General features: G+C 38.4%; 6 protein-coding genes, 3 long non-coding RNA genes, 1 other non-coding gene and 1 pseudogene across 13 annotated transcripts in view; 8 read left to right on the top strand and 3 right to left on the bottom strand.

Moving 5' to 3' along the window:
* The first annotated feature begins 6,720 nt into the window (after nt 1–6,720).
* On the top strand, nt 6,721–7,613 carry LOC131304354 (uncharacterized). The gene is made up of 2 exons (XR_009192384.1): nt 6,721–7,026; nt 7,189–7,613. It is a non-coding gene; the product is annotated as an uncharacterized LOC131304354 (long non-coding RNA).
* Nucleotides 7,614–12,215: 4,602 nt separating this feature from the next.
* Nucleotides 12,216–20,950, bottom strand: LOC131302748 (uncharacterized). The gene is made up of 4 exons (XM_058329557.1): nt 17,178–20,950; nt 16,731–16,990; nt 15,490–16,086; nt 12,216–14,762 (listed from the first exon to the last, which is right to left on the bottom strand). Exons 1-4 carry the CDS (start codon nt 20,940–20,942, stop codon nt 12,341–12,343), a joined length of 7,044 nt encoding a protein of 2,347 aa, XP_058185540.1. The 5' UTR covers nt 20,943–20,950; the 3' UTR covers nt 12,216–12,340.
* A 552-nt stretch (nt 20,951–21,502) lies between these two features.
* On the top strand, nt 21,503–24,824 carry LOC131304117 (small ribosomal subunit protein uS4y). The gene is made up of 3 exons (XM_058331231.1): nt 21,503–21,659; nt 22,649–23,030; nt 24,375–24,824. Exons 1-3 carry the CDS (start codon nt 21,632–21,634, stop codon nt 24,556–24,558), a joined length of 594 nt encoding a protein of 197 aa, XP_058187214.1. The 5' UTR covers nt 21,503–21,631; the 3' UTR covers nt 24,559–24,824.
* A 6,328-nt stretch (nt 24,825–31,152) lies between these two features.
* LOC131303809 (uncharacterized) lies at nt 31,153–32,884 on the top strand. Its single transcript, XR_009192213.1, has 2 exons — nt 31,153–31,658; nt 32,573–32,884. It is a non-coding gene; the product is annotated as an uncharacterized LOC131303809 (long non-coding RNA).
* Nucleotides 32,885–34,243: 1,359 nt separating this feature from the next.
* LOC131303355 (tubulin alpha-1 chain-like) lies at nt 34,244–37,840 on the bottom strand. Of its 2 annotated transcripts, XM_058330182.1 has the most exons (6): nt 37,601–37,764; nt 37,253–37,487; nt 36,119–36,489; nt 35,119–35,505; nt 34,626–34,699; nt 34,244–34,543 (listed from the first exon to the last, which is right to left on the bottom strand). In XM_058330182.1, exons 1-6 carry the CDS (start codon nt 37,691–37,693, stop codon nt 34,348–34,350), a joined length of 1,356 nt encoding a protein of 451 aa, XP_058186165.1. In that variant the 5' UTR covers nt 37,694–37,764; the 3' UTR covers nt 34,244–34,347. The 2 variants fall into 2 exon arrangements, with proteins under 2 accessions (XP_058186165.1, XP_058186164.1); XM_058330181.1 differs by having other exon boundaries at nt 34,244–34,699; nt 37,601–37,840.
* A 17,785-nt stretch (nt 37,841–55,625) lies between these two features.
* Nucleotides 55,626–65,971, top strand: LOC131304874 (ABC transporter B family member 19). The gene is made up of 10 exons (XM_058332322.1): nt 55,626–56,309; nt 56,690–56,744; nt 57,536–57,711; nt 58,313–58,513; nt 58,961–59,220; nt 59,304–59,620; nt 59,710–59,933; nt 60,067–60,886; nt 61,099–61,340; nt 64,510–65,971. Exons 1-10 carry the CDS (start codon nt 56,058–56,060, stop codon nt 65,716–65,718), a joined length of 3,756 nt encoding a protein of 1,251 aa, XP_058188305.1. The 5' UTR covers nt 55,626–56,057; the 3' UTR covers nt 65,719–65,971.
* A 3,493-nt stretch (nt 65,972–69,464) lies between these two features.
* Nucleotides 69,465–83,862, top strand: LOC131304876 (ABC transporter B family member 19-like; annotated as a pseudogene).
* Nucleotides 83,863–92,695: 8,833 nt separating this feature from the next.
* LOC131304877 (uncharacterized) lies at nt 92,696–94,403 on the top strand. 2 transcript variants are annotated; one of them, XR_009192500.1, is made up of 3 exons: nt 92,696–92,992; nt 93,299–93,645; nt 94,133–94,403. It is a non-coding gene; the product is annotated as an uncharacterized LOC131304877 (long non-coding RNA). The 2 variants fall into 2 exon arrangements; XR_009192499.1 differs by lacking the exon at nt 93,299–93,645.
* A 2,572-nt stretch (nt 94,404–96,975) lies between these two features.
* LOC131304875 (ABC transporter B family member 19-like) lies at nt 96,976–108,131 on the top strand. Of its 2 annotated transcripts, XM_058332323.1 has the most exons (10): nt 96,976–97,237; nt 97,941–97,995; nt 98,465–98,640; nt 101,093–101,293; nt 101,737–101,996; nt 102,081–102,397; nt 102,497–102,720; nt 104,942–105,755; nt 106,059–106,300; nt 106,663–108,131. In XM_058332323.1, exons 1-10 carry the CDS (start codon nt 96,986–96,988, stop codon nt 107,869–107,871), a joined length of 3,750 nt encoding a protein of 1,249 aa, XP_058188306.1. In that variant the 5' UTR covers nt 96,976–96,985; the 3' UTR covers nt 107,872–108,131. The 2 variants fall into 2 exon arrangements, with proteins under 2 accessions (XP_058188306.1, XP_058188307.1); XM_058332324.1 differs by lacking the exons at nt 96,976–97,237; nt 97,941–97,995; nt 98,465–98,640 and having other exon boundaries at nt 101,126–101,293; nt 101,754–101,996.
* LOC131305723 (U1 spliceosomal RNA) lies at nt 99,256–99,415 on the bottom strand. Its single transcript, XR_009193287.1, has one exon. It is a non-coding gene; the product is annotated as a U1 spliceosomal RNA (small nuclear RNA).
* A 2,685-nt stretch (nt 108,132–110,816) lies between the features above and the next one.
* The window catches only part of LOC131304332 (ABC transporter B family member 19-like), a 9,896-nt gene continuing 6,525 nt past the window's right edge, over nt 110,817–114,187 (top strand). Inside the window, exons 1-2 of the mRNA XM_058331552.1 lie at nt 110,817–111,068; nt 113,388–113,442. Of these exons, the coding sequence (XP_058187535.1) occupies nt 110,817–111,068; nt 113,388–113,442 (307 nt within the window). The remainder of the gene's footprint in view (nt 111,069–113,387; nt 113,443–114,187) is intronic.

The raw sequence follows: 114,187 nt of genomic DNA, 5'->3' as shown, positions 1-114,187 counted from the left end.
AGTGCATTAATAAATAAGTAAAGAGTAAAAATAATTATCCTTTCTTTTTCTACTTTGAATTCTTTTATGGATTATTAAGGAAATTAGTTATAGTGGAAAAATTGAGATAAATGACAAGTGTAGAAGTGCAGGCATCCCGTATGCCATCGATCAGAGCTGCTGTCATCTTTTGGATACCAGAAAGACCTGCAGCTCCCGTCGCATCATTCCTTTGGACGAACGTCACGTCATGTTCTTGGAGTTTGCCCAAGATCTTGTGAAATAAGGGTCGACTCATTCGAAAAAGTTGCTGAAACAACTTTTCGTCATAGAGCGGATACTCACAAAAGTAATCAGCATTGAGTCGTTGGTCGGGCGCAACTTTGTCACGGGGGATCCATGCTCGATCGCTTGTAGAACCAACATGACCTTCTTGTTGGCGTCTTCTTTGAAATTTTCGGTATTGCCTAGCCATGATCAATTGCGCCATTGCAATCTCATCATCATCGAAGGAAGATCCGTCAAATTCTCCCAGTAATATTCTGTGGGTTAAACTGCTTATGATGATTTTTTTGGAAAGAGGAGACTCTATATAGATTTGAGTGTGAGAATGAATAATGGGGAGGATAGTATATATAGATGGTAAGTAAATGGTGTAGTTGAGAATAGATAAGAGTAAATGGCTGAAGTAAATAGTGTATGTGAGAGTAGATGAGAGTAAATGATGTAGGTGAGAGTAAATGATGTAGTTGAGAGTAGATATGAGTAAATGACTATGGTAAATGGTGTAGTTGAGAGTGGGGAGTAAATGGATCAATTAAATGATGTAGTTGAGAATTGATGGGAGTAAATGGATGAAGTAAATTGTGTAACTGAAGTGGATGAGAAGTAAAAACAAAAATATGGGATGAAGGTATTTTTTTTCGGAAATTTTTTTTTTAAAGTTCTCGATTACCGGATACCAAAATTATTTTTCAACAGAAGTAGTACTTGAATTAGGATTAAGAAAGTTGAGGAAAATTAAGGAGGATGGAAAGTTAGTTAATTATCGATCTTTTTTTTACATCTCACCATTGGATAGGGATGGGTTCTATTTTACATCTAACCAACTTTTAACCACTTTTTATATCTAAAATAACTATACATCCTCTTCTAAAATACATCCCCATTGGGGATGCTCTTAGATAGCAGTCATAGCACAGCCCATTCACACATTACAATTTATTTATATTCCAATTTTATTTTCATTATAAGATTTTTTTTGTCCTTGAATGGAAGAATATGAGAAGAGTAAAATAGAAATCCCCATAGGAAAACATGAAGCTGTGACAAAAATTAGAGATAAAATAATTTTACTAAAATTTAAACTCTGAGACTAGTGTTAGATCATCCTATTTGTCCTTTTTCTTTTTTTCTTTTTTAAAGCTATTTGTCCATTTTCAAAGTAATGCATCTTGTCTGGTTTCAAAGCCAAATTTGACCACTTTGGATTGATACAGAAAGTAGTAAAATAATTTTACTAAAACTTAAACTCTGAGACTAGTGTTAGATCATCCTATTTGTCCTTTTTCTTTTTTTCTTTTTTAAAGCTATTTGTCCATTTTCAAAGTAATGCATCTTGTCTGTTTTCAAAGCCAAATTTGACCACTATGTATAGTTATAAAAAAAAAAAAACTGATTGGGATGTTCTGAAATGAATGAATCAACTCTTTCTAGAATAAACATTGTGGATTTAGAGACTGAGGGCTCATTTGATTGTCAAATTATTTTTAGAAATAATGAAAAATGTGAGAAGAATGAGGAGGTGTTTGTATGTTTTGTCTAAAACTTTTTCGGTATTTTTTTTATATTTCATAATTGTTCTTGAGCTTTTCGTCATAATTTTTTAGATTAATCAATCATCTCGACGAGAGGAATTGGAAAAGTATAAAATTATGGGCCAATATTGAAAAAAGTTTATATAAAACGACACTTTAGACCAAAGACAGTTATTTGATATTTTGTCTTTAGTATTTTTTTTTGTTTTTAGTCATAATTTTGTACTCTTTTGACTCTTCTCGTCGAGACAAATTATTAATCCAAAAAATATAATGTAAATCTATCAAAAATTCAGAAAAGACAAACAAAACACACTTAATGAAGAAGAACAATAAGCTTACAAGAATTAACCTTTATATGAAGATTATTTTTTGTCATTAGATGAGAAGATCGGGAAAGGGAGACTAGCTAATCCCACACTCCCATGGTATTAGTTAAGCCACAAATGCAGGACTAAATACATTAAAAATAGAGAATATTTCTTTTATATCCCTTCGATTTTGACCAAAAATTCGTTTTGGTCATTCACCTTTCAATTTCGGCATAAAAATATATACTTTGACTTTTTCAATTTTTTTCAATGTCATCATTTAGGGATATATACATATATACACGGAAAATAAGGTGTTTGGATCAAATACCCTACACACATCGGATGCCGTTGATTTCCACGTTGGCCCCCTCGTTTTTTTTTTTTTAATAGAATTTTTGGACGGCTTGGATCGGCTGTCCGGTGGCCAGACGGCCCGGCGCAAGACTCAAAGAAAACAAATTCCTTCCAAAGGATTACATTGAAAAAAATTGGAAAGTTAAAGTATTTTTATGCCAAAATTGAAAGGTGATGGACCAAAATAAATTTTTGGTCAAAGTCCAATGGATATAAAAGAAATTTTTCCTTAAAAATGAGAAATATGCGAACCCCTATACACTCTCATCCCTTAATCCACCCCTCTCTAATCCTACAACAAACATGCCCTCAAAATGCATCCGTCCATTATGCAAGAAGGAACTTATCATTCACTTTTGTCGAATGGTTGAGAGACAAAAAGTCACCCACATTGTATGGTGACAATTGTTTATTTGTAGAGAGTACCACATGACATTACTACATGATACTCCGGAAGTACCCGATAATAAGCTTGCCGAAATGAACACAGTATCCTTTAAGCCAAAAACAAATTAAGATGACAAAATCACATTCAACCCTTTCCCTAGTTGAGGTAGATGACTTCCAAAAACCAAAGAAACATGCCAAAACTTCATAACAAACTGTGTCTTTTATGTCTCAACTCCTATCTGTACACCACCCAGAGTTTTAAAGAGCAATATTGAGGTCCATAACAGTAACATTTTTTTGTGCGACACTTGCGGAAAAAAAATAAAAAGTTGTGCGTAACGACATTGGAAGTATTGAACGATACATAAAAATTGAGCAGTGGCAGTCATGATTTTTTTTTTATTTTAGTCCGGATTGATCAACCGTAGTGGTCATGAATCGGCCATTGTGGTTGATTATTGGCTTTGGTGGTTGTGAACTTATCTACGATCGGATATCTATCGATACGTGGCAGAGAAATAAACGCATGCGATTTTTAGTCTCATCGCAAACTATGACACTACAAACAGTGCAAAAAAGTAAAACCCGGCCAATGCGCGATATCGTCACCTCTATGTAAAATCTTGGCACTACACTCTCAAACCACTATAAATACCCCAATCCAACAACAGAGCACAAATAGAGGGCCGGAGAGAGAAAAAACAAAGAAAACAGAGCAGTAATTCCACAGTAGACACATAAACATGAAGGAAGGACTCGCTATCACATTGTTGGTGGTACTGGCCGCGGTTCAGTTCACGGCGAAGCCGAGCGCTGCCGCCATCACTTGCAGCCAGATCGATGCGGCGCTCGCGCCCTGCATGTCGTACCTGACCCAGGCTGGCACTCCGTCGCAGGCGTGCTGCAACGGGGTGAGAAGCATCAAGGCCATGACGCCGACCAAGCCGGACAGGCAAATGGCGTGCACCTGCGCCAAGCGAGCTGCCGGTCGGGTCCGGACCATCAGGGACGACGCAGCGACTGCGCTCCCGCAGAAATGCGGGGTTTCGTTTGGTGTCTCTGTCTCCCGCAACACTGACTGCAGCAAAATGTAAAACCAAATGCACGTAAGTTGATCATCATGCACTATTTTAAAAATATGGAGTATTTCTATCCTGTTCGGTTTGAATTTTGATGGAGATTTTTTAGAGTAATAAAAAGAGAGATAGAAAAAATTATTGAGGACCGTGTGCAAGGATTTTAAGACCCAATACGAACAAGCATATATCACACTCTGTGACATGATATATATTCGACAATTATTTAATCTGAATCGTGAAATATTTAGGTTAAATACCAAATATGTGGTCTTCATTGAATAATCTGATTCGATACTGAAATAGGGATAATTTGGCTGACTTATTTTTTTTCTTCTTCTTTTGTCTTTTTTTGCAGGGTTCCTTAAGATGGATATCAGAAGAGAGAGGAAAATAAAATCAGGGAGCTTTGGTTATATGCTACCGTCATCTCCTTAGAGAGTGTAACGTAAAAAGTTCATGGAGGAAAATAAATAGTACATTTGCTTTGCGCCTTTGTGTCCTTTTATAGATTCCAATGTGTTCTTGTGTTTGTTTTTATATGTTGAATAAAAGAGATGATTGCTCTCTCATACCTAGTCTAAATTTTGGGTATGGTGCTCTATAATACTCTTTCCGTCCCATTTTAAATGTCTCCTATGAAAATCCATGCATTTTCAAATAAAAAAATCCACACATTATTTTTTTATTTTCTTACACCAAATTAAAGTACTCAATGAGCACTTTAATTGGTGAAAGAAAATTAATTAATATGTAGAAATATATTCTTTTTTTGGTTTGAAATTGCACTGATCCCAATGGGGACATTAAAAGTGGGACAAGTAAAGTATGTACTAAGCAAGTTATAACATCCCACATGCTCTCTTTTTTTTTTGGGAAAAAATTTAGAAAAACCTCTCAAAAATTCACCTAGGCTACTATTTGTTTCTCTCCCTCTATTAGTTTTTCTCACTTCTATCTTATGGAAGAAGAAACTTGAAATTGCCCTGTTGCGCCACGACTTCGGCAAAGAAAGGGGATACCACTGCCAGTAAATGCCACTGCAAATGTGCTTGTGGAGAAACAAAGAGTGCAAAAGATGGACTTGAACAGAAAACAGAAGTCCGCATCCTTCTATATCTCCATCCCAAAAATTCCATGGTAAGAGTGGTGACAACATTTTACCACCTCATGAATGAAGTAAATAACAAAGCAATTGCAAAAAGGTCCAGACCTGATTCAACCATAAGCCTTGACTGGAGTAGTGAATTGAAAAAGAGAGACAAATCTTTCTCCTACTAATGTTACATGACCTAGTCACTTCCTAAATGGATCAAGCAGCTAGTATACGAATTAAGCCTCACCTAAGTAAAAAGTAAGGGTCAAAACCATCCTAGCTAGATCCATCTCCCATGCATTTTTCTATCAAATTTCCAGAAGAGGAATCAACAATTTTGCCATGCAACTTAACTACTAACAAACACAGGTTCAAAATCAAAGGGTTTCTAAGAAATGGCTTGATAAATTCTCCAAGTCAAACGACATTTGGAAGTAGAGACTTGTCATTTTCAACAGATTAATTCCCCGGCTAAAATGCAGTTGGACAAGGCATAGAATCCAAGCAAATTTGCATATAGTGGTAAAAATGCATCCTTGTGATTACCCACGCTGCTGATCCAATCAGCACCTCCCTATTTATCAACATAAGTCTTCGCAAATGTAATCAACTGATCGTAAAATCTCCTCCTCCACATAAATAACAAATTCCTTGCTCCAAATTTGTTGGAAAAATCAACTGCCACTGATTTTGAAATCGAAAGTTTCTCCAAATGAGAACAAATCTGACAGATCAACAACTTTTCTTCATGGTGATTATCAATCTCCTTGTCAAAAACGCGTCTCATAAGATCTCCTGTGGATATGACACATCTTGCTGCATTTAAAACCCACTGGGAAAGATAATTGAAGTACTTGAGCCAATTACCAAAGATTGAAGATAGATACTCAAAACTCAACTCAATCACTTTCTTCATTTGAGAGTTTTCTCCAGATTTCTTGGAGGCAAAGCACTTCTGCACATCGATAGCAAGCTTCCTGCTGAGCTCAACATCCTCATCCTCTAGAAGCCTTGATGCATGTGAACCATATAGCAAGTATTTTATGTGCATACGTATTAACAGCTTCTTCTGGCTCAAAGTAGGGAGAAGGATTTTCAAAACCAATTTGACTATTAATGACCAAAGAACCAATAACCTCAGCTTTTTCAAGCAAACCTAAAGCCACAAGAGATTCTGCAACTGCATTCCGCATGTTCGCAGGCTCTGATGAGGCACTACGTTGTTCGATTTGGTTAACATGGAAAGCAATGGAATCATACATGTGCGCCAGTCTCCTAGATAAGTCGGATTTGCTTGATTTAGTTGTTCTCTTCAATTCTCCTTTTGAAATAACAGAGATCGTAAGTAAATCAGCAATACGCTTCACACATATTCCCATGCAACAGATTAGTGTTTCACGAGTCTTCATGTGTCTAGCTTGTAAGCTCAAATAAAGAAACCAATGTTAGAAAAATAATTTGTAATCTTGTTCTAGAATAATGTAGAATAAGTATCCAAGTTTAAAATAATTAGAAGTGTGTAGAAATTATTTGTTTTTATGCACTTGAGTAGGACTAGATAATTCTAGAAGAAGCATGGGAGATGTTTTGTAATTAAGCACATGGGTTTCAACTAGACTATTCTAGAAATGGGAAAGTCGGCAAATTTGCTCTATAAATAGAGCTAAGTTGTACTCACTTTTGTTATGTAATGAAAAACACTTCTATAAAGCCTCATCACATTTGTGCCTATTACGTTAACAATCTCTCCTTTCTTTTAAATTCCATTTCTCTTGTCCAATATTTTTCCAAATCTAACTAAGCACCCTAACAACCAAATTTTCCCAAAATTGTAAGACTGAATCACAATTCATATCACCCACATATCTAGTTTCCGAACATTGATTGCTACCATTTTTCTGAAATTGCAGCAAGTTCGAAATAAAAATAATTCTAAGAATGTAATACGTACATTTGTGGTTCTTTTCAGCTTCTAAACACTTCAACAATGTTTCGTGAAGGTTAGTGTTGATGTACTTAGGTTTTTCTCAAACCTAATTAATTGACTATCGAGATATCAATTCTTACTGAGCATAAGTTTCTTTTTTAAGCATTTTTATGGGAATGCCATGTAGATATTGTGTCCTAATAGCCGGTGGCTATTTGTCTCTGATATATTGCAGGTTGAAAATGGTATACTGGACGGAGATTCAGGATTTGGTTGACCGCAAGATTGACGCCAAACTAAAATTGCTCAGGGCCCAGCTAGCGTACACTCAGAGTGAGTTACTTATCTCTGAGCTAGCTCGAGGTATCTCAGGGATCCTTCATCAAAATATGCAAGACATTGATTTGCACTAACTGGTGGCGCAAGAAGACCAGCTTGTTGAATATGTCACCAAGAGAGCAGGACTACTACGGGTGATGGCGGAGCGGGTTACGGCCCATGCATTCAGGGATGGAGCCAGGAATTTCATCACGCAGGGACGACCATGCATGCGAGAAAAAAATATAAATACACATGCATAATCATGTAAATACATTAAAACTCAAAATAACGTAAATACATATATAAATCAGTTTAACTGATGGGATCAATCTTGATGTATGTGTCTTGTTTTTTTTTATTGTTCATCTTCTTCTTTTTTCATTTATCACAACTGGACGAATTCGGTACATGGGCTTTCATGTTACTTGATTTTACCCGTCAAAAAACAAAGAATTAGTAGAAGTCTAGATCGAACAACAATTGGGGAAAAACATACCTACAACTTAAATTTCACCAAAATTACTTAGGATTTCCAAAATTTATTCTCCTTATTTTCTCAAAATTGCCTTTGAAGTCTTAACAATTGGAGATGTTTGTGCCAAGAGAGAGAGAGAGAGAGAGAGAGAGAGAGAGAGAGATGGGATTTGGTGTGCCATTAAGATTTTAGGGCAAAAAGAAATAAAAATGTAAAACACTAAGTCCATCTAACGAAATGTGGAAGTTTATTACTTGAATATTCACAATGTTAACCCTATAATTCTATTTTTTGTTATATTTTACCCCTTAGCCCTTAGTCTTTAGTAATAATATTGGTATCCTCGTATTTCAAAGGTTACTATTATATTTTTTTTTCAAATTTCTACACAGGGGCTAGCATATATACTTTCATAAGAATTTTTTTTTTACATATAATAGAAGTGTTTCTTTTTCTTCTTGTAGGGGTGATCGCCGCCTCTCCCTGACTCCATCCCTGCATGCATTTGTCGAAGCATCCCCCAGGGTACGTAGGAGGGTTAGACACTATAACTATAAAAACGTGATAACCATTACCCGTCCTGGTGACGTTTCGGCTCCGGATGCTGCCCGGACGCATGCCTGCCGTTCAGGAGTACTCCCCAATGTCCAGATAAGGATCCAATATCGCGGTGGTAGAACTGTTACACTCCCACTACAACAGCAGCTTGAGAGGGCCGCAGCTGATGCTGGCATATTCCGGCCTCCTGTGGGCATAGTCCATCCGATTCTAGCTTTGTAGACTTTAAATGTGTTGGGAACAAGTACAGGAAATTCTTGACGCTTTTGTCTCACTGTCTTCTTCCTAGGCTCATTTTCAAAGACAATTTTTCCTTAAAAAAGACTATTTCCTTAAGGCTGGTGTCTCACAATTGAGACTGTGGATAATTTTTGGACAAATGTAACCTTTACTGTGGTTTTTAGTTGGTTTTGGACCTTTTGGTATATCTTTTGGTGCATTGTGTGTGAGCCCAACATTTGATGTGAGTGGATTTGCGTATTTGTTTGTGCATGTGCTTGTGGCTCTAGCACCACTCGAGAATTAAAGGAGTGAAAACACCATAACAATGCATACTAGTTCGTATCGACTGGGAGGGTGCAATATTCAAAAACTTTTGAGCGTAAGGGGCCAATCAAAATTAACCAAAGGGATTTGGCCAGGTAGCCACGAGAAAGCAACTAGAGGCTTACTTCAAAGAAACTTGCAGGCAAAAGTGAGGCTTTAGAAAGGGGTAGAAAGTGTGCAAGGCTGCTAGAAACAAAACTATCATCAAAAGCTCGTGCACCCAATTTACTGGCTTTTGCCTGCAAATTTCCATGACGTGCACCCGGTTAACTGATTTTTGAATCAGATCGATTTCTCAAATTGCCTATGCCTTCACCCAATTTCTGGAGCGTGCTAGACCTTTCCTTGGGTATTCACACACTCATAAGTCCACTAAAGAGCTTTTGTAATATAAAGGGTATGAAGTTATGGTATCTAAACAATGGAGGGACTTTATGTGTGTGATACTTCCAAATGACCCTATTCTCATATATAGCCATCCACCTCCTCAATTAATGGCTAGGATGATTTTCATCTAATGGCTCTTATTCTCTTTTAAGAATCCTCCAACTAAATATCCCTCATTTCTCTTTTCTCCACAATATTCTAGAGCTCTCCATACAACTCTAGCATGTAATTTTCTAGAATAATACCATTTAGTCTGGGTCAAAGACAAGCCAGTCCAAGCAATCTCAATGAGCAGCAATGATCGTCAAGAGGTTACAACTGACGATCCTCTAAACTCTTTTTAGAAAAAACTGCACCAGGCGGAGCTTGTCTTGGGCAATACAATTTAGTCGAGGTGCATGTAAAATAGTTCGGACACCTATGTTATCTAAGAAGCTCATGTATAGCATTATCAATGGCCCCTTAGTTAGATCACATTTGTAATTAAATCGACATTTTATTGGTTTACTACAAAAAGACGTGCAATTTTTAGAAAAAAATTAAATCATTTTGTTGCATGATTTTCAAATTTCTTTAGACCATATTAAATATCTCAAGTGATTCTTTATTCTTTGCATGAAAGTACTTTATTTTTTAATTTGAAAATTGCATATCCTTTTGTAGTGGACCATCTTTGTGGAATGGAAGGAGTAGTAGTTATGCAAGATGTTCCTTTTTGTTGAGTCCTAAGAGCGTTATGCGATAGCAATCTAAGTTAATGAAAATGTTGATTTTATACAACTGAGAAACATCTATTGGCTGCCCATCGTACTAATTAAATTTCCTATTTCCTACTTTTTCTCTCTTCTCTTCTTTTAAAGAAGAATCACTTTGGTTGATTTCATCGCTAGGCAATTTTGGTTTGATGTGGTCAATTGTATGTTTTGTCTAAAACTTTTTTCGGTGTTGTTTTACTTTTCGTAACTTTTTCTTGAGTTTTTTGTCATAATTTTTGGGATTAATCAATCGTTTCGTCAAGAGGAATCGAAAAAGTATAAAACTATAGGTAGATGTTGAAAAAAGGTTATATAAGACGACACTTTAGACCAAAAAGATAGCTTTTGGTAAGTATTTTTTTGTCTTAAGTAATTTTTTTTTTTGCTTTTGATCATAATTTTATATAATTTGTAGACTCATTTTGTTGAGATTGATGATTAATCCGAAAAATTTAACGAAAATTTAACAAAAAATCAAAAAAGACAAACAAAAACACACATGAAAGAAGAAAATATAAGTTTACAAGAATGAAACCTTTATACGATGATTATTAGCATTTGTCATTAGATGAGAAGAGAGTTAAGCGGGAAAGGGAGACTAGCTAATCCCACACTCCCATGGTATTTGTTAAGCCAGCCACAAATGCAGGACTAAATACATTAAAAATGAGAAATAAGCGAAACCCTATACTCTCTCATCCCTTCATCCACCCCTCTAATCCTACAGCAAACATGCCCTCAAAATGCATCCGTCCATTTTGCAGTAGGGAGTAGAGACATTATCATTCATTTTTGTTGAATGGTCAGAGGACAAAAAGTGTACATTGTGTGGTGGCGATCATTTTTTTACGGAAAGTACCACATGACAATGCTACATGATACTTCGGTAGTACTCAATAATAAGCTTGCCAGAATGAATCCGTATCCTTTCAAAGAAGTTTGCAGGTTCCATCATCTTTGCAGTTTGCACGGGTGTGCAGTAAAGTGTAAAACAAAATGCACGTAAGTTGATCATCACGCACTATTTTAAATCGAAAAGTCTACATCTACTACTCCTTTTCATCCTTTTTCCACCGTACTCATTTTCACCATCCAAAAGTATTATGGACGATTCAGATTTTAAAAAACTCTTTCCTAGAAGAGTTTTGTAAAATTTGGACCATTGATTGCCGAGAGGGACAGTGAGATTGGAGGAGCAGTGAAAGTGAGCGGTGAGCGTAGCACCGCTGATTTTAAAAATATGGAGTATTTTAATAACGCTTCATGTCTACAGTCTACTCATATACTCTTAAGATTTCAAGCTCTAATTTCTCTTATTTCAGTTTTATTATTTAAATAGCTGCAATACCAAAACTCGTATTTATATATCACACTTTGTGACATGATTTAATCCGAATCGTTAAATATTTTAGTTGAATACCAAATATGTGGTCTTTCATTGAATAATCTGATTCGATACTGAAATATGGTTAAATTAGCGGGCCTAAATGTTTATCAAACTATGGATTAATTTCGATATATATTTGGCTGACTTGTTTTTTTCTTTTTCTTTTATGCAGGGTTCCTTAAGATGGATATCAGAAGAGAGGAAAATAAAATCAGGGAACTTTGGTTATATCCTATAGTCATCTCCTTAGAGTATAATGTAATAAGTTTATGGAGGAAAATAAATAGTACTTGCTTTGCGCCCGTGCGTCCTTTCATAGATACCAATATGTTCTTGTGTACGTTTTTACATGTCGAATAAAAGAGATGATTTCTCTCTCATAACTCGTCTAAATAGTGGGTATGGTGCTCTATAATATGGAGTACTAAACCCAACACACTCTCCTATTTTCTTTTTCTTTTGAAAAAAATTAGAAAATCTCACAAAAATTCAACTTGGCTACTATTTTTTTCTCTCCCTCTATTAGTTTTTCTCACTTCTCTCTTATGGAACAAGAAACTTGAAATTGTCCTGTTGGGCAACGACTTCGGCAAAGAAAGGGGATACCACTACCAGTAAATGCCACTGCAGATGTGCTTGTGGAGAAACAAAGAGAGAAAAAGATGGACTTGAACAGAAAATAACCGAAAGTAATGTGGTCAGAAGTTTGCATCCTTCTATTTCTATGACCCAAAAATTCCAAAAATTCCATGGTAAGAGTGGGGTGACAACATTTTACCACCTCATGATCATGGACGAAGTAATAATAAAGCAATTGCAATAAGGTCCAGACCTGATTCAACCATAAGCCTTGACTGGAGCATTGAATTGAAAAAGAGAGACAAAATTTTCTCCTACAAATGTTACATGATTCAGTCACCTTCTATATGGATCAAGCAGCTAGTATACAAATCAAGTCTCACCTGAGTAAAAAGTAAGGGTCAAAGCCATCCCAGCAAGATCCATCTCCTATGCATTTTTCTATCAAATTTCCAGAAGAGTTATCAACCCTTTTGCCATGCAGCTTAACTACTAACAAATACAGGTTCAAAATCAAAGGGTTTCTAAGAAATGGATTGATAAATTCTCCAAGTCCAACGACATCTGGAAGTAGAGACTCATCATTTTCAACAGATTCCCAGGTGAAAATGCATTTGGACAAGGCATAGAATCCAAGCAAATTTGCATATAGTGGTAAAAATGCATCCTTGTGATTACCCACGCTGCTGATCCAATCAGCACCTCCCTGTTTATCAACGTAAGTCTTTGCAAATGTAATCAACTGATCGTAAAATCTCCTCCTCCACATAAGTAACAAATTCCTCACTCCGAATTTGTCGGAAAAATCAACTGCCATTGATTTTGAAATCGGAAGCTTCTCCAAATGAGAACAACAAATCTGACAGATCAACAACTTTTCTTCATGGTGATTATCAATCTCCTTGTCAAAAACACGTCTCACCAGATCTCCTGTGGATATGACACATCTTGCTGCATTTAAAACCCACTGAGAAAGATAATTGAAGTACTCAAGCCAATTACCGAAGATAGAAGATAGATGCTCAAAACTCAACTCAATCACTTTCTCCACTTGAGCATTTTCTCCAGTTTTCTTGGAGGCAAAGCACTTCTGCACATCGATAGCAAGCTTCCTCCTGATCTCAACATCCTCATCCTCTAGAAGCTTGATGCATGTGAACCATATACTAAGTATCTTATGTGCATACGTATTAACAGCTTCTTCTGGCTCAAAACAGGGAGAAGGATTTTCAGAACCAATTTGATTATTAATGACCAAAGAACCAATAGCCTCAGCTTTTTCAAGCAAACCAGAAGCAACAAGAGATTCTGCAGCTGCATTCCGCATGTTCGCAGGCTCCGATGAGGCACTACGTTTTTCAATTTGGTTGACATAGAAAGCAATGGAATCATACATGTGTGCCAGTCTCCCAGATAAGTCAGATTTGCTTGATTTGCCTGTTCTCTTCAATTCTCCTTTTGAAATAATGGAGACCATAATTAAATCAGCGATACGCTTCACACATATTCCCATGCAACAGATTAGTGTTTCACGAGTCTTTGCGTGTCTTGTAAGCTCGTATAAAGAAACCAAAGTTTCCCAAAACTGTAAGACTGAATCACAATCCATATCACCCACATATCCAGTTTCCGAACACTGATTGCTACCCTTTTTCTGAAATTGCAGCAAGTTCCAAAAAAAAATAATTCTAAGAATGTAATACATACATTTGTGGTTCTTTTCAGCCGCTAAACGCTTCAACATTGTTTCCTGAAGGTTAGTGTTGATCCAGCGTGCAATGCTTATCTTAATCTCTGATAGATCACTAGCCTCCGTACCAGATTCCATTGCTTTTAGAAATAGAAGAAGCCACTTCAATGTGGCAATTCGAACTTCATATGATTCATCTGACAGAGAAAGCACCAACCTCTGCTGAAATCTGAAAGAGGCATTCTCCATTTCAGGAATCACTTTCAAATGCGAAACAGGTGGAGAGAATTTGTGCCGCATCAGGAAATCTTCATCAGTTACTTCTTTAGATGTTTGGCAAACACAATTGAAGTAGGAAATTGCTGCTTGTTTGCGAAGTTCCACAACACTTGGATCGTAATATGATAGTCCATTGGTAGCTTCTACATTCAAGCATTCTGAAGACAACTCCCAGAGCAGATTCCAAATGGGACCAATATTTTTGCTTATATGGCATGTTCGCACAATACTGAGCGCGTTATCTAGCACTTTTAAGAAGCCACAGTTGATGGTGGGGCAAGGGCACAATTTGGGTTTCCCAATCCAAGAATGCGGAACCAGGACCTGGATCAAGTCCCCAATAATCTGATCTCTCTTAGCAAAATCAGCAAGATTCCTACAATTAGTTTCCAGCAGAGAGTTCAACTGCAGTAGGGTTCCATGAATTGAATTAAACGAAACCTTAGGTTTTCGTTCATTCATGTTGACTGGAACTGAAGCCATTTGGTTCTCTCTACAAGGTAATTCGGAGGCAATATTGAGGAGGACGATTGGAAGTTTCTCATTAGATACCAGTCCTGTTAAAGCTCTTGATGCAAGAACACGAACTCGAAGATTGCTTTGGATGGAGCATCTTCTGATAAATGGCATGAATAGAAAAGGGTCCAGGGTGTCTCCAGCTTCACTTGCAATTGTTGAAGGCTTGAGCCGAGATAAAAGAATCAGCATGGGGCACAAGCTTGGGTGCACTACTTTTGCCAGGTTGGATTCTGGATGTTGGGGAGGCGTATCATTAAGCAACTCAGTCGCAACTCTCAGTTCATTCAGTAAGAAGGGATGCAGTGATGGATATCTTCAGACAGAAAAGATCCAACAAAATCTTAATTAAAAGGACAGGAAAAAAAAAGGAAGCACCACATCTCAATAGAATAAGCTCGAACACAGATGCATGAAAAGTCGGAATCCAGAATCAAATAATGTCTTAGACAAATTTCTGAATAAAATATTAAAATTCACACCCACTGCAAGGGAACTACTATCATCACCAGTCCATTGAGTACACAATGCAACTTTCTTTCCTTTTCTTCCAGAAAATTTTAACCAAAAAGTGTTTGTGTCTGCCTGTCTGTTCTTGCACACAAATGAAAAAGGTCCTCATGTGTTGCAAGATGTAGTGAATACTAAAATAGGTGTCACTCATTTAAAGCCAATAGTAATCTCAGGAAGAAATACGAGTTCTTGATAAAGACAACTCCCACGTGATTTTTTCCGTTTTGCGAAAACTCCCTACAAGAACTACTTTTCACACAAGATTGTCATCTGAGTTCTAATTAATTGAAATCATTAAATAGAATGATAGATTGTTACAACAGAGATTAAAAAGAAAAAATTTACTCATTCCATATCCTTCAAACATCATACTAGCATATCCAAACAAAAACAAAGAATGAAAGATCATAGAATCAGGCAATTCTTTAAAACATCAATATTTAGTTTCTGGAAGCTCATGGACATGATTTATGATGTGAAAGAAATTTTGTCGATATGACATTGCAGGGGAAAATGATAAGGAAGCACACCTGTGAAAAAACTCAAGTCCACTTAATGCACGCCGTGCAGATTCTCGTTTCTGCACGTTAAGAAATCCAATCATGCGACGAACCAAAGCAGTGTATGCAAGGCAGGCACTGTTCCGGACCTCCCAATAGGAAGAGGAGAAAGAACGTATGGAGATTATCAACGCCTCAGCAGAAAAGCCTGATGTATCAGTTGCTAGATTGGTATCATTGAAAGCAGCTCTGAGAACATTAAATGCATGCACAGTGGGTACAACACCCTCATCGCGAATCTTTGAGGTCCTTTCATTGACATCCATCTCGGGAGACACTGAACAAACTGTTGGTTGGTTTGACTTTACAGGCAAACTATTACATGAGTCATTATTTGGGTTATTCACATCACATGGATCCAGCAACGACCCCTTCGCTAGATCTATTAGCCATCGCAGTGCCCTTGGAAGGAGCCTCTTTGGTGTACCTTCTGGCTCTGAGAGAAAAAGAGCGGTGAATGCTGCTGGAATACCTGCACTTCTCCTCAATAAATCATCTACTGTTTGGCCCTTAGCCACAGTTCTTTCCATAAGTTGTTCCATCCAAGATTCTGTCAGCTTACAAAGTCTGACAAAAACAAGACAAAAATTATGACTTTACTTAGATCAACAATGTGCATATAACTTCGCACATAGGTTTATCGTGATTTGTGACTGACTGCAACAAGTAAAATTTAATAAAAACCCAGATTCATTAAGTAGGAAATCATTTCTACATTGAAAACCAAGGTAAAAGCAATTGTCTTTGTCTAGAAACAAATTTAAGATAGTTTCAACAACTTTTTGCTTCAAAACATGAAAAGCTGAGAAACAATCTAGCCATGCAACAAACTATTGTTGTGTAACTTGAGTTGAACTCCAAACGGGCATCACCTTAGAAGAAACACACTACTTCTGAAGGATATGATTCACCTTATGACTCAACACCACATACTCTAAGCTGATAAGGCAAAAAAAAAAAGTGTTGAGTTATGAACGGGGTATATCAGCTCATAACTCGACACTGATTCACCAATAGGTTCAATTTCTAATACATGTATGCCATGGAAAGAAGAGGATGCAAATCCATTGCTGAACATCGTGGAAATCCAAAGTTCAACAAAAGAGCAATATCCAAGAGAAAGTCATATTTTGTTTTCCTTTTGGTATGCCTCGTATTATTATGAATCTTGAAACAAGACTATATGAACCAAAAAAGTATATGAATAATACCTTGGATCATTAGAACAGAGTAAACGGTTGCAAAGTGCTGTAAATCCAGCTCTCGTCTTATCAATTGCACCGTTGTGTTTCATTTTTAGGAGGACTTCCAAGAAGTGGTTCCCAATTGTCTCAAGTTGTTTCAGGTCAAGCACCAAGTCTGGTGCCATACTTGGAGCACTGGCAGCATCAGGAAAAAGATCCCCAGAATCGGACGAGTCTGACATAGGCAATGGAACTTTTCTTATGATTGTTCCTAGAAGAAGACTCACCTGGAAACGTGAAAGGTAACCTTAGAAATAATTTTAAAGAACTGCAATAGACAACAACGAAATAATAACTTCTTTCACCAACATTAGCCTGTTAGCCTCTTTGTCTTTCATTTTCATTTCATGATAACGTAAAAGAAAATGATGAAATGCAAGCAACTACCCAGCACACAAAAACACATTTAAGTACCTCTTTCATTGCTAGCCAGCACCCAACCATGACAACCTGTTCTGACTGCCTTGCATCCCTCACAAGTTTCGAGTTTTTAACTCCGTGTTCAGATGCAGACTCCGAAGCATCAATGACAGAAGCCAACTCAGGTAAAAGGGCATCATCATCGACCATATCATCCATGTCTTCAGGCAAATACCAAGCATCAGCGGAAACCACCCAAAGGGCCTGTGATGTTATTCGCATAACCAATTCCAAGAGCTTCTCTAGCGCAAGTCTCATTTCGGAAAGACTGGACAAGACTACATTTGAATTCCAGTCCAATTCCTCAACCGTATAACGAAGGGTAAGCAATACACCGTGAACAAAGCTTTTCTTGCACGCTTCAGAAAGATCTCTCTCTCCCTCCTCCACAGCAATGCGCAACCAATCAATGAGAGACCTTACATATACTATTGCAGGAGAGGTAGACATACAACTTTGAGTATCCCCATTTGGAAGTTCGGTCTCCGAATGAAAGGAGACGATATTACTAGAAGGTCTGACCATCCACTTAAGTTCCAACACATACTTCCTAAATATGAGCCTCATAGTCAGAGCTCCAGCATCGCTTTCTCTAACACGAGGACTGGAAACTAGATGCTTGGCCCATGTAATTACTCTTTGGACCATGTCTTGGCTACAAAGACCTGGTAGTGGAGTAGGAAAATGTAGGAGAATGCGAAAGGAGTTTTCTCTCAGCCGATCCCAACTATCAACAATTGAACCAACTAACAGCAAAGTTGAATCAGGTGAAGTAAACCCTTTACTGTAAGGGCAGAGACTAGGATCAGAAGAAATGGACTCACATGTTCCTAGTGAAGGAGGTACAATAGCCCAGACATTAATCATTATTAAAATGAGCTCCATGGCCATTATTTTTCTTTCGTATGGAGCAGAAGGGTAACAGGAGAAGAACAAAAAGGAACTCATCCACCTAATGAAGTAAAAGAGATCCTCAGCTTTGTGAACTTCAGTTTCATCAGTTCCTTTACACGGAGAAACCACATTTCCGTCACAACAGGCAAGAGGTTGCCACCTACCCTGCTTCATTTCTTTCTCTAAGGCTGTCCGCACGCGAGAAAAGAACTTTCTGAACAAGCTGGCCCACTTCATTTGAAACGCTGTTGAGCAACATCTCATATTCAATGGCACTGCTTCTTTCATCAGACTAAGTTCTAAACGCGATGGCAAGCTTGACGTCTTTGGGTTTAAAAATAGCGACTCTGCTGCATCTATACGCAGTGACTCGTCAACATGGGTGAGTGCCATTGCCAGCCACTCAGCCAGGACTTTAACCTTTGTACCCTTTATAGAGAAAACAGCATAACAACCAATCTTGTCCACCCTATGGCCTTCCCCTTCCTGAGATACTAAAGAATCCTCAAACCAATCAATATCCCCTTCAATCAAAGCAAGAAAGCGAGATACCTTGAGTAATGAAACCAAAATGGCAACTTTTTGTTCAACTCTCAGAGACATATTTATACCACTTAGCTCAGGATGAACAAGCTCAGTCTCTTCTCCACCTTGCGCTGCAGAAATGATCGCAAGCATGGGAAAGATGGCATCTACATCCAATTCAAGTATCACCGGCAAAGCATATGTGTTCAAATTTGACCGGAGCTTTGAGACTCCAGAAGCAAGACCAAACAAAAATGGAGGCAAGCAATGACCTCTGTACTTTGCATAACCAGATTCAATTCCATCACTGCTCCAACATTCATCACGCAAGCACTCCAAGAAACACTTCAAGAATGTAGTGGCAGCACAGCAGACATCGTCATCGATGTAAGCTTGTGCAGTTTCAAGCAACAAGTCAGGGCTCTGATCTAAAATAGTCTTTGCTCCCAACCTCTTTGTTAGAGAAGCTAAAGGAACGTATCTTCCCTTGCAACGTGGTCCCATGCGGAGAAGATCTGACGCGATTCTCCGCAAGGATGACTTGATTCTATCACTACCCTCTGACCAATGCAGGGTAGACTGAATGTCTAAGAAGAGATCAAAAATCAGATGAACTTGTTTGACAGTTTGACTAAGAGGATCTTCGAGGTTATTCCAGATTATTCTCAGTATCCGGGCCCCCATGTCCTCTGATATTGGATAACAGTCTTCTGTTAGATTACCCAGATTACCTTGGATTGAGGTTTTCATCTGCTGCAAACAGATCTGCAATACCGTTAAGGTATGAAAATTGAAATGGCTATCGGTTGGGTTCTCACAGTATTTGCACAGCTCAGGCAAAACCCCGTCATACAGAATCGTCTGAATTAAGTTACTTCTATCTCCATTACTACAAAACCCAGTGACATCACGCCTCGATACAACAAACTGAAAATTAAGTACTGTTCTAGAAACAGCCGTAAGGATTCCTCTAATCAAGCAGAGCCTACTCAAAACAGCTAAATTGCGAATTTCATAATACAGATCCCCCTCGAAGGGCACCTTGTGAATCACATTGTTAACTTCGTTATCATGACTATCAACGAGACTACAATTCGTTTGGAAAAATATACCTTCCATGATTGCCAAACCAAGCTCCTCAGGACCAAGACAAACCTGGAGAGCAGCACAAAAGCTAACCCCCGCGGCAACAAAACAATCCCTTGAAAACACAGGCGATTTCAGGATACTTAAAATCGTCGTCAATACCAATTCCAATACATTCAAGTTCTCTGAAACCATATCACTACAACTACCATCCAAAACATTCGATTTCTCGGAAACTAAATCACTACAACTACCATTAAAACTAGTAGTAAACTTTGAGGGAAAGCGCTGGAGCGAATAATACAAACAAGACAAAGCCTCTTGACATTGTTCCATGACAATCGGGGAAGGCCGAGACCACTCGGTGGTCTCCGTAACAACCGAGTTCAAACCAGAAACAGCATCCAAACCAACCAGAACCACACACTCCTCAATCACATCAACCAAAAACCCTAGCTTCGGCGAGCTCATCATCGACAACGCCACGCGCGAAACGCAAAACCTCTTTCCCATCCCCTTCTCGCCGCCGTACTCATCGCAGAGAGTACGGAAGCAGTCGCGAATCAACGACAGGAAGTTGCGGTTCTTCGCGAGGGCGGAGACCAGGGTACGGTGCAGGGGGAAGGAGTTCTCGAGGAAGAGGATTTCGAGGTAGAATCGGGCGGCAACCGAAACTACGTCGCTTCCGTCTACGTCGTCGTCTTGGTTAGGGTTTTGGAGTAGGTGGGAGAAGGAATTGGCGAGTTTTTTGGCGTGGTGGAGCTGGGCGTAGGTGGAGGTGAGGGAGACGAGGTGGTTCAGGTCGGAGAAGAAGGGGGAAGTGGTCGAGGAGTGGTGGTGGTGGCTGTGGAGGGCGGTGGTGTAGGAGTGGGGGAATACGACGGCGTTGTAGGTGTAGCGGTGGCGGTGCTGTAGGGCTCGCCATTTTGCGGACATGGCTTTGGGTGGAGAGAGAGTAGTTGTGGTTACTCTGAACAGCTCGAAGATGGCGAGTAGGCTGTCCCTGGTTGATTGTTTTCTGATTTCTCCCCAGAGAGAGAGAAAGCAGAGAGAGAGAGAGAGAGACTCTGAGGCGGCTCGTCTCTGCAAATTACGGGAATCTAGGCCTAGGGTATTCGTTGAGACTTGAGAAATACTCCGTAGACAACTTCCAAAGAGAGTTCTTCGTTCAGCGGATGTCCAAGTTAGTTTTAAGTACACATCGATTATTCTCTCTTCTTCGGATTGGTCAAAAATAAATGAGAGATTTCTCATCCCTCACTATTCGCAGAAACCACGGTTAGTTGGAACCATAAACAATTATGCAAATACTCGTACACAAATAATCGTGTTGCGTCCGGTCCACACATACCGTGTGGACCTAGTTTGCTACGATCAAACACAAAATACAAATGTATACATGTGCTCACCAAGACATGTGAGGACATAAGGGGCTAAAAAGGGAAATAAGCGTTCGGATTGGTACGAGGGAGTTGGAGGTGGGAATGTAGGGGACGAAATTGACGTTTCAAAAAATGGAACATGATGATGTTCTCATGAGCTTTACAAAATAAATAATGTACATGTTTTAACTCGAGATGAAAATCGTTCTTTTGAGGGAAAATGTCGGTTAAGGACGTATTTTGATAATTAATATCCGCCAAGGACATTTTCAGTATTAACAAATATTTTTAACTTATCATTGACGGGTATTAATTATCAAAACACGTCATATGCCGTCATTTTCCCTTCTTTTGAAGTCACAGACTCACAGCAGAACCCAGTAGAGCCCCCCAGCTCCACTAGCTTTGGGCCAATTGGGCTTCGAAGAATTGTGGCACAATGGCCAGTTGGGCTGATTTAAGTTTTAGGGCTCGCACTATATAGAGAAGGAATCGTCTATATTTATTCCTCTCTAGCTCTTCTCCCGCTCTTCTGGCACTTGGCGGCTAGCCGGCGGAGCCATGGTTCACGTCAATTTCTATCGCAACTGTATGCTCTCTCTCTCTCTCTCTCTCTCTCTGGTGCACACTGATGAACGCACTACATTTGCTTTTTCATCTAATTGTAGTTCTCCTATTCTTGTGTGCTTGAGGTTTTAGCTGTATAAATGCTTTCTTTTAAGATTTCCGGTCGTCATTTCAGTAACTGATTTTATCTAAACGACGAGAAAATTAAAATGCAAGAAGGATCTGTGCTGGATGTCCCCCCAAAAAATTGGGTTTGACAGAAATATTCCGGATACAAAATATGTGGACCAGATTCATTGTGGGTGCGGCTTGGACCGAGCTAAAGTTGAATGTACACGGCACACTTAGTTTCTTGATACATAGCAAACAAAATCTAGAGCTTTGATTCAGAATTCTAAAGTTGATTTTGCACCGTATACTTTAGTTTCTTGTTACGTAGCAATTTTTTAGGTATAGAAATTTGAATTACACAATAAACGCTGACAAACCTGCTATGCGCATCGAGCTGCTGACTAATATGGATACCATTGAAGTTGGTTCAAACTTCAAGGTACGGGTTGAATAGTTGCAAAAGGAAATTCTTGGTGAATTCTAGTTGAAGGCAGAGGAAACAAAAATCGCAGAGCTTTGATTCTGAATTCCAAAGTTGGATTTGCACCGTTTACTTAGTTTCTTGCTACATAGCAATTTTTTAGGCCAATGTAGTTATATGAGACAATTAATTAGAGGCTTTCAGGTCACAGCATAGTACTTACACTTCTTAGCGACACTTGGGGCACGAAATTGAGAACACTTAGTTTTTTAAAAGTAATGTAGATGGTTACCTTCGGGTTCTTGATGAGCTATTTTGCCCAAGTTTATCCCTTTTTTGGTGTAGCTTCCGGTTCATGTGCCCTCATGTTGGATATTTCACTCTGTTGTATTTGATGGCCTCTTTATTTCTGTTGCACCATGATCTATGTTATCTTGACCCTGGATTTATGTGTTGAATGCAAATGTTCATGGTTGTAGATGGAAAAACTTTTAAGAAGCCTCGCCGTCCTTATGAGAAGGAGCGTTTGGACGCCGAGCTGAAGCTTGTAGGAGAGTATGGGCTTCGATGTAAGAGGGAGTTGTGGAGGGTGCAGTATGCTCTGAGCCGCATCCGTAATGCCGCAAGAATGCTTCTCACTCTTGATGAGAAAAATCCTCGCCGTATCTTTGAGGGTGAGGCCCTTCTACGTAGGATGAATAGGTATGGACTCCTGGATGAGAGCCAGAACAAGCTTGATTATGTCTTGGCTTTGACTGTGGAGAACTTCCTTGAACGCCGTCTTCAAACCCTTGTTTTCAAGACTGGTATGGCTAAGTCCATTCACCATGCTCGTGTGCTCATTAGGCAGAGGCATATCAGGTATGTTATGTCGTATATTTTCATTGTTGAAGTTGGAGCCTAGGTGCCTTATTGGCGTATGTAGATAATGTCCGTTCAATTTACAATTCTTACCTATGACACTGCTAATGCTGTTATTCATTACCTTTTTGAAAAGCCATCGTGGAAAGTTCCGGTATATAGTGATTAGCTGATTGTGAATTGTGCTGGTGATTCTTTGGATATATCATGAAATTGGTTACCTTTTAGATTAAAGGGGACTCATTAGGGACTCATTAACATTAGCTATCTTTCCTTTATGCTGAAAATCTTTGAATCTAGGACTCTATGATGCTTTTGGCATACATTGTCTTTCTTTCCTTGGTGCTGGTAATGCATATTCTGTGATAATGTTGGTTACCCATGTGTATTTATTACAAAGTTCATACTTCTCTTGACTTCATGTAAGTACTTTTTTAGATGACTTATGGGAAATTTGATTTCTTTCCAATTTCAAAAGATACTTATGGTAAAAGGTGGGAGCTTTGTTTTTAGAAAAGTATAGCACTGTTAGAGGGATAGAGAACAAGAATACATGTGGTGAGGTGCCTTATTTTTATTTAGTTAATGTCACTATTCGTTGATTATTGTAGAATTCCTTATCGAACCTCTTGTTTTATGCAAATATGTTACTCATCAGTAATTCAGTACTAAGTTGTAGTCATTTCATTTTACGCGGCGTATGTGAAATAACCACTGAGATTAGTTGCTCATACTTGGTAATATCCCAGTATCCAATTGATTTGAAGATTCTTTTATGTAGACTTTATTCCTTAATCAACGTAGAACAGTCTATGTATTCGGTTGGATCTGCATACACGTTATGAACGTGCTTGCATTGGTTTTGTATTAGTAGCTTATTGTCCGCGCTGAACACACATCCTGATTGATTTGTGTATTCAACTCTCTCTCTCTCTCTCTCTCTCTCTCTCTCTCTCTCTCTCTCTCTCTCTCACACACACACACACACACACACACACACACAATCACTTACGTGTGTTTTGACTCTGCTAAAATAAAGGCTGCATTAGCAGTTTGAATTGAAGTTTATTGAATTTCCAATGCATCAAAAAAAGAAAATAATAATAATTGAAGTTTATTAATGTACATGCTCCCAGTGCCTCTTCAAGGTTCAGCATTTATGAATACCTATTGGGTCTGTTGGAAATGTGTTTTGCCTGGCAGAGCCTCTCTGACATGAGTTTCCGACATTTTCATAAGCTTGTGTGTTGTAGGACTTTCATATTGAGCTACTCTTTGTTATGATCTGTTCTAGTTTTATAATTTGGATATTTTATGTTATGAAAATTCTTCTCCTTGTGCCAGGGTGGGGAGGCAGGTGGTCAATATACCATCATTCATGGTGAGGTTGGACTCTCAAAAACACATTGATTTCTCTCTCACAAGTCCACTTGGAGGAGGGCGCCCTGGAAGAGTCAAGCGAAAGAACCAAAAGGCGGCTGCTAAGAAAGCTGCTGGTGGAGATGGAGATGAGGAGGATGAGGAGTGAAACAGCGTGCGCAAATCAAGATATCAAACGTGTCTTGTTATGTCTTTTGCATTCTTTGTTTCTGTTGAAATTCTCTTACCCGACTGCCATTCTGAATTCTTCAATCAATTAGGAGTTTTCATTGATTGGTTCACAATTCACATGAATTCGAATAGTTGGTAGATTAAATTGATTTGCCTTTGCTTCTGTTCCTGATTTGAGTAGATTGCTGTTGATGTTTTAAGAAACAAGTGTTCTGTTGATCATACATGTATCGCTGTCTCTCATCTCTAGGCTTTGTAAGCTTTGATGAAACTTGCTTTCTTTTCTGCGTTCTTAGTCCAAGCCAGAAAAAGGAAAATCTGGAAGCTTTGAAGGAAATGCGTGCTTCAACGACGAAGTTTTTGGGAGCTCAATTCTTATCTATCGGTGCTTTAGTGCATTCTTAGCGGTTGAATTACGTGAGAATTTTTTCATCTGTTAAAGATTTTCACATAATCTGATGACCGAAAAATTGGGTACAGAAAATTTGAAGGGAGAGAAGTTTTGCACTTTTCTCTGTTTAAGGTTTCCAAAACCCAGCCGCCCCTCCTCCCCCCTCTCCCTCTCCTCTCCTCTCTTGCTTTTCTTGTGGATATGAGTTGAGACTTTCCCCCGTGATGAGATCTTCCCAGTCACTTACTTAGATACTGATAAATAAATAAATAAATATGTGTGGTGGATATTTTCATTTGGTGGTGTTGCAAATCCTGGAAAAGTCTTCAATACATACTTTTTTACAGAAAAGCTATGTGCACAGCAGCTGTGCACAGATTTCATTTTCTCCCGGCTCGGGTCGCACAAAGATGATCGGAGCCGCTCATGTTCTAAATATGTCGTTTAAGGTTTCTGTAAAAAATGAGCTTCGTTCGATATCGTTAGAGGCGTTAACAAAACACCCAAAATCACTTCAGAATTTAGGCCTCATTTTTTACAGAGATCTTAAACGACATATTTAGAACAACATGAACGACTCCGATCATTTTTGTGCGACCCGAGTCGGGAGAAAATGGGATCTGTGCACAGCTGCTGTGTACAAGCTGCTGTGCACGTAGCACAGCTCACTTTTTTAAGGTGTGTACCATATGCACATATTGTGTAGTTTATATTGTGCCATCTTATAATTAAAAAATTACTTGTAGAACCGGTCATTCATAACATTTTATTTCGTATCGTAATTTTTATACTAAAAAATTCGTAACTTTTCATCAATATGATTCGTAACTTTTTAACAATAGATTCATATCATTTTGGGAATCATAACATTTTGGTGTGTTTCAATGAGGGTGTATATGATGCACACTTAAATAAGGGATGTGTATTGTAGCACTTCCCTGCAAACCTGCGGGCTGCGGTGTGACGTTTACCGCTTAACATCTCATCGTTCGTATCGGCAATTAATGGTCCGGATATTGAAAAAACTTTTGCATGGAAGAGCCTGAAAGAGTCTTTTAAAATCCGGACAGTCCAAAATACTTTCGAATGGTGAGATTGAGAGAAATGGAAGAAGCGATGAATGTTAAACGGTGGACGTAGACTTTGGTGCCGCAAATAATTGTACCTCTCTTACTTACGCAAGCATTCGAAATGGATCATGTCACGAATAATAAACTCCAAGTCTCCAACAGGTGAAATATTGTCGGTATGGTCATAGGCTAGTAGGCTCCTGTAACTTGGGACCCAAATGAAATTTCTCCAAACCACGTGTTACTGATTCTCACCCTGCCTTTGAACTTTGAACTTTCTCTTCTAAACTCCATCCTAGAACGACGCGGGGGGGCTGCTGTCCCCTCGGGGACAGCAGCGTGCTACTGCCCTAATTTTGGGGCCCACTCCGGTCTCGCTCCGATGATCTGAATCGTTCACTTTGTAGAGCTCGTCGAGTAGAACAACTATGCAAAAAATCAGCTTAATTGGATATCACTAAGTACCTGATCGGAGCCCATATAACTCTTAGTCCATGGGTTACAGTGGATTTGATCCAGTGTTTCGGATCCATTCTTTTTAAGATAAAAAGGTTCCGATCAAGTACTTAATGATATCCAATTAAGCTGATTTTTTGCATAGTTTTTCTACTCGACGAGCTCTACGAAGTGAACGTTTCCGATCATCGGATCGAGACCGGAGTGGGCCCCGAATTCGGGGACAGCAGCGCGCTGCTGCCCCTAAGGGGACAGCAGCCCCCCTCCCTCCATCCTAGAAACGATCGTTAGAAGACATCGGATAAAGGAATCCCCACTTCCCAAACAAAACGAGGCAAGATCCTATCTGTCGAAAACTCATGTGCCGTGGAATTTTTTAGACGTCGAATTTTAAAACATGAAAAAAGATCATATAATTTAACGGCAGAAAAATCTTTCGACACAAAAGCAAAAAAATTTTAGGATTAGAAGAAATCGGATTCAAACAAAACATCACTTGTGCCCTTGCCCTTCCCTCCCTCTTAAATAATCGAATTGCACATACTACATGGCCCAATATCTCACGAGCACAGAGTGGGTAGCAAGCAACTGTTTCTAGTCCTTTCAGATTCACATAATTCAACGGCCAGAAAATCTCTCGGTACATGAGTTTTCGAGTCCGACTATTCACACAGACTTTTTGTGCACATATTGTGCACAGATTACTGTGTGGGGCCCACTAAGGGTCCCACACAAATGATCCGAGCATCTAAAATTTGAATGAAAGTTTAGATATATGAATCGAGCACTTATAGGTATCGGATTGAGTTGATTTTTGGCGGAAACCCTTGAAAAAATATTTCAAATTTAATAAACGGCTCGAATTACTTGTGTAAGACCCTTAGTGGACCCCACACAGTAATCTGTGCTCAAAAAATATGTGCGAGTAGACTTTCTGTGAGTTTTCGAAACGGATGAAATCTGACCCAAACAAAATACCACTTGTTCCCTTATCTCCCTCCTTAAGTTGTACTCTCTCCGTCCCTTTTTAAGTGTCCTGCTTCGTAACTCCAACTTATTAAAAAGACATCATCATTACACCTTTCACATCAACTTTTTCCTCCACTTTTCCACTTACCCATCATCATTACACTTTTACTCACTAACTTTTCAAAATAAAATCTACTTTTAGGGACAAAATAGACAATACACCAATTTTTACCCCCCTAACTTTACAAAATGGACACTTATTAAGGGACAGCCCAAAATAAAATACTGGACACATAAAAAGGGACGGAAGGACTAGTTAAATAATCGAATTGCACATAATACATGGCCCAATATCTCACGAGCACAGAGTCGGTAGCAGGCAACGGTTTCCAGTATGTTCAGATTCGATGCGACTTTGGCACCAATCTCATGAATCCACTTTGCTTAAAAAAAAAATTAAGCAATTGCTTAAAAAAATTCTTTTCTTTCTTTTCATTTTGTATCCAAAACAATTGCTTTAAAAAAAAAACTCCGACAAAAGGAGAAATTTTTAAGTGCTGGGTGGCTACCATGTCACCCGGCCAACATGGTTCCCGAGCAACACATTCGGGCGGTTCAAAAGTGTATTGAACGGCTCAAATTAAAACACACTATCTCTTCTCACCTCAACATCCTCTTTCTTTATTCTCTCTCCAAATTCAAGTCATTCAAAATCAAAATAGACGGCCCAAATGCGCTAAGCGAATACCACATGATACCTACTCGACAATGAAAATCTTCTCGCATAAAGATCTTCGTATCTTTGTGGGTCAAGTCACTTCACTTGGCATTGGTCGATTAGATGACTACTGGTTTATAATCATACTGATGCCACATACCGTAGAAGCTCATATAAAGTATACATAAAGTACCCTAAATTTTCTTCACCAAACAGGGTTAGAGTTGCTATCAGTATTAATTAATCTGAACCATACTATTCATGTTTAGGCTTTTAATTTTGGGGTGACAATGACATGGTGCTGCATGCCGAGCATCTCTAGTGGGTGTGGTCATATTAAGTTAGAAAAAAAAAAATCCATCTGATCTGGATAACTACACTACAATTGATCTCTCCAGTGGTTTACTTATATGTATAGTTAACTCTAGGGCAAATTTCACCGACCTCCCTTGAGATTTATGATACGAACAGAAATCTCCTTGAGGTTTCTGAAATACAGTATCACTGACAACCCTTACTTTAGCTGACAATATACATATTCCCCCTTCCGTCATGTTGGCGTTAAGAACTTAACAGCATCAACTAAAGTTAAAAGAGTTTTGGTGCTGAAATCTCAGTTACCCATGAACAACCAATGTCTCTCTCTCCTCATAAACCATCACACCCATCAAAAGGAACTGCCACCATCAAGCCTCACATCACAAGCAAAACTCTGGTACTCGCTTTGTCGATCGCCACGTCTGTAACTCACCACTGCGGCGGTGAGCAGTAGATCGACCACGTCCGTAACTTCCCGCCGCCACGCCATCGCAGTGCTACTACCCATCGTTGTAAATCATGCCATCATCTTTCTAATCGATCAAGTCGGAAGCCGAATCAAAACTTCACACATGAAAGAAACCCCACCACTGCGAGTATATTCGTCTCCTACTGCAGTTCCCTAACCAATGCGTCCCGTGATCTAAAGTCCCAAAGTGAATTTCAGAAACCCTCATTTCCCTAAATCAATGTATTAAGAGCTAATCTGGTTGACAAAGGTAAATTTGCTCATATCTGTGTAAGGTTAGATGTATTTTGTGCAATTTTTTGTGTTCGTTTTTACCTCTGATTCTTGAATTTTATTTTTTCCTATACCATGGCGGTGAACTTGGTAGTGTTGGTTATGAGAAAAAGAAGAAAGTAGGGTGTGGGTTTGGTAGGCAAGAGAGTGGTGGTTGGTTTTGTTGATGGATAAGAAATGGGTTTCATCAATTCTTCTTGCATTATTCTTCGATCAATAATCGGGTAGTTTTCTTTATTATTATTATTAGTATTATTTAGCTTTGATCAATATTTTTTTGGGTGTAAATGATGATTAAGGTGTATTGAATTTCTCCCGAGTTGGTTTCTATGTTTATGCAAGAGTACTCCACCTCTGGTTGATGTAATTTCTAGGTTTTTTTTCCGAAAAAGTAGGTGAGTTTAGCATTTCTTTGATTGAGCTTTAGCATTTGGTTGGGTCTATGGAGTTTTTGGCTTGGTCTCTTCTGTTCTGCACGACACAAAACCAGAACAAAAGTCTCTGTTTAGGTTCAGAATCAATTCAATCAAAATCGTATTCATCTCAAACATGAGAGAAATATTTTGATCAGAACATGAGAGAAATATATATATATATACACACACACACATGTACGTGTAAATTAGCATGTTATGGGAAAAGATGGGCATTTTAGTCATTTGATCATCAAATTTGACGGTGTTAGAGATCAACTTAACGGAAGGGGGAATATGTATATTGTCAGCTAAAGTAAGGGAGGTAAGTGATATTTCAGAAACTTCAAGGGAGGTTTTTGTTCGTGTCAGAAACCTCTGGGGAACAGAAATCTGAGGGGAGGTCAGTGAAATTTAATAGACACTGGGATGTTGAGTTATCCAAGATAATGTCAGTACTGAATAAAAGAGGGTTCAAAAAACAATGCTCTCTCCGTCACTATTTAATTATCCACTACGATTTTGCGTGCATTTTTAACGACTGATATTTCTTGACATATATTATGTTTTATGTTTTTGAAATCATTGTTTTATAGAAAAAAATAAGATCTATCAAATAATATTCATATTATATATTTTTAACAATATACGTTGAGAGATATAAACCGTTAAAAATGCACGCAAAATCGTTGTGGACAATTAAATAGGGATGAATGGAGTAATTTCTCATTCAAAGACGTGCATGTTACCGATTGTGAACACTATCCAGACTTGGACAATAAAACAAAGAAAGTATGTTGTCCAAACTTATTCCGCCCCACTTTAAATTTTACTTACGGAAATTCATGCAATTTCAAATCTAAAAAAATATATGTAAAAATGTTTTTTGAATTTTTGTAAAAAATATTTAAAGCAAGACGAAGAGAGTAATTGTTACTCCAACCCTTGTTGTCCTGACATGACTTGAGCCAGGAAACCATGAGACCTTATCGGCACAACAAATACTATTGTTTCTCTCTGTTGTGAGGTTACGAACTTTTTGAGAGTCAAATTGAAAAATCGACCAAGCCGAAAGTATCGAATCGGATCTATTCAATTGGCCTTCACCCTTCGATTGGTGTAGGTTTTACTCGCCAAACTACCATTATATACGTTCAGGTGATGAAAATATCTTCAAACCGGATGAAATAAAACCATTTTCACAAGATACACCAATTACTCCTATGATAATCGAGTTCGAGTCATTATTGATTGCTCCCGAAGCACCGTCGCACGCTAGCGTTTCTCGAGTAGCACTTTGATTATTTTTGGCCATGAGGTGGGTGACGTGGCTAAAACCAACTAGTTTCATCCCACCGTAATGAATTATCCACGTGTCCTATTACGTGGTCAACATTCCCAAACTCCACCTTTCTCTCACCCACAAGACACGTGTCGCAACCACGATAACCTTCCAATCACAACAAGGGCTCTCACTTCCAAGCCAGGTATATTTCACACCTGGCCACTCACGGCCTAACACCCTCCCCCTATGTGTATATATATATATAAGCACACAAACCATTCTTGATCATCCCAATATCGATTCCTCTTCCAAACCCGTAACTTTTTATAGTTTTTATATAATAACTCAAGGTGGTATTCGGGTCAGCTGACTCGTGTCGGGACGGTCAAGCAACCTGTGATGGACGACGACTCAAAAGATAAGCGGAGATTTAAGGTGTTTTATTACGAGGAGAAAAGCGGGGAGACGGATCAGGAGAGCGTGGGATCTTCGGAGGAGGCGGAGTCGCCGAGATCGGTGGCGAGGATGGGGAGGTGGGCGGCGAAGAAGATTGCGCACGTGCATAGCCAGATTTTGAGGATCAGGGAGGAGGATTCGCATATAGGTGAGGATTTAGGCGAGGGGTGTCCGCCTATAGTGGATGTCGTGATCTTCTCCAAGCCCATCTTGCCTGCCTCGCCTCTCAGCGGCAGAGGTGTACACTGAGTCCATCGAGGTTTGTTGTTCTCTTCGGGTTTCTTTTTTCACGGGAGATTCGTTGTACCGAAAAACCTTTGTATCAAGGAATCTCAGACCGTTTGATTGTCCAACGACACGAGATTCCTCGATAGAAAGGTACAAAGGATTCTCGGTACGGACGACTCAGCATTTGTTTGTTTTTTTCCTCTCTCTCTCTCTGGCATTGAGTTTGTATTTGTGCTTGTAGCTAGCCATGAGAGGAGTATGGATTCTCTGTAATGATTAGGATTTACTTGGATGTAGGGATGTCAATCTCGTCCAAACCAATCTGCACTTAATCGGGGTGGTTGTTATATGATTTCTTGACCGCGGGTTCAGTTTTGATTTAAGAGTTAAGGAAATCAGTGAATTTTGGTTCGGGTTTGGTTATATACAGAATCTACACCGAAACCCAAATCGAACTGGACTGTACCTTTATATACATATCTCTAAATACACTAATATATATATACACGCAAGAAAATTGGATTTTGAAAAAACCGAAACCACACCGATCCCCGTCGGGTATAGTTTTCGTATAGGTCATACAAATAGGAAACTCTAAAATTTGGGTTCGATTCAAGTTTAGCAAAAACATGGGCCAAATGAATCTGTTGCCATCCCTACTTATGTGACATCATTTGTAATTTTTTTTTATCGGATAGTGAAATCTCTTGACACGAAATCATACCATCTAAGATGATCAATTTCACAGTCTCTTTTCCAGTTTTTTTCTCTTTGTGGATCAGTGATTTAACAATTCACTATTCATTCTTCTTGTCCTTGCAACCTCGTAGTAGTAGTTTACATTTTGGAGCTTGCTTTTTGATCATCAATTTGTTGATAATAATTACACGTATGCAATGACTTGTCAAATTAGGTCACTAACTCGTTCACTTTGACCTTGGGCAGGAGGAGACTGAAGCAGATTTTTTCAAGGGAGAAAGAGGAAAGCAGCCAGAGATTTGGTAGAGGAAGTTTGACCAGTTGGAGAATTAGGTTATTATTAGGTCTTTTTAGTTTCCTTCTTTCTTAGCATTAGACTGATGATGACAAGGACATGGAGAGAGGGTCATGTGTAGTTGCTGTGCTGTACAGTCAGGATGGAAACAGCTTAGACGATTGAGGACGGACCGAGGGGCGGATGAGCCCAGGACGCCCTATCCATGTTTCAAATTTTCACTAGAATTATGGACTAGTAGTTTTTAGCTACGAAAAACTAAATACGGATTACTGTACATGTACGCCTGTCACAATACCAACCGCACCTGCTTACGTAGCACTGCATGATTGCTAAAAGGAGAATAATCACTGTGAAACTATTTTGCAACCTCCTATCATGTAGTAATCGCACGTAGGCATGTGGTCGGTGTTGTGGTAGAGAGTTTTGTCCCTAGCATTATTGAAGATTACTTTGAACAATCCCACACCCATCTAATCAAGAGTTTTTGGGAAAATAATAAAATTATTTTTAGAAGTATCTTGATCTACAATATACTATAAAACTCTTATTATACCTTACGACTTTTCTTAATGTTCGCCTACCTAACAAACTATAAAATCCTGCGTTCCTCCCTTTGGCCCATGAAATGACCAATTATGCTGTGACTCTGTTCTTATGCAAATCATGACACCATGCATAGGGTAAAATATCGATTCTATGGCCTGACTTTGTTTTGGGAGTAGTGGATGGGACAGCAAACATCTAACTCATAGATTTTAGCCACTGGGTTGCTGCCTGGTGGGTTCGAGCTAGTGCAAGCTAGCCCAACACACATATTCACGTTGGCAACCAAACTTCTTTGGCCACCATTGCCCGTCTTCTCTCAACTGCTCCATTTACTTTTTTGACTTTACAGAAAAACATGTGTAGTCAATTATTGATTTTTCTTGCGGGGCTGAGATAGCTTCTGCAAAGGTATCACGTTTCAAGAAAATTGTTAACCTACCATACAAAAATGACTCGTGGGAAGTAAACAAGACTTTACTTGATACAGACCTCTGAGTTTGAAAAACACGGACATGGGTGGAGATTCACCAATATCCAACATTTCGTTAAGCATTAAGGAGTAAGGACAGCTGATGGCTATGATATCCGAAGAGGATAAACAAATCTATTTTTCATTTGTTGAAAAGAAGAGAAACAAAATCAAAGAGACAAATTACTTCAACACAATTACAAATTCTCTTCTCACTTAGTAATTCATAAAAGGTCTTTCGTAAGCCCACCTTAAAATTGATTAGAAGTTGCAAGACTGATTATCAAACTTCACAACGTCTTGGCTCTCACTATGAGCTTCCTCCAACTCAAACACTGTGTGAGGTATTTCTGTGAGTCCTTGAAATGGGAGGATCCCGGAAAACATTTTTATCCAAAGATTAATCGGTCATGCATTATCGAATGATATTTATATATTTGGATCCATGATAAATTGCCACTCAAAATCAAGATATTGGGATCGGACTTACCAGTCAATTACGTAAAACCTTTCAAGCACAACCAATATCTATTCGAATGGCCTTTAAGGTGATCATTTACTTTCCCAAATGACAAGATGAACTACACAAAATTGACACAGAAAATCATTTAACTTGCAGTTTCATTCCATAACATAGGATTTAAACAGCCTCCATTAGACCAAAATAAACGTTGTAGAAAACCAGAGTCGAAATCAAAACAAAAACATCTACCCAGAAAACCTAAGGCCTAAACAAACATAACCCAATGAGTCCATTGGCTTCTCCCCATTCCAAAACAACCAGCCAGCCCTAATACTCATCTCCTTCATCTTCATCATCCCCTTCCCCAGACTCCAACCCAACTTCCTCATAATCCTTCTCCAAGGCCGCCAGATCCTCCCTTGCCTCCGAAAACTCCCCTTCCTCCATCCCCTCCCCGACGTACCAATGCACAAACGCCCTCTTTGCGTACATCAAATCGAACTTGTGATCGATCCTTGAAAACACCTCCGCCACGCTCGTCGAGTTGGATATCATGCACACCGCCCGCTGCACCTTCGCCAAGTCCCCACCCGGTACCTGTTGGAAATATTCGTCAGAATTTGTAAATCCAAATAATACGAGACTACTGCAACGACAACAATATATAGAGAAAAACTTGTACTTTATGCTCTTTAAAGCTGATAAAACTAAGTTACTCGAGTTCGAGCTCGTGTTATTCAGTTAGTTAAAAGTTCATTCAAGACCGGTTAGTCATGTAAACAAATCAAGCTTGGACAATTCCTTTGAAGCTTGTTATGTTATGCTTTCAACCGAGCTTGAACAAGTTCCTACTCGATTTGTTTGACTTTCAATGTACAAAATAATTCAAGAGATCTGCTCGTCTAGTAAACAACTAAACTTGAACCTATATTGAAACTCGATTAGTTTTCAATGAACAACTAACTGCTTGGCTTGTTTGACTGCTCAAGTAATGATAAAACCGATAAAACACTTACCACTGTCGGCGGCTGGTAGTTGATCCCGCACTTGAACCCGGTCGGGCACCAGTCCACGAACTGAATCGTCCTCTTGGTCTTAATCGTGGCCACGGCGGCGTTGACGTCTTTTGGGACGACGTCGCCTCGGTACATCAGGCAGCAGGCCATGTACTTGCCGTGGCGGGGGTCGCACTTAACCATCATGGAGGAGGGCTCGAATGCGCTGTTGGTGATCTCGGCCACGGAGAGCTGCTCGTGGTAGGCCTTCTCAGCGGAGATGACGGGGGCATAGGAGGAGAGCATGAAGTGGATTCGAGGGTAGGGGACCAGGTTGGTTTGGAACTCGTTTACGTCCACGTTTAGGGCGCCGTCGAAGCGGAGGGAGGCGGTGAGGGAGGAAATGACCTGTGGAGAAACAGAGAGGGTCAGTCTACAATGTGTTTGATGAAATGTCAATGAGAGAGTAATTGGTTTTTTGGGGTATCTCAAACCCTTCATAAAACCTTTCATAATCGATGAAAATGAGTGATACTAGGAACATAATCTTAAAACACAACTCTGGACACAATGAAATATGAAGCAATTCAATGTACATGGGACCATAAATTGCCGATGGCAAATCACAGATTCACAGTTGAGTTCTAAAGTTGTATTCGAAGAATCATGTATGAAGTAGTATGGAAATGAGGAACAAGAAGTCAGTTTTGGTAGTTTTTAAATAGATTTGATAAACTACCAAATGTTCGTGTAAGTTGGCATGTTTTCGAAAGACATGCTGGAAAGATTTGAGTAGAGATTTGAAGGTCAAATCGAGTTGTTAGCACATGTTTATGATAGATTTTATATAGAACAACCATTCAAGTAGTGGGTCTCATTAGCTTATTTGCTTAAAATCTTGATATATCTGAATGCAATTGTGTCCAAACTCTTGATTTTGAACATATAGCTAACAAAAGAAGCCATACCAAACGAGCCCTTATTGAATCACAAAACCATTTGATTGGAGAAGGTGTTATACCTGCGAGACAAGCCTATTGAGGTTGGTGTAGGTGGGTCTCTCAATATCCAGAGACCTACGGCAGATGTCATAGATAGCCTCATTGTCAAGGAGTACAGCGACATCGGTGTGCTCCAGCAGAGAATGGGTGGACAAGACACTGTTGTATGGCTCAACAACTGAGGTTGAGATCTGAGGGGAAGGGTATACAGTGAAACCGAGCTTTGATTTCTTTCCATAGTCGACAGAGAGCCTTTCGAGAAGAAGTGAACCGAGTCCAGAACCGGTTCCACCTCCAACAGCGTGGAAAACCAGGAACCCTTGAAGCCCCGTGCAGTTGTCGGCCAGCTTTCGGATGCGGTCCAGGCACAGATCCACAATCTCTTTCCCAACTGTTAAAAGAAATCAATAAAATGTCAAGCTTATGAGAACTTGACCATATTATACTGCCTGTGATTTGAATTACAAACCATAAAACAAACAGGTGGGCTCAATTTTCCTGACTGTATTCTCTCTCTATCTATTTGAATCAACTTTTTTTTTTTTTTATAACTAACAGAGCTGTCTTTGTCTCACGCTGTTTTTGAGGGTTTCAAAAACAGAGCTCTCTGTTTGTTCTCTGTTTCGTTCTTAGTACTAAACTTCAGAGACATTTACGACGTATCAATACCTTCATTCGTTCTAAAACAGGTAAATTTCCACTTTGAGTTTGGTACTCTACAAAAACTGATTACATGGTGTTTCACAAAAATTGAGTACATTGAGTTTTACATTGAAATTACCACTCTCATATTGTGATTGTCAATTGTTTTAACTACTATGAAAGACGCAGTCGGATTTCAAAGTAGCACGTCCTAATTTCAACAATAATTTCACCTTATTGAACGCATCTAGCATATTTTACAACAATAAGTGGGTGTACTACAAATGCATAGAATAACAAATCCCGCAACAAATTAGATACAACACCACGGACAGATATCGTTAAATCCCATTACTATAATACTGCCGGTTGGCGGCACACCCTTCCCGTGTGTGCACATGCAAGTGAAAATATTTGGGGATGGTAAAGCTTATAACTTTATCTCATTCACATTAACTAGTCTGATCAGTCAAAAGCGGGGCCTAACAGATTTGAAGAGAAATATTCCTTACTTGTGTAATGTCCCCTGGCAAAGTTGTTGGCCGCGTCTTCCTTGCCGCTAATGAGTTGCTCCGGGTGGAATAGCTGGCGGTAGGTTCCGGTCCTCACCTCGTCGATCACCGTGGGTTCCAGATCTAAGAAAATGGCACGGGGGACGTGTTTTCCAGCCCCGGTTTCGCTGAAGAATGTGTTGAAGGCATCGTCACCGCCCCCAACTGTTTTGTCACTCGGCATTTGTCCATCAGGCTGCAAAAACAAACAGCCAGGCCATAAGTCAGATAACCCAAAACTGATAAAACCGCTGTAGAATAACTTCAAAAAAAGAAGAAGAAAATTGGGTTTTTGTGGAAATGGGTTACCTGAATGCCATGTTCAAGGCAGTAAAGCTCCCAGCAGGCGTTTCCAACTTGGATCCCGGCCTGGCCGATGTGGATTGAAATGCACTCTCTCATTTTGCAGGGTTTCGGTTCTGGTTACTGGTAATGCAGAGAGAGAGAGAGAGAGATGAATGAAAGGAGTTTTGAGGTAGGGTTTTTTTTATATGCTGGCTTTATCCTAACGGTTACCTCGTTGGAAACTGTTTCGAAAAAATTCAAATTTTGAAATTGGTCGGGTTTTGAAATTTCGAATTTTTTTGAATTTGCTGGACAGCACTTGCTGACTTGCCCCGATAAAAAAGGCCTTTAAATTGAACGGACAAGAGCAAGCATTTCTACAGAGCGAGAAATTTTTCAGTACAGGACGGATATATATCTTACGTGGTGTCCGCTTAGTACTTTCAAGCCGTTCGATGTATTTTTAGACGACTCATATTAAAATCTTCTCTCTCCTCTCACCCCTCCTTTTTCTCTCTCCAAATCTGAGCAATCTAAAAATGCATCAGACGATTCGAATATGGCAAGCGGGCACCACATTACCCCTATCCGTACTAAAAAATTTCTCCTTTTTATGGGCCTTTTTCTCGTTTACTACTTTTGGTCAGATTTTGAAATTTTGAATTTTTCCTGCTGTAGCACGTGCTCCGTAGCCTTCTGGCAGTAGAAATGGATGTTTGTCCGGTTCAAATCTTAATTTAACCAATGAACGGTTCCGATGAATAAGAGTTTGGATTAAATTTGAGTCATTAAAGTCAAAATAAACGGTTAGATTGACCACCCTACAGCCCCTATAATGCATTTCGGATGAATAAGAGTTTGGATTAAATTCGAGTCATTAGAGTCAAAATGAACGGTTAGATTGACCACCCTACGGCCCCTATAATGCAAGTTGTATTTTGGAATTTTCGAATTCAAAATTTCCCTATGTACCCTTATCCTCCAAACTCAAATATTTTGGCTTCATTCTTGGGCCATGTAAAAGGGAATTGAAATTCTTGTAGTACATCCTTTGAGTCGTCCGTTCGCAATCAATGATCCAAATTTTATTTCAACTTTTGCAAATCTGAATCGTTCATTGCCGAGATGAGATTTGGACCATTGGTTGCCGAAACGAACGACTGAGATGCCACACTACAAGATCCCTGTTTCCCTGTACAAGATGCAACCTCTTCGAGGCCCAATTCTTGTCTTTTTGCATTTTGCTTAGGAAATTGACTTCTATACTCCCATTTTTATCACATACACTCTCTTTTTGTTTTTATTTGGGGTGAATTTACTCTATTGTCTCTTAATGTGTAAGAAAGTAAACTTATGAAAGGGTAAAAAGGTAAATTTATATGAATAAAGACAAAAAATAGAGCGTATATGGTAAAAAATGGAGTATAGAAGTCAATTTCCTTTACTTATTGACTTTTTGAATTATGGTTGTGTTTTGAATCTGATGGAGTGTTTAGGAGTTGCATTCATGAACATGTGAATAAAAAATCAATATGATTGAAAATCGGTAGATATGTGAAAAAAATTGTTTACAGTGGAAAACTAATATGGTTTTTGAGCTTAAGTCAACTTTAAATGATTCGTCTATTTGATATCGATCTTCAATCAAGATGATTTTTCGCGCACATAATTTAGAATGCAAGAGCTACAAAATAAACGGTTCCGACATTATTTTGAGTTTTAGATGGAGCTAAAAAGAGGTGAGTTTGGTGGGGTTGGGAGGATAAAGGTTAGGAAGGGGAGCTTTAACCCATTTGTCCATTCAATTTTTGGGCTTTCTCCTCATTTCCCCATTCTTCATACTTGTGGATCGGACTTCCCAAGTTCCCAACCCTTGGAACCCTCCTCAAGAAGTCCAGTAAATAAAAATGGGACAAGACAGATTTTGGTCCATAATTTGTTGTGGGCTTGGGGTCTAGCTTTTTGTGTTTTACTCATAATTTGAAACTGGAAACAGGGATCACATTAGACATGCAGTACTTTTTTCTTGGGCTTATATGACAATTTGACATTTCCAAATACTCCAACCAAAGAGGCATTACTCTTCTATTTACGAGAAGAAGATCATTGCCATTGTAATTGTAAAAAAGACCCGATGATCAAATTAGAGAGATACGTGACAATAGCCACATACAGGGCAAAACACATGAAGCAAACGCTAATAACTCCATAACAATTCCCAAAAAACAACTAAAGCATACTCAACAACAACAGATGTGGGCATTGCTCTTCTTTGGCCTCAACTTTCACACAAAAGAGGCATTGCTCATATTTATGAGGGGTTGCTGTAACACCCATAAAAATATACTCTATATGTTAGTGAAATCAAATCATTTTGACTGGACCGAATCCTTTTATTGAGACTAAGATAAATACAAGAAAGAATAATAGAAGTATGTGTGCATGTGCCTAGCAACATGTAAGCTAGAAATGAAGTAAAGAGAAGACTTTGAACAAAGCAAAAGTATTTAAGTGTGGACACGTGTCTTGTTTCAAGATTCCCACATATGCCGAGTCTTTGTGGTCTTTTAAAGGGGAGGAGTGGGCATTGGTGGTGCTGCTTTTGTAGTCAGAGGAGAAGTCGAGAGAGTGGAGCAATCGTCCAACCGATCGCGGTGATGCATAACGTAGCAATTTCGGTAGGTCATTCGCTATGAAGTGTATATATATTGCAGTGGCAATTTAGGGGTGAGTATGAGATACATCTTTCTTGTACAATATTAATGTTGGGTTCTTGTTGGTTGTGTTATGTGCGTTGACTGTATGTCGTAGAACTGTTTGGTATGTGACGGGGTGATTAGGGTAATAAACTATGCCAAAAGACAAGTTAGCCTATAGACTTTGGTGAGGCTAGTTAGATGGTACGTCATCCGTCATATACTGAGGAGAACCGAATATGTGGTTCCATTTATGTGGAATGTGTTATATTCGTCGTCAACCCTTGGATCAAATGAATCTCAGTCTTTCTTTCAACTTATGTTTATGTAGAAGCCCATACCCTTGTGTTTTATTAGGTAGACCAGTGTTTTATTAGGTAGACAATTGTTGTAGGACAGGGCTTTTATCTCATTTTCCCCATTCTCTTCTTACTTTTGGATCGGACTCCCAAAGTCCCAACCCTCCTCAAGAAGTCCAGTAAATAAAAATGGGCTAAGACAGATTTGGTCCATAATTTGTTGTGGGCTTGGGTTCTACTTCGTAGCTTTGTGTTTTACTCATTAGTTTGAAACAGAACAGTGTAATTAGGTCTTACCTGAACCCATCATATGTTGTGGGCTTGGGGTCTAGCTTTTTGTGTTTTACTCATAATTTGAAACTGGAAACAGGGATCACATTAGACGTGCCAGTACTTTTTTTCTTGGGCTTCTATGACAATTTTACATTTCCAAATACGCCGACCAAATTGGCATCACTCTTCTATTTTTGAGAAGAAGATCGTTGCCATCGACATTATAAAAAAGACCCGATGATCAAATTACAGAGATACATGAGAATAATCACATACAGGGCAAAACACTCGAAACAAACACTGATAACTCCATAACAGTCCCGAAAAAACAACTAAAGCATACTCAACCAATTAACTACAGATGTGGGCTTCACTCTTCTTTGGCCTCAAATTTCACACAAAAGAGGCATTGCTCAAATTTACGAGGGGGTTGCATAACTTGTTAATGTTTGGAACCCAATACGAAGCAGGTGCACTTAAGTGCTAGTAGTTCAACCTCTTCCTCCAAAGTGTTAATAAAACTATTCTAAACTTTCGCCCAAAAAAAAAAAAAAAAACCTGGGGGCGCCTTGTCAACAAACTGAAACATGCAGGCTTGTACTTGTTTTAGGAGCTGCTTTTATATAAATAAAAAAAAAACACTTTGTAAAGTATACAAGTACATATTAATTTTATGTATTTATTATTTTATATATATATAGGAGAAAAAAGTGTCAGTTACTTGATTGTCAAGCTCATAACCACTCATTGAAGTCCCACTAATGTAGTAATGTTGTCCCTAATACCAAAAGCTAGCCCGAATTTGCGCATCAATAATCATCATCTTCAGTTTGTGCTTAGAATAATCATGCACCAAAGTAAAATGCAAAAGCTTTTAAAAGCAACAACTGTGAGGTAGTATTAATTATTAAGTATTAGTAAAAATGTACTAGGATTAATTAGAGGCCCGTAAGGTGTTGTTTGGCAGGAGACTTTTCATGTTTGCTGATGGGCCTGTAACTACTAGTGCAGTAGTGCTATTTTCCCCTGGAAAATGGTAATGCTCATTCTTATAATTATCTGAGAAAAGATACCAAAGAAATTAAAAGATTGGTGATATCCTAGACCAGTTACAATGACCTCTTTTGGTTAGGTTAGTTCAAATCCTCTGTTCTGAGATCCCTCCGTACCTCGTTTCCGTGATTTTTTGATCATTGGATGAAGCGAGAATTTCATTGTCTTTTGTAATTCTCACGTGAACCAACGGCAAAAAATAAACTGGTACACGAATACAATTAAATGTATTTGAAAAGAATGTATTTCTTGTCGACACAATTCGATTATTGGATTTCTCAAGCATAGGGAAACAAAGAAATGAAATAACTAACATGTAGTAGTTTCTATTTATAACCAAAAAAATCAATGGATTATTTGGAATAACACCCACTTGACTCATAATTTCATCTTCTTTCATTGTATTTTCTTTCCCTCTACGATTCGTTCACAAATACATGAAACGAAGATATGTCTTTGAATTCATTCGCGACGTAAAGTAAACATTTTCTGTTCAAGAATGAGTCACTATTGATAAATCATATGTCGCACAACAAAGTCTAAAAATTGGGTACTTTTTGTCCCTTGAAAGATAAAAAGTAGGAGTAATTAGAATTGTAATTAATTGTACGTAACTATAATTAAGAGTTCTTAACCCATCTATATAGCTGAGTGAATCTCTACCTCTAAACGCCAATATGGACAAAAATAGAGATTATGATCTTGGCTATTATATTCTAAACACAACCGAACTTTATGTTTTTTTAATAACCGGATGTCGGGACCAGCTTGCGAGCACATCGACTAATTCCGGAACCTAAAGTTACCAAATTTTGTGTTACATAAATGATTTAGTATCACCGCGATAGTCAATGGGTATCATTGAAGCTGTTACATACCGAGATGAGAATTATAGGTCGATTAAAACTCTGGGGATTCTCCATAATCAAACTGATGATACCTATCAAGCACATGAATGATCATTTGATTAGGTGAGAAAAGCTCAGCAGAATCAATCACCCTTTATTCAATTTCCTGTGCACGCTATACAAAATTGATTGATTAAAAAGGGAGTAGACCAAGCCTCCAGGCTATCCAAAAGTACCACTCTCCACATTGTGGTCCATGCATGACTAATTTTCTGTTGCATCAACGGCTACTCTCCTTTCTCTTCCAAAAATTAAAAAGGGTAAAAACCAACGACACCCACTGAGGTTTGTCTTAATGACAAATACCCGCTCACGTATGATAAAAGATTGTAAACTCCCTGTGGCTTCAATGTTTATTTCACCAACACCTAAATAACAAATTTTCAAGCAAACGTGGTAGAATTAGCCAAAATTTATTGATAAATTTCCCCTTTTTAATAGGGGAATAAATAATAAAAAGCTTCAATTCTCAATTTTTTGACCTAAAAGTAATAAACTTGTCATTTCAGATAATAAAATTGTTCTTTCGAGTAGTTAAAAAAAAAATACTAGTTATTAATGGATTAATTAACCCTTTTTTTTTTATTTATCAAAACAACTTCTCCAATGGGCTAAAAAAAGAAGTCATTTTGATTCAAAATAAGTGAGAGTTGATAGGTTTTTTTGTTACTTTTTAATGTAAGTTACTTTCGACTCATTTCATCATGTGTTTGGACAAACAATCGTCAATTGGGGGTGTCGATTGAACGCACATAAAAACATTGGGTTCACTATTAAATCTCATGCCTGAGAATAAATTCGCTATTAAGACAAATTTCTGGGGTTGTCAGTGCAATTTACCCAATAAAAAAATGGCTGGTATGGTTTCAGCTTTAGCATAGGTTTTTCAATTATATAATTTGCAGTTTAACACCTCCACATGCTTTTTGCTTTCTCTATTCTTCCTTCTTCTTATTTTTTTTTTGGAATTTGATCTGCTCTTTCTATATTTTACTTGACTAGTGCTTTTTATATTGCACACGAGAGTCATTATTAGCTGCATTAATATATAAATTTGATCGGTTGAATCCAATACGGGCCATGATGTTTAACGCGTTTTGTTTCCTTTTCAAAATATCATCTTGTTTTCAAAAACAGATAATTTTTTAGAACATCTTCGTTTTTTTAATTGTGAACATGCAAGAAATGTTAGTTGTCGTTAACTAGGTTTGACCATTTGTCTCGTGCATGGAGGAATATCATGCCAACTAACTTGGCTACCACCTTGCTTGCGAGCATCTTCGGTTTTGAAGTTGGAAATGTTAATGTTTTGTTAAGGTTGGTGCGGTAATTTAACAATCTTTAAATTTAACACCCACAAAATCGTCCTTCTCCGGCCAGAATGTCAAACTTGAATGTAGTATACTATTACATAGCAAATGGATCAGTCATGGTTTTATAAAAAAGAAGAACTCAGAAAACTATTTTTGAACATAACGGTTACTTTTGTTTTGGGCAGTTGCTGTCGATCGAAATTTAAGGCAATTGCTCCTTGCCAAAAACCATGTTGGATTTGGCTTAATTTCTTTTTTTATAATCACGTGTCCAGGACAACTTGCGTGCTTTTCGACCAATCTTGAGAGAACAATCACATTGATTTGGCTTAATGTTTGACAAAATGACAAAAACATTGGATAGGGCCTGGATGCCAAATAGAACCGTAGGGAAATCCAATGAGATCTTTCTTTCTTTTAGAATGACAGCCTATGTTTATGTTTTCAGAAAATGGAAAAACAAAACTTTGACAACAACATTTGACCTTATAGGATTCCCAGAATCCAAATAATTTCTAGAGAAAGCATTGCACATGCCCAATGTTGAACAAAATGTTAAAGTTGAGGGGCTTAAAAACTAGATAATTGGTTCTCCAAAAGGGATCTATTGTCCCCAAAAGTGACTACAGCATAACCAAAGCCACTGCATTTGATTTATATAACACCTGGCTTAAAATAATTTGGACGTTTTTCTTATAGTTACTTGCCACTAACTTCCATTAGCCCAACCATTTTTTGCTTTTTTGGAAGCCCAGCTTGTGAGGCTAAGGAACAAAGAAGTGCTATTCAGTGTCCAGTTATTGGCAGACCATTACACGGGACCCCTTTGCGACCCTTCATCCAACTTAATTTCAGCACAAAAGTATTTCCTGAATTTTATCTCATACAAATAATTAGTGTACTATAGATGAAGCTAATGGCTCTATACATCTCCAACATTGTTGTTGGTGAGCTTTCGCTGTATATGTCGTAGAGCCTGCTAGTACATGTGCCACTTATGTTGATGCCATATTCTCATGATACCAACGTTTGAAACTGATAAGCATACGAATGTGATTACTGATGATATATTCAACCAGGAATTAATGATGTCAGACTAAGTGAAGAATCTACTTATGTTGATGCCATATTCTCATAATACCAACGTTTGAAACTGACAAGCATAGGAATGTGATTACTGATGACATATTCAACCAGGAATGATGTCAGACTAAGTGAGGAATATGATTCCTTCTGTAGCCTGTGATGATTTTAGATTTCTAGCTCAATCCATAAAAAATTAAAAAAATGTGTCAACTCCAAGATATTTTCAACATATATGTTTTGAATAAGATTACTCAAGTATTCCAAACATTAGAACAAAAATTACTTCAAGTATTGAATTTATTAGGAATTTGATTCTCAATAGTCATATAACCATCCATTCTCAAGATTACGGCACCCATCCACACACAACCTATGGGATAAGGAGAGCATGGGAATCCATGACCCGAAAATTTGGGTATAGTGTTCCTGTGTATACATCCGCATAATTAATAAACAATCTCACCAAAGCATTAAATTTATGCGGTACACACGCAATTTGAGCCATCAAACGCCCTATTTTTTAAAATTGTTAAAAGTTTTATATTGAAAATAAAGCATTACTAGTAATTTGAGATTTTTTAAGGTACAAGGTCCAGAATCATTAGGACGTGCGCACAAAATGCTTTTGCTTAAATTTGGATGAAAAGTCGTAGTTTTAAAGATAATGGGTTTGGTAGACGGCGGTCCAGATCAAGGAGATGCTTAGTACGTGACAGGCTTGCTAATTAATATATATAATGGCATTTTGGACCATTCTTAGAGCATTAGCTTAATAATTATATACAGGGGGTAGTAATTAATACTACGACTAGTTTGCTTTTACTTATCATATCGAGTACTTAGTACTAATCAACATTATTCCTAGGTTTTTATGAGTCATGACAAAGGGGTACACTCCAAGACCACCTTAGATTTCAAAGATAGTGGGGAGCTAAATATAGCTAGGTCTGCCCGAAACATGCATGCCCCCACTTATTAAGATGTGAAGTACATGATCTAATTCGCGCGTGTGAATGAGAACGAACGTAAAAACGTCTTTGAAATACATCCTAAACGACTAAAATATGCGAGAACGATGATTGAAAACGTGAAGACAGTGTCAGGAATTGAGAGCTAGAGCGCATGATATTTTAAAGAATTGTGTGACTAAAGTCATGATTAGGGGAAGTGGGAGCAGCCCTTTAAATATGATGAGATGATTCTAGTGGTTCGAAGCGATTGGTGCGAAAGAACTGATTTGAAACGAAGCAAAAAGTTGATTCCAATGAAAGTCATAAAGCTAATGGGACTGAAAATCTGACCTAGCACAAGTTTTTGGGGTCAGATAATTTCCGCACAAATTTAAAGATCTCATTTAGTAGTTCTTTAAATTGATGCACAAAAAATTGAAAAAATTATGCACGACAGTATTTTTCTAAATCTTACAGGGACAAGTTTTTGTAGTGGCCTCAACTTATGGGTAGATGTAGAAGTGCAAACGAACTGAGTTGCATCTCATTAAGACTCAAGTCGTTTAGTAATCGAGTCGAGCTCAAGTTTTAGGGTTGTTTAGTACGTAATCAAGTCGAGCTCAAGTTTTAGGCTCGTTTACCAAACAAGCCAAGTTCGACGCTGAAAAGCTCGGCTCATTATTGACTTGGCTCGTTTAAAGAGGCTCGTTAGGTAAATTATCTAGGCTTAATGAGCCAAGTTCGAGCTCGAGTTTTATGCTCATTTAGTAAACGAGCCGAGCTTGAACGCTACGAAGTTCGGCTCAGCTCAGCTTGTTTGCACCCCTAGCAAGCTGGAGTTCGTATTTGATATTTTATCTGTATCAATTCAAGGAGAGACAATTTAAAATATGAAAACCTTTTCAATTGTAGTAGTAATTTTTTTCTCCCAACAGCAATACTGTAAATTTGTAAATGTTAAAATTAGTCGCATCTTTCCGGCCCAAAACGAAGCCAAGGTGGCCCAACCCATAATGCAGCCTCTAAAATTTAGTTAGGGCCACCTGGGCGCAGAATATTTTGTAATGTGGACTGGACTGATAAGTTGGGCTTGGGTTCTTGCTTTTTTTTTGCCAGACGATAGGATACTAGGCCGAGTTTCCTTACGGCACTGAATGTGCTTATTTCTTCTTGTATTTTGTAAAACTTGGCCTCAGTATGTTAATTAGTAGAGTTAGATTACTACGGCAGACCAATGTTGTTCTATCGACTTGAACCTCAGACCTCGCACAACGTCACGGTTGGTTGAGCTAGAGCTTTGGATCCCGCTCGGGTTCTAGTCCAAACCCAAGTCCTGGTATAGGAAACCGGCCTAAGAGTAGCTCAGAGCTCAAAGCATTATGGAAAATTGGTTGGAAAAAGCGTAAGATGATTTCCCCTAGAATACAGAAACCAAAATTTTTTTGGAGAAAACATATGAAACTTCCATGGCACACACCATGAATTTGTGGACAAATACATTAGATGTGCTTACCTCACCTCACTCATTGTGGGATATGGGATCCACATTCCGACATGAGAGAGAGAGAGAGAGATTGATTTTGTGCCACCTCACTTTTTCCTCCTAAAATAGCAATCTTGAAGTGGTACAAGTTCTACCTGACTTGAGGGTTTCACCATTTTCACGATCAACCCACTCTCGTCTGTCTGAAATATATTTTTCCCAAAATTTTGTTTGGCTCTTTCCCGCGCGTGCGCGCACCCACAGAAAAATAATTTTATTTGGCAAGGGAGATAAATTTTTTTTTTTGGCGGGTTTTATCACGGAGAACGACATTCGCGGTAAGCCTTCAAAATTTTTGACATAACTGGTGGTAAAATTTGGTAATAAAAGTAAAGAAAATTGAGGAAAATAGCAAAAGGAAAGGGTAAAAACAAACAATGCAAACTGCAGAGATAAAAAGGAATAGTAAAAGCTACGTACAACCAGACAAAGGACACAGAGTAAAAGCTACGGCCACTGTAAGTTGCCATTCCTCTTGGATCCAACCGAAGGAGCTACGGGTTTACTTTTTCATGTTCCTAGATTCGTCCAGTAAAAATATCTTTCGATTATTGCAGATTAATAGTGATACATCTAGAGCGGTACCCGGTATATAATCAATATTGATACGTATCATATCAGTGAAAAAATTGGTCTTCTAATCGGTACGGTATTCAAAACTTTGCTTGATAACTTTAGAAGTTAATGTGCGCGTAATTCGTAAACTGTTATAACAAAAATTTGGTTATGTGTGATTTGAAACTGTTATAATGCGTACTTTTATATAGTACACTTGTGTATGTGTGTAATCATAGCTTTGTAGAGAGAGAGAGAGAAAGAGTTGGGGGGGGGGTTGGGTTGTGTTTGTGTGTAAGATTCATTGTGACAAAAAATGTGTTAAATTATGATTAAGTTTTGTTTGTACAGTTTTCACTATTTATTGGCCTCGTTCTTCTAAACTTTTACTACTGTATTTTTTTTAATGTATTTTGTTTGTTTTTTCTGAATTTTTTTTAGATTCGAGTGATAATTTTTGGATTAATCGCCCATTTCGACAGTAAGAGTCTAAAAAAGTACAAAATTATGACAGAAAGCAAAAAAAATTCACTAAAGACGAAAAAATCAAACAGCAGTCTAGCTTATTTGTTGAAAATGCCGTCTTATTTGAATTTTTTCAATATCGGTCTATATTTTTAAACTTTTCTGATTTGTCTCGTCGAGACAATTGATCAACTCAAAAATTTACGACGAAAAGCTAAACAAAAAATTACAAAAAATACCGAAATAAGTTTCAGGCTTATAAGTTTACAAGAACGCAACCTGAGTACTTAGGCCCCGTTCCGGAAACCTTCTTAAAAAATAAGTACTTATTTTGCCACTTTTCATTCAAAAATAAGAAGGGTCATTCCACAAAACCCAAATAAAAAGTTCCTTTCACATTTTCAAACTCAAAAATCATGTAAATGAAAAAAAAAAATCAATATTTTTTGCACCGTATTAAAGATCTCAATGAGATCTATCAAACAAGATCCATAGAGATAGAAAAATTATTTGTGTAAACACATGATTTTTGAGCTTGAAGTGCCTTATACAAAAAATAAGACTGTTGCTATGATAATGGGCGGCGGCGGAGGGAAATCGTACCGGTGGCCGCACCGGGCCGTCTCCGGCCACCGGACGGCCGATCCGAGCCGTCCAAAAATTCTATAAAAAAAAATCGAGGGGGCCATTGCAAGAACCAACGGCATCTGAGGTGTGTAGGGTGCTTGATCCGAGCACCAATTTTTCGTGTATATGTGATGATCATATATACACGAAAAAGCGGTACTCAGATCAAGCACCCTACACACCTCGGATGCCGTTGATTCTTGCAATGGCCCCCTCGATTTTTTTTTTTAGAATTTTTGGACGGCTCGGATCGGCCGTCTGGTGGCCGGAGATGGCCCGGCGCGGCCGCTGATACGATTTCCCTCTCCGGCGCCCATTGGTTCCTATATAAATTCTGAAAAATAAGCACCTCCTTCTTATTTTTTGGAAAACAAGCCTTCTTATTCAACAAAAAATAAGTTCTTATTTGGGTTGTGGAACACAGTCTTACTCCTATTAAAGTAACTATCCATAAAACACAAAATACGCCGAGCAGCCGTGTAGAATTTTACTTCCAAAAAACCGTGTAGAATTTAAGCCCGTTTAAGAAATCAACATTTCAACAAAAAAAACATGTCTCGAACTCGAAGTAAATTACTGAAATGAAGGCCTCCGAAGTAAAAAGAGAGATGAGTAGGAACTGGGTCTTATTCTAAAGTGAGTAGAGGAACGATAAAGGGGGAAGGAGGAGGAGCCCTGGGTGGTTTTCTTTTTTCTAGGAGCACAATCATATTGCATTTCTAATGGGTGGCGGATTTTCTGTGGTACAACTGCTGAGATTCTACAGTTCAATTGCAGAGAGTTTCTGTAATTCAATCATAATCGTTTATCTTTGCATCTGTGGGCACGCGCCCTCGGAAATTTTCATTTGGGCAAAATTTGGGTGCGGCCTTCTTCGGAAAAGCACGGTGAAACGCTTCGATTCAGAGTCGCTACTCGGGTTTTAGCGGGATGCACCCAAGGAACCGAACTCGAAAATGTTTGACACGTTTGTTTGATTTTTGAAAAAGGCGTAGACCGGTCCGTCATCACCTTCGATATCTGAGGTTCGGGAGCTAATTACGAGAGGAAAAGGGTTTTATGGCACCCCTCTTGCCCAATCCAGATATCGGTCTCTACTCAGGCATTTTTTTAAAGAGTGTTGCTATAGGTACCGAAAATGGTAGAGGGAAAACGTACCGACGGCCGCCGGCCAACGGACGGCCGATCCGAGCCGTTCAAAAATTCTAAAAAAAAAAACCGAGGGGCCATATGCACACCAAAAGGGGTGCTCCGATCAAGCACTCTACATACCTCGAATGCCGTTGATTCCCGCGGAAGGCCCCTCGGTTTTTTTTTTTAGAATTTTTGAACGGCTCGGATCGGCCGTCCGGTGGCCGGAGACAGCCGGTACGTTTTCCCTCTCCCATTTTCGGTACTCATAGGTTTTCTGTTTTTTAAAACGTTTGCATTTTTTTCTCATTTAGTCATTTTTTAGCCAGTTAAAGAAGGGAAACAGTTAATGGGGGGTTAAAACTGTAACAAGTTGCAATTTATGTAACAAAATGCTTATGGATGATTTGCTTGCAATAATAAACATAGATTGAGAACAAGCACTGAGAGCAGCCTGAATAAATTGGAGTACGCTGCTTAAGAGGGGAATGAGCAGGCTCCACGCCAGCATGCACTGGCCGAGCCACTGCATGCTGATCATACCTATGCACGCCACACCTAAACTGGCGTACTCCACTTATCTAGTCTCATAGTCTTTGTTTGCAATCCTCTGGGCTTTGGAAAGGGACCAGCGCACACCCAGGACAAACCACACAGTTTAATAGAACAGAATATAAACAGTTACAGATAGATAGGATGGCTTCAAGCCATGAAGAAAAACAGGATACCCCAAAAACAGTGTGGGGACATACAAAGAGGCCAAAACTAAGCTAGATGCAAGAGCCAGCCATTGGATCATGAAAACTCTGACGTACGCCAGTCCTTGACGACCGTACGCCAGTTTGTTTTCTTACCCCGTACTTGGCTTTGCACCATCTGGACTCTGGAACATGACCAGAACGATCTCATAGGCCTTCTAAACAGATAAAGAGTAAGCATTAATCATTACAGCTAAGTAGCTCTAAATATACAGAAAGCAGTAGACTGGTTATTAGCATGCTGAGGTGATTGACAGAAATGTAAGTAAGCACAAGTGATGATCAATGATCCCCACGACATAGTGCACATACTATCATGACTGGCGTACGGCATAATGTTACTAGCGTGAGCCATTAATCATCCCATACGATTGTTGTATTTTACCAGTTTAAGGCCAGGACTAGTATTGACTACTAGCCTGGACCGTACTGGTTCCCCTCAGGAGTCGAAAACAGAAAGAACCGCAAAGGTGGTATACCTTGGGTTGGGATGGATGGATGACTTGAGCTTTGATTTGGTTGGGGGGGGAGGGTGGAGATTGGATGATGACAATGTGAGAGATATATCAGTGGAGTCTGTGCCTGAAAGGCCCTTTCTTTCTTCTTTCAATGGAGGAGAAGAGAGAGAAAGGAAAGAAAATGATGGCTTTTTCTCTTTAATGTGGTTAATCCCTTGCAAATGAATGCAAGGGGGGGTATTTTATAGAGGTGCGAGGGCTGAGATCAGTTGGGTTAAGGGCTGGTTTGGCTGGTTGGGTTAAAAGAGGGAGCCTTCCATGCATTAAATGCATGAGACTTGGCTTGATAGAGAGTGTAGGAGAGAGGGGGAACGTCTCTGCCGAGAGTAATCATCAGAGAGACTGTAGCCTACGTCAGGGTGGCACAAAAGTCTCGTCCATGTGGCTGAATAAAGTTGATTTGACTGGACTTGACTGGCGTGCGCCACGCTTTGACCTGCGTGCGCCAGTGATAACTGAGTCAACAGTCGATAACCGACACGTGGCAATTCACTGGCGTACGTCAGCACAGTACTGGCGTAAGCCAGTTTGGGTTTTGCTGAGGCCGTTTGGTTCTGGTTTGAAGGGTTTGAATGAGGTTCGGAACGCTCAAAACTCAAATACACCATCGTCCTTAGACTACTCTTGATCACAATCATCATTGGGACAATAAAAGACCGAAAAATAGCGTTATCTGGACAGTCCAGAATGGGGTGTCTACAGCATCCAATGGTTCAAACTTTTAAGGGAGATTTATATAAATGGTCCTTCTAGTTTCAACCGAGTCTCATTTTCGTCCTCCAAGTATCAATTCTAATTCTTTTGACTTTCAAGTTTGGTTTTCGTATCAAATTGGTTAAATTGATAACTTCTGTCAACCAAATTGGACAGAAAAAATCAGATTGATGACAGTTTGGACATTGCAGTTCGTACCAAGTTGGTCCAATTGATAGCGACTGGCATCAATCTGATTTTTTTCCGTCCAATTTGACTGATAGACGTTATCAATTGGATCAACTTGGTACAAAATCAAACTTGAGGGTAAAAAAAGTTACAATTGATACTTGGAGGACGAAAATGAGATTCGGGTGAAACTAGGAGAACTACTTCTATAAATTTTCCAACTTTGAAATATTTTCCTGGGAAAAGTTTAATGTTTGCTTGAAAAAGTTTGTTTAAAATCTTAACCGTTAAAAATATCATCTGACGGTTACGAACATTTCAATCGCACCTCTGCAATCCAAACGTGGACTGCAGACAAGCCTGGTGCTTTCTAATGGAAAACATACTACTCCCTCCGTCCCACTTTGTTGTATTTGTTTTCTTTTTTGAACGTCTCAAAAAATTATTTATATCTTTTAATTTATAATATTTTATATAATCAATATGGATATTGTTTGATAGATTTCAATTAATTCTTTTAAACAAAGTTTTTGAAATCATAAAAAAAATTATAGATTGTAAGACATAGACAATTTTTTGAAAAGTGTCTATAAAGACACAAGCACAACAAAATGGGACGGAACGGAGTACTGCAAAAGAATTTAATGGTTGAGAAAATAATTGAAAAACATGATTCAAAAGTTGCACGGAAAACAATAAAAATAGAGGAAAACCCAGGAGTCTATTCAAGACCAGTTTTGGAAGAATAACATCAGCATCAAGTGAAAAACAGCAAGCCCGCCTCCGTTGTGGACACCGTCGCTACTGCGGAATTCCACTACAGTAAAATTGGGGTAAACTTAAAAAAGAAGAGAAAAATGGGTCTTTTTGGCAGTGATGAGATGCAAAACTTCAACAAAAGGAGAGAGAGAGAAAGAGTATCAAATGATTCAAATCACTCCTCTTGAAACACATGTAAAACGGTACCCGATCCATTTGATTTTCGATGTAATTAATGTTTACGACAAACTCTAAAATACGAAAAAAAATTGGATCATCAAAGTGGATCCGAAAAGCCACAAAAAGGATAATTGGATGATTCATTCTATTTTTATGTACCGAGGCTCTTTTGTTTTAGTGGATTACAATTAGGGGTGTTCAAGAAAACCGACCAAACCACTAAACATTTTGATCTGGATTGAACCGTTTTATTAGGTCTGGTTCTGCGGTTCAATGCCAAACATCCAAACCCCTAATTTCTAAATTCTCAATTATTTTACAATGATTCATGTGTTTTGACAAAGTGTTTGAATGCAAATTGGAAAGAACTGGAACCAAATCGGACCGGTCTTGTAGTTTGTTTTGATTAGGTTCTACATATATATTGATTAGGTTATGGTTTTCAATCTTTTAGAACCATTCAAAATGGTTCCATTAGTGATTTTATAAAGAACCGAATCAATCTAGATCGTGTGCACCTTAATCCCAATCCTTATATAGCATGATGATTACTAGAGGGAGGGGAATTTTGTTTTATCTTTTTTACCCAGCCTGCGGGTTGTCAACGTAGACATTTCCCGTTCGAAATGGATCAAGAGGGTAATATTAAAAATTGTTGACAAATTACAGAGATGAAATCAAATAAAAAAAAAAAAAGAATCGAAAGCTTCGAGATATTTTACAGGAACTACTTCAAATGTTAACAGCCATGCTACTTGCGGACCCGGAGACCCTGCCAAGCAGGGGTGCCTGGCAGGGGTGCCGAGCACATCTCGGCCGTCTAAAAGTATTTTGGACGGTCCAGATGTAAAAATACCGAATGGATTTAAAAAAAAAAGAAAGAAAAAGGAAAAAGATGTTTTGATCCGGACTGTTAATTCCGAGATGAACGGCCGGATTGGCCGCTCGACACTCACTTGGCAGGGGTGCCGCTCGGCAGGGTCCCCGGGTACGTACATTTTTACACAAATTTTGCACATATACTTTTATGGAACTCACATTGAGTTCTATCAATATGATCCGAATCGCTCAGTATTTTTAAAATTATTTTTTAAGAGTTTCTGTAAAAAATCAACTCGATAGGAGATTGGTAAGGGGTTTTTTAGAAATAGTAGGGCGAAACAAACTGATTCGCCCTGCGATTTCTGAAAAAGCCCTTATCGATATCCTATCTAGTTGATTTTTTTACAGAAACTCTTAAACAATTATTTTTAAAAAAATGTGCGGTTCGTATCATAATGATAGAATTCGATGTGGGTCCCATTAAAATGTATGTGCATGATCTGTTTGGAATTGTTAGGTTTATTGAAATGCTAAACATAAAAATGTAATAGACACGTATGTACATGCACATACTCAAACATAGATATATCTAAAATATCCGATGAGTTTCTGCATCTACCATGTGAGACCCACGTTCATCGGATGTGTCAAAATACATTTGAAATTGGATATGTGCATATCTATATGTGTCCGTAGCACTGTTAAAAATTCCCGAGCACTACTAGAAATAGAATTTTCATACCCAACTATGAGCGGATCCGTTCGTTACATACGAGCTCACATATATCGAATGATTCTGCATATAAGAATAATTCTATAACTACACTCAAATCCACATATACTTACATAAGTGTTCGTGCCCCACACACAACACTAGCGTGTATGGGTCTCAACACTTGTGTTGAGTGTATATATAATTAAGTGTGTACAATGAGTCTTGTTGTAGAATGATTGATGTGTATAATTGTGTTTCAAAATGTGCTCTTAAGACTATTTTATATAAAAAAACCAATGGTTAAAAACAAAAAAAAATCTAGGAATACAATTTTCGAACATAATTGTATTTGGAGTTGTCTGATTAATGTAAACCCACGTTGAACAATTCTAAATACAGCTGTGTCCGAAATTGTGTTCATGGCACGTGCTTGGTTGAAAATAGATTCCATTTTAACCTGAAAAAAGGCCATAATTTAACGACCCATGGTTAAGCCCTCCTCCGCTCTCTATAAGTACACACACTCTCATCTCTCTCTCGTGTTGTCTCCTCATTTTCCTCTCCCACTTCCCCCTTCCTTTGACCACTTGGTCAGTCATACCTCTTCTCTCTCTCTCTCTCCTCTTTTCCACTGTCATTTTCTCTCTCTCTCATCCCCCTCCCATCTTCCTCTTCCCGGCTACCAATGCTCTCTGAAACTCTCTCCTTGAACCCATAACCCAACCGACATTGTCAGTTCTTTGGCACAATAAAAATCAAGAAAATTCACTTACCCAAATTCCCTCTCCGGCTCTCCCCTCAGATCCCTCTCTCTCTCTCTCTCTAAACTTGCAGTTTCTGCTCAAGCTCCCATTTACCCATCAATGAAGAAAAACCAACAAACAAAGATCGCACCTTTGTTTGAATAGCTGGTGTTTTTTCGATTTTTCTGTTCACTCTGTTTTCGAAATGGCGGAGAATACAGAACCGGTGAAAGCAATGCCGGAGTTATCTGACAAGAAGAAGGAGCAGAGCCTGCCATTTTACGAGCTGTTCTCGTTCGCCGATAAGTACGACTGGGCTCTCATGATACTGGGGAGCGTCGGAGCCGTTATCCACGGCTCCTCGATGCCCATCTTCTTCCTCTTGTTCGGCGAAATGGTTAATGGCTTTGGGGAGAACCAATCTGATTTGACCACCATGACCCAGGAAGTTTCAAAGGTTTCACAATCTGAATCTCTCTCTCTCTCACTTCAAAATACTTTTTAAACCTTAACGATAACCCAAAGGATTGTTTTTAGCATTCTATATATATTTTTCTTAGTAGTAATTTCATTACTGATAATGGAGATTAATACAATGTTGAAAATTACGTTGTGCCATACTAGAACGCCAATTGGAGTAAAAGATAGGGAATGGACTATGCACAAAGAAAATACCAGACGGTTCCAAAAGAGTACTCCTGATTCTTCATGCTAAGGCGTGATCTTGATTTTAGATACTTATTGTGGACTTGTACATATTAAGCAAATTTTTTTTTTAGTTTATGGTGTTATCTGAGATCCGATTATATTTTTTATTTGGGTTGTTTTTGAATGCAGTATGCCTTGTACTTCGTCTATCTCGGGTTGATTGTGTGTGTTTCCTCTTATGCTGGTGAGCTTCTGATCTATGTTCTTGTATTGTATTCCCTAAAGTCTACATACACAACTCTCGACTGCAACTCTGAACACAACTGCTGTCCGGAGCCGTTCGATGCATGTGATTGAACAGCTCCGGACAGCTGTTGTGTCCGGAGTTGTGGTCGAGAGTTGTGCGCGTAGCATTCCTCGTTTGTATTCTCCATTTCTTTTTGTGGTTTGTTTGGAACTTGTAGAAAAGAAGAGAAGAGAAGGAAAAATTAAAAGAATTTCTCCTGTTGTCTGGTTTGAGAGGGAAGTGAAGGGAAAATAGCAAAATCAAGTGTTAAGCACAATAATTTGTTTTTCTACATGTTCCAAACACGGTGTTAATCTTGAAAATAACTTAAGCTTAACCTATGGGCTAGATCAGTTGCCCACTCCTCTTTTAAATATTTCCATGTTCAAATCTCATTGCTATCTTTGAGTATTTAATTATTACATTAAATACTTGAAAGAATCCCTGGACAAATTCGTAATAACAATCAAAGAGGAAACATTTTAAAAACCTTTGATTAGTTGCAAGTTCTTAGCCAGTTCACTACTTGGATCGGTTCATGTGGGGTTTGCACGTGGTCCTCTGACCTTTAGTTCTTCACTTGTCAATTTCCTAGAAGAGCACAATTTATAGCTGTTTCTTTTGTTATTATCACCTTATCTAAAATAGAAAAATCGCTATCACTGTAGATTTGCACTTTTTACCCTTACAATTCAACTGGGCTAATGTCTTTTTCGATGAAAAAATTGATGGGTTTGTATTATGAGCAGAGATTGCTTGTTGGATGTATACGGGGGAGAGGCAAGTGGGTACTTTGAGAAAGAAGTATTTGGAGGCTGTGTTGAAGCAGGACGTTGGATTCTTTGACACAGATGCTAGAACAGGTGATATTGTTTTCAGCGTTTCGACGGATACTCTTCTCGTTCAAGATGCCATTAGTGAGAAGGTCTGCTCCCTATCTATATTACACATAGCATAAGTATCTCTCTCTCTTCCCCTCTCTCTCTGCCCATTTACTGCATTTTCTGGACGGGCACTGGCCTAATCTAGTATGAGGCATTACGGAAAGATGCTCATCAGGGTGGTTGGTTATCCATTAATGCAGGGTCCCAGTGGTTAAATTCTTACATCTGATGTCACACAGTAGCAAAATCTCTGTTAACTTGCGCCATCCTTCATGTGAGGTTTCATGTTTGGGCTGCACAGTTCCCATCCTTAATTCCAGAATTCTCTGGGGTTGGACTTTAGTCGCATAATCCTTCAGTAGGGCCTTCCGTTCCCGCTCTCAATTCTCACCCTAAACGAATTTTAGTACTTTAGACACTTTCATGCTCGCGTCCACCCACTCATGCGCACGCGAATTATGTGACTTGAGTTGGAGTTGTTGGACCCTCCCTTAGCCCCATCTATTATAGAAAAATTTAGTAGGGACGATAAATGAGGGAGGAGATCCCATCCCAAATTTTTCTCCTCGCATGATGAACATCTGTGTTTTTGTGAACTTGGATACTGTTAAAATGTGATTTTCCATTTTTGTGGAATTTTAGGTGGGAAATTTCATCCATTATCTCTCCACTTTTCTGGCCGGATTGGTGGTTGGTTTTGTGTCAGCATGGAGATTAGCTTTGCTTAGCGTGGCAGTGATTCCGGGCATCGCTTTTGCTGGGGGCTTGTATGCATATACTCTCACTGGTCTCACATCCAAGAGCCGAGAATCATACGCAAATGCTGGCATTATTGCTGAGCAGGTTAGCTTTCTATGAAGTTCTATCGATTTTCTTTGAATTGTTGTTCGAGTATGCTAAATAGAGCAACTTATGTACTTGTGTTGCTTTGGTGGCCTGCTAGTTTGCCTCATGCTCCATGATACCACATGATTTTTTCGGTTTACTTTATAGTTTGTATGATAACATAAGTGATCCTTTGTGGGTCAAATCATGCTCTTCCATGTGCTACAGTCATAATTCATAAAGATCCTTTGCCTTTTGCTTCTTTTTTTGTTTATCTTTCTCTTCTTTTTTTCTTTTCCAGATAAAGTGATGCAACTACATGTGCTGTAACAACTTAACATCATTAGTAACAAATTTTGAAAGACCTTAACACATATTTGGGATTGCGAATCTTTTTAATATAACCAGTTGAATATCATTTATTAAGGAACTTATTAGCGGTTTGATTTAACACTGTTTGAATAGGCCATTGCCCAAGTTAGGACAGTTTATTCGTATGTTGGCGAGACCAAGGCCCTAAACTCCTACTCAGATGCAATCCAACACACATTGAAGCTGGGATATAAGGCCGGGATGGCCAAAGGACTAGGGCTGGGATGCACCTATGGAATAGCATGCATGTCATGGGCCCTAGTTTTTTGGTACGCTGGTGTTTTCATCAGAAACGGGCAAACAGATGGAGGGAAGGCATTCACCGCTATCTTTTCTGCAATTGTTGGGGGCATGTAAAATCTCAGACTAAAACTTTTATTGGAATATATTTATTGGTGATTTCATAATGATGAAGAAAAAAATATGGTCGTTACAGGAGTTTGGGTCAATCGTTTTCGAACCTTGGAGCTTTTAGCAAAGGCAAAGCTGCTGGGTACAAGTTAATGGAGATTATCAAGCAAAGGCCAACCATTATTCAAGATCCTTCAGATGGGAAGTGCTTAGCTGAGGTCAGCGGGAACATTGAGTTCAAAGATGTAACTTTCAGCTACCCGTCACGGCCAGATGTTGTCATATTTCGGGATTTCTCTATTTTCTTCCCTGCTGGAAAGACAGTTGCAGTTGTCGGTGGAAGTGGGTCTGGAAAAAGCACTGTTGTCTCCTTGATAGAAAGGTTTTATGATCCTAATCAAGGTAATTACAAGACTCGTATCATGCTAAAATCTAAGAAGTTTGAATTTCACAGAGTTGATGTTACTAATCTTAGAAATTGGCTGAAATAGGGCAAATTTTACTTGACAATGTGGATATAAAGACACTACAGTTGAGATGGTTGCGTGATCAAATGGGACTGGTGAATCAAGAGCCTGCTTTGTTTGCTACCACCATAATTGAGAACATTTTATATGCAAAGCCTGATGCAACAATGATTGAAGTAGAAGCAGCTGCTTCTGCTGCGAATGCACATAGTTTCATTACCTTGCTTCCTAATGGGTATAACACTCAGGTCAGTATCCATTTCCATGTCTAGTTGTTACCTTTAATTAGTACAACGGTTACACCCGTAGCTTACATTCCCAACTCCGTTGGAATAATTGAGTACATGGAAAACTGTTTAATGGATTATGTTGCAAACCCAGGTGGGAGAAAGAGGAGTCCAACTCTCTGGTGGTCAAAAACAGAGAATTGCAATCGCAAGAGCCATGTTGAAAAACCCAAAAATCCTTCTCCTCGACGAAGCAACAAGTGCCCTTGATGCAGGTTCAGAGAGCATCGTTCAAGAAGCTCTAGACCGACTAATGGTTGGGAGGACAACGGTAGTTGTTGCCCATCGCCTCTCCACCATAAGAAATGTCGATTCAATTGCTGTTATACAGCATGGGCAAGTTGTCGAGACAGGAACCCACGAGGAACTAATTTCGAAAGGCGCGGCGTATGCCTCACTAATTCGATTCCAAGAAATGGTGGGAAACCGTGACTTCTCAAATCCTTCAACCAGGCGTTCACGCTCATCACGACTAAGCCACTCCCTTTCTACCAAATCTCTTAGCCTTCGTTCCGGCAGTTTGAGGAATTTGAGCTACTCGTATAGCACTGGGGCGGATGGTCGGATTGAGATGATCTCCAATGCTGAAACAGAGAGAAAAAACCCTGCACCTCATGGGTACTTCTGCCGGCTTCTGAAGCTAAATGCTCCCGAATGGCCTTATTCTATAATGGGTGCTGCGGGATCAATTCTCTCTGGTTTTATCGGTCCAACATTTGCTATCGTGATGAGCAATATGATTGAGGTGTTCTATTACACAGATCCTGCAAGCATGGAAAGGAAGACAAAGGAGTACGTTTTCATCTATATTGGTGCAGGTCTTTACGCCGTCGTGGCATATCTGATACAGCATTATTTCTTCAGTATTATGGGGGAGAATCTCACCACTAGAGTGAGGAGGATGATGCTTGCAGGTATAATTTTCATTGCAAGCCATGATTAGTAAATTCGGATGTTGTTAGTACAACATAATTTGCATACAGAAATGATAAATCAATTCCTAACTTGTGTAAACAGACACCACTTCGTACGAAGATTTTGCACAAAATTTGCTTTGGTTTGTCGTGATTTTGTAGTTGAGCCACTACGGGTTCTTTTCCTCATCGCGTGTTTTTGCTTTTGTCAGCAATACTGAGGAATGAAGTCGGATGGTACGACGAGGAGGAACACAACTCGAGTCTCGTGGCAGCTCGCCTAGCCACGGACGCTGCCGACGTGAAATCCGCCATCGCCGAGAGAATCTCAGTCATACTGCAGAACATGACATCCCTTCTCACCTCCTTCATAGTTGCTTTCATAGTGGAATGGAGGGTCTCCCTTCTCATTCTAGCCACCTTCCCTCTCCTCGTCCTGGCCAACTTTGCTCAGGTAAGCACAACAGACTCAAACCCTTTGCAAAAATTCCTCACACAGATGCTAGCCTAGCATGCTCTTTTGGGTAGTCCCAAGAATCCAACGAGGGCATTTTGGGCACATCAGAATTCTCCATGTTTCTTTTGTCTTTTCCACAGTGTCAGATTTCACGGTCTTGGTTGGATCTCTGGAATCTATTTTCACTGCTTTCTTGGTACAAAACGACAGAGAGGATAAAATAAGTCACTCCACTGGTGCACTGCACGTGCTTCCTCCAATTCCAGTGCAAATACTTTTCGAAAATCCCACATATGATCCAAATATAATAAACACACATAATACTTATACTACTAAATTATTATAAAAAAAAAAGTGAAGAAAAGAATAGAAAAGATTCCATTTATCACCCATCAACCTCAATGTCTTTGGGAATGCGTTCCTTGTTTCTTATTCCAGTTACTTTAACTTTTTTCATCCGAAGTCAAATCTTGGGTTCTCTGGTACTCCTTTTTAACCATTCCTTTCTCTTTTCGTAGTCCTCTTCTTTTTTTTTCCCACCTAGCCTAGACACTGCACAGCCCACAGTGTACATCAGAATTGTGAATGAATGAATGAAGAGAGAGAGAGAGAGAGAGAGAGAGAGAGTCTTGGTCCGTGATCATCATTTATACATGATGCAGATTGCTGCCATTATTGGGCAGTTCCATTAACACCTGCACATTATTGAGCCAACTATGGTACACCATTAGGTGTACACCTTATTGCATGAGATTCACTTTGGGTTTCATATTTATGACCGGAGCCGTTTAATTTTTTTGAAATTTTATTTTAAGGGTCCCTGCAAAAACTCAGTTCATTCAGATATTGACAAGGGATGGATCGATTCATTCAATTCCCCTTCCCCCCCTGCAAATTTAGGAATGAAAATTGATTAAGCCATTACCGATATCCTAATCATCTGATTTTTTACGGTGACTCTCAAAAACATGTTTTGAACAATCCGGTATAAATTTGGTGTATAGCAAATGGGGTAACGGTAGTTTTTTTGTTTTGTTATTATATTCATATATTCTTCTGCTTATTATCTTATTCTCTTTTTCTTATTGCCCCCTGCTCTTCTTTTCAGTGGTCATTTGTGTTGGTCACGGGAGGGTGTCAGACAGTCAGTCAGGGGGCATGGCTCTATAGTTCTGAGGCCCTGTTTGATTGCCATTTTAAATTTAACCCATAGCTGTGCAAAAGCTTCTGAAAAAATTATTTGAGAAAAAAGAATCAAGTATCATTCGTCGTGTTTTTATATGATCTCTAGAAAATAAGAACAGTAAACGAGAACGACCAGCCAATTCGAGACCCAGTCTGTCGTGTTTGTCTAACCTAATAAGCAGGATGTGGTAAGGCGCACCGTGCACCCCTCCATTAAACGAGTATCGACGAGACTGTTTTGCCCTTTCTCTATATACAAGTTGACGTTTGCGTGAGGACAAAATAGGAAATGCACGCCAGTCCCAACCAAAACATACTCTGGATTTGTTTTCCTCTCCGCCATTCCTATATCCCTAGCGATTCTCGGTCGAGCTCATATCCTCATGCGTTTTATATCCCTTCCGTTTATCTCCGGACAAACAAACAAGCCATTTTTGTTTTTGGAACTTAACAAACGAGCCCTTAGGCTTGAGTTCAACAGAAACTCTACGCTCAACCATTCAACTATTACCGCTCTCAATCTCACCGTCCAAAAGTGTTTTGGACGGTCCGGAAAGAGTAAACTCTTTTTCTTTTCTTTTTTTAAATCGGAAACAATGATTGCCGAGACAGACGGTGAGATGTTAGGCGGTGGGCGTAGCGCCACTGCAAATTCAAAGATGGGTTTCAGTAGCCCACCGCAAATTCAAAGATGGGTTTCAGTACACTGGCTTGTTTTGGGGGTACAACAGCAACAGCAACAGCTCAGTAGGGAAGTGTCTCTATAAACAACTGTTCTTCCACCTGGGCTCAACAGTGTACGAACATCTTGCGCATGCTACAAGACAATGGGATAGATTGATTGCCTGAAGGAGGGAAGAGAGTCCCCAGCAGGAGATATTCAAAACCTCACTGTCACCAACTTGTCCACACTTGACCTAATTGGGCCCTACCACCACCCCTTCTTCCATCAATTAATTCTTTCACGTCCTTAATGAGTCCTTTTCATTGTGGTTGAGTGATCATCTCTTTAGGATGGGATTGAAATTCCAGGACAATTAGTTACTTAACTTATTATATATGTCTGATGTATCCCTCAAGGATAGTGACATGCTAACAACCGCTACTGGTTTGTTCCTCGCACGAGTGACCGGGGTTCAATTCTTGGGGTCGGGCTGCCAGAAAGTAGTTTCTTGTGAATTCCCTCGTCCCGGAATGTCGGCAAGAAAAGAAAGAAAGAAGGGATGGAAATTCTAGGACAACTAATTTTCTTAGCTTATTATGTATGTAATGTTATCCCTAAAGAAGAGGGACATGCTAACAAACCAATCCTGGGTTGTGATTAAAGTTGCAAATAATGCCCACAAGATTACAACTTTAAAATACCAAGCTCGAGTACACCCTTGGCTCAACTAATTTCGAGCGAGCTGAGCTCGAACAGTTACGAAGTTCTGCTTGGCTCATTTGCAGTCCTAAACATTACAAATGACTCATTTGCAGCCCTGAACATTACAAACGACTTTTACTTGCGTACATAGATTATAGAATGTTATTGGCTGGTGATTAACGTTTTCCATATCACGTTAGTTCATTGTAGTAGATGAGATTATAAGATGGTTAGGTTAACCTATTGTCAACTTTGGCCTCTGCAACTTGCTAGAAGAACTTAGGAGAGTGGTAACATTGACAACATGATGGAACCAATACACCTAGCATCTTATCGATCATTATTACTGTCGCTACTATCGTAATCTTCTCTCTTTGCATGTGTGTGGTAAACCCTAATTTGGGTTCAAAATTCAAATCATTCCGCATTATCTAAAGCATAGAATAGTAGTCATATACAAGTGTCTTTCCAATTTATAGCTCACAATTTCCATGGCTTGAGAAAACCAGCTGCATAAACTTGTGACAGGAAAATACCGTGCATGCTCTTTTTTTTTTTCCAGTTGTCACAATGGTGTCCTGATAGTTAATTCGGTTATTTTTTCACATTGCACAGCAACTCTCTCTCAAAGGCTTTGCTGGAGACACTGCCAAGGCACATGCAAAGACCAGCATGATAGCAGGGGAAGGAGTGAGCAACATCCGAACGGTCGCCGCCTTCAATGCCCAAGATAAGATCCTCTCTCTCTTCAGCCATGAGCTCCGAGTCCCACAACTCCACAGCCTCCGCCGCAGCCAAACCTCTGGTGGCCTCTTCGGTTTCTCTCAACTCGCTCTCTACGCCTCCGAAGCCTTAATACTCTGGTACGGAGCCAACCTCGTACAAAAAGGCGTCTCCACCTTCTCAAAAGTCATCAAGGTTTTTGTAGTCCTAGTCATCACAGCAAATTCGGTTGCCGAAACAGTCAGTCTTGCCCCTGAAATAATCCGGGGTGGTGACGCCGTCGGATCTGTATTCTCTATCCTTGATCGTTCAACCAAGATTGACCCGGATGATCCGGATGCTGACTCGGTTGACTCGGTTCGCGGAGAAATCGAGCTTCGCCATGTGGACTTTTCCTACCCGTCGCGACCGGATATTCTTGTTTTCAAGGATTTCAACCTTAGGATCCGAGCAGGCCAGAGCCAAGCTCTCGTTGGAGCAAGTGGGTCCGGAAAGAGTTCCGTGATCGTGTTAATAGAACGATTTTATGACCCTTGTGCCGGAAAAGTTATGATTGATGGGAAAGACATCAAACGGTTGAACTTAAAGTCACTCAGGCTTAAAATAGGATTGGTTTCGCAAGAACCAGCCCTCTTTGCAGCGAGCATTTTCGAAAACATAGCCTACGGGAAAGATGGAGCAACTGAAGCAGAGGTCATAGAAGCTGCTCGAGCGGCAAATGTGCATGCCTTCATTAGCGGACTACCCGAAGGGTACAAAACCCCGGTCGGAGAGAGAGGGGTTCAGCTCTCTGGAGGGCAGAAACAAAGGATCGCTATCGCACGTGCCGTTCTAAAGGACCCCGCGATACTCTTACTGGACGAGGCCACCAGCGCGCTCGACGCAGAATCCGAGTGCGTTTTGCAAGAGGCCCTCGAGAGGCTCATGAGGGGTCGAACCACCGTGCTCGTGGCCCACCGGTTGTCAACGATCAGGGGGGTGGATAGCATCGCAGTGATCCAAGACGGGCGGATCGTGGAACAAGGTAGCCATTCGGAACTAGTCAGCCGGCACGAGGGGGCTTACTCCAGACTCCTGCAGCTGCAGCTCCACCACATTTGATCAAGTCTTTTTTTGTTGATTGTAGCCATAAAAGATTCCTCTATCTGGGATGGTGGTAATTATGTTTGGGTCCCATTAACCTTTTTTTTTTCCTTTTTCTTTTTCTTTCTTTCCCTTTTATTGATTTCCCTTTTGAATGATCTTGATGCTGATAGTTTTGTTTGTAGATAATGGGGATGTGATAGAACATATCCAGGTACTACTCCATTCCCAAAGGAGATGCATATGCTATATTATTAGTCATGTTTATCTCTCTGCCTTTTCCATTTTTTTGAGAGTGAAGTTTTTATAATACTTCAAAAGTAGACCCTAGAAAACTTACTTTCCAGCTCTTGGGGGGGAGGGGGCCCTTTTTCTTCAAGTTCTATTGCTCTTCCTTTCTCTATATGCATGTGTTTGTTAAAGTGGTCTGCAGAAGCTTAAGATAAGATAAGGACATATTTGCTTTGGGCTCAAGGCCGACAAGGCTTTACCTTTGCCATCCTAATTAATTGGGTGACACATTCTCTTGGCCCATCTATGGTTTGAATTAATGTTTGAAAGCAAAAGAAGGGATAAAGCATTACGTACAATATTTGAAAGCTTATAAATATTGTATGTATCTTTGCCGAGCAATCAACAACTCAGAATTGTATGCGTTCAAATTCAATCTAAGCTGTCCGTGTTGAGATAACGAATGGATTGGTGCTTGACACCGCTCGGCAAGGATGTTGTTTGGCAGCATTCCCGGGTCATATGCATGTGTATGTGTTGTAAGGATGGAGATTGTGACCCACTACGCAAGAGGACCACCCCTCGTGTGTGCAATCTAGAAGTGGCCTTCTCCTAGACCCCGTTCGTTTAAAATTTTTGGGTTTTAATCATTATCCTATTTCTCTTCAATCATTACTTTTATTTTTTTCTCTATCTATTTTCAATCATTATTCCTATTTTCAATCATTAATCTATTTCTCTTTACATTTATTACCTACAAATCCAAATCTAAAAGGCGGTCCTAATGTCTGATCATAAAGTTGGTGGGTTTCACCAATGAATGGGGAAATAATTAATTGCCTTGGATGAAAGGATGTTACCATGTGTACTTCAATTGGTCTGTCACCGGAGCAGAAACTGAGGTCCCCAAGCAGGAGATTGATCACCACCTTGACCTTTTTGACAATTATTTGATTAATGATGTTAGCAGCAACACAGTGTGCATGTGCACTTGCACAAACACTGTAAGTATAAATTGTAAACTGGGACCCTTCTTTTTTTTTGAATTGTAGATGTTGGATTATAATCACCATGGAATACGAAAGTGTTTGAATGATATCTGCAGAATTAAATTTTTCAACAGAGTTTTGTTTGGGAGTATAATCGAAAGAATATACTATGATGTGTTTTTTGATCACATAATGTAAAATCCCAAAATGTAAAAATCCAACTCTCAAACAGCCCTAAAATGGGAGTTATAGGAGACCAAGGAGGTGGCATTTGCTAATCCACTCCGGTCCGTTAATTTATTTTTATCATATTTGCCGTTGGGAGGCAAGCATTGTTGTCGAAGCTATCGACAACACTAGATCTCCCCAACAGCAAACTCCCTGTTACCCTTAATTAAAGTGGCCAAACAACTCCACGGACTGCCACAGACAACTAACATCATGATTACGCCACCAAAACCAACATCACGCTAAAACCAAATGACCCTCTCTCATCGGAATCAAACTGGAGCCGCCATCACTGTTGTCGTGGACACAATCCCGACCACCTACATAAGCACCCCCCCACAACCAAGGCGCTACACAACCACCACCATAGAGCAACCCTAAATGCCTAACCCCATTGGATTGACAAGGATGGTTAATGGCAGGCCATGGTGACTATTTGATTTAACTAATTGGTTGAGCAGCGTAGACCATCTAAAAAGGAATATCTTCTATTTGATCCATATCCTGAAAAGAGAAGTCTAATGGGAGCAATGATTGTATCGACAATCCACCCAATCCATACTGAGATCGCTAGAATAAGACGATAACTAAATGGTGTTACTTAACAACTTCTAGTTTTTCTTCAATAAAATGTTATTTTTGCCCGTAAAAAAAAAAAAAAATACTTCAACTTAGTAAAATGAAGGGTTAATTACATTAAAGTCCTTTCATATGCTCCTTTTTGTGGGGTTTACCTTGTTACGATGACATGGTCACGTGTTTGTACAAATGCCCTCTAGTAGTGAAAATTCACAGCTAGTAGTTAGAGCATCTTCAATTCTTACCTTTTTTTTTTTCCACCAAAATTTGAGTAGAAATTTGAGTCAAAAGTTTGATTTAGGTAAGGCATCTCCAATGTTGATCATATTTGTACCCAAATCTATTATTGAATGAAACACTTGTAATTAATGAGTGACACACTTGTAATTAATGAGAGTGAAAATAAGCTTTGAAAATGGGTATAACTCAAAATAGGTAGGCAAATGGGTATAACATTGGAGATGAATTTTTAAGCTTGTTACTCAAATTTTGAGTATGGGTAATAAAATAGGTAAGGATTAGAGATGCTCTTAGCCAGGCTTTATTTGATAAGTTTTCTCTCGAGTGGGTAAAGTTATTTATGGGCCACCAAATCCCACTGCGTTGGGTTGGGCTCGTCTGGCCCTGCATGGATTATCAGACTGCATCTCATAGTTCTTGCCAAAAAGAACATCGTTATATTAATAAAATAAAATTCTTGGCAGAAAGTCTACCCACACAGCAAATCTGTGCACAAATTGTGCACAGATTTTATTGTGGGGTCCACCACGGGTTTCACACAAATCATCCGAGCCGTTCATTAAATGTAAAAATATTTTTTCAAGGATCCCCGTAGAAAATAAGTTCAATCCGATACCTATAGGTGCTTGATCCAGCTATATAACTTTTCATTATCCGAAAATCTGAATGAAAAGTTAGATGGTTGGATGAAGTACTTATAGGTATCGGATTGAGCTTATTTTTTATGTGGACCCTTTAAAAAATGTTTTACATTTAATGAACGATTCGGATGATTTGTGTGGGACCCGTGGTGGGCCCCACAACGAAATCTGTGCACAATCTGTGCACAGATTTGCTGTGTGTGTAGCAGAACTCAATTCTTGGGCATTGATAGAAATATAAACAAATCGTCTAAAATAAATAGTCATGGTTTAAAATGATCGTTGTCTATATTAAAGAACAAAACATAACCTGTTCTTATACCGATTGATGATTTATCTGCGAGCGTTACGAGTTAAATGATTTTTCATAGTCATTGTAGAATTGGGGTTCGAGTAGAAAAAGTAAAAAAAAAAAAAAAAAATTTGGGTGGATATGGAGGACTAAGGTATGAAAATGAGCTTAAAAACGTCATTCATTAATTGGCGCTGGGATAGGGGTCAACCTCGTTGGTATGTATCCTTGGCGTTGTGATGCCGTTGTTTTTGCTTGTTTTTTTATCTTTGTTCTTCCTTTCTTCTCTTATTAATATATTATTCTTCGCCGTTCAAAAAAATTGATAGGCTCACAGTTTTGATTTGAACATATCAACTAGAGATTTAGTGAAAAGAACGTTTTGCACGACGAAATAGCATGACCTGCCAGATACGAGGTAAACATTCACAAATAAGATCGATATGATCGTCATGTTTAAGTAAGTTCCCAAAATGATAATTGCGTTAATATTAAAAATAGACTGAACAATTATCTGGAATTCATCAATTCTCTTCTAGGGGTTGGGAAGTTGGGATTGGGTTAGTTTTTACGGCAGCAATGGCGGAGACCACCGAGCCAAGAACGAAAGAAACGCTTAAAACTGATGAGAAAAAGGAGTAGAGTGTAGCGTTTTATGAGCTATTTATGTTCGCTGACAAGTATGATTGGTTTCTCGTGGTATTCGGGACCACGGGAGCCATTGTTCACGGCTCTTTATTGCCGGTCTTCTTTTTCTTGTTTGGCGAAATGATTAATGGGTTTGGCAAAAACCAATCTGATTTCAACGCCATGATGCATGAAGTATCAAAAGGTCTTTCTCTCTCTCTCTTTCTGGGTTTTGAAAAAAATTAGGTACTATTGTCACGTTTTTTTTTGAATTTAAGTAGATCCATATTAAATTCTTTTAAAATGCATTATTTGTCTTGCCGAAAGAATTGTAAAAAAAGGGGTACTTTTTCGAACTAAGCTGCAAATTTCGGTTTCCTAAAATCAAAATTTTCAAACCAATTGAATATCATATAATCTTGAAATTTCTGTGACCTATAAAATGAACTAAATATTGATTTTAGGAACACTAAAATTTTGAGGTGTTCTGGATTAGATTTTTAACTTCAAAAATTAATTTTCAACCACTTTTAATGTAGATTAATCATTATTTTACTTTTGTGGGTTTATGAGGGTGTTATGGGAGGTATATGTTTTTTAGATTCTAGAGTTTGGATTGTGAACTATATAAATTATGAAGTATATTATGATGTGCTTTTGACAATATTGCCCCTTTTCTAGGATTTACGTACAGTCCTTTAATGACATACAAGGAGTAAATTATTGTCTTTTGGTTTGAAGGTGGTTGGAGGATGCAAAATCAGAATTCAAAAAGCTCCTCTAAGATTGATTCTCGGATTGTGGTTGTATCATCGAGCTTTATGATTTGATTGTGGAAAAATAAATCCACTCCCAAAGTGCTAGACATCAATTATGTAAGGCTTAATTTCAAGAATACTCCTTCAACTATTACGTTTTGTCAACATTACCTTCAAGTAAAAAATCAATCAACATCACCTTTTCAACTTTCATTTACAATCAACTTCGCCCTCTCAGTCCAAATCTGTTAGCACGCTTGCTCTCTCACACTCACCTGAATTGGGGAGCCCACACTACTCCCTTCGCTTGACGACTCTGTTTTGAATGTATGGAAAAACCATTTTTCTTTCTACTAATAAAATGATAAGTTGATGGGAGTGTTTTAGCCAAGTTCTTCTTCTTCTTCATTTTTGGGCTTCTTAAGGAAGAAGTGCTAAAAGAGGTAACTACTACATAAGATATTTGAGCTATTTTGCCTGGCTTTTCCAATAAAATAGAAGGAACAAGTGTAACCACTCTTGTAGTTTAATGAATGCTGTTGAGAGGCCACCTCTGCCAGTGGAACTTATGAGAGATCAAAATACACGGCAAAGTGAATCATCCTAGAGCGGCATATGATTGTTTTGAGAGTTGTGTGCCAATCTAGTCGGGATGCTTCTCCCCGTTTTGATGCCCTATTGCTTGTGCTCCCTTTAATCATTGTATCCTTTACTTTGATTAATAAAATCATTTTTAGCCGTTCAAAAAAAATGAATTCATCGTAGTAATCTCTCTGTCGATTCTATCGTTTATAGTATTCCTTCTACTGGTTAGTTATATTTTCAAAATAGGCTACTTAGATTGAAATGGTCGTGGTGCGGTTTATCAATTTGTGCAAAAATGTGTTCTCCGATTCTCCGAACATTAGTATTTGTCAAATTATCCTCAAAATGGTCGAGGGTGGTCAACCTTTTGCTGGGGGACATCATTTTCTGTCCTGGTGACGGACCAAGTACATGCACATTGTAGCATGGATTGTCAATGGCAATTTCCGTTTGACCAAAAAAAAAAAATGAATTGTCAATGGTAGGCCATGGTGACTATGTGATTTACTCCGTAGTAACTAATTGGTTGAGCAGCGTTGAACATCTAAATAGGAATATCTTTATTTGATCCATATATCCTCAAAAAAGAAGTCTAATGGGAGCAATGGTTGTATCGACAATCCATTAAAAAAACACCCATATTGAGATCCGCTAGAATAGGACGATAACGAAATGGTGTCACTTAACAACTTAATAAAATGAAGGTTTGATTGCGTTCCAAGTCCATTTATATATCTACTCCTGTTTGTGGGGTGTACCTTGTTAACAAGGGCATCTTGCCAACCTTTGTTCGGAAAGGGCTCAACTCTGTTACTTATGCTGCATGTCTTTTCTTAATTCGAATAAGGGATCATACGCGCAATCTGAAAGTTTATATGTCAAATGACATGGTCACGTGCTCTTGCACATGTCCACAACTATCACCGCTAGCAGTTTTTTTTTTGTCAATTGATAGGAGAGACCATTACATCATGTTTGAAGTACAAAGTACAAACCACAGGACACTCCATCAATTGTGTAAGAGTCCACGAGATAACTAAGTCCAACAACTTAACCCCTAAACCCAACTCAACTACAAGCCCTAATTAGGGGGATAAATAATCCCCATGGAAGAACACAAACACGTAACTCGAATTTCTGATATCCTAGAGAGATGTAAGAGTTTTGACCAACTGAGTTAAACCCAGTTGGTTCACTGTAACAGTTAGCCAAGCTTTATTTCGTAAGGAGGCATGGTAGGCCGGATACATGAAAAAAGAAATATGAAAGTGTTCATGAAAGAGAATGGACGGTTTGGATTCATGGAGCTTCGTGCGCAAAGAAAAAAGGTTGAGACTTGAGTTCCAAAGCGAACATGGTCTAGGTCTTGCAGAAAGATTTCTGTAATGAGAGAGAGTTATTCACGGAAACGGAACCCGTGCGATCTCACCTGTCCGTTTCGGTAATCAATGGTCCAGATTTTAAACAAACTTTTTCGGGAAAGAGAACTTTTTCCCGGAAAAGTTTGTTAAAATAGATGGTGATCACGGTTTGAAATAATGCGATCATGTTTGTTTTGAAATTTTAGATTTGGGACTATTTTTCTGCGCACGGTAGTCCCCAATAAATTCTCTCAATTATTACTCTCATCTATCTATCTATCTCTCCACTCATCACCCAAAATTCCAAAACTAAAATCCCAAAATGAACATGGTTGTCAGTTTTTTTACCTATTGATTTATTTGCGAGGGTTACGAGTTAAATGCTTTGAATCGTCATTGTAGAATCTGGGTTGGGAAAAAAAAAGAAAAAAAAAAGATTTGGGTGGATATGGAGGTTGGATAAGGAGAATAGAGCATCTCCAACCAAGTATGTCAAACTTGACATGGTTTGTCAAGTAGAAAAATTGACATGTGAAGCAACTCCAACCAAGATGTTAAATGCTGATGTGTCATTTGATATCTCCTCTCTCATGTCAACTTTGACAACAAGATCGATATGATTGTCATGTTTGAGTATGTTCCCAAAATGATACTCGTGTTAATATTAAAAATATATTCTCGCTTGTACATCTATATATTATTAGTCAATAAAATGTTTACCGATACGCTCTAGCTCCCACAAACCTTAATCCAATGCCAAAACCCCAATATATATAATTTGAACAATTATCTCTGATTCATCAATTCTCTTCTCGTTCGTATCACTATCTAGGGGTTGGGAAGTTGGGATTGGGTTAGTTTTTACGGCCGCAATGGCGAAGACCACCGAGCCAAGAACGAAAGAAATACTTAAAGATCATGAGAAAAAGGAGAGTGCAGCATTTTATGAGCTATTCGTGTTTGTTGAGAAGACCACCGAGCCAAGAACGAAAGAAATACTTAAAACTGATCATGAGAAAAAAGAGAGTGTAGCATTTTATGAGCTATTCATGTTCGCTGACAAGTACGATTGGTTTCTCATGGTATTGGGGACAATGGGAGCCATTCACGGCTCTTCAATGCCGGTCTTCTTATTCTTGTTTGGCGAAGTACTTAATGGGTTTGGCCAAAACCAATCTGATTTCCACACCATGATGCATGAAGTATCAAAGGTCTCTCTCTCTCTCTCTCTCTCTCTCTCTCTCTCTCTCTCTCTCTCTCTCCTATTGTCACGTTTTTTTGAATTTAAGTAGATTCATATTAAATTTTTTTAAAATGCATTATTCATCTTACCGAAAGAAATGTAAAATACTAAAACAGGCATCTTTTCAAACTGAGCTGAAAATTTCGATTTGGACATTTTGCAAAACAAGTCAAACCAATCGAATATCATATAATCTTGAAATTTCTATGACCTAAAAAATGAATTAAATATTGATTTTAGGAAAACTAAAATTTGAGGTGTTTCTGGACTCGATTTTTAATTTCAAAAAATTAATTTTCACCCACTTTTACTGTCAGCAGATGTAAATGTTGTGGATGAAAATTAAAGAGGTAAAAGACCAATTGAAGGGGTGTTCTAGAAATTAAGCCATAATGTAAAATGCAAAAATAGGCTCTCAACAAATTATCTTCATTATTATCAACTAAAGTTTGAAGTTTTCTTCATAGAAGTGTAGGAGTATTTTTTAAAGTTCTCGTCTCGCGGACCACCGAACAATGACGGAAAGAGTGCCTTAAACTCTATTTGCACAGGCATCGGAAGCAAAAGCTTTGTTGCTTTAAGCTTTGTTGCTTTCACAATCTCAGATCTGATACGTTTTTGGGTTGTTTTTAATGCAGTGTGCCTTGCGCTTCGTTTACCTAGGGGTTACTGTATGTATATCCTCATATGCAGGTTACCTCCAATCTATCCTTCACTACTCATTTTTTATTTTTTTCTCATTTTGAACCTCACACATGACTAAATACAAATCTAAACACATAGTTAAGGAGTGATTCCATTTGAACCCATAGAATTTCTCTCTAGCCCCAAATTTCTGTTTACACCCAATTCAATAATTGAACCTAATAAGTTGTGAGGAAAAATTTGTAGCAATCAAGTTATGTGTTTTCGGTAGTAAATAAGTTGTTGAGAAATGTCAAATTATTTCCGACAGTGAATAAGTTATAGATGGATTTGTGAGTAGAGTTACTGTAGGAAAAAAAAAGCTTTTGTTGACAAGTTATTAGTTATTGTGAGTGAGATTGTAAAATGCCAAAACTTGTTGATTTGTGTGAACGACATACTAAAAAGGCCTACGTTTTTTCCGCAAATTGCTACCGGAATCATGGCCTAAAAGGGGTGTTTCCACTTATGAAAAAGTACTTGTAGATGATGATACCCCCTCATTTATACATTTTTGGACAAGGAGACCCCTCATGTTTAAAGCCGCCCATTCAGGCCCCCTCATCTATATAAAATAAAAAATTGGCTAACTCTATTAATGGAATGAGAAAAAATGACGATGCTATCCCTTGAAACTTGCTCATACTGACCCCCTCATCTATAAAAAATTGTCCACGCTAACACTTTCATCTTAATGGTCTTTTGACAGAAGGGTGTTGATTAATTAACGGTTATAGGTGAGAAGGTGCTTTTGGGCATTTTTAAAGATTAAGGGGTGTTCGTGCCCAGGGACGGATTCAGGAATGTACCCTAGTGGGGGCACCTGTTAATCATAATGACAAAAGTTTATTTTTTCAGTCAACCATAGTAAGATCATTCAAAATTAAAGCATGCATTTGTACTTACAAAAGTTTATAAAGTGTACTTTAAGTTAAATTAGGTAAAAATGAGTACAAAATCTCAGACAAAAATTTTAAAGTATGTTTTAAATGAACATCAACAAATTTTAGAATGATCGAGCTAGTTTTGTTAATGCCTTTATTTTAAAATATTTCTCCTAAACGGTTAAAAATAAAGAAAATCAAGAAAGAATAGCTCCAAATAGACAAATAGCTTGTAAAATAAAAAGTATAAATGCACCATATGATGAAATTCAGGCATAAAACTAATTATATATGTGTATTTTCGGGATATATACAAGTGTGTATATTTATAAATTAACACACGTTCATAATTATGCTAATTTATACATAATTATTATTTTTAAATATTTTTATTTCGAGTGGGGACACACATTTGAGTGGGGGCACGTGCCCCCATGTACATCCGTCCCTGTTTGTGCCCAAAATGTATAGATGAGAGGTGTTTCATGTAATTTCACCTTGGTTCTATAAGCTGAGAAGACATTTGTAATTATCTGCGGATGCCCGGCACGTTGAAACGTAGTACGAATACCGTGCTTTAAGCTACACGCTCTACCCAACAACTTTACTCGTCAAATGGGTATAAACATCGTGTCAGTTATAATTATAAGTCGTTTTTTTCGGTTGATAAAATGCAACATTTAAAAAGATGTATATTACCTAAAAAATGAGAAGGGATATGATAGGGATAGATTTATTGGGACTTTAGAGAATATTCACTGTATCTATGAAGAAAACTATAATCTGATTGTTACTCGGTTAGCATTTCTAGGCATTTTATAAAAAATCGCTCTATTTTACCATATGGCTAACTAGATACAACAAAATGCACTCAGAATCAATTGAAATATCTTTCACTGCAAAGCTTGCAACGATAACCATCCTTCACCTCTCCTACGTCAGGATCTTCACACGTTTTCCTTCTTCGCCTCTTCCTTGGGAACAATGATGGAGAGAATCGTTCTTCAACTTGGCCTTCACCTAATCAAACTTTGGATCTTCCAACGGCCGAAGATAGGATATGTCTGTTAAAGGATTGCATTCTTGCTTACATTGATGAATTCATGAATTGCTTACTTTGGAGGCTGATGGTACTGGTGCATGCCGCATGGTGTGCATGTGAAATTCGAACACAGCGGATCGGACGACTTTATTTCTAGCATTTTCTGATTTGATAGCTCTGTCATATAGAGAAATTTTTCAGTGCCGAGCAGATATATCTTACGTGGTGCCCGGTTGGCACTTCCAAGCTATCCGATGCACTTTTGGACAGCTCATAATAAAACATTCTCTCTCCTCTCACTCCTCCTCTTTCTCTCTTCTTTTTTTCTCTCCAAATCCGAGCGATCCAAAATCGCATCGGACGGCTCGGATGTGATGAGCGGGCACCACGTTGTACCCTCCCGGCACTGAAAAATTTATTATCAATATGACAACCCGGCCGGATTGGCCAAGTGTAGGGCCGGCCCAAGGGATTTAGATGCCAAGGCTAAATTGTGGGGTGGTGTTCTACGTATTTTTAGAATTAAACAACAATGATAGAAATGTTTCATGATTATATGTTAATTGCTTTAGACTTTATAATATATGTAAATTGCTTTGTTAGCAACGGTCAAAGTAGTTGGCTTGAATTTGATTTGACTTGATTTCGAAACCTGACAGTTACAATAACATTATTTTTGGGGAAAAAATATTTCAAAAGAAAAAGCTGCCCAAAAGACTTAAACTTGGACACTTCACATGGACTAAAATTAACTTACCACTAAGCTAGCAAAGACGTATGTGTTATAAAACGAACAAATAATATATATACTAATTTACAAATAATATTGAAGTGCCCCTAAAATTTAAAATTTTTTGGATGCCTGAGGCCCAGGTCTCTTGGGCCTTGGGCCAGCCCTAGCCAAGTGGTCTTGGCCTGGACTGTTGGATTTGGGTGTTTGCTCCATCTTAAGGTTTTAGATTCGATTCTTCTAGTCAACAACTCTTAGAGGCCAACTCACCCCACGCGTAAGCGTGAGAAACGGCTGTAGGAGGGGCTGTAGGGATTAGTTCGATGTATGTAGGTGCTGTAGAGGTTAGTCCGAGGTGTGCGCAAACTGGCTCGGGACACCCTGTATTACAATAAAAACAAAAAAAAAACTCTATCAATATGACCTTATCTAACAAATACTTCCTGCAACTGTAGCTTTGCACTTGTTTTTTGTTATCATTCAGTTGAGTTAAACTTGTTTTATTGGAAAATTGATGGGTTTGTATTGTGAATAGAGATTGCTTGTTGGATGTATACTGGGGAGAGGCAAGTGGGTACTTGGAGAAAGAAGTACTTAGAGGCTGTGTTGAAGCAGGACGTTGGATTCTTTGACACAGATGCTAGAACTGGAGATGTTGTTCTCAGCGTCGCAACAGATACCGTGCTTGTTCAAGATGCCATTAGTTAGAAGGTCCGCGCCCTCCCTCTCTATCTAAATCCACACATGTATGTATATATACATGTTTATGTTAATATAGGCTAGAGTTTAAGAATACTAGCATCAGATTATGCTCAAACATTGGATTAAACAAGGAAAATCGTAGCCGACTTCAGGGCATTAATTTCTTCAAAACAAATAAGATGACAATGCATTCCATCGAGTCTTTCTCTCCGTCTAACATAGGACTACATAAGCATTTTGTAATTTATATACCTGGGCATCGAGCCCTCACGTGAAAGCAAATAGCTATCAAATCTCAAACTTACTGAAACCCTATTGATGTTACCCAAGATACCTAATCCTATTGGTTTGTGGATTCATAAAGATACTATTTTGGGAGCCCATTATGGGAATGAATCCTGTCAAAATGTTTTATCAGAAATTAACTGCAGAATGCAAAATCCGAAAATCTCATTTGGAGAAGCCTTTTGGATTCTGATTGTAATTTCACTCACAAATTGCTTTATAAATCCTTATATGCACATATCATCCAAGTACCCTTACAGATTTTCATTATACTATAAAAGTTCTATTGTCCACTTCACAATCAAGAATCTAAATGATAATTGGCTCCCAAATACATTTAAGTTCATTTGTGTCGTCCTCTATGTAGGCTCCTCAGGCGGGTGGCACAATCCATCTCAAATGCAGAATCCATTTCAGAGAATGAGGGGCCATAATATAGATAGTCCCACACATCACTTTCTGATATAACTAAATTCGTCTATAAACAGTGGAGGAGACTTCATCTCGGATCTTCCCAAATGCAATATGAAAATATTTGTTTCTGTGGAAACTGATTACTGTTAAACCTTAACTTTCTTTATTCTGATTATTGGAATTTTAGGTGGGAAATTTCATCCATTATATCTCCACTTTTGTGGCCGGACTGGTGGTTGGTTTTGTATTAGCATGGAGGCTAGCTTTGCTTAGTCTGGCGGTGATTCCAGGAATCACTTTAGCTGGGGGCTTGTATGCATATATGCTAACAAGTCTCACATCCAAGAGCCGTGAATCATACGCAAATGCCAGTATTATCGCTGAGCAGGTTAGTCTTTCAAGTTCTATTCAAGTATTAGGAATTGAGTTTTGTTGCCAAGAGGTCTTTGGCCAAATGACATCAGGCAGTGCAGTTAGGTGCTAAGAGAATGGACGTCACAAGTTGAACTTTTCTTAATCTAAATTTTCTAACAATGCTTTCGCCCATCAACAAAAAAGAAAAAGAAAAAGAAAAAGAAAAAAACTGTGTTGCTTGTTTCCCAAATCCTGCATGGTTGTATTTGGTTCTTTTGAGATTTCCTTCTTTTTCATATCAACATATTGTACCTACAGGATTTGATCTTTTGGGGATCAAATGATGCTATTGCATCATTCATATGCTACAGTTGTAAAGGAGATCCACCTTTTCTTCTGTTCTATGGTTGTTCTTTTTTCCAGATCAAATGATGAGCTTACATGCGCAATAAAGTTAGTGAATGACTGATAATTATATTTGAGCTCCAAAATTTTTGTTTGTGTGGTAATGAGTATGATTTAACGCTACCTTAAATGGGCCATTGCACAAATTAGGACTGTTTACTCGTATGTTGGCGAGAGTAAGGCCCTCAATTCATATTCAGATGCAATACAACACTCATTGAGGCTTGGATATAAGGCTGGAATGGCTAAAGGACTGGGGCTGGGATGCACTTATGGAATGATATTCACGTCATGGGCCCTAGTCTTTTGGTATGCCAGTCTTTTCGTCCGAGAGGGACTAACAGATGGAGGGAAGGCATTTACTGCCATCTTATCTGCCGTTGTTGGGGCATGTAAGATCTCAGACTAGAACCTCTACTTTAAATTGAATAACTCCAATTCCTAATAACATACTGATTAATTAAAATGATTTATAGGAGCTTAGCCCAGTCATTATCAAATCTTGGGGCATTTAGTAAAGGCAAAGCTGCTGGATACAAGTTAATGAAGATGATCAATCAGAGACCTACCATAATTCAAGATCCTTCCAACGGGAAGTGCTTAGCTGAGTTCAGTGGGAAGATAGTGTTCAAAGATGTAACTTTCAGCTACCCATCGCGACCAGATGTTATCGTACTTAGGGACTTCTCAATTTCCTTTCCTGCAGGAAAGACAACTGCTGTTGTTGGTGGAAGTGGATCCGGAAAAAGTACCATTGTCTCCCTGATAGAAAGGTTCTATGATCCTAATCAGGGTAACTACAGGACTTCTATTATGACAAAAATTGTACAATGTTATTCTGATCGGCATAATAGATGATGTTATACTAATTGTATGTATTGGCTAAATAGGGCAAATTTTACTTGACAATGTGGATATAAAGACACTACAACTGAGATGGTTGCGCGATCAAATTGGACTGGTGAATCAAGAACCTGCTTTGTTTGCTACCACCATAGCTGAGAACATACTCTATGCAAATCCTGATGCAACAATGATTGAAGTAGAAGCAGCTGCTTCTGCTGCAAATGCACATAAGTTCATTACCTTGCTTCCTAATGGATATAACAACCAGGTTTGTTTACAATTCCCAACTCTACCAGTAATAACAATGATAGAGTGTAATTTTGGATTATGGCTTGTAATTTTTGTATTTTTTTTCTTGGTTTAATTTCTGTCCTATAAAGTGACAAAAAGAAAAAAAGTTTTGAGTTTTTAAACCAAAACCAAGCCTGGTTCAGGTCAGTAATCCTATACCAATAACAATAGAAATATGTTTAATTTTCTGTTATCTTAAGTTGGTTTTGCTTGAAAAACTTTTTGACAGTTCATGTCTTTCAATTGCAAACCCAGGTTGGAGAAAGAGGAGTCCAACTGTCTGGAGGCCAAAAACAGAGAATCGCGATTGCAAGAGCTATGTTGAAAAACCCAAAGATTCTTCTCCTTGACGAAGCAACAAGTGCCCTTGATGCAGGTTCCGAGAGCATTGTTCAAGAAGCTCTAGACCACCTCATGGTTGGGAGGACAATTTTGGTTGTTGCCCATCGCTTCTCTACTATAACAAACGTTGATTCAATTGCAGTTATACAGCAAGGCCAAGTCGTTGAGACAGGAACACACGACGAACTGATTTCGAAAAGTGGGGCATTCACTTCATTATGTCGATTCCAAGAAACGATGGGAAACCACGACTACCCAAATCCTTCAACGAGACATACGTGCTCACCACAACTAAGCCATTCACTGGCCACAAAATCTATTAGCCATCACTCCAGCAGTTTGAGCTTTTCATACAACAGTGGGGCTGATGGTAGGGTAGAGAGGGTCTCAAATGTCAAATCAGAAAGGAAAAATCCAGCCCCACAAGGGTACTTTTGTCGGCTTCTCAAGCTAAATGCTCCGGAATGGCCTTATTCCATAATGGGTGCGGTTGGATCAATTCTCTGTGGTTTTGTCAGTCCAACAATTTCCATTGCATTGAGCAGTATGGTTGGGGTGTTCTACTATAGCAATCATGCAAGCATGGAGAGGAAGACGAAGGAGTATGTCATCCTTTTCCTTGGCACAGGACTTTATACGGTGGTGGCTTACATCATACAACATTATTTCTTCAATATTATGGGTGAGAATCTTGCTACAAGAGTGAGGAGGATGATGCTTGCAGGTATATTAAGTCATGTCCTATCTGCAATGTTAATCTCAATATCATCGCAAGCTTAGTTGTGTGTGTAATTTGGGAAAATAGACAATGCAAAACATATCTCCAGAACTCTATACATGACTTATGCAATGGTTTATTACCCCCCCATCCAGTGACATAAAAATTAGGATTGGTGCCAACTAATGAGAGACCACCGCGTATGTTAGTTTCTGAAGATTAAATCAATAAGAATTCACACAGCTTTAGTAATGGATTTGTAACTTTTCGGTGACTAAACACAACCTTGGTTGCCAAAAGTGGCCACTGAAAATGTATTTTCGTGTACGGACAATTTGACAATTATAAGCATCATACTGAATTACTGATCATGTACATAATATCATTTTGTGTTTAATGTCATTTTGCCAAAGGTTAGGTCTGTCTCCAATTCTCCCCCACCCATACCCCCAATGATTGGGGACTACATGGGTTCTGTTGTTGTTGTTGTTGTTGTTTATGTCATGAATAACGTATATAGTTAAGGCACTAAAAATTCTTTTTGATGGTATGTTTTTCCTTTTGTCAGCTATACTCAAGAATGAAGTTGGGTGGTACGATGAGGAGGAACACAACTCGAGTCTCGTGGCAGCTTGCCTAGCCACGGATGCTGCTGATGTGAAATCCACCATTTCTGAGAGGATCTCATTTATACTGCAGAATACGACATCCCTTCTCACTTCATTCATAGTTGCTTTCATAGTGGACTGGAGGGTTTCCCTCCTCACATTAGCCACCTTCCCTCTTCTTGTCTTAGCCTACTTAGCTCAGGTATGCAAAGTGATGGCTACCCAATTAGAACCTTCATTATTCTCTTGTGGGTTGTCCCAAAAGTCCAAGTAGGGCATTTTTCCTACTTTCAACTATATTCTTGGATCTTCACAATGCCAGATTTAATAGTCTTATTTGGATCTGTGGATCTATCTTCACTACTTTCTTTGTATAAAATGCGAAAGGTTGATATAAGTCACTACAATAACGGAATATCGATCGGCGGTTTTACAATTTGATGGCAAAAATTGGAAAGATAAAAATGGTAATTTTAAATAGGAATCGGATCCTCTCTAGTCCTCATTTTGGAATGGAGTTGACCATTCAAATCTCGGGTAGCTTGTTTGAGTAATCAATGGTTAAAAATTTCTACTAGTGGGAACGAAACTCTCAGTTTTCGTTTTCTTTGAATGGATTACAGGTATATCGAACTTCATTCTTTTTTTTTTTTTTTTTTTTGGGGGGGGGGGGGGGGGGGGGGGAAACAGTGTCTTGAAAGTTAATTCAGTTTTTTTTTTGCACAATACACAGCAACTCTCTCTCAAAGGCTTCGCCGGAGACATAGCCAAGACACATGCAAAGACAAGCATGATAGCAGGGGAAGGAGTGAGCAACATCCGAACCGTCGCTGCCTTCAATGCCCAAGACAAGATCCTCTCCCTCTTTTGCCACGAGCTCCGCGTTCCCCAGCTCCGAAGCCTCAGCCGCAGCCAAATGTCTGGCATCCTCTTCGGCCTCTCTCAGCTCACTCTCTATTGCTCTAATGCCCTATTCTTTTGGTTCGGAGCCCAGCTTATCCGCAAAGGCGTCTCAACTTTCTCAGAAGTCATCCAGGTTATTGTCATCCTACTCATGGCAGCCATCACGGTAGCCGACACCCTTAGTCTCGCCCCTAAGATAATCGGGGGCAGTCAAGCCATGGGATCCATATTTTCCATCATGGACCGTTCAACCAAGATTGACGCGGATGATCCAGACGCCGAACCTGTTGACTCAGTCCACGGCGAGATTGAGCTTTGCCATGTGGACTTTTCGTACCCGTCGCGACCAGACGTTCTTGTTTTCAATGACTTCAATCTTAAGATCCAAGCGGGCCAGAGCCAAGCCCTTGTTGGTGAAAGTGGGTCTGGAAAGAGTTCCGTAATTGCATTGATAGAACGATTCTACGACCCTTCGGCAGGTACAGTTATGATAGACGGAAAAGACATCAAGCGGTTGAACTTAAAGTCACTCAGGCTTAAAATAGGATTGGTTTCTCAAGAACCAGCCCTCTTCGCAGCAAGCATTTTCGACAACATTGCCTATGGGAAAGACGGAGCAACTGAAGCAGAGGTCATTGAAGCAGAGTGGCAAATGTGCATGCCTTCATTAGCGGACTACCGGAGGGGTACAAAACCCCGGTCGGAGAGAGAGGGGTTCAGATATCTGGAGGACAAAAACAGAGAATTGCCATTGCACGGGCAGTTCTAAAGGACCCCGCAATACTTTTACTGGACGAGGCCACTAGTGCGCTCGATGCAGAATCCGAGAGTGTGTTGCAAGAGGCGCTTGAGAGGCTCGTGTGGGGTCGGACCACCGTGCTTGTGGCTCACCTGTTGTCGACGATCAGGGGAGCGGATAGCATTGCAGTGATCCAAGATGGGCGGATTGTGGAACAAGGTAGCCATTCGGAGCTAGTTAGCCGGCATGAGGGGGCTTATTGTAAACTCCTGGAGCTGCAGCGCCCCCACATTTGATCAAGTTTTTGTTGATTGTAGGCATGAAAGATTCCTCTGTTTGGGTGGGTTTCACCAATGAATGAGAATCGATAATTACCTTCGATGGAAGGATGTTACCATGTGTAATTGACCATTTCGACGATAATTTGATCAGTAATGGTAGGAACACACATTTTTGCACAAATTGGTAGTCGGCATGCTCCACGACTATTTCAAGCTAAGTTGCCATTTTTTGATAATACAACTGACCAATAGAACGAATAGTAGAATCGATGGAGAGAAATAGACTGGATGGATGATTAAATTTGCCGTGTATTTTGATCTCTTATAACCAGCAGAGATGGCCTCTCAATAGCATTCATTAAACTACACAAGAGTGGTTCACTTGTTCCTTTCTTCTATTTCATTGAAAAATCCATGCAAAATATCTCAAATAACTTAGAGCATTCACACTCATGAATGCCATTTTTCCATCGTCAATCTCATTTTTGGGCAATGAATAGTGTCATCTTGGCAAAAAAATAGAAATGAATAGTGTAATCCGATGATGAAGGCATGAACATTTGCCACTCGAGCAGCTTAAATGACCTCTGCTTCAGTTGCTCTGTCTTTCCCACAGGCATGGTTGTCGAAAATACTTGCCGCGAAGAGTGCTGGTTCTTGAGAAACTAATCTTATTTGAAGCCTGAGCGACTTTAAGTTCAACCGTTTCATGTCTTTTCCGTCTATCATAACAGTACCTGCCGAAGAGTCGTAGAATCGTTCTATTAATGCAATTACAGAACTCTTTCGAGACTCACTTTCACCAACAAGGGCTTGGCTCTGGCCCGCTTGGATCTTAATGTTACCTGTTGTTACTACAACACGTAACAACCCACCTTATCCAAGTCACTTGATTTTGAATCAAAAAATGAGATGAGTTTAATCCAGTACCCTGATTTTGAGATTGTGCCAAAATGGCACCAAACCAGTGCATTACTATTGTTTTTTTTTTTTTTTTTTTTGTTCTTTTTTTTACAAACTTTTTTGACACTGTAATGAGCTAAAAATAGGTTTTGTAATGCCATTTTGGCATCGACAGGTGGACTTGCTCTAAGCATATGTAGAAGTGTTTAAATGATATTTGCAAAATAAATTTTCAGACAAAGTAGTGTTTGGGTGTAGAATTTGGAGAATAGATTAATATGATGTGCGTTCTTAACTTCTTATGATGTTGCCATTGCCTAAGATTTACTACTAATTACAAGGGTAGTAATTTTTTGGAAAACTGGTCGGTGTAAGTTAGTCTTTTCGGTTTTATGCAAAAGGAGAATCCAAATTAAGAAAAACAATAGCTGATTCTGAGATTGTGCATCCATCTCTGATTCCATGAACGTATTCTAGCATAATGCTTCTGCAATTTCCTCCGAAACACAAGAATCCCAAAATGTGTAATCCAGCTCCCAAACACTCCTACAATAGGGTTAAAGGAAACCAAGACGGCAGCATTTGCTGAGTTGAACTCCTCTAGCTCCAATATTCAAAGAATTGGAGGATCCTCCAATCCGATTTGAAAGTGTGACAAGTGATCACCATTAAATTTAACTATTCAACGGTCAGGATTTGAAAGAACTGACTCACTTGTATAAACCTAACTTCTCGTCGGCGATCACCAATAATTGTAAAAACTTTACTTCTTCCCGCAGAATTTCAGCGAGCATCCAGGAGATCCCAGTGCTTTATATATATAGGAGCCTTTTTTTTTTTTTTTTTCAAACTTTATATAGAGTGGCACAAGAATCCTACACTTCTTGGTCATACTTTAATACTAATATTCGATTTCGTTTTTTAAACGTCACCAAACAAATAGATTATCATTTGATGAAGAAAATTAAAGAAAGGATAAAGCACTTGAAAAATAATAGAGCTTAGAGTGGATCTTGTTAATATGACTACAACTTAGAAAAATGCAATTTAAAAGAAAATATTGTGTACCGTTGTAAACTAAAGATGGTAATCCCTTCCAACTCTCGCTTTGAAGCTCCCTCAGAAAAACATAAAACATAGCCGGGAAGTATATAATACGACGAGAATAAAAGTGCCCAGAATTAAACTACCGGCCAATAAACAGGCACAAATTAAGCCAAACAACAATCCATCTAAAAGGACGTGGCCCTCCTCAGTGGACCGGGGGAGTGTGCTGCTGTGCGGTCGCCGATGCCGCCTTGCCGGCATAGGCCCGACAATCGGAGATGTCCACTGCGTAGAGCTCGTCGAGTACTACAAGTTTACCAAAAATCAACCCGATCAAATATCGTTAAGTGCCTCATCGGAATACATATAATTCGAAAAGAATGGATTCAGTGATTTTAATCCAGTGTTTCGTATCCATTAGGATTCATTTTTTTCCAAGTTATATGTATTCCGATGAAGTACTTAACGATATTTGATTGAGTTGATTTTTGGTACACTTGTAGTACTCGACGAGCTCTATGTAATGGATGTCTCCGATCGTTGGACCGATGCCGGCAAGGCGGTGCCGGCGGCCGCACAGCACGTAGCTGTGCAGCACACTCCCCCGGTCCCTCCTCAGTATATGACCAACCATCATCGTTTGCGTCACCAAATTTACTCTGTAGCTTATCTGGCAATTGACCTAGCTAATGACACGGATAAAAAAAAAAGATCTAGCAAATGACGAAATTCATTCGATCCATGTACTAAATAGTTCTGCGGTAGTCAGCGGCCAGTATTATACATACAAGATAATATATATGATCATGTTTATTAGCCAGTTGTAATCCTTAATATAATATCCATCAGTTGTAATCCCCTCTCTCTCTCTCTGCCCCCTTCTCTCTCTTTAAGGATTGGCTGTGATGCGCCACAGCTGTTTTGGAGCATCAACTACAAGCCTTTCTGTGGCAAGATACTCTTTAGAGCTTCTCTCTCCGGCCTTTTACAGTATCGGACCGGATTAACGAATGGCAAAAAAAAAAAATCACCGTCTTATTTAAGTTATTAAGTAATTCCTTTTTGTTACTGTTGTACGTCTTATTTTAGCTGATCTCAGCATCAATGTTTTTATGGCTGTCGTTACAACCTTTGCCCCTGGTGCACTTATTGTATCAGGTCATGGATCAAATAAAAAATATATCGCTTAGTTAAATTAGTAGAAATCTGCCAAAACATCCTGTTGACAGATACGGTAGTCCAAAAAACCCGGTAACTTACGTCAAGATAAAATCTGTTCCGAATTATGTTGCTAAATATCGGGCGAGGATCAAGATTGGAAGAAAGCTCATTACAATCTTTTCCTCCATTTCATATGGATCCTATCAATGCTCGAGTTCAAGCCTTGTAATTGAGGCATGAAGGTTGAACACTCCTTTTCTAGAACCAGGCATGCCTGCAAAAGGGTCTAAATATATACAGAGAATTTTTCACGAGCACAAACTGAGGTTTTTCCCAAAAATAACTAGTTCAGCCTCCATCTTTTAGGATCTGGGTTCTCTTAGATATGTCCCAAGACCGAAGTCAAGCTCCATCTACCGCATCAATGTACACTTGGGCAACCACCTTTGAGCCACAACTGTCTGATCTGTGTTGCAGGTGGAGATTTTGGCATCATCATGAAGAAGGTAGCTGAATGGTTGCGATGGATGTAATCTTTTGTACTATGTATTTCTGTGTCGTTTTCATCCCCTCTTGTGGAAATGTAATAAGGGAAGGATGGGAAAGGACAAGAAATGAAATTTCCACCAATTTTTTGTGTAATTTTCTATATGTTAAGTTATCAGAAAAGCTGTAGGAATTTTAACTTTTCCATTGCGAAACACTTTCTTGCAAAATAAGTATTGCTAAAAGGAAGGAATTTTTCTAGAAGATTTTTTGTCAAGAGAATGCACACCAAAAAATAAAATTTATTTTCTTTTACTTTACATCACTTTTTTTTGGGAATCTATTTCCGATACAACATTCCAGACTACTGAACATAGCCTATGTGGGTGTGTAATGGGTATATCAGTTGTATCACATGTTACGATTTAATTGTCGGAATTCAATATATGCATAGTTTCCTTCAAACAAAAAATGTCCCAATGCATTTCTGGCCACCGGATTCATATTTCCGCTCGAGAATAAATTCTTTACACTGCCGGTGTAAATATTTGTTTTCTCCAAATTAATTACATTGCGCCACATTGCAAAATAGTGATCTCAATTTATAAAACATGATGACGTGGCACAATGAAATTTATTTGGAGAAAACAAATGTTTACACCGGCGGTGTAAAGAATTTAATCTCTTTCCACCATGAGCCATTGACTTCCACACAACTCTAACCGGTTGGAACTGTCAAAAGAATATAAAAAATGTACAATCTTTAAGGAAGCAACTCTTGACCTTTGGGTGTAGCCCAGTTGGAAAGGAGGACAGAGATCCTTCAAGGAAGAGTGGAATAGAGGCAGTATCGGGGGGAGTAGGGTAGGAGGCGGGCCGGGGAAGGAGAAGGAGGATCCAAGAGGCCGTCTATTAGAACAATGTGTAGTCTATTCGTCTACTAGAATGATATCTAATTCACTACAACAAATTACACAATTGCCGACTAAGATTCCCGACTAAAATGAGTTTGGTCGGCAATTATTTACCAATTACCGACTAAATAAAAAATAGTTGGTAAAAGTTTTAATATTTCCCGACTAAACTTTCTTTAGTCGGGATTTATATATTTTGGCCGACTAATAATAATTTTAGTCGGGAATATATGCATTTTTCAACAATTTAAAAAACCAATAAATGAAATACATTTCCCGACTAATTAATTTAGTCGGGATTTATATATTTTGGCCGACTAATAATAATTTTAGTCGGGAATATATGCATTTTTCAACAATTTAAAAAACCAATAAATGAAATACATTTCCCGACTAATTAATTTAGTCGGGATTTATATATTTTGGCCGACTAATAATAATTTTAGTCGGGAATATATGCATTTTTCAACAATTTAAAAAACCAATAAATGAAATACATTTCCCGACTAATTAATTTAGTCGGGATTTATATATTTTGGCCGACGAATAATAATTTTAGTCGGGAATATATGCATTTTTCAACAATTTAAAAAACCAATAAATGAAATACATTTCCCGACTAATTAATTTAGTCGGAATTTATATATTTGGCCGACTAATAATAATTTTAGTCGGGAATATATGCATTTTTCAACAATTTTAAAAACCAATAAATGAAATACATTTCCGGACTAATTAATTTAGTCGGAATTTATATATTTTGGCCGACTAATAATAATTTTAGTCGGGAATATATGCATTTTTCAACAATTTAAAAAACCAATAAATGAAATACATTTCCCGACTAATTAATTTAGTCGGGATTTATATATTTTGGCCGACTAATAATAATTTTAGTCGGGAATATATGCATTTTTCAACAATTTAAAAAACCAATAAATGAAATACATTTCCCGACTAATTAATTTAGTCGGGATTTATATATTTTGGCCGACTAATAATAATTTTAGTCGGGAATATATGCATTTTTCAACAATTTAAAAAACCAATAAATGAAATACATTTCCCGACTAATTAATTTAGTCGGGATTTATATATTTTGGCCGACGAATAATAATTTTAGTCGGGAATATATGCATTTTTCAACAATTTAAAAAACCAATAAATGAAATACATTTCCCGACTAATTAATTTAGTCGGAATTTATATATTTTGGCCGACTAATAATAATTTTAGTCGGGAATATATGCATTTTTCAACAATTTAAAAAACCAATAAATGAAATACATTTCCGGACTAATTAATTTAGTCGGAATTTATATATTTTGGCCGACTAATAATAATTTTAGTCGGGAATATATGCATTTTTCAACAATTTAAAAAACCAATAAATGAAATACATTTCCCGACTAATTAATTTAGTCGGGATTTATATATTTTGGCCGACTAATAATAATTTTAGTCGGGAATATATGCATTTTTCAACAATTTAAAAAACCAATAAATGAAATACATTTCCCGACTAATTAATTTAGTCGGGATTTATATATTTTGGCCGACGAATAATAATTTTAGTCGGGAATATATGCATTTTTCAACAATTTAAAAAACCAATAAATGAAATACATTTCCCGACTAATTAATTTAGTCGGGATTTATATATTTTGGCCGACTAATAATAGTTTTAGTCGGGAATATATGCATTTTTCAACAATTTTTAGTCAATAATATCAATTTTCCCCCCTTTTTAAAACTTTCAAGAATGAAAATATTTGTTCCGATTACATTGATCACGATGCAACTTTCCCAATCAAAACCATTCATTTTTTTGTCCTTCTTAATCATAAGTTTTTCATAAAATTTTGGCTTGATCAAGTTAAAGTAGCCCCTTTATCGGCACACAAATTCTTAAATTAAAAATAATTCTTATTTGATCAAGTGTCTACCCATATGGGATTAAGTTCATTTCTGGTACAAATGATCTTATTCATATTACGTCAAAGATAGATGATTTCGATTGCCAAGAAAGATCTCAGGTGGGACTCATTTAGTGTATCATAACACTTAAACGTCTCCGAACGCATTAAATAGCTTTCGATCATGTGGTCGTTGATATCGAATGATCTTCGATTTTGGTGACAATACTACAATCGATAAGATGTGAAATCCTAACGATTCAAATCGAGCATTATAAAAAATGACTCAACAGTTACCTTTGCAATCTATACTTTCGATTTACTTGATACTCAACTAAGGCTTATGTTGTATTCATTGTTATAGTAGTCACACGATTGCAAGACAATCATGACGATCGAGATCGTTGATTTTGTTGCACTTGTTGAATTATTTATTCTCGAAAATTTGCAACTTGATTAGATTTCGAAAACCCGTTTATCGAGACATGAACTCATTAGAAAAATAGGATTTTCCTTTTGATCAATTGTCCAACGAAAAGTTATCAACTATAATCTCAGCAAGAAAGATACAACCCGTAAAAAATTAAAGATATATTGTTTTGATCGCGCAAAAAGACCTCAAGCGGGGCTCGGGTGGTGTGCTATAAGACTTTAATGCTTTTGGACACAGTAAAAGTTTTTCGATCATGTGGTCGATGATATTGAATGATCTTTGATTTTGGTGACAATAATATAATCGGTAAGACGTAAAATTCTAACGGTTCAGATCAACCATTGTAAAAACATTCATAGCGATAAAGTTTAGAGTTTGTATGCAATGGTGACGCAATTAGAGCCCAATAAATATTTTCCCTTAAATCCGAAATCAGACAATTGCCGACTAAGTTAATTTTAGTCGGGTACATTGTATATTTTTTGCGCCAAATTGAAATTTTTGCGAAAAAATGGCGGCATTTTAATAATTCCCGACTAAGGGGTTAGTCGGCAATTTTGTTTCCCAAATGAAACGGCACCGTATACACCACGCCTGATCTAACCCACCCCCAAAAGGATACAGGCCCGCTTCTCTTCATCACTTTTCCTCTCCCCATCGTGCTCTCTCTCTCTCTCTCTCCCTCTCTCTCTCCCCGCTACTCTCGTCAACGACGGCGGCGGCGGCGACAGCAAAATTGACGACCGCGGTGGAAACAAACAACTCGACGACGGCACCAAAATCCTTTGGGTTTTCCGGTATCGGTATCTTCTGTTCTTGTTTGCTTTGATTTCACGGGAAAGGAAAAACTTTTGGAAAGCCCTAATCTGTATTATCAGACAAGACTTGTCGAGTTTTTGAATTCTAATAGTGGGTATCGCGTGGAAGCCTTTGTTTTCCCTTATAGAAAAACTTTGATTAGGTAGAATTTTTTTTGGGTTTCTTAGGGACAGATCTGATTTGCTTGAGTTGAAGACTTTGTATGGTAATTCATGCTCTTATATACTTAAATCTATGATTTTATTGTTCAATTCCATACTTGGCATGTAGCTAGCACTGAATTGAATCCATGAGAGAGGGTTTTAGAGGTTGGAGTTGGGTTTAATTCCAGGAAATTCGTATATTTTATGAATATGCTAAACTATGTTTTCAAACAAGTTGAATCTGTCATGTATTTGAGGAATTTTTATCATTGATGTGCCAATCGTGTTATTTTCTGGTAATTTTACTGGAGATGCCTCTATGTGTTTAGCATATGCTGTAAAAATTTCAGAATTTAATATGAAGTGAGGAAAAAGATAAAAATCACGCACCAAACTGCTGTCAGATTCGTGTATGTGCAGACAGCACCGACACATCTTGAAGAAACGAACATATCTCCTAGCTCGGGTATCGGTTTTGCGCACTGTTTCTTGATTCTGAAACTAGACTTACATATCTTTCTGAATATGTAAAGTTTGTGCCTTAAATCCTTCTAGGCAAAATCAGTTTTTGTTCCGAAGTTAATGGTTTGATAATTCTGGATATCTGGGCAGCTTTTGGAGCTATGTTTTTCATCAATTTTATCATAGTTGAATGTGTTACTTGACTATGGGTTCTCATGGGTCTTAAACCTTGATCAATTGGTGATGTTTTGGTGTTGGAATCATTGGAAAATATTGAGTATGTGATTTTTAACGAGCTTTTGAACACAGACTGTTCTGCTGAAAACTATAAGTTCTGCTTTAAGAATTGAATGTAGGGAAAACCATGAGGTTCCACTCTCTACCTATATAATGGGCAAAAGTAGTTGTAACTTGTAACTTCTTATAGACCCCTCTCTCCTCCCCTGTTTCATGCCGCCACTGTGGCTATATTTGGGCAGCCAACAAAGAGTGTCAAAACTTGTTTAAAATTTTATTGAATTGGTCTGCCCGTTTGGGTTTCTCGATTGTCTGACTTATTTATTAGTTTGCTTTTGCAGGCAATGCACCTTTGGTAATAGCACATGGAGGCGTTTCATGGCTGTTTCCCGACTCCAGTGAAGCTGCCTACCAGTTTGCTAGACAAGTTGGTTTAGCCAATGTGATCTTCTAGTGTAAGGGTAAATTATTGTGGCAGGGAATCTCTACTCTTAGGTAAGGGTAAATTATACCTTTCTAGATGTGTCATTTCACTCGTAAAATTTCCTACTTTTCATGAATTTGTTAATAACTCAGTTTTGGATCAACCTTATCCGCAATTCGACTAATTATACTGGACTTTGCCATGACATAAAATAGCCCCTGATGGAAGACTTACCAGTTTTCTAACAAAGGCGACGTGAGGAGCGGGAGGAGGAAAAGAGTCGACTGGAGGAAGAGCAAAAGAAACGCGAGGAGGAACAAAGGAGACACGTGAGGAGGAACAAAGGTAAATATCTGTTGGCCCTTTTAATCGGGAAAAAATAGAAACTCTTAAGTGAATACTGTTTTTTGTGGTTGCTATTATGTCTCTGGTATTGTTTAGTTTAACTGTAGCGTATTTTGATACGACTCCTTGCATTATTATCTATTAGCTCCGAAAAAGTAGCAATCGATGTTGTGAACTTGTGATGGTTTAGCTTGTCAAAAAAGATAGAACACTGGAATGTGCGGGGGCTCATTGTCTAGGGTTTTGAGCTGGTTTTGTGGAACTGTTCGGGGGCTAATTAGAGCTAATTTTTTTGGGTTGAAGCAGGCTGATTTCGAGCTGTTCGGGACTGGTTTATGGGGCTGGTTCAATGCTGGTTTTTCAGCTGGTTCTGGGCAGCTTTTCCGAGCTGTTTTGGGGCGGGATTGGGCTCTTTTTAGAGCTCTTTTGCAGCTGGTCCGGTGGTGGTTGGTGGGGGTTTCATTGGTGGAGTGATGGAGGTGTAGAAAATGGAAAGAAGAGGGAAGAAGGAGGTGGTAATCTAAGAGTAGAAAAGAATGAAGAAGAATATTGCTGAGTGACATTTCTCTCTCTCCCTCACAAACGTCCCTCTCTCTGCGTTTTACAGAAAATGGAAAGGAGGAGAAGAGGTGCTTTGGGCTTTCGCCGTAAAGGTGGGTTGGTAAAAGGATTGGCCTGAGGTGTTACACATCTGGGAGACACAACAAATGCAAGAGACAAATTTTAAGAAAAAAGAGGGGGCTAAATTTGTTGGTTAAATGATAAAAAAAATAAAGAGTGTTACTTTTTTTTTTTGATCCGCTAAGAATGTTACTTGTTTACCCTAAATAGAATTCACATAAAGAATGTTAAAACATAAACCATAGTGCATGTAAAGTTAGTAAGTTTGTATGAGGAAGTTGAACAACTGAACTTAGTCAGTTGTTTACTCTTTATTTTGCTATTGAGGTTTTAAATTCTATACTCATACTCTAGATGCTTAGATGGCTCTCTTCATTCTTATATTCATACTCGAGAAATGTTATTGTATGTGCATGTATCAATATCATGGTGTTAGATTTCTTTTCTTCCATTGATGTACCCTTGTCAAGTTTGTATCAATATCATGGGTCTTATTATTGTGTTTTGTTCTTTTCACAGATATTGGAGTATTTGACCTCTCGTTAAAGACTATATATGAAGAAGTTGGATTTTTGCCGTGGATTCTACTGTAATCTAGTTTTCTCGCTGTTGAATTTTTTTATTATTTTGCGCTCTAGGGTTTGGATATGATATGTTTGATTCTACGTACACTTTTTATGGTACGATTTTTTGTTATTTTGTATTCTGCGAATTCAGATACCGTTTGTTAAGTATTTGGAGAACACCTTTTATTTATGGAAGTTATGAATGAATTGTTCTCGAATTTCAATATTTGATTACAGTAGATTGGTGAATAAATGTTTCTCAATTTAATTGATGGTGAATCGCCAAAAATAAAAAATCTAAGCAGATTTTAGAATTAGTATTAAAATTTGTAATATTATATTTGCCGACTAAAGTATTTGGTAAAAGATGCCACCATAACTACTAATTCTTTTGACATTTACCGACTAAATTAGTCGGTAATTTATCAAAATATTTTCGGTAATTTATCAAACATTTACCGACTAAATAATTAGTCGGTAATTTATCAAACATTTCCCGACTAAACTAATTAGTCGGTAATTTATCAAATATTTCCCGACTAAATAATTAGTCGGTAATTATTAATCATTTGCCAACTAAATACTTTGTCGACAATAATTCACATTAGCCGACTAAATAATTAGTCGGGAAAAACAACAATTTGCCGACTAAATCTTTTTTAGTCGGTAATTACCTTTCCCGACCGCAATACCCGACTAAATTGCCGACCAAATTTTTTAGTCGGGAATAGTAATTGCCGACTAAATTCATACATTTTGCCGACTAAACTGTTAGTCGGGAATGGTGTAATTTCTTGTAGTGATTTTCTTCCGCTACAACACAGCGCGAAGTAAGTTAACCGTTAGGACTCAATTTTGCGTTTAGGTTTGTTTTGCTATCCATTTGATTAGAATCCTTTCACAATAAATGCGATCACACTTAATTTAGTTGATTTTTTTACTCATTTCTTTGATTACACTAAGATCAATTTTTTAGACAATTTATTGAACTCAAACAATTTATATTGATAGTTGATTCACTTGTAACCAAATCAAACAACCATTTAGTATTTCAGTATGCATAATAAGAGAGAAACTTATTTTTGGAGCAGCTGCAAACAACCTATTTATGGAGCCGTGCAATTTCAGGTGTTCGTTTCGGCAATTAATGATCCGGATTTTAAAATAACTATTCGCGCAAATAGTTTTTTAAAATAAAAACTATTCGCGTGAATAGTTTCCGGATTTTAAAAAACTATTTGCACGAATAGTTATTTTAAAATCCGGAAACCATTCGCGTGAATAGTTTTTTTTAAAATCCGGACCGTCCAAAACGCTTTTGAACGGCTGAGATTGAACTCCGTAAACATTTGTTTACAGCTGCTCTGTAAACAAGATTTTCTCTGTAAACATTTGTTTTTTACAATTTTGAAAACTTTGTTTAAAAAAATTAATTGAGATCTTTCAAACAAGATCCATTGAATATATAAAATATCATAAATCAAGAGATATAGACAATTTTTTGAGACATCCAAAAAAGGAAACAGACACAACAAAGTGGGACGGAGGGAGTATTTGGAGTCAAGTTAGTCAGGTATTGAGTTTAGGTGTGCCGTACCTGGTCATATTTATGTTACCGATGATGAGAATAAATTTAACCTATTTTTTGTATTTTTTGAAACGAAGAACGACTTCATACCATTATTTAATCGCTACAGTTACCCAAAAAAATATTTAATTACTACTATGTTCTTCCCATTTTATTCAACATTGTCATCCGTCTCCTACGACCTGGACCAGACAAATAGGATCCAGTTTTTTTTTTTTTTTTTTGATAAGTGCACAAATTTTATTAGGCTCAAACCAAGAAACAAAGTACAAAGGGATAGAATCCCCTTACAAGAAACAACAATACAGACAGCCATACTTAACAGCTCTAAACAAGAAAACAAAATCAAAGAACATACTGTAAAAAACTATACAGATTGCATGATCCTATGGGGCAGGCCCCATATCTCACAAATACTCCGATTTTGCGAGGATTGTTTTACGTTCCTTCTGAAGCTAAGGAAAGCACGAATCCCATTGGCTATATTTGTTGCCACTTGAGTACGATCCTTCGTCTTTGCACAGAAAACACGAGAGTTTCTTTCCAGCTAAAGACCATTAACAGTAGCTGCCAATAATCTGAAACTATCACAAGATACATTGCCCTGCAACCAAAGAAACTGTAAAGAATGCCATTTAGAGTGATGTATATGTACTGCCGTACAATATGGTAACCGGGACCATAAGAAACTGTAAGAATATGTTCTTACGTACTCAAAATCACAACTAAATAGGATTCCAGTTAGTGCTAAGATTGCCAATAATGTGTGATTTACAATGACATGCGATTGATTTCGTCATTGCAATATTGAGTTCAATTGGGCACAAAAAAAAGAAAAGAAAAGAGATTTGGTTGGATATGGAGGACTTAGGTATGAAAAGGATCTTAAGATACTTCTTTAATCGATTGGCTCACAATTTTGATTTGAACATATTGTCAAAAGAATTAGTGACAAAGTACAAAAATTGCGCGACCGGCCAGATACGAAGAAGACATGCATTCACCAATAAAATTGATATGATCGTCATGTTCGATCGAGTGTGTTCGAAAAATTCAATAAAATGTTTAGCGCGCAATGCGCAAGAGCTCCCCTGCACGGCCCCTAATTTAATGCCGCAAAACCCAATATATATAAGTTAAAAACAACTCTCTCCTAGTCATCGATTTGCTTCTTCTCTCTATATGGGGGATAGAGATGGGCAAGTTTCTACAGCCAAAATGGCGGATACCACCGAGCCAAAAACGAAAGCAATGCCAGAATCTGATAAGCAAAAGGAGCAGAGTGTACCGTTTTATGAGCTATTCTCATTTGCCGACAAGTACGATTGGTTTCTCATGATATTGGGGACCGTCGGAGCCATTATTAACGGCTCTTCGATGCCAGTCTTCTTCGTCTTGGTAGGCGACATGCTTAATGGGTTTGGCAAAAACCAATCTGATTTCAACACCATGATTCAAAAAGTATCAAAGGTCTCTCTCTGTCTCTGGCTAACTTTACATTTTAAGGGCGGGTTTCGGAAAAAAACATCTAGGTACAATTGTCACGGTTATTTTTTCTGAACTTTTGTTAGATACGCATTAATTTTTTTGAACTAAATATTTTTATGGTTATTTTTTTCTAAATTTTTGTTAGATAACGAATAACTAAACATAATATCAAAGGTCTCTCTCTGTCTCTGGCTAACTTTACATGTTAAGGGTGGGTTTCGGAAAAAAACATCTAGGTACAATTGTCACGTTTATAACTTTTGTTAGATACACATTAATTTTTTTGAACTTAATAATTTTATGGTTATTTTTTTCTAAATTTTTGTTAGATAACGAATAACTAAACATAATATCAATACATAGTAGCCACTGTCGTAATTTCAATAAAATAAGCTAGGCCAAACACACGTTGAGAGCGTCTCCGATCATGCTTCATTTCTTTATCTCGGTTCTTTTCATCTTCATCTTGAAGAATTGTCATTCTTGAACCATGCTTAATTCGGATTTTACTAATAAAATTCGCTTATGATTCTTCTAGAAATAAAGAACCTTCTTCACTTCATTTTCACACTTCATTTTCGCTTATGAATTTTTTTTTTACCCAAAAAAGAAGAAGAAGCTTTACTGCTTCTATTTATTGCACAATCTCAGATGATCTGATTCTTTTTGGTTGCTGGTAATGCAGTATTCCTTGTACTTCGTCTATCTCGGGTTGATTGATTGTGTATCTTCATATGCAGGTTAGCTCTAATCCATGCTTCAGTACTTATTTTCATCATTTTGATCCTCATAATTAAGGCTTTATTACACTTGTGAAATTTTTGAAAAAATGAAATAAATTGAGGAGTGCTGTAGGCACACATGACTATGTACGAATCTAAATACATAAGTTTATAACTGTCCAGTTTACATGATTCATGTGAATTCGAACACATTGAACGACTCTAAATGCATAAGCCCAACTGTTAAACACAAAATCTACAGGCAGGAAGAAAGAATCGAATCCCTGACCTCTTACCGAGGTGCAATGAATCTCCCCAACTGATGTAGTCACTTTGGTTAAGCACTTTCCAAGTTGATAACTTCATCAATATGACCTTATCTAGTAAATAAGTTCCTATCACTGTAACTTTGCACTTATCATTGTTACTCTGCAGTTGGGTTAATTTTGTTCGATTGAAAAATCGTTGGGTACGTTTGTGTCAACAGAGATTGCTTTTTGGATGTATACTGGGGAGAGGCAAGCGGGTACATTGAGAAAGAAGTATTTGGAGGCTGCGTTGAAGCAGGACGTTGGATTCTTCGATACAGATGCTAGAACTCGAGATATCGTTTTCAGCATCTCAACTGATACCCGGCTCGTTCAAGATGCCATTAGTGAGAAGGTCTGCTCCCTTCCTCTCTATATCTAAATCCACACATATAATTTTGTCTTAGGTTAATAAAAGGCTACTATAAGAATATTCACATCAAATTAAAAGTGTCTCGTATAGTTAACCATTAGATTAAACAAGGAAAAGCGTACCCGACTTCAGGGCATCGATGAACTCTGCGAACCTCCTTTATTATTGACTAGACTATATAAACCAAATCAAAACATCGTTCAACTGCCTCAACTACAGCTAAGTCCATGAATAACAGGCATTTTACAGAAAAATCTATACCCCGAAACCTAGCTGAAGCATTTTATCAAACAGTTTGAAGGCAGACCGATACAGCTTAGCTGTTGTAGCAAATTATTATACCATAAACTTCAAGCCACCCACAAAACAATCACACCATGTATCGGCATGTCAAAGCATTGCAAAACCTTGAATCAGGCACGCAAGAGGCAACAAATCTAGAAACAGATCGTAGTAATGCCACTTAAGATTTCGAACTAAATTGGGCGGCCCATCGGCATGTCAAAGCATTCCAAAACCTTGAATCAGGCACGCAAGAGGCAACAAATCTAGAAACAAATCGTAGTAATGCCACTTAAGATTTCAAACTAAATTGGGCAGGGGCCGCGCGAACGCAGGCCCCCTCGGCAACAAATTATGACGTAGGCTCCACCACTTGAGTAGACCTTAGGCGGGCACCCCTCCGGAGTGCAATGGAGGCCACCAACCTAGGCCATGGGCCTTCTTGATCGCCCATTGACCCCGTCCAGGTAAGTATGTTATCCATTGCCCTCTCGCCTTACCATATACCCCTGTCTAGTCTCACTCACTACTTACACTTTCGATGTGGGACTTTAGGAACTCAACACAGCCTTTTTTTTGACCCACTCTTTCTCAGTTCCTGGTTTCCTATGCCCCAGAGACCTGGAATTACCAAAGCATCTTTGCCGCCTTTTTCCCATCATCCCAATACATATCTCTGAATCAGGATTTATAGTGGGTTACAAACACATAAAAAAGAGTGTTGATTTTGCCTTCTTGGCATATGTGTTCAATGGTAGAAATTTTTTAGCTTGAACTCAAAGCAGTTTAAAGAGTTCTAATACTACCTTCGGCATGCATTCTCCTATTATATGTTTTGCATTCGTCTATTACGACTGCAAGAGGCGACCTGAGAAAATCTTTTGTTTGATGAAATTAATAGCCGCTTTTGAGTCACGACTCAATCTCCACATTACTAAAGCTAGAGACTGTGGCACGCGGGTGCGTGTGCAAATTAAATTTTTTGTCAAAGTTGGATCAAACAATAGCGGAAAGCTATTGTGGATAATACGACTTGCTAAATACACAAAATTTGACTTGTACATGCATCGTGTGTGCAAGTGCAACGGTCTCTAGTTATTGATCAAGGAGTAAAACTGATTCATTTTTTGGTTGAACCAAGGAGTAAAAATGGATAAATGCGCAAATTAGTGAAACAGGATAAAGTAGAATACATACTTCCATATACAATACAGAAAAGAGAACAGAAATGCCAATTCTAAAAGTAGAATACCATATCAGAACATGTAACCATAAACAACCCACAACTGTCGAGGAAAAAGAAAAAGCAAGCATCACGTAAAGAAAGAAATGGACAAAATGTGAAAGATCTCTTAAAGGAGTAGGTAGTTCTTTTGTTTTGTATATCACCTATGTACACTGGTGGGTTGTACACACAAAAATTGAATTACTCCTAGCTTTTACCAAAAGTAAAAAGAAAGACGACAATGTACCTGCATGAAATAGGAGATTTTGCAGGTTATTGGTTTGAAATTGATGGTTTTTTGTGTAAAGATGAAACTTGTAGGGGACGTGGGGTTATGGCAATGGCAATGGCAGTTGAGCTAATGTGGGTTTACGACCTTACCCGGGCAATTACATATGACATTCTGACGGATGATAGTAAAAACTTTTTGCGACAGGTGTAATTAAGAAAATCACTTTTATGACACAGCTTCGAAAAAGTGTTCACACTAAAAGCTCATCTCCCTTTATATATTAGAAATATATGATTTCTTTAGAATAAACAAGATGGCAGTGCCCACCACCGCCTCTTTCTCTATGTCAAACATAGGACCTCATTATTTCCGTTTGACAAAAAAAAAAAACATAGGACTTCATGAGCATGTAGCCAATATACGAGCAATTGGGCGACAACGACACTAGCTCGATTTCTAATCCAACTAGGATCACAAGTCTTATTGCGCGGAAGCTAGCTTAGAGTTTCGTTGTAGGGACCATAATATTGATAGACACACATCACCACATTCTAAAACGAAGTAAACTGGTCTCTAAACAATGGAGGAGATTTCATTACAAAGTTTCCAAGATGAATGATGAAAATCTCTGCTTTCTGTGGAAATTGAATACTGTTGAACCATAATTTTCGTTATTCTGATTATTGGAATTTCAGATGGGAAATTTCATCCATTATGTCTCCACTTTTGTGACTGGAGTAGCGGTTGGTTTTGTAGTAGCATGGAAGCTAGCTTTACTTAGTGTGGCAGTGATTCCAGGAATCGCCTTAGTTGGGGGCATGTATGCATATATTCTAACAGGTCTCATGTCCAAGAGCCGTGAATCAAATGCAGATGCCAGTATTATCGCTGAGCAGGTTGGTTTTCTCATACACTTCATCCAATCACAGTCAAAATAAATAGCAACTTCTTGAAAATAATCTTAATCACCATATTTTCCTGCAAAGATGAAAAGATTAATCCATTACTAACAATTAAGCATAAATTAGGAGAATTATCACAATCTAGCTAAGCAATAAAATAAATACACACTTTTGAGTGGTCATCATTGGATATAGTAATTTTTATCCTTTCTGGATCAAATGATGCATCATACATGTGCTACAGTTGTACTGGAGATTCATCTTTTCTTCTGTTTTATAGTTTTCGTTTTTCGGCAGATCAAGTGAAAAATATTCGAGCTCTTAAATTCTTGTTTAGTAACTGTCCTCTGTATCAACTTTGTTTAGTGTTTTACAATGGGTATGATCAACTTTGTTTAGTGTGCTTCAATGGGTATGGTTTAACACTATCTAAACAGGCCATTGCACAAGTTAGGAGTGTTTATTCTTACGTTGGCGAGAGCAAGGCCCTCAATTCCTATTCAGACGCTATAGAGCACACAATGAGGATTGGATATAAGGCTGGAATGGCTAAAGGACTAGGACTGGGATGCACTCATGGAATCATATTGATGTCATGGGCTCCAGTCTCTTGGTACGCCAGTCTTTCCGTTCGAACTGGACTAACAGATGGAGGGAAGGCGTTGACCGCTATCATATGTGCAGTTGTTGGGGGCATGTAAGATCTCAAACTTAAACCTCTACATTCAGTTCAAAAACCCCTACTCCCCATTCCATACTGATTAAGACAAATGTTTTGTAGAAACTTAGGTCTGTCATTTTCACACCTCGGGGCATTCAGCAAAGGCAAAGCTGCTGGGTACAGGTTAATGGAGATAATCAAGCAGAGACCAACCATAATTCAAGATCCTTCCGTCGGGAAGTGCTTAGCTGAGTTCAGTGGGAACATAGAGTTCAAAGACGTAACTTTCAGCTACCCATCGCGACCAGGTGTCATCATATTTAGGGACTTCTCAATTTCCTTTCCTGCCGGGAAGACAATTGCTGTTGTTGGTGAAAGTGGATCAGGAAAAAGTACCATTTTCTCCTTGATAGAAAGGTTCTATGATCCTAATCAGGGTAAGTACAAGACTTCGAAATAATGATTAAAATCGTAAAACATTTTCAAATTGAGATGATAGGTGATGTTACACTGATTATATGTATTGTCTGAAATAGGGCAAATTTTACTTGACAATGTGGATTTGAAGACACTACAGCTGAGATGGTTGCGCGATCAAATTGGACTGGTGAATCAAGAACCAGCTTTGTTTGCTACCACCATAATCGAGAACATTCTCTATGCGAATCCTGATGCAACAATGATTGAAGTAGAAGCAGTTGCTTCTGCTGCTAATGCGCATAACTTCATTACCATGCTTCCTGATGGATATAACACCCAGGTTGGTTTACATTCCCAAGTCTGCCAGAGATTGGACATTTTACTTTGTACCTCCAAACTTGGGAACCGATTTGAACCTTCCAATTTGTACTTTGCAATGATGGCCTTCCTTCGTAGAGCTTCATTCTCTGTACGAAATCTCCACCACCATTTGATTATTAGTGACTCCTTCATTTCCTTAATACTCCTAATACCTAGACCACCACAACTATTGTCTTGAGTGATTTTTGCCCATTTGAGCATGTGTAATTTCCTCTTCAACTCAGAACCACCCCACAAAAGTATTGCTTGATTGGATTCAATGGCTTTCTCCACACCCAAAGGCCGTTTGAAAATAGGCATAGAGTATATTGGAAGACTGCCAAGTGCTTGCTTGATGAGAATGACTCTCCCCCTGAACGACAAGTAACTTCTTTTCCATTTTGCTAAGTCTGGCTTTGACCTTACCAATACTTGATCTTCAATATACCCCTGTTTCTCACAAAAATGTGCAAAACCAAATTGGCAAATGTTGCAGGCGTGCCAGGACAGGATTGCTGTCCGAGTTGTTTTTAAGGCCTTCGTGCTTCAAAATCTGACTCATTTCTAGTGATTGTGCTTGGCCCAAGGGTAAGGCCCCGTGAAGGTTCATTGGTTGCCTTTTCGAGCTAAGGACTTAAAATTTTCTGCTCGTCGCTAGAAAAATGGAAAGAAAGATAAAGCAATGCTAAACATGGATCAAACGAACTCCATTAACGGTTTAATGAAGCTTGGGTACAAGAAACGTGATAAAAAAACTTAAACTACTTTGAAGTGAGTACAAGTAACGCTTGAAAGAAATGAAAATGTAGGTGCATAAGCTGTGAGCTCTTGAGGTCGTGGACCTTGGCCAAGGCCTTCAAAACTATAATTTATATGCAGCAGCTTCAGGCCTTCAGTTGCTTCAAATGCTTCAATGCATGGCTGCCATGTGGCCCTCTTGAGTTGCTTCAAAATGCTCTAATGAGAGGCTTTTCTTTTGACCAAAATGTGCCCTTTACTCCAAGAGAAATGGCAAGGCTTGAAAAATCCTTCTTGCTTGCATAAAACTGTGCACAAGGGCAAAAGGAATTTCGGCTCTTACAAAATCCAAGCCTTTTGAGCTGCTTCAACACTCAAACTACTGCTTGAATGGACATCTTCTGGGCCCATCAAACCTGAAGACCGAGCCTCCTTCAGGCCTTCCCACCATTATATTGGTCCTTGCATCTCTTGTGGGCCCTCTAAATCCTCTAAGTTTGATTCCTTATGGAAGAAGAATCAAGAAACAAAGGATCAACCAGATCTGGGTGAGCTGCTTGTGAGTAGCTTGCTTAGGTTTGCATGAATCATTCAATAGTAGCTCTAAGGGCTTCATGTACGCCACTTGTCCTTGGCTTTGCTTCATGCTTCATGAGTCAGACCTTGAGCTGTTTGTGAGCAGCTTGTCCAGACCTACTTAGCAAGAACATTCTAGGCTTTTGAGCTGCTTGTGAGCAGCTTAAGGCATTTTCTTGTTAAATAACAGGCCATATGTGACATTTTTAAGGAAGTAGGCCCATCTATCAATTGGGCCTGAACTTGAGGTGAATCATAGGCCTCCATTCTCTTTGTAAGCCTTGTGAGCCCAATCTTGGAAAGAAAAATTAGGCTTTAACTGATTTAGACCTATTTAGAAGGCCTTATTTTTTCTAAGAACTGGATTGGGCCCGGATAAGGTGCTCGGGCCTAGTGGGTTGACCCAAGATCTCAGCCAGTCCTGGGCTTGAATTTATGGAAGTGATCGATTTGCTTGACAGAAAATAAGAGTATCATCAGCAAACTGCAGATGGGTTAACGATAAGCCTCCTTGCCCCACATCAAGTCCTGAGGCTGAGAATGTTCCTTGAGACTGTTTTTCTCTTGATCCTTTTAATCCCTGCAATCTTTACATATGATTAATAAAATCTTTCTTTGCTGTTGAAAAGAGAAAAAAAACAAACATCCCAAGTCTACTAGTATTAACAATAATAGTGTACAAAGCTAAAAAGTTATTTTTGTTCAATTTCTCCGTCCTAAAAAGTAACAAGAAATTGTTTTTTGGTTGAGGTTTTTGAATCAAACCAAAGCCTGATTCTGGTAGCTAATCCAACAACAATAGGAATACGTTTAATTTCCATTCTCTTAAGTTGGTTTTGCTTGTGAACTTTTTGATAGATCTGCATGCCTATCAATTGCAAACCCAGGTGGGAGAAAGAGGAGTCCAGCTCTCTGGTGGCCAAAAACAGAGAATCGCAATAGCAAGAGCTATGTTGAAAAACCCAACGATCCTTCTCCTTGACGAAGCAACAAGTTCCCTCGATGCAGGTTCTGAGAGCATTGTTCAAGAAGCTCTAGACCGCCTCATGGTCGGGAGGACAAGTGTGGTTATCGCCCATCGCTTCTCTACCATAAGAAATGCTGATTCAGTTGTAGTTATACAGCAAGGCCAAGTCGTTGAGACAGGAACCCATGAAGAACTGATTTTGAAAGGTGGCGCCTATGCTTCGTTATGTCGATTCAGAGAAACGATGGGAAACAGCGATTTCTCAAATCCTTCAACTAGACATCCGTGCTCACCGCGACTAAGCCATTCTCTGTCCCCAAAATCTCTTAGCCCTCACTCCAGGGGTTTCAAGAATTCGAGCTATTTGTACGACGATCAAGCTAATGGTAGGCTGGTCTCAAATCTCCAAACAGAAAGAAAAAATCCAGGCTTATATGGGTACTTATGCCGGCTTCTCAAGCTTAATGCTCCAGAATGGCCTTATTCCATAATGGGTGTAGTTGGATCAATTCTCTGTGGTTTTATCAGCCCGACAGTTTCCATTGCGATGAGCAATATTTTTGTGGTGTTCTACAAAAAAAATTATGCAGTCATGGAGAGGAAGACAAATGAGTATGTTATGATCTTCATTGGCACAGGTCTTTATGCGGTGGTGGCTTATTTCATACAATATTATTCATTCGGTATTATGGGAGAGAATCTCACTACAAGAGTGAGGAGGATGATGCTTGCAGGTATATTAAGTCGTGTCCTTTTTTCATTGTAATTATAAATCAACATCACAAGCTCAGATTAGTGTGTAAGTTGGGAAAATGTAAAACAAAATATATCCCCAGAACTCTCTACATAAGTCTCTCTCTACATGACTTATGTAGAGAGTTCTGGAGATATATAAGCATTGGTGTCAACTGTTGGGACAATTTCAATATATTATACCGACTGACACAGCTTAGGCACCACGGATTGGTGTCAACTGATGAGTGATGTAGTTAAGGCACCACGGATTTATTTTGATGGTATGTTTTTTATTTTGTTAGCGATACTAAGGAATGAAGTCGGGTGGTATGATGAGGAGGAGCACAACTCGAGTCTCATGGCAGCTCGTCTAGCCACAGATGCTGCAGATGTGAAATCTGCCATTTTTGAGAGATCCTCAGTTTTACTGCAGAATGTTACATCCCTCCTCACTTCATTCATAGTTGCTTTCATTGTGGATTGGAGATTTTCCCTTCTGACATCAGCCACCTTCCCTCTTCTTGTCTTAGCCTTTTGTGCTCAGGTATGCATAGAGACTGCCACAGTGCCACCCAATTATACCCTTTATAATTCTCTTGTGGATTGTCCCAAAAGTCCAAGGAGGGCATGCTGAGTATGTCCAGTTATTTTCTTTTTTCTTCACAGTGTTTGATTTCAGTCTTAGTTGGATCTCTAGGATCTATCTTCACTACTTTCTTCATAGTGTTTGATTTTACACTCATCTGGATCTCTGGATCTATTTTCACTACTTTGCTGTTCAAAAATAATAATATCATTTTTTTTAATGAGTGAATTACTTAAATACCTATCTTAATTTTTGATTTTTTGTTTTTGGGTCCTTACAGTTAATACGTTTTTTTTTTTCTTTTCCCTCACAATATGCAGAAATTCTCACTCAAAGGCTTTGCCGGAGACACAGCCAAGGCACATGCAAAGACAAGCATGATAGCAGGGGAAGGAGTGAGCAATATCCGAACCGTGGCTGCCTTCAATGCCCAAGACAAGACCCTCTCCCTCTTCCGCAATGAGCTTCGCGTCACCCAGCTCCGAAGCCTCAGCCGCAGCCAAACGGCTGGCATCCTCTTTGGCCTCTCTCAGCTCTTTATGTACTGCTCTCAAGCGCTATTCTTTTGGTACGGAGCCCACCTTGTCAAAAAAGGCACCTCAACTTTCTCACAAATCGTCAAGGTTGTTGTCATCCTAGTCATGGCAGCCAGTTCTTTTGCCGAAACCCTTGCTCTTGCCCCCGAGATAATCGGAGGCAGTCAAGCCATTGGATCCATATTTTCCATCATCGACCGCTCCACCAAGATTGATGCAGATGATCCGGACGCTGAACCTGTTGATTCGGTCCTCGGTGAAATCGAGCTTTGCCATGTGGATTTTTCGTATCCTTTGCGACCGAACGTTCTTGTTTTCAAGGACTTCAATCTTAGGATCCAAGCGGGCCAGAGCCAAGCCCTTGTTGGAGAAAGTGGGTCCGGAAAGAGTTCCGTAATTGCATTAATAGAACGATTCTACGATCCTTTGGCAGGTACTGTTATGATAGACGGAAAAGACATCAAACGGTTGAACTTAAAGGCACTCAGGCTTAAAATAGGATTGGTTTCTCAAGAACCAGCCTTGTTCGCAGCAAGCATTTTCGACAACATTGCCTATGGGAAAGACGGAGCAACTGAAGCAGAGGTCATGGAAGCTGCGCGAGTGGCAAATGTGCATGCCTTCATTAGCGGATTACCGGAGGGGTACAAAACCCCGGTTGGTGAGAGAGGGGTTCAGATCTCTGGAGGGCAGAAACAGAGAATTGCCATTGCACGGGCAGTTCTAAAGGACCCCGCAATACTTTTACTGGATGAGGCCACTAGTGCGCTCGATGCAGAAGCCGAGTGTGTCTTACAAGAGGCGCTTGAGAGTCTCATGAGGGGCCGAACCACCGTGCTCGTGGCCCACCGGTTGTCGACGATCAGGGGAGTAAATAGCATTGCAGTGATCCAAGACGGGCAGATTGTGGAACAAGGTAGCCATTCAGAGCTAGTTAGCCGGCACGATGGGGCATATTCTAGACTCCTGCAGCTGCAGCTCCACCACATTTGATCCAGTTTGTTGATTCTTCCAAACAAACAAAAAACCGTTGCATTTTATTTTTTATTTCTTTCATTTTTGGTGATTTCCCTTGTTAGAATATAGTAATCATATAATATCATAATCATGTGCTGATATGATTACGATAATTTATTACAATTTCATTATAATTGGGATGATTTCCTTTCATAGTTAGGCTCATTTCTCTTGTATAAATAAAGGTCTCATCGTACGGTTTCATTATCTAATTCAATAAAATATTTCTTTTCTTATATTTAACATGATATCAGAGTTATAAGATCTAGGCCCTGTGAAATTTTCGCTCTTGGCGGGCGGCCTAATTTTTGTCGCCGTCCATCGGGCATTCGTAGTAATATGTAACCAGCTCGTGCACTCGGATTACTCGGATTTCACCTCAAATCACTACTGTCATAGCTTCTCTCGCTAATGGATGTTTTTTGGCTCTCTTGACCGTTTCTCTCTCCTGGCCTCTCTTGGCTTGGCTGTTCTTGCTTTCTTTCTTTCTCTTGGCTTCTCTTGGCTTGGTTGCTCTTGATTTCTCTAGGCTTTTTTCAAATTCAAGTTAGTAGATCTACTTGAGTTTGAGGGGGATATTAGAATATAGTAATCATATAATATCATAATCATGTGTTGATATGGTTACGATATTATATGATTGCCTTGATTTTATTTTGATTGTAATTGGTTACGATTTCATTATAATTGGGATGATTTCCTTCCATAGTTAGGCTTATTCCTCTTGTATAAATAAAGGTCTTGTTGTACAGTTTCATTATCGAATTCAATAAAACATCTCTTTTCATATATTTAGCATCCCTTTTGAATGATCATGATGCTCATAGATTTGTTGTGCATTTTTATTTTTTTGAATGGCAACAAAGGAATTTATTAGTCTTTCATTGATGTTTACAAAGATTAAGAGGATAGGAAGTAAGGCAGCATAACGACAAAGAAAAAACATCCCGACTATATCAGCATCCTTACGCTTGACAACCACAAGACCCCGGACCCAAAAAGAAAGTGAAATACGTACAGTTGGCGAGAAGCCAATCAAAGAAAATATACAAGAACCAAAAACTGCAAACTCAACAGTCAATTAATACACCATCTTAATTTAAGCTATTAAGAAATTCCTTTTTGTTATTGTATTATTTTAGCTGATCTCAGCGTCAACGTTCTTATGGCTGTCGTTACGACCTTTGCCCTTCTAAGCACTGCCGCTCAACCAATCAGTTAAATTAGTAGAAATCTGCCAAAACATCCTGTTGACAAAATAAGGTAGTCCGAAAGACCCGGTAATTTTTATTTTATTTTAATCGGCAAAAAGACCCCGGTAACTTATATAGCCCAAAAAGTTTTTTTTGTTTTTTTAAAATACTAGTAAAGTTTGGACATATATACTAAGATGCTTATGGGATTTTGAATAATTCCATAAGCATCTTTACCGTAATGGTCAAGACAAAATCTGCACCGGATTATGTTGCTAAATATTGGGTCAAACAAAAGAATAACTAAACTTAGAAACATCTTAGCAACTCATCAAATTTTGACCATTGGATATTCAAAACTACCAATATTTGCCATTAATAAAATTTAATTGTCTTTACATTTTCTCAATCAAGCACACCATCATTACACAAAAACATTCTTTCTTCCATTTTCAACATGTTTATAACAAAAATACTTTTAAAAACAGTTTTTATGTTTTTGCAAAAATAGTTTTTTTCACGTTTTTTTATTAAAACTGTTTTTCCCAATTTTTTTTAAACAGTTTTATTTGAAAACAGTTTTTTTATTAAAACTTTTTTTTTCAAAAACTGTTCTTTTGAAAAAAAAAAACTTTTTCAATTCAAAAACTGTTTTGTTTTTAAACTTTTTCCCGAAAACATTTTTTTTTAATCAAAGTTTTCAAAAAACTATTTTCTCTTTTTCTAATAACCCATTTTTATTAGTTTGAAACTATTTAAAAAAAATTGTTTTCTATGTCACAATTTCTAGATTTTTATAAGTTTAAAAGGTAATGTGGCAGGTTTTGGTTATTCAATTTTGATTGTACCATTGTGGATCTCTACATTGCTAACCTTAACAATTCTTTAAATGGATAATCAAAAGATTATGTGGCAACTTTTTGATTATCCACGTTTGATTATTCCACTGTAGATGCTCTTAGTTCCGATAAGGAATCATACAACGCGATATGAAAGTTTATGTGACAATGGCATGGTAAGGTGCTTGTGCCCATAACTCGAGCAGACGAAAACTCGGCTTGATTACAGCCCTAGTGCCCATGCCCACTTAAAAATATAACAGCTAGTAGTAAGCCAAAACTTTGTTTGATACAGTTTCATCTCGAGGGGATAAAGTTCTCGATCCATTCGCCTCCAAACCCTACTTCATTGCAACTTCCAAAATGGACAATTAGACTGCATCTCATAGGTCTTTGTAGAAGCGACGTCTCTGTAATAAAATCAACTCTATTGGACATCGACATAAAGAGGAACAAATTGTTTAAAATAGATGGGGTTAAGGTTTAAAAGGACATGCGTATGGTTCGTATCGTCATTGTAGTATCGGGTGGGGGGGAAAAAGAAAAAAAAAGAAAAGAAGGAGATTTGGCGGGATATGAAGGATTAAAGTATTAATTAAAAGTAGCTTAAAAACTTTTTAAATTTGTTGGGTCTTAAATTAAAGAAAACATTGAGCAATAAAATTGATACGATCGTCATGTTTGAGTATATTCTAAACATATTGTAAAGACAAATTACATTTACTAGTCAATAAAATGATTAGCAATACGTACCCTCGAGCTCCCACAACTCCTAATTCAATGACAAAAAAAACACTATAAACAAATTAAACAACTATCTCTGATTCATCGATCGATTCTCTTCTCTATATCTGGGGGTTGGAATTGGGTTAGTTTTCTACAAACCAAAATGGCGGTGACCACCGAGCCAAGAACGGGAGCAATGTCGGAATCTGATGAGAAAAAGCAGCGCAGCGTACCATTTTATGAGCTCTTCTCCTTCGCCGACAAGTACGATTGGTTTCTCATGATATTGGGGACCGTTGGGGCCATTGTTAACGGCTCTTCGATGCCAGTGTTCTTCGTCTTGTTAGGCGACATGCTTAACGGGTTTGGCAAAAACCAATATGATTTGAGCACCATGATTTATGAAGTATCAAAGGTCTCTCTCTCTCTCTCTCAAAATCAAATTTGCCGGCCCACTTTAATTCTTGGTGAAAATAATAATTACCAATAAAGATTATTAGGTTAAACATTCGGGCCGGAGAAAAAATGAAACAACAAGCTATAGAAAGAACGGAAAATCATGTTATTACATATTGTTTTCATCTTTTGCTGATTTGATCTTTGGTGATTTATGAACATTTCTTCACCGTTCCAAAAATAAATAAATAACGGAAAATTGCGTTTACATGAAAGGTAAAGGAACAAACCCTTTGAACATGAACGAAACATCATTCTTCATGGAAACCACGTCTCCTATACGTACAAATAGAGCATTTGAACTAACAAACTACGTATATAGTAATTTTCACTTCCACTTCATTGAATTGTTGATCGATCACAAGTGGATTAGGCATAGTTGTGAGTGAATTGACTATTTCTAGTCCTTTATCTTTTACTCTAGTTCAGCTTGCAAATCTCACCGTCCCAAAGTGTTCTGGTCAGTTCAGATGCACGCTGCTGTGTTTGCTCACAGCATCCCTCCAGCTTTAACTCATGGTTTACCGGACTATTAAGCGCTCTGATATTTTTTTTTTCCTTTGAAGAAGTGAATTTTCCCTTATTTAATTTGGTCTGCGCAGCAACAATCATGACAAAATCATCCGGAATGTAAAACTAACATAAAAAGTTAGTTTAAGGTCCTAAAATTCTTTACTATATAGGTAAGGAAATTCGGGATGTAAAACTAACATAAAAAGTTAGTTTAAGGTCCTAAATTTTTTTACTATATAGGTGAAAAAATTCGGGATGTAAAACTAGCATAAAAAGTTAGGTTAAGATCCTAAAATTCTTTACTATATTGGTAAAGAAATTCAGGATGTAAAACTAACATGAAAAGTTAGTTTAAGGTCCTAAATTTTTTTACTACATAGGTAAAGAAATTCGGGATGTAAACATCCTGGATGGTTTTGTCATTATTCCAGATGATTTTGCCATAATTCCTGTATTTGTCATGAATAAGAGTGTTTTAGGTATTATTTAAATTTCAAGATGTCGACTTAAGTATTCAAACCTAGTAGGATGGGCACCTAAATAAGTCTACGAAACAAGATGGCTATTTAATTTCTTCTGCTTTCTACTTTTGTTTCCCCCCGAAATTGAGTTTTAGAGTTATTATTGCATTATTTTAACCATAGTTACAGTGGGGCCCATTTAATTGGTTTTAACCCAGGTTTAGTAAAACAAAAAAAATGGAGTTCATAACATATTTGTTAATATTTTTTAATGATTTGATGACGTGCCAATTGTAAATCGGACATGCATAAACTCTCTTATTTTTTCGTTGCACAGATGTAGTAAAATTTAATCATGAAACACACACACATATATATAGGGAGATTAAATTCTACACGCATGCAATGTAACCATAGCATATCCAATCAACAATTGACATGTCATCAAATCATTAAAAATATTACAGTAACAAATTTTTTATGGATTCTATTGTTTACTAAACCTGGGTTAAAATCAAACGGGCCCCACTTTAATTATAGGTTAAAAAATAGTTACCAATAATATTAACAAATCTGTTATGAATTCTCTTTAGACTTTAGATGTGTGATGGTACGTACGTACTCTTAAATTATCCTTTTGTAATAGTTTACATAAAATTTTATAACATCAACTTTTCGTACATAACTTTTTGTACGTCAATTCATAATATTTGCAAATCGTTCGTAAAAATAATCTGGGGAGCCATTATTCATAGATTTTTAAAATTCTAACAATTTCTATGAGCTGAAAAAAATAAATTAAATATGATTTTAGGAAATTCAATTTGGGATGTTTTTCGGACTAGACTAGTACTGTTGAATTTTAAATATTCAAAAATTTGTTTTGATCTAAACATCACCAAGTTTTATGGCACAGTTATCGCAAGCTAAGCTTTATGATGTCGTTTTGATCCCGCTTTCAACCGGAATGGGAATGTTGCCGAGCATCTCTTGCAAAGCGAGTGCAAAGCGGTCGATCCGGCCGTTCATCTCGGCAATTGACGGCTCGGATCATAAATGCAATGGATGATTCATATTTGTATGCGCTCAGATTCAATCCGAGCTGCCCATGTTGAGATGAACAACCGAATTGGCCGCTCGGCATGCAGGGTGATGCTCGGCATCACCTCCTGTGCCTTGTATCGTTTTCCTTGGTTACCAATGAAATATTTTTTCTTCACTGTTGAAAAAAAAGGCTTTACTGCTTTCTATTTATTGCACAATATTCTCATATCTGATTTCTTTTTGGGATGTTATTGATGCAGTATTCCCTGTATTTCGTCTATCTCGGGCTGATTGTATGTATATCCTCATATGCAGGTTTACCTCTAATCTATGCTCCACTACTCATTTTTAAGTGTATTTAGGTATGACAATGGATCGGGTTTTATTCGAAGATCCAAACCCGAAAATAACTCAAATTAGATTTGAAAAAGACTTATGTAAATAAAGCGGATCCGAATTCATTGTTTTTACCCTACTTAGAATTTTAGCATATAAATAGAAATAGAAAAAAAAAACAGCGAAAGAAAAGAGCAATGGGAGAAAGAATTCGGGTTTTTGTTTTTCAAATAGTTTCTGAGAAGGTTCCAGCAAATACAGTTGTGACTTGTGCTTGAAGGCAAAAATTATAACACAAACACCACTATCGAAATTAAATGGGAATAAGCTGAATTTAAAGGGGAGAAGTTCAAGATTCCAAACTTTATGTAGTGGCCTGGGTACAGGACTGACTCTGGGCATAGGCCCACCAGGCAAGGCTTCTAATTTTCAGTCCAATTATAAAGCTTCCAAATGGAAGAATATATTAAATTTTAACTATGTCGAATATCTAGCTAATAGGCGACTGTGGTATGGCGGTAAAATACGCTTGTTTTACCCACAAGGTCATGCGTTCGAGACCTGCCTCAAAATGAAGTGCTGAGTATTGAACTCGCGACATCAGCACAAAGGAGATATTTCAATACGAGGCTTCATTTTCAAACCTCACTTCAGGCCTCCAAAACCGTGACCGAACGGGCCGATTTTTAAAAATCAATAACGAAAAACAAGGTTGCGGTTCGGT

The sequence above is a fragment of the Rhododendron vialii genome, chromosome 10a (genome assembly GCF_030253575.1).
Source record: "Rhododendron vialii isolate Sample 1 chromosome 10a, ASM3025357v1".
NCBI classification, from domain to species: Eukaryota; Viridiplantae; Streptophyta; class Magnoliopsida; order Ericales; family Ericaceae; genus Rhododendron; species Rhododendron vialii.
This window is presented reverse-complemented; position numbering and strand designations above follow the sequence as displayed.

Bases quoted from the DNA above. Each gene is read 5' to 3' on its own strand.
- LOC131302748 (XM_058329557.1), bottom strand. From the start codon at position 20,942: ATGAGAAATCTCTCATTTATTTTTGACCAATCCGAAGAAGAGAGAATA. The intron at 16,991-17,177 runs GTACTTAAATGT...TCACGTTTCCAG, and splicing joins GCTGGCTAGCAATGAAAGAG to GTGAGTCTTCTTCTAGGAAC. The intron at 14,763-15,489 runs GTGTGCTTCCTT...TTCTGTCTGAAG, and splicing joins GGACTTGAGTTTTTTCACAG to ATATCCATCACTGCATCCCT.
- LOC131304117 (XM_058331231.1), top strand. From the start codon at position 21,632: ATGGTTCACGTCAATTTCTATCGCAACT. The intron at 21,660-22,648 runs GTATGCTCTCTC...TCATGGTTGTAG, and splicing joins CGTCAATTTCTATCGCAACT to ATGGAAAAACTTTTAAGAAG. The intron at 23,031-24,374 runs GTATGTTATGTC...TCCTTGTGCCAG, and splicing joins ATTAGGCAGAGGCATATCAG to GGTGGGGAGGCAGGTGGTCA.
- LOC131303355 (XM_058330181.1), bottom strand. From the start codon at position 37,693: ATGAGAGAGTGCATTTCAATCCACATCGGCCAGGCCGGGATCCAAGTT. The intron at 36,490-37,252 runs GTAAGGAATATT...TTCTTTTAACAG, and splicing joins TGCCAGGGGACATTACACAA to TTGGGAAAGAGATTGTGGAT. The intron at 34,700-35,118 runs GTAAGTGTTTTA...TATTTCCAACAG, and splicing joins ACTACCAGCCGCCGACAGTG to GTACCGGGTGGGGACTTGGC.
- LOC131304874 (XM_058332322.1), top strand. From the start codon at position 56,058: ATGGCGGAGAATACAGAACCGGTGAAAGCAATGCCGGAGTTATCTGAC. The intron at 59,621-59,709 runs GTAATTACAAGA...TGGCTGAAATAG, and splicing joins GTTTTATGATCCTAATCAAG to GGCAAATTTTACTTGACAAT. The intron at 59,934-60,066 runs GTCAGTATCCAT...TTGCAAACCCAG, and splicing joins CTAATGGGTATAACACTCAG to GTGGGAGAAAGAGGAGTCCA.
- LOC131304875 (XM_058332323.1), top strand. From the start codon at position 96,986: ATGGCGGATACCACCGAGCCAAAAACGAAAGCAATGCCAGAATCTGAT. The intron at 101,997-102,080 runs GTAAGATCTCAA...AATGTTTTGTAG, and splicing joins TGTGCAGTTGTTGGGGGCAT to AAACTTAGGTCTGTCATTTT. The intron at 102,721-104,941 runs GTTGGTTTACAT...TTGCAAACCCAG, and splicing joins CTGATGGATATAACACCCAG to GTGGGAGAAAGAGGAGTCCA.